We start from the raw sequence: 144,179 nt of genomic DNA, 5'->3' as shown, positions 1-144,179 counted from the left end.
GAATGGTCAAAGAGTGCTGGGATACCACTCGCTTATTACAGCCTCAAAGCTTATTATCTCCCCCCAAATAGTTAATAATTAGATTAAAACTTCAAATAAATTAAGTGGCACAGTGAATAAGGGTAGCCAGGAGGAGTCTCCCTACTTGCAATCTGTCTCTGGGCCTATCACAAGGATTTCTCCCGGTTCACACAATAGAACCCAAGACCCCGTTGGTGAAAAAAAATTGCAGCCTTGTGCCCTTTCTTTCTTTATTTCACTGAGTGCTTTATGGGAATTCATGGCCTTTAGACAGAGGAGAAGGCAAAAGAAGGACAGAGAAGGACAGAAAAAAGGCAAAGCAGGATAAAAAGGGAGTTTTGTGGTTAAACAATGCTTCTAATGCCTATTAAAATTCTTTTTAATTGTCAATAATAGCTGTGATATACATTAATGTTACCAGAGAGCTAGCAGAGGGACAATGTGTGGTAGCTGGGAAGACGAGAAGAGAACTTGCTAGAAAGCGAGATGGTTTTTCCAAAGTAAACTACATTCTTGTTACAATGAATGTAGCATGTAGTATGTCTACACCTAATTTCTATCTATCTATCTATCTATCTATCTATCTATCTATCTATCTATCTATCTATCTATCTATCTATCTATCTATCTATCTATCTATCTATCTATCTATCTATCTGTCTGTCTGTCTGTCTGTCTGTCTGTCTGTCTGTCTGTCTGTCTGTCTGACTGTCTCTCTGTCTGTATATCATTTACTTATTTATCAATCTCTCTCTCTCTCTCTCTCTCTCTCTCTCTCTCTCTCTCTCTCTCTCTCTCTCTCTTCTCTCTCTCTCTCTCTCTCTCTCTCTCTCTCTCTCTCTCTTCTCTCTCTCTCTACATATTTTGCCTGCATCTTTAAGTTTTATTATTTTATGCTCATTATATTCCTCACATTGGGACAAAATCAAATGTTCACTACGACATTCTGTGAATAGACATGAGCAATAAAGGTAAAGGAAATGTATTGTAAAGGATCCTGAGAGAGAGAGAGAGAAAGTGAGAGAGAGAGAGAGAGAGAGAGAGAGAGAGAGAGAGAGAGAGAGAGAGAGAGAGAGAGAGAGAGAGAGAGAGAGAGAGACTGGCAACTACAGACATGCTACTGGGGTCAAATGATTCTTTGTACCACTTTGTTGGTGAGGTCACATATACCTGATCTTATGAGAAAGTGTAACAGTCAATGGAAGAAAACTTGTGATTGCATCTCTGATAAAAGCAATTGTTGCCCAGCCATTGAAGTGGAGTGGAGAGTGAATGAACTTCGATTGTTGGCCTTCCTAGCTGTAGTTAGTGTGAGGCTGAGCGTTAAAAGAAAAAAAAAAAGCCTCACTCAGAAGGCATTACCTGTATTCTACCTCAAGAATCTCGTCCCTGGCTCTGCCATTGAGTGTTTCAATAGCACACAAGAGAATGAGAGGCATCTGAATACAGAAGCAAAAGCAAATTTTATGAGTGTGTTTCCATTTAAATATATATGTACAGTGTATATAAATGTGTTATCACAATTTTTAGAAATCAGCAACTGATTTAATCTGTGAGTGTGAATACTTCAATCTGGTTTTATCTGTTTGAAAGTTGAGGTTTAGACTCTTAAAGGTATCAATCTTTTAAAATATTTAAAAGAGGTTAGGAGACAAATTGGTTCTTGTGCCTGTATCAGTGAATTTCATGTTCGACCTCCACAGCTGGAGGGCTCAGAGATGCAATTCTGAAATAAAGAATGAGAAAAAAACTAAAGCTGAGAGAGAGAGAGAGAGAGAGAGAGAGAGAAAGAGAGAGAGAGAGAGAGAGAGAGAGAGAGAGAGAGAGAGAGAGAGAGAGAGAGAGAGAGAAAGAGAGAAAGAGCAGAGCATTGAAGGCAAATGGGCCGTGAACTGAATCATCATGTAGCCGCTAGGAACCTGTGTACAGGCTTTATTCATTCGGCCCATATTGTGGAGCGGCAGGCCGCTGAATGCTCTCTTTGAGAGGCTTGCAGCATGAACTTAAAGCAAGTAAATTTCTATCTTTTTGCACATTAGCTGCCTCATTGCTCTTCAATTGAATCCCTGAGAGTCCAGAGAAAAGAACCTAGTGGAGAAAGAAAGAAAAAGAAAGAGGAGAGAGAATAGAGTGAAAGAGAGAGCCATGGACATAATGGGCAGAGAGGAAGGAGTGTGGGAGGGCTAAGGGGAAAATACAGAATACTGCGAAGTTGGACACAGCTGTAGGTTTCAGCAGAGGTCACGCAAAATAAAACAAAAAAAAAACAAAACAAAACAAAATAAAAACACGTATCACTAAGTCTTAATAATCAAGAAATACACTGCCCTTTAGACTGGTCTCAGCTGGCCATGAAAGAACACCTGACCTCAGAAGTAATCCGAGTATAGGCTAATTAAGTGTTCATCTCCCTTAGGCCGAGGCCTCTTAGTGTCTTGTCAATCAAAACCCGTCAAAGACAATAGAAATTACAGACCGCTTGGTCCTACTTCCTCCATCTTGGTGCAACCTATTCGTGTCACTGCATCCGTCCCATCCTGGTCTTCCCTCTCCTTCTTATCAACATCAACAGGTCACCCATGCTCTGATCAAAGAGACGTGTATGTTTATCCAACAATGATGTTAATGATGCTATGTTACTTTATTTTAGGGAGATCGGAAGCCTGGAGAGGCCTGGGTGTGGTCACGCTTCTCAGTGTGATGTTAAATGACGCCCTGAGGGTTTTGGAAGTTTTAGCAGCCACTAAACTGGAACTTGTAAGAAAATTGCATGGCTCTTTAAACAGACAAGAGACTGGAAGGAAGTGATATAAATCTGTTATTATCAGTGGTGGACAAAATACACAAACCATGTACTTGAGTTAAAGTAGAGATATACTCGGTAAAATATTACTCCAGTAAAAATGCTCCCTTTAAACTTTCACAAGTTTTTGCCTTCAAATGAACTTAAGTATCCGAAGTACTATGATTTATTATGGCTATGATGTTCCTATTATAATTTATTACTTAATCAACTCAGTTTATGGGAAAAGACTTTAATGTGAGTCTCAGCACAGCAATTTGTGGGCTAATCATGATAAAATTATGATGAGCCTAAAAAATTCTTCTCAACTACTTCAATAAAATTGAGGGTTGTAGCAAGTTAGAATCAGGAGTAGAATCATTTCTTCCTCTTTAAATGTCCTGCTTGCTGTTGAACTGATGCCGAACTGTATGTTGGTGATAAGTAGATACACCAAGTGCCAATCAAAACCAGTTCAAAACAAAGTGCACGCTCGACACTGACTGGTGTATTGCTGCGTGTTTGACCACGTTTTTATCCACTCATCAATACAAAGAAATGATCGATTTCACAAAATGTAATTGGTTAAAAATATATATATATATTTGACTTTGAATTGTAGTGAAGTTAAAGTAAAAATCTCCAAAAAATGAAAATACTTCAGTAAAGTACGGATATGCAAAAAATCTATTCAAGTACTGTAACGTAACTGGTGTTACTGTCCACCACTGATTATTATGCATGAGATGTAGCTTTATAGATAAACTTTCAAAACTGATTTTCAGTCTATACCTGTCTGTGCTTAAGTACATTTTTAAATCTGTACTGTATCCACTTTTTCATCCAACATCCATCCAAATGATGTACTATGAATAGTAGCACACCAGTGACAAAATAGGGTAGGTAGCTAGTTTTTCCGAGACTATAGCAAGCATGGTGTCACAAGTGGCTTTGACAAATAAGCTTCAACAGCTCCAGCATTAAGGTACTGGGCAATAGATCAAGCAGAGGTGTTCATTCAGTGGATTATATTACGTGCCAATTTGTCCGCATCATTGATTTCACACTGCTGGCACTGACAAGACACAACTGTTTAACCCAAAATTTCTTTGACATGAGTGACACTTGTAAAGAGTGTGAGAAAAGGTCCATATTTGCCCTGAAGAGACATCAAAGGGCAGAACAAGCATGACATTAGCGAATCTCAGCACAACTCTGCCTCTCTGAACTTGGCTCACCCTGACCCAGGAGCCCTTTAGATGACTGCGAGGAGTGTCTTTTATGAATGGCTGCGATTCTACATCTTATGTTTGCTGCTGACACGCGGGTGTCAGAGTGTCAGGAGGAGACGTCCCCCCCACACATGTAGAGGCCCATGGCACAGCTTTAAGACAAAAGCATGGCCTGGAGTCGACACACACAGACCCGAGTGTGGCTTACTGGCCCGACCTCATCTCTGTCTCCCATGAAATTGGAAATTGCCAGGGCCATTTCTGATGACAAATTATTTTCTGTGTGTCTTTAGCTCCCCTTGAAGATGGGAAACATGAACAGAACTTTTTGGATGAAGCTTTGTGGTTGATCTTGCCACTTACTTTCACTAAATTTGAACCCATCACAGACAAATACAGAGTGTGGCCTGAACCGAGGTTTCACAAAGAGCTAGATTAAGTTTTCCTCATGTATCCACATTAAACCAAATCTCCAGTGAGACCTCTCACTATGATTTTGAAAAATATGAAAACAAATTTTTCTCATATATAGTTTATGATAAAAGATTTTGCTCTTAGGCATGTAAAATAAATTAAATTAAGAGTAATGGGTGTTTTTAAGAAATTACTTTTCACTTTGCAGACAAATCAGGACTTGGACAGTTAAAAAAAAAAAACTGTACTTACCTCTATTAGGTGATATTATCTTTAAAAAAAAATTTTTTATTACACTGGCATATACTTAAAATGTAATATTAATAACATTCTACCATATCTCTTTGGCCCACCTAATAAAACATTTATAAAGAATAAAAAATACACGGATTATTTATGTACTTAAACAGAGCACAAAGAAAGATCAGCCTTGATTTTTTTTTTGACTTTTTTATATATAAATTATAATTCATTTTTACATTTAATGCATCATTTCATATTGTGTAAACAAATGGTCTATATTGAAATTACTTTTTGTTTCCCTTTTTCACAGGCTACAGTACACTATAAATACTTTTGTATCAGGAAAGTAGTGTCGGATTTTACTGAGTATAAATTGAAAATGACCACTAAGCTGTCGTTTTGGTATTAAAAAATTGAGTTTTAAAAAGCATGTGCGCCACCTTGTGGTACAAAACTGAAATCGAGGCTGTAAATTAGGCTAAATCCTACATGTTGCAGCCGTTTGAAGGAAAGTTGAACAATTTCACATCCCCCACTATTATTTATGGTTGGATGTATACACAGTTCTAAATAATAAACCAATTAAAAATCTATCTTCTTCTTCTTCTTCTTCCGGCTGCTCCCATTAGGGGTCGCCACAGCGGATCATCCGTCTCCATACCACCCTGTCCTCTATATCTGCCTCTTTTACACCAACTACCTGCAAGTCTTCCCTCACCACATCCATGAACCTCCTCCTTGGCCTTCCTCTTTTCCTCCTACCTGGTGGCTCCATCTTCAGCATTTTTCTACCAATATAATTCATGTCCCTTCTCTGCACATGTCCAAACCATCTCAATCTCGCCTCCCTCACCTTGTCACCAAAACATCCTACATGTGCTGTCCCTCTAATAAACTCATTTCTAATCTTGTCCATCCTCGTCACTCCCAACGAAAACCTCAACATCTTCAGCTCTGCTACCTCCAGCTCCACCTCCTGTCTTTTACTCAATGCCACTGTCTCTAATCCATACAACATCGCAGGTCTCACCACAGTCCTATAAACTTTCCCTTTCATTCTTGCAGATACTCTTCTATCACAAATCACTCCTGTCACTCTTCTCCACCCACTCCACCCTGCCTGCACTCTTTTCTTTACTTCCCTAACACACTCTCCATTACTTTGCACTGTTGACCCCAGGTACCTGAACTCCTCCACCTTCTCCACCTCTTCTCCCTGCAACCGCATCACTCCACTGCCCTCCCTCTCATTCACACACATGTACTCTGTCTTACTCCTACTGACTTTCATTCCCCTTCTCTCCAGCGCATATCTCCACCTCTCCAGGCTCTTCTCAACCTGCTCTCTACTCTCACCACAAATCACAATATCATCTGCAAACATCATAGTCCAGGTAGACTCCTGTCTGACCTCGTCCGTCAACCTGTCCATCACCACTGCAAACAGGAAAGGGCTCAGGGCCGATCCTTGATGCAGTCCAACCTTCACCCTGAACCAGTCTGTCGTACCTACTGCACACTTTACTGCCGTCACACTGTCCTCATACATGTCCTGCACCACCCTCACATACTTCTCTGACACACCTGACTTCCTCATACAATACCACAACTCCTCTCTCGGCACCCCGTCGTACGCTTTCTCTAAATCCACAAATACACCATGCAGCTCCTTCTGTCCTTCTCTATACTCCTCCATCAACATCCTCAAAGCAAATAAGGCATCTGTGGTGCTCTTCCTCGGCATGAAACCATACTGTTGCTCACAGATGGTCACCTCTTCTCTCAGCCTGGCTTCCACTACTCTTTCCCATAACTTCATGGTGTGACTGATCAACTTAATTCCCCTGTAGTTACTGCAGGTCTGCACATCTCCCTTATGCTTAAAGATCGGTACCAGCACACTCCTTCTCCATTCCTCAGGCATCCTCTCCCCTTCCAGAATCCTGTTAAACAATCTGGTTAAAAACTCCACTGCCATCTCTCCTAAACATCTCCACGCTTCTACCGGTATGTCATCTGGTCCAACCGACTTTCCATTCTTCATCCTCTTAATCGCTGCTCTCACTTCCTCCTTACTAATCCTATCTACATCCTGCTTCACCAACTCCACATCCTCCAACCTTCTCTCTCTCTGATTTTCCTCATTCATCAGCTGCTCAAAATACTCCCTCCATCTTCTCAACACACTCTCCTCACTAGTCAACACATTTCCCTCTCCATCCTTTATTGCTCTAACTTGCAGTACATCCTTCCCAGCTCGGTCCCTCTGCTTGGCCAATCGGTATAAATCCTTTTCTCCTTCCTTCCTTCCTTAAGTTGATCAGTTGATCCTTGTTGAAAGTTGATCCTTCCTTAAGTTGATCAGTCACACTTCATGGTGTGACTGATCAACTTAATTCCCCTGTAGTTACTGCAGGTCTGCACATCTCCCTTATGCTTAAAGATCGGTACCAGCACACTCCTTCTCCATTCCTCAGGCATCCTCTCCCCTTCCAGAATCCTGTTAAACAATCTGGTTAAAAACTCCACTGCCATCTCTCCTAAACATCTCCACGCTTCTACCGGTATGTCATCTGGTCCAACCGACTTTCCATTCTTCATCCTCTTAATCGCTGCTCTCACTTCCTCCTTACTAATCCTATCTACATCCTGCTTCACCAACTCCACATCCTCCAACCTTCTCTCTCTCTGATTTTCCTCATTCATCAGCTGCTCAAAATACTCCCTCCATCTTCTCAACACACTCTCCTCACTAGTCAACACATTTCCCTCTCCATCCTTTATTGCTCTAACTTGCAGTACATCCTTCCCAGCTCGGTCCCTCTGCTTGGCCAATCGGTATAAATCCTTTTCTCCTTCCTTAGTGTCCAACCTCTTATACAGTTCCTCATATGCCTTTTCCTTGGCTTTCGCCACATCCCTTTTAACCTGCTGCCGCATCTCCTTATACTCCTGCCTACTTTTCTCATCACTCTGTCGATCCCACTTCTGTTTTGCCAATCTCTTTCCCCTAATGCTCTCCTGCACTTCCTCATTCCACCACCACGTCTCCTTGTCTTGCTTTCTATTTCCAGATGTCACACCAAGTACTTTTCTAGCTGCCTCCCTCATCACTCCTGCAGTAGTTGCCCAATCATCCGGCACCCCTTCACCACCACCAAGCCCCTGTCTGACCTCTTCCCTGAACCTCACACTACACTCTTCCTCCTTCAGTTTCCACCATCTTATTCTTCTTTCAAACCTTACTTTCCTCCTCTTCTTCTTCGCCTCCAAAACCATCCTACAGACCACCATCCGATGCTGTCTAGCTACACTGTCCCCCGCCAACACCTTACAGTCTCCAATCTCCTTCAGGTTGCATCTCCTACCCAGAAGATAATCCACCTGTGTGCACCTTCCTCCACTCTTATACGTCACCCTATGATCCTCCTTCTTCTTAAAATACGTGTTCACCACTGCCATTTCCATCCTTTTAGCAAAATCTACCACCATCTGCCCTTCCACATTCCTCTCCTTAAAACCATACCTACCCATCACCTCCTCATCACCTCTGTTCCCTTCACCTACATGCCCATTAAAGTCTGCCCCAATCACCAATCGTTCTTTCCTAGGTACACCATCTACCACTTCATCTAATTCACTCCAGAATCTTTCTTTCTCCTCCATCTCACAGCCAACTTGTGGAGCATAGGCACTGATGACATTTATCATCATCCCTTCAACTTCCACCTTCACGATCATCACCCTATCAGAAACTCTCTTCACCTCCACTACACTCTTACTGTACGCTTCCTTCAGAATCACCCCTACACCATTTCTCTTCCCATCCACACCATGATAAAACAGTTTAAACCCACCTCCAATGTTCCTGGCCTTACTCCCTTTCCACTTGGTCTCCTGAACACACAACACATCTACCTTTCTCCTCTCCATCATATCAGCTACCTCTCTCCCTTTACCCGTCATAGTACCAACATTTAAAGTACCAACCCGAACCTCTACTCTCCTACACTGCTCCTTTTCCTGCCGTCTCTGTAGACGCCTTCCTCCTCTCCTTCTCCTCTATAGATATAGATATAGATATAGATATATATATATATAAGCTACATTATTTGAACAAAAGTATTAGGACACTTAATGGTCCTTCCCCAAACAGTTACCACAAAACTGGAGGCACACAATTGTAACGCATTTCATGTGTTAGCATGAAATTTTCTCTTCTCTTAAACTGGGAGACCCAAACCTGTTCCACCATGACAATACCCCTGAACACAAAGCCATCTTCATGAAGAAATGGTTTACATGGTCTACAGTGGAAGATCTTGAGTGGTCTACTATAGAGCTCACAAGGATCCCGAGCCATCTAGAGATGTACTATCTCCAACTGGATCCCACTTCATGAAGATTTTGGACATGGATAAACATAATCTTTAATACTAAAAAGTATTAAAAAGGCTCTGGCACGGAGAAGTTGGTGTAAAATCTATAATGATCTCAGATGTTAAGTTAATTTATAAGTTGCTCATGAGCTTTAATGCCAACTGAATTGAGTCTGGTTCCTCTCAAGGGTTCTTCCTCATACCACCTAGGGGAGTTTTCCCTAGCCATAGCTTGCTCATTGGGGATAAATACACATCAATTTAAATATTAATGAACTTTGTTCTATAATTCTTACATTCTATAAAGCTGCTTAGAAACAACATCCATTGTTACTAGCACTATAGAAATAAAATTGAATTTAAAATATGTAAACGTAAACTGTACAATGAAACTATTATTAATTATATATTTTGATATTAGTAATTTTTTTAGGGCAGCACAGTGGTGCAGCAGGTATCTTTGCATCACAGCTCCATAGTCCCAAGATTGATCCTGAGCTTGGTGCCTCAGCCAAACCAAAAACAGCAACAAACTAGATCCGTCAGGCCTCCAAGCACACTTGTACTGAATTACAGCCGTCCACTATATAAGGTCTTCCAGTTCGCGTTCACTTTGTGAAGTATACAGCCTGTGTTGATTTTCTTCTCACTTTTACTGAGACTGTGAATATTGTTCACAACTTGCTCTTGACCTGCTTTTGCTTCTGCGGTTTGTTGAACGTCTGACCTTTTCTTGCGCCTCGTTCTTAATATCTAATCTCTACTTTGATTTCCACAGTTATTAAAGATCTTTTAACTCTAATCACCAGATATTAGATGTCAATTTTCCTGTCTATTAAGTAGTACAACAGGATTTACATTCAGCTTACATTTCTTAAAAAAAAAAAAAATAAATAAACTTATGGTGCAATGACTTTTCAGCTGCTACAAGAAACATTTGGCCACAGTTTCAAACTAATCAACATCCTTAATAAGGACATGAACTATATAGTGGCCCGTGTGTTATTGAATAAGGAAGGGTTATATTTTTGTTATTAATAATAATACGGGTGCGTATCATTAGATTTTGGGAGCAATTCATTAAGAATTCCAATCCCATTCATCTTTTTTTGCAATTATAACCTTTTAAAAAGGTCAACTTCAGTCAGTCTACAAAAGTTCTGGATAGAAATCGAACCCTTTCCAGACTGACACATCAATTCATTTGGTTTTCATCTGTTCTTGAATTTCTTAAGACTGAATAGATCTTGAGTAATCAGGCCTGTGTACTCTTTTACATAGGGTCAGGCAGATTTGGAGCTTTGTGTGAGATTTGCTTGATGATCTGACTTGTAACAAATATGCAAAAAAAACCCAAAAAAAAATAAATCAGGAAATACTTTTTTTAAAGAAAGGCTGGATGCAAACAAGGCAGCATTTAACTGAGACACAAACACCATGATCACCGGTTGCTTTTTTTTATTTTTCCATTTTATCAAAACATATATGAGACACTTGAGACATTTAGAAAACCAACATTTTCGGGAACTTTTTTTTTCGTACAAAGAGGAAAAACACTGTGTGACAAATAACAGGGTTTCATTTCTTTTGAATTCCTGCTTTGCTTGTTTTAAAAAATACTATCAGCTACTGTAAACTTTAGTGACCTGACGACAGTTTACACACAATGAACAAGGCCAATTTGTGATATAGTAAATCGACAAATTTATATTGGAATGGCGTGAAATAATAATTTTTTATTAAAATAAAAAGATTCCAAAAGGCCATTAAGGGTGGTCAATGACAGTGAAAAGTTCTTCTTTTCTTTTCTTTTTTAAAATAACAGAATTCACAAATTGCGATTGAACTTATGCTAATCTCTTGCTGGTTATACTCCTGAGCTGTAATGTTGACCATCTCAGCCACCGTACTCACTGAGCTCCACACAATGTAACTATTCAATTCAAAATCAGCACACTTATGATATACATTCATAAACAGCTATGTAATGTACAAAACAGCCATTACTGTAGATCTTTACAAGGCCAACCTTGATGTTATTATAGCTTCTGTATAATATATTTCAACTATGACAGAGCTCAGATAACACCAGAGCAGCCACAGTTGTGTGAATATAAAAATAAAAAGGTACAAAATGGAATGTTTCTTTGGTCAGTGGACTCCAGATTGGCACCACAAACAGAATTCTGGGATTGATTAAAAATGTCATAATAATATACCAGACCTTTAAAGTTAACAACAGGAATGGGAGAAGAAGAAAAAAAAAGAAAAAAAAAAGAAAAACCCCAAAAGGTTCTGGCCTTATTTGTTGCTAATAAATAGAACAAAAAACAAACAAAAAATATAACGCCTAAAGGTGCCTGTAGAAATGAAGAAAACACACTGAAACCATAAAAAAGTGAGACAGTGCTTGGGCTGCAGAAATAAAGAGTGAGTCATGGTGATGGTTTCAGGGCTCCTTCACTACAGGCTTGGTCTCAAACTGCTCATCACTCCATATATAGTGCACTCGCTTTGAGGGAAAAATGCTGCAGGAAACTAATGCTGAGCACAAGCTACAAAGTGAGCGCAAGAGCCATCTGAGTGTTGCCCAGTCTCACCACTCCTTCTTCTTCTCGTCCATGGAGACCCCACCAGGACCCCGGGCTACCACGAGCAGCAGACCTCCGATCACGGAGGTGGTCTGGAAGAAGTCGTACTTGAGGAAGTCGTGCATGGGCCTGTAAGCTGGAATGGTCCAGAAGGCGTTGAAATAGAAGTTGATGATCAAGAGCCACACCACCAGAGTGAGGGCCGCTAGCTTCGTCTTGAACCCAATGGCCACCAGGATTATTAGAGCTGTGCCCACCAGGTTTTGTAAGATCTGCAAGACACCAACATTGTATATCTGTAACACACAGCTTTCTACCCTCATGAAATGTGGGCTGTGTTAGATTGACACCTAGTGTTAGGTCAGCATTATTACATCTTGCATGTACTATTTTTGCACATGCCTGAAAAGAAAATTATACCACAGCCTTGAATGTTCACTGATCCATTGATTAATACTTTTATAAACAACATTGCATTTAATTCCCTACAAAATACCTGGCTTTCGGTTATCAAAAGTGCTTATTTTATATTAAAGGTCGAACGATTCATCTTTTTTTTGTTGACCAACACCAATACTTAGCCCATACCGATAGTTTTTCCGGGTTGCGTTAGACAGTAGGAGAGTGGCCTCTAGAGGCGAATTACTGACACCACGTGTTCATCTGAAGATCTGTTTTTAAAGTGTTACTTTGTGTTTCCATTTGAATGCATCTTATTTTCTAAATATTTATTAAAATTTATATAAACATTTATTTCATTTAGCACCTTTTCATAATTCAGTCCTTTTTTTGTAATAAAGTGCTATTTTACATGGATTGTTTGTTTTTAATCAAGTATCCATTTTCAAACTTATAGATTGAATAATCTTTTATCGGCAAGTATGATCCAGCATAGTTTTTGGTGTCGGTAAAATCAGTCAACCTCTAATTAATATTGATTCAATTTAAAGCTTTTTTTTTTTTTTTTTTTTTTTTTTTTTTACTTTTTTAAGTCATTATAGTTAAGTAATCTACTTTTGGTCCAAGGTTTAGAACTGTACTACAGCAGTATGTACAAACACATTCATATGGTCAAAATTAATACTGTGCCCATTAATTGAATCAGTATTCAACAGCCCATATCATAAAACATGGAGCTTGTTCTTGTGTGTGCACGTGTGTGTGTGTGTGTGTGTGTGTGTGTGTGTGTGTGTGTGTGTGTGTGTGCATGTGCTCACAGAGAGAAAGTTGGCATCAAAGTGGAGCAGGGTCATGAACATGAGCACGAGTAACACGCGTCCTCCAAGCTGCATGTACTGCTTAGGAGAGCTTTCTCGCACCGTGGGCACACCAGCGAACATGCTACGGCCTTCGGAACGCGACTCGGCCAGCAGCAAGAGCAAACCACCTCCCAGTGCCAAGTTCCTTATAAAAGAAGAGAGTGAGAGAGAGTAATCAGTGGGAATTGAGCTTAAATATTAATGTGGAAGTGATATTCGGAATTGATTTAATCCTGATTAGAACTCACCTCATCAAAAACTTCGGGTCCCACAAAATGCTGTAGGCAATAGTCTGAAACACCACAAAAATGATAAATAGGAAGCCTTTTTTTTTTTTTTACACCATATTCTCCATTTATAATTCAATGAAGTAAAATTTGGTTAAATTCTTGATTCTGATTTGGCTTTGCTTAGACAGGGAAATGCAGAGCAGAGCAAAACACATGTACAACTGGTGAAATTATGAGAAGGAGATGATTATCTAGCATGCTTTAAAGGGTCTATTCCTTAGAGATCTGCCGAAAGGCTTTATACTTTCATGGTAGCATGACAAGCTGGATTTTAATGTAAATTTGATAAAATGTGGAAATTTTTTAATAAACTTTTTCTAAATTGCTGTGTAATGGAGAATCTATACACATGCTATACAGTACATGGGAATGTCTCTCCACTGCCTGTTTTATATTTTTTTTTATTAAAGCAAAGTTATTTTCTTTGAAATTCCTAATTTATTAGGAGGTAATTCTGCCCCCTGGTGGTTCAAAACTGAATGCCACATCAGCAATCTAGTCATAACATTTTCATTTCGGAAAAAGAATATGAAAAATAAAAAGAAGACCAATATTTTTTTCTTCTAATGCTCCAGAACTATGAAAAAGCAAGCAATTTCCCTGTCTCTTCGTGGGTGCATGTAAAAAATTTTTTATGTCTAATTGCAAACTTCAGAAGTGATGCACCACAGTAGTTTTAAATTCAGTCTCTCTACAGTCTATAGATGTAGTTACACCACCCAATACATGTACTTGTCTTTTATTAGGTATGAGCATTTTCATAAAGACTTTTATTGTACAAGATATCTAAAATATTTAACAGAAATCGTTTTAACTAAGGTCACTTATACAGGACCTAATAACGCAGACTAAACACAGACGTATGCAAATGGTCCGCCAACTACCGGAATAGACCTGATGACAAATATTTTTCACACCCAATCTGCACTTTAACGTGCACCTTAAGCGTTCTTCTACCAAGTATTGGAGAATTAGAAGAAAATACACATAACAGTCCTTTTTCATTGTTCAAATATTCTCCTGTAAAATTTTAATTATATTACAATGGCGCAAGTGCTACTTTTCTACATTACAACAAATAAAGTTTAAATCAAACAGAAAAGATAGCTTTTCTGATTATTTCTTATAAAACGAGTCAAGTTAGCTTACTGCATAAACGCTGTCGTCTTCCATTAAAAATGCAGTCCAATAAAATATTGCCTCTGATGGTTTTTCGATTTTTTTTGTTTTTTGATAGTCTCAAATTATTGCCCTGACAGAAGTTGCTCTGCTTTTGCCATCTGTTTCAGTTGTGATGACCTGAAAACTAGTGACTAGGACTCAACCTACTTCTGCTGCCTGATAGAAAAACACCAACTGACACTACCATCCATCTCCTGAACTTTATTATCTTTAATGATATATTTTATTAACTGGACCCAGTTATACTGTATTTTCTAGATATTGTTCATGAATTCCATGGAACAGCTTTGTGCAAATTTTTTGAACGACCCACCTGCAGTCCAATGATTCCAAATAATCCAAAACAGGCATACTCCACAAAATTCCTGCTCAGGATCAACACACAACCGCCTGTAACCAGAGAGAATAAACACAATACAGATAACATTAACTTGTACAGACAGCATCATCACAAACTTTTCCTTAATAAAAAAAAAAAGCAGTCAGTATCACCATATAATAATATATTATATTAATATACAGGTGCTTCTCAATAAATTAGAATATCATTAAAAACGTGATTTATTTTAGTAATTCAATACCAAAAAGTGAAACTTGTATATTATATGGATTCATCACACACAGACTGATATATTTTAAGTGTTTATTTCTTTTCATTTTGATGATTATGGCTTATAGTTAATAAAAATTCAAAGCTCAGTATCTCAGAAAATAAGAATATTACTCAAGACCAATAAAATGATACATTTTCAACACAGAAATGTTGGACTACTGTAAAGTATGAGCACGTACAGAACTCAATCCTCGGTCAGGGCTCCCTTTGCATCAATTACTGCAGTGGCATGGAGGCTATAGTTCTGTGAAGATGCTGACGTGTTATGGAAGCCCAGGTTGCTCTGATAGCGGCATTCAGCTCTTCTACGCCATTAGGTCTTGTGTCGTATATCTTCCTCTTTACAATACTCCATAGATTCTCCATGGGGTTTAGGTGGGGCGAGTTTGCTGGCCAATCAAGCACATGGATACCATGGTCCTTAAACCAGGTACTAGTACTTTTGGCAGTGTGGGCAGGTGCCAAGTCCTGTTGGAGATTTAAATTAGCATCTCCATAAAGCTGGTCAGCAGAGAGAAGTATAAAGCACTCCAAAACTTCCTGGTAGATGGCTGTGCTGACCTTGGACCTGATAAAACACAGTGGACCAACACCAGCAGATGACATGACTCCCCAAATAACCACTCAATGTGCAAACCTTACACTGGATCTCAAGCTACTTGTGCCTCTTCTCTCTTCTTCTAGACTCTGGGACCTTGATTTCCAAATAAAATGCAAAATTTTCTTTCCTTTCATTCGAAAAGACGAATTTGGCCTACTGAGCAACAGTCCAGTCCTTTTTTATCCTTTGCCCAGGTAAGACACCTCTGATGTTATCTCTGGTTCAGGAGTGGCTTCACACAAGGAATGCGTCAGTTGTAGCCCATGGATACGTCTGTGCGTTGAGGCTCTTGAAGCACTGACTCCAGCTGCAGTCCACTCTTGTGAATCAAATTCTTGATTGGGCTTCTACCACATTTTTTCCTTCCATTCAACTTTCCATTAATGTGCTCGGATACAGCACTCTGTGAACAGCAGCTTCTTTAGGGATGACCTTTTGTGTGTTACCCTCCATGTGCAGGGTGTCAACGATCGTCTTCTGGACAACTGTCAAGTCTGCAGTCTTCCTCCATGATTGTGGAGCCTGAACCAGACTGAGACACCATCAAAAGGCTCAGAAAACCTTCGCAGGTGTTTGGAGTTAATGAGCTGATTAGAGTGAGACTCCACAAGTCTCCAAATAGTGTTTTGATCAATCAGTAACCAAGAGCCTTGACCAATGAGCTCCCACCTCCCCATATGAGCTAAGAAATTATATCTCCACTCATGTTTTACATGACAGAGAAGACAACCATGATGAGTGATTATTAATGCATTGGCTTAGAGCTGAGTGATATTTCAATCCATCTCAATACAATCTTTGATTAAACAACCAATTTTTTTTTTATCAGGACATATGTAACAGGAAACTTCTCCTGAGTTTGTGACTAAATATTTTTTATTTATTTTTACAATATATGGTTGACATGGGTTGGAGTATATCATCATGAGTGTTATGCTATAGAGCGCTGACCTTAACCATATTGAACACCTTTGGTACGAATGTGAACGCTGACTGGACCCCAGGCCTCCTCACATCACCTACATCAGTACATGACTTTACGAACACCCTTGAGGCTTAATGAGCACAAATCTCCACAAACACACTCCGAAATCTAGTTGAACTTTTTCCCTCTGGTTGTTAAGTGCTAGTGACTGCTAGCCTACTTCTACTTTAAACCGTTACTCATCCTTTGCTGATCCAGGTCTATGCACTACTTAACATTATTTTACTCTGTTAATGAAAAATTTTGAAAATGTATTAAATCAGGACACGACATTGTGATGCATCATCATTGTGATTTATCGTATTTAACAGTCCACCACCTTACCTAGCTGTCCCAGTAAGTTTATTAGGACGAAGAGCGATGCGAGGAAATAGCCACACCCCCATGAGCCCTCGATGTACTCTTTCTGCTCGCTCCACTGGAACCACATCCTGATACCGTCTTCGAGGAAGGTGCTGATCAGACACAATCTCGCTACGTGGGGAAGGTACTGCTTCGTCACTCGCAGGAACTGAAGCAGATAAGGATGAACATTAAAGCTCTTACTGCAGCTGTGCAGCACTGTAATAATCAGTTAACAGCATATTAGAACAAAGGTCTCTGGTCCTGGATGATCCACTACACACTGTAGTGGTTTTCTTGCTCTAACACACAAAACAGGGTTTCTGCAGGTTACACCAAGTCAAATGTAAGACTTTATATGACTAAGCTTTTATGACTAGCTGAGCTAAGAACGAAATTTAAGACCTACATCACGACAAAATATATAAAAACACACACAAATACGTTGTTAGCGACTGGCCTTAGCCAAGCCCTAAATTAATTTTTTTTAAACCAAGTATCGCTAAACTTTCACTTTTCCATAGCTAAAAAAATTCAATCCATTTTACGTCTGTAGAAGAGGGACTCGCGCCAATAACAGAAAGCTGATTGGGCAGAAAGTGCATTCTGAAGAGCATTAGCATTATTTAGAAATCGGAAAGTTAAAACCTTTTTAAAATTAAGACCAAGAATCGCAAATTCAAGACTTTTTAACACCTAAAATTTGGATTTTTTAATTTTTTATAAAAAAAAATAAGTTTTAAAGACCCTGTAGAAAGCCTGCAAACTGCATCTCTGAAAGAGGAAAATGCATATCGCCTTACTGATCTGATCAACATACTGCAGTTGTGATAACTTTAAAAAAAAAAAAAAAACTCTTATTCAACATGAACAAAAACTAATTTTACATTAAAAAAAAAAGTGAAATAAATCTGATTTAAAAACATATCACACATTCAAATTAACTGCCTTCCAACACGAGCAACAATGACGTTATGTGATTATATCGCAGAAAAGTGCATTCAATTGTAGATTATATATCATTAGACCCAAATTTCTGACATCGCAATATACATAAATGTAGCCTTCTGAAATCCCTACACAGACGTGTCCGTGCACATCCCGGTCATAATTTGAACACTCTTTAGCTGAGAACAAAAGAGAAGATAAAAAAGTAGCAAATGTGGCTCTCATCATCATCATCATCATCATCAGTAATTTATATGCTCTAAATTCTGAAATGTAAGTCAGCAGCGTCAATTATCGTATCGAGGATTTATTTTTGTCTTCCAGCCCAGATTGTGTGAATTTAGGATGATGAATTTAGGCTATTTGTGAATTCCCTTTCAGCTTGGAAATCTCATTTAGGAACCAAATAATATTAATAATTTACATTAAGCAGGACCATTGTGTCTAGTTATGATCAATCGATATTTTCCTGAAACAATCCAGAATTCTTTTCATTTATCTTTTTTTTTTTTTTTTTTATAATCAAGCCGCATAACATTACAAATTGAAACCAGGCGTTTTAAAGCTTTTCGTAAAGTGTAAAGTAGAAATGTCCATGTTTCAGTAAGAGGATGTAATGCATGACATCATCACATATGGGGTAGATTGTACTGCAAAAAAAAATAAAATAACATTTCTAGTCTTGGGCTCAAACAGGCATCAAGACAAAAACATCATGCATGAATAAATGAAATCCATAAGATGATTAAAACAAAACAAACAAACAAACAAACAAACAAAAACACAATGCCAGCACCCCTTCCCTTTGCCTACACCAAATTGCAGCCAAAACCCAAAACTAAGGCAACTCTATGATTGACGTATGAAAAAACACTATGATTTGCCCACAGAGGCGTTCATTACGAAATTGTTTCTTGTGAAAATGTCTGCGTCACCAGGCTCTCGGGTGAAGCCCGGCCCCTCTCCAGGCTCGGCAACAGAGGCAGGAAGTCGAAGCAGCCAATCAGCAATCAACAAGTAACAGCCAAGATTGCACATGAATGGGAAGAGACCTTTAGTGCAGTGTAGGACTCAATCAACACAGAGTCAACACAGCATTAACACTCATTAACTTTAGGATCATGTTTGTTTAGTTGCCTAGCGTTTGACAACACGGTACATTTACTCAGTTTGTAACTGCAACCTTTAATTAAGTGTAAGAGAATAAAGTGAGCATTTTCTCTACTGAGAAAAAGAGAAATCAATTGCTCCAGATGGCAATGAGACACAGCAGCCTTCACTGGACTCTGTGTGTGTGTGTGTGTGTGTGTGTGTGTGTGTGTGTGTGTGTGTGTGTGTGTGTGTAATAAAGTGTATGCCCTGGCCTTGTCTTTCTACACATGAAGGCTGATGTGACACAACAATCTACACTAATTAAGTGCTCCTGAATGAGAATGAATCAGTGCTTTGTTTCAACAGTTATAGCAGGATCCATTTCTCTGCATTCACCAGCACAAAACCAGACGTTCGAACACAGGGTTCGTCCGATATGGAGATTATCGGTGATTACACTCATTATTTGAGCCCCATCACCTGCAGGTCCAAACATTCATCATGCTATAAACAACTTAAATACTTGTGTGTGTGTGTGTGTGTGTGTGTGTGTGTGTGTGTGTGTGTGTGTGTTTTTCAAGGTTGGAAAGTGTGTGTATTAAATTATTCCCATTATTTGAAGATTATATGGGACTTGTACTCTCTAACCAAAGGAAATGTATTAGATTTTATTTCAATATGCACTTTTAACAATGGACACTGTCCTAAAAAGATGAATATGTTATAAAAGATGAATTAATAAGTATGAAAGAGGTTCAAGGCTTCTCTAATCTCCAAATCTCCCTGATATTTATCTCCCCATGCTTTCATCATTACATTTGTACTAATTTCATGGTAGGATACTAAACCCAGTTCACTAATCTTCACTTTTTTTTGTTTCTTCTTACTTTTAATATTGGACCATGCACAATCCAGGATTCAATTGAAAAAGAAAGCAATCCATTTCCATTTGCAAAGCTTCACATCAACCAGAAGCAATATGTAAACAAAGAGGAAATAAAAAGTCATAACAATGAATAAAGTGTGCACTTGCACAAACACACAGGTTTGTGTGTGGATCTCGTTTCTTCTCCATCAGGACAGGCCGTGTGGTTCTCCTACCTGATCCGCCACGTCCTCCGCGGCGCTCATCACACTGTTCTGGACCATCTCAGCCTGCTGAACTTCCTACAACCAAAATCACCTTCTGGTTTCAGAGATCTTAAAGTGTATGCAAAATAATGCTGGCGAAAATCTGCGTCCTCCTGCAGGTGTTACAGCTTCTCCAAACGCGACGTCTCGATATCGGTGGAAAAGAAAAAAAAAGAAAAACATCGCCGCCCCATAATGCCTCAGACTGGGGCTGATACCGCCACCTGGAGGTTACAACCAAACCTGCATGCCACGTGGACCAACGCAGCCAGCCAGGGTTGCCAGATCCAACTTAGTCACATGCCTCCAGTAATACTTCCTTTTCTTTAAGCTCTTGAAGACAGTGTTTATAAATGATTGGGGGGCCAGTGGTGGACAAACTACACGAAAGTTAAAGTAGAGATACACTAGGTAAAATAATACAATACAAAAATAAAAGTGCTCCCTTTAAACTTTCACTTCAGTAAAAGTACAAAGGTATTTACTTTCAAATGTACATAAGTATCCAAAGTACTATGATTTCATATAGCAATAATGTTCATCATTTTTATCACATGACTCTGTTACTCTCAGCACACAAGTCTATTAATATAATGATATTAATGATTGATATCGATAAAAATGATCACAAGCCCAAAACCTTTTCAACTAAACGAGCAAATAAGACCACGAGTGTTGTGGCGAGTTCGAGTCAGGAGATTCTTCCATCATTTATTTCTCTCAATATGTTCTGCATGCTGTTGAACTTTATGTTCATGCTAAGTAGATACCACCAAGCAACAACCATAACAAGTTCAAGCATGTGCTCTACCCTGATTGGTGGCTTGCTGGAGGGTCCTGGAGGGATCTGGGACCCTCCATAAGGCACTAGGTTTCCCCTAGTTTCTTATTTGTAAGAAATAGATTTAGGGGGTCCCCAAGATTATTTTAGTAAAAAATATATGAATTACACATCAACTGGGGACCCATCCATAAGACTTGACTAAATTCGAGCACTGAAAGAACTAATTTAACTAAATGTAGTTAGGTAAAAACTAAGATATTTAATTTTGAAATGTAGTTAAGTTAAAAAAAAAAGTATCCTTGAAGAGAAATACTTCAGCAAAGTACACATACGTGAAAAAGCTACTTAAATCCAGTAACGAATTACATTTACTTTAGTACTGTCCACCACTGATGGAAGCAATTTTTTGGAGGCCAAACGGCATAATTTAACACTAAGGCATGGGCTATAACAAAAGCAGGTATATCCAAAATTGTAATTATAAAGGAATGATCTGATGTTTTAGCATTTAAGATTATGAATTTAAGTATCGCTACAGGGACATAATCAAGGATGATATGTCGTGGTCATTTCTGTATGATGAAGGCGCCAAAAAGCATTCGTAGTCTTATCAGTGGATGAAGAAACTGACATTTTCACAATTTGTGTTCAGTAAAGTGAGTGGTAGTAATTGCATCAAGTCTCTTCATAGTTGCATTAAGTAAAAATTTTCTCAACTTTGACACATCACTGGACATTTCAACATCTAGTGCTCATGTCAATAAAAATCGCCAGTTTTCATGGAAAAGGAATGGTCTCCAGTTGCTTGGTCACTGTCCCAGTTGTTGAATGTGTGATTGTGTCTTTGGTCTTACAACCCCCAAATGATTTTGCAACTAATTACAGTTTTGTTTATTTTATACCCAATACAATTACAATTCAGAATCAGCCATACTTGCCAACTATAGCTGAGCAAACAAGACATTTGTTGACACAAACACACACTGCACTGCACAGTGCTGGACATACAAAAGATGTAGGGCAAAACAAAAACCTCATAATGGTATGAAGTTAAAAAATAACCCAATCCTAAAGAACACATTGATCTGATAAAATTGATCCCCTTTGTTTCTTTTTCTTCTCAATTCCAACCCACCAGTTGCCTCTTTCCACTCACCCTGTCATCACTGCCAGTTGAGTTTAGTTGGGATTTGACCCAACAATCTCCTGAAAAAAAGCTGCAATTTTTGTTCACTGTTCACAAGTTGTAGAAAATTATTCAACATCTCTGACTGATCAGATTTGGAAATTTAACAGAGCCAGACAGTTATTTTTAGCAGCAGTAGCATGGTTTAGAAAATGTTCAATGTTTGGTAACTGGCGATATCTTGAAAATGATTAAATGAAAGTTTTATATGGATTTTTTAAGCTTCATGCTGATTTTACATTTGTAAGCCTTTTACATTATTTTTTTATCTCTGCATAAAACTGACATGAAATGTGATTAGGTCTTGAAGTCATAAACTTAGATATAATTGTGGAATAATAATAATAATAAAATAATAAGGTAGTTTTTGGATTTAAATATTGAGAGGAATTATTAAACATTAAAAATGTTGAAAAAAAAAAACCTTTACATTCAGTAACTTGTGTGACAATATCTTCACGGATGTAATAAGAATTAATTCAGAACGGTATTTCCAAGAACTGCTGATCAATCCTGCACAACAGGTTGTAGGAATGTTTGGCCTGTTCCTCCTTACAAAATGTATTAAATTCAGTGATTTGACAGGGTTCCTTACAAAAACTGTACTCTTAAGGTCTTTTTACAACATTTCAATCTGGTTAAAACTCCACACACTGACTTTATTATGCTGTAACCATATTTTGTAGACATACTTGTGTGCTAAAGGTCATTGCCGTGCTGCATGACCCACTTATGTTTACGGATAAAAACGTTAACATTCTTCTGTAGAATTTGTTGGTACAATCCAGAATTCATAGATTCATCAGTCATGGCAAGCCAATCTGGACCGGGGACTGGTACCCTGATTCTTCCCAGTCAACATGAGGTTCTTCCATTGGAATATAGTGTTTAGTTTCAGTTGTTAAAAAGTTAAATCTATCCAGAGAACCTTTTTTCCAGTAATCTTCAAACATTTCCATGTGGTCTTAAGCAAACTTGTGCAGTAGTATTCATTTTGGAGCTAACATGCAATGCATTCTCCTTCAGTGGTTGCTGATGATGAACTCATGAACATTGACATTTCTCAATGTAAGAGTGGCCTGTTTGTCCTGACCTGGAGTTATTTTTTGACTTTTATACATTTTTTCAATATATCCTTTATTTGCAGATCACCTCCCACACAGTGGATTGATGGAGGGCAATCGGTTTAGAAATGGTTTTGTAACCTCTTCTAACTTGGTGGGCATTGATAACTCATTTTAGTTTCTCTGTGGATTGAGGCATAGCACAGATCAATAAACCTATGAGACGAAGACCAGACGGTAATAGTAAAGCCATAGGTTTATGCGCTTGAAACACAGAACTTGCCAAACTTACACATAATTGCCACACCTGACTGAAACCCACCTACCCTTTTAAATGACCCATACGCCAAGAGAATCACATTGCGTTTCTGACAAAGATATTAATGAACTTTGGTTCAATAAATTGACAATAAAATCTGTGTTTGTGTCATTTCTAAACTGTATTCTCTTAGTTCTCTTGAAACTAAAAAATACTATAAGTGATAAAATAATGTATATAATTATTATTTAATTATAACCAATGTAATGGGGAAAAGATGTTAAGATTTAAATAGGAATAATGCAGCCACACTAGCTTATAATATAAAAATCAATGTCGTAAGTGGGCTACAACACTTAAGGAGGGATTTAAAACACGACCTGGCAACGCAAGCGCCACCTATAGCCGTGAAAAAGAGGGTTGAATCAGCAAACTGTATAAATTTATATTCGGTGTGCTTTAATACTTTTAAAAAGTGAAAATGTAAAAGTTACATTAGATTTTTGTGGGGAAATATTAATATTAAATTGTTTGTAATAAAACATAACTCGTCCCTGAGGAAACGCCTCACCCTATCTTACTTCCTCAATGCTTACTTGGTTGCCAGACGTGCTGTAAAACCCTTCCTTGTTGTTTTTACTGACTGCTTCCCTGGTTGAACTTAGTGACAAGGGGTTTAAAGGCGTATAACTTATTATAGACTTATTAAACATGCCTACATTGTTCATCACACCATATATCTAAACATTTGTTCAAATTTCATATAATAATTTATAAACCTAAAGATTTTAACACTTTTAACACTTTAAAATAAGCACTAGCTTCCTTCTTTCACACACACTATATGGACAAAACTATAACATTTGTATGCTTTTGTAACATCCCATTCCACATTTAGTGCCTGTTTACTTTTTGATAATAACCTCCCTACTTCTGGGAAGATGTTGAACGATACATTGCAGTGTTCTTGTGGAAAACTATGCTCATTTAGCCACAAAGGCATTAGTAAATTTAGGTACTGATGTAGGCCTGAGTTGGAGTCAGAATTCCAATTCATCACCAAAAATGTTCAGTAAGATTAAGGATAGAGCCCTGTTGCAGATCACCCAAAATCTTCAGCACCAAACCATGTACAGCATCTTCATTGAGCTGAATTTGTGCACAGGTGGCATTGTCATGCTGGAGATGTGTCCCCTAGTACAAATGTAATGCTACCACATCCAAAAACAATTGTGTGCCTTTAACATTTTAGTAACAGTTTGGGAAGTAACACAGCTCGGTTGGGGTTTTCTATTGGTTTAGCTTTGCCAAAAGGTTTTAGACTTGAATCTTGTTAATCTCCCCCAGCCCTCATCTTTTTGTGTCCACAAGTGCCTTGTTTGCTTGACACAGGCTCGATGGTCTCCACTATTACCGAAAGCTGTTTTTTGCAGCATTGGCCGTGTCGTATTTGGGGGGGACGTTTAAGTTTGTCCCGGCTACTTGTTTTGATGAACATTCCAATGGAGTTGTACTCTTTGAGCCCCCCCCAAGTCTGGTTTGCCAGCAGGGTTGCTGGCTTTTCCAGCGATGGTTAAGGTAAGCAAGGGGACTGCTTATATATATGAGGCTAATGCTGGTGTGACTAAGGTCATGCTTTATCCTCGTTTCATGATTGGTACGTTGAACAGTGTTTATGTGCTGTGTTTACCTACAGGCGTTATTGAGGTTCCGCCAGTTGTGTCTGTTGTGAGTGCTCAGAATGCCGTGTTGGGATCCACTATCCAGGAGCAGGTCAAGGCGTTGGATCTGTCGAGTTTGTCCGAGGTAGAACAAAGGCAGGTAAGGGTTTTTTCTCTATATGTTTTAGTCAGTGTTCTCTACTGGGTAGGGAGACTTGGGGTGTACTAAATTGATTTTCCATGACATCACACTCGTAGAGACCCTGTTTCGGGAGCGTTTTTGGCGAATTCCCCCGTCAGAGTATGACTTGGTGAAGGCCCATATAAATCGGCTGTTGAAGGCTGAGATTATCATCAGAGCTGTAGCCCATATGCTTCACCAATTGTTCTGGTTAAAAAAGAAAAATTTCTACTTCATACCACAGATGAGATATCAGCTCATTATTTATAAAACTTTACAATCGATTAAACGCTTCGATCGCATTGCACCAACACTTTAACTGTGCGCTTACATCGCACTTACAGATACAGTGTGTGTTTCAGGGGAGGTACAGTATAGCACTCCTCAGCTACAGAGTACTATAGAACAAATCTAATTATGCTATCGTGTCGTGAATTTGGGGACTAATTGAGAACGGCGCATTTATACGCTTTTTAATACAAAAAAAATTTAGTATTTTATTAAGGGAGAAAGTTGGATGTTCTCCTATTCTTTCTGGATATTTTTTTTCCACCTCACACCACAGATGACATCAGAGCCTCTGTATATGGCGCACATGGTGAAGGCGCAGAAATTAGTTTTATATTACATTTTTTTTACTTCCTTCCACAGCTGAGATCTGAGCTCCTAATTTCTAAATCTTTAAAATCAATAAAACGTTTTCGGTTGCACTGCACTGATAGTTACAGCATAGATAGCTAAGATCGCCAGGATTCAATCTCACCCTGTCTGATAACAGGGCAAATGCATTTCTGTTGTGAGCAAAAGTCACATTGAAATAATACATTCAAAGTAAAATGTTAATAAATGTTCTCGGGACTATTTCAAGTTTTAGTTTAGTTTCCAGCTTTTAATACCAAGTCACAAAATATTACTGCAAGAGATTTTCTAAATCTCAACCTCTTACCACAAATATGATCAGTCTGTACACGTCCACTACGTTACATTGCACCCGTGACAGATTAATTAAAGAGTTTAAAGAGTGACAAAATGTTAATTGTTAAGAATTCTATGGAAACAATGTTATGAACTCGAGTGATAACAAGAAGGTCTGAGATCTTTTCCAATAAAAAACATAAAAAAAAAAAATAAAAAAAAGATGTGGTTTCAGGCTCTTTATCAAACAAGGAGTTTGCACTTATTTAAATAAATGTTTTTAATGAAATAATAGAATAACATTGGATAAAAAAAAATGCTAAACAAAGCTTGTACCAGGATGTCGTAAGAAATAGGGGATAACATTAGTTTTTTTTTGGCAGGATAGCATAAAGAAACAGAAATAGTGATGAAGAAACCCATCATTCCATTAAGTAATAAACTTACTTTCCAATTTATTTTTGTATTGGATAGAAATGAAGACTCTCTCTCTCATATATATATATATATATATATATATATATATATATATATATATATATATATATATATATATATATATATATATATATATACAGTACAGACCAAAAGTTTGGACACACCTTCTCATTCAAAGAGTTTTCTTTATTTACAATGACTATGAAAATTGTAGAGTCACACTGAAGGCATCAAGGGCTATTTGACCAAGAAGGAGAGTGATGGGGTGCTGCGCCAGATGACCTGGCCTCCACAGTCACCGGACCTGAACCCAATCGAGATGGTTTAGGGGTGAGCTGGACCGCAGAGTGGCTAAAGGGCCAACAAGTGCCAAGCATCTCTCTGGGAACTCCTTCAAGACTGTTGGAAGACCATTTCAGGTGACTACCTCTTGAAGCTCATCAAGAGAATGCCAAGAGTGTGCAAAGTAGTAATCAAAGCAAAAGGTGGCTACTTTGAAGAACCTAGAATATGACATTTTTCAGTTGTTTCACACTTTTTTGTTATGTATATAATTTCATATATAATTCCACGTGTTAATTCATAGTTTTGATGCCTTTAGTGTGAATCTACAATTTTCATAGTCATGAAAATAAAGAAAACTCTTTGAATGAGAAGGTGTGTCCAAACTTTTGGTCTGTACTGTATATATTTATATATATAAATAAAATATTTAAAAAGAGAGAAAACTTACACCACTATATATGGCTACATGGTCAAAGTTTCAAAAGTGGCATATTGGCATAATTCATTAATAAACTAATGTCAATCAAGTTCAGCTTCTGCTGGTTAGAATCCGCACTATAATATGCACAACTTTGAGGTTTCCTCAAACCTCCATAATCTTTTGGAAGAACCACAATTAGAGATTTTTTTCAGCACTCCAAACCAATGATGAACTCTTCAAATCCAAACTAGGATTGTGTGGCTGAGGTCTCAGGCAATAGTTTTGAGGTTGGAGCCTTAAAGGGAGGATTTATACTATTGCATGTTTCTGTGGGCCGCATCTGGATGTATAACGAAATCCAACTGATTTTCAAAGATGATCTCTTCCTCATGGCCGTCCTTCATCTCTGCATTGCATTCAATGCTGTTCTCAACATTCTGCACATCACCTTCATTCCTGGCTGGGTTTTCATCATCCTCCTGAGGTAGGTTCAGCATAGCTTTGTACTTCTGTGAAAATCACATTTGATAATGAATAGCAAAAGCGTTCAGAATCTCAGAAAACCAACATGTACGTAGAGTAGATAAATGCTCTATAAAGTCTTTTTACACTATTTAAATTTAGAAAATGCCTATTTGTGAACTGGCAAATTCCCCCCTCCACATTCTGGTTAAATATGTAGGTAATTACATAAAAATTTTGTTATATTAAACAATTAATATTATAGTAAAAAAAACAAAAAAAACAACAGTAAATAATAGCCAAATCCTATACATTAATTGGTGGATCAATGCAAGCAACAATCTCCTAAATAAATAATAATTTCTTACAGCTAAAACCCATATAATTGGTGATAGAATCTGGGCAATTTTCTCATCATTGCTGCAAATCCCTACATATACTACAATACAGCCCTTCAAATATACAGTCTAAACAGAGAAATGTTGTCCAACATTAAGATAGTAGAAGGACAGAAACATAAAAATAGCATTAAAAAGATATAAAATGATCAAGTACCACATGTAATGGATGCAGTAACCCCTTCTGATTGTTCTCTTATTAGTATATTTAAAAATGATTTGCTGTTAAACTGTTTGGAAGCCTTTAATCACCTGGACATTCTGGTAGTGAGTGAGAGATTTGCAGTGCGTCTCCCGAGCTCGAGACTCAAACTGGTAAAACTTGTGGCAGAGTTTACAGAGAAAGCCTGCTACCGGGACTACAAAACTGGTGCCTGTAGACAAAAAAACAATAAAATTTTTTTTTAAAACCCATCCCTATAAAAAATGCATCCCCACCTGTGTCTTTCCAGATTAAGTGCTCACCATACTGTGTGTCTGGGTCATACTCTTTATCATCAGTAATCTCTGCTGGATTAACCTGTTAAAGAGCGGAAGGTCATGGAATATTGAACAACCAAATGAAAGGATAATATAGCCAAATAGTAACCTGTATAGTCACCTCATCTTCGCTTCCTTCTTCCTCATAGTCATCTTCCTCTTCAAAGCAACCTATGGCATCTAATGTTATGAGTTCTTCCATGACTCCAGGTCCTCCTCCCTCTTTTAGCTGCAGTATAGAAAATCATAGATTAAGGTCGGGCAAGTTTGCTGGCCAATCAAGCAGGTTGATACCATAGTCCTTAAACCAGGTATTAGTACTTTTGGCAGTGTAGGCAGGTGCCAAGTCCTGTTGGAAATTGGGCTTCGTTTCATCTTTTTCTACCACGTTTTTTTCCTTCCATTCAACTTTCCATTAATGTGCTTGGATACAGCACTCTGTAAACAGCAGCTTCTTTAGCGTTGACCTTTTGTGTGTTACCCTCAATGTGCAGGGTGTCAATGATCGTCTTTTAAACAACTGTCAAGTCAGCATTCTTCCCCAATGATTTTGTAGCCTGAACCAGACTGAGACACCATTAAAAGGCTCAGAAAACCTTTGCAGGTGTTTGCAGTTAATTAGCATGTACACACCTCCTCGACCAACTGTTTGTGCTCAGGGGACTTCATGTGCTCCACAAACTTGCGAGGAGTTCTGAAGTGTCGCTCACACACTGTGCAGAATGGTCTAGAAGTGACCTTTGCCATCTGCAATCAACATGGGGACGTTAGCTGTAGAGCACAACAAAAATGACCTGATTTGTGCTCCTTTCATACCTTGTGCTTTTTGGTTCTTCTGTGTTCGATAAGGTCACCGGTAAAGTGACACTGGCAGATTGCACACCAGCGCTGTAGGCCTCTGTAACACATCACACAAATACAAGCATAACAGGATTGAAAATGTATCCTCCCACATGCCACAACACTTACCTGAAAAAGTACTCAACCACAGATTTATAAACATAGATCTAATCTATTGTCCACACCAGATAATAAGTATTGTGGAAATTCAACCTATTTGCTAAAAAATTACTTCTCTTATGCAGTATTGGGCCATGCGTTTCACACCTATGCCTTCAGTGGTGTCCTGCCAAAATCAACCACCCTTTAATGCCATCATTATGATGCCACGACTATAGAAACCATCATTATTATAGAGAAATGCAGGATAACAGAGTGCTGCATCACAGACAGGTATCTGATACAGTGAGAATAAATGCCAGTACTAAAGCAAGAGAACCAACAAATCTCCTTTCTTAAGCTTAACAACTGATATTGTGATTTGTGGTGAGAGTAGGGAGCAGGTTGAGAAGAGCCTGGAGAGGTGGAGGTACACACTGGAGAGAAGGGGAATGAAAGTCTGTAGGAGTAAGACAGAGTATGTGTGTGTGAATATGAGAGAGAGAGAGAGAGAGAGAGAGAGAGAGAGAGAAATGAAGAGGTGAGGTTGCAGGGAGAAGTCCTGATGGCCCACCACTGTCTATTATGAACTATTATGTGAATCTGGTTAGGCACTTGAAGGCACTGCATAAAATGTCTGATGCTTTAATATGATCCATTGCAATGTGGTATGCTGATGTAATTCACAGGAGCATGACTTCCCAAAACTGCTTTTAGTGCTACAAATGAATTAAGTATAATTCTTGCCTGTATTTGCCCTGCAGTGATTGGTGCATTTTAGGTAGCAGTGTTGCCAAGCAGGTGTTACTCAGGTGCTGAATCTCCATCATCTTTTGCTGGTGCTTCAAGCTGATCATATGAGTCTGAAATTCCTGCAACAATCCAACATTTCAGTGCATCAACATTTGCTGTACATTCATGGCAGCTTAAATAATAATAAAAAAAAAATAAACCCCACTCAGACAGGATGTTATACTTTTATGAATAAGAATATTATAATCGGACCTGTTGGTCAGGAGAAATCATGTTGCAGATATAGCAGCAGTATTTGTCTGCTTTGTCCACGCTTGGTCCTGCAGCTGCTGCCTCCTCCGACCCAGTGTTGAATGCCCGACTCTCACTGCGGTGCTGAATGGTCACTTTAAGAGATGTCCCTACACCCAGCACCTGTAGATATAGTGTGTGTGTGTGTGTGTGTGTGTGTGTGTGTGTGTGTGTGTGTGTGTGTGTGTGTGTGTGTGTGTGTGTGTATTGAAATCTAAATTTCCCGCTGGGAAGAATCAATCCATCAATCCATCCATCCATCCATCCACAGTATCTCACAAAAGTGTATATATTAAATTAAGTACACTGCTCACATTTTAGCAACCATTTTAGAATATCTTCTCAAGGCACGATTCTCTTCTATAGAAATTTAACTTGGATATAGACAGCTTTATAGCAGTTAGTGTGCAGCTTGTATACAGTGCATCTGGTAAGTATTCACAATGCTTCACTTTTTCCACATTTTCTTATGTTACAGCCTTATTCCATATCGGACTAAAAAAACCCATAATGACATCTTTGAAATCTTTGCAAATTTATATATATATATATATATATATATAAAATCATGTACATAAGTATTCACAGCCTTTGCTTAATAATTTGTTGAAGCACGTTTAGCACCAATTACAGCCTCAAGTATTTTGAGTATGATGGTACAAGTTTGGCACCAATTTTTGGGCAGTTTCTCCTATTCTTTTTTGCAGAACCTCTCAAGTTTCATCAGTTTGGATGGGAAGCGTCAGTGTGCATCTATTTTCAGATCTCTCCAGAGAGCTTTAATAGAGTTTAAGTCTGGGCTCTGGCTGGGCCACTCAGGGACATTCACAGAGTCGTCCCGTAGCCACTCCTTTGTTATCTTGGCTGTGTGCTTAGGGTCGTTGTCCTGTTGGAAGATGAACTGTTGCCCTAATCTGAGGTCCAGAGAACTCTGGAGCAGGTCTTCATTAAGGATGTCTGGTTTTCTGCAAACATGAGGTTCGTCATTCAGGCCAAAAAGTTAAATCTTTGTTTCTTATTGTCAGGTGCCCTTTGGCAAACTCTAGACGGGCTGTCATTTGCTTTTTATTGAGGAGTGGTAGCAGATATGGTCTTCTGGAAGGTTCTCCTCTCTCCAGAGAGAATTGCAAAAGCACTTTCAGAGTGACCATCGGGTTCTTGGTCACCTTCCTGACTAAGGCCCTTCTCCCTTAATTGCTCAGTTTGGCCAGGCGGCTCCGCTCTAGGAAAAGTCCTGGTGGTTCCAAATTGCTTCCACTTATGGATGATGGAGGCCACTGTGCTCATTGGGGCCTTCAATGCTGCAACAATTTTTCTGTACCCTTTTGCAGATCTGTGCCTTGATACAATCCTGTCTCCGAGGTCTATAGACAATTCCTTGGACTTCATGGCTTGGTTTGTGCTCTGATGGCACTGTTAACTGTGGGACCTCATATAGACTGGTGTGTGCCTTTCCAAATCATGTCCAATCAACTGAATTTACCACAGGTGGACTCCAATCAAGTTGTAGAAACATCTCGAGGATCACTGGCGGAAACAGGATGCACCTGAGCTCATTTGAGTGTCATGGCAAAGCCTGTGAATACTCATGTACATGTGATTTTTCATTTTTGTATTTTATTTTATTTTTATTTTGTATTTCTTTTTTTTTATATAAATTTGCAAAGATTCCAAACAAACTTCTTTCACGTTGTCATTATGGAGTATTGTTTATAGAATTTTAAGGAAAATAATTATTTCTAAAGTATATCCAAGTTGAATTTTTATATTATCGTCTTTTGAGAAGATATACTAAACTGATTGCTAAAATGTGAGGGGTGTAATCACTTGTGAGATACCGTAAGCTCTGGAGCTAATGAAATATAAATCAAGTGGTATAGAGAAGTATAATTACTGCCAATCACTCGTACCTCTGCTGTCCTGCTCTGCTCCAGTCCATTGTCAGCTTCAGCAGATGGGCATTCCTTCTCTGCAGACACGTGCATGTTTTCTAAGGTAGGTACAAGCAGACAAGACCAACATTATCTATATCATACAAAGTATATAATTTAACCCTAAATATAATTAGAATTATTACAAGGATAAGGGGCAGAATCACACTGGAGCTAGTTCAGACATCTACATTTCTGGCAACTGTGCAGTTAAAAATATATGGAAAAATTAAAACTATCCAGACAATCCAAACTATTTAATAAATAACCTTGTACATAGCACTGTAATTCTAACAATCAATAACAAAGTTTCACTTATATTCAAGAAAATGACAATTGAATTTATTTCCTCATCAAAATCATCAACTTGAATTCTTGTTTCCTTGCCTACAAGTTTCTTCAAATATAATTCCAGAAGTGAATGAACCTCTTCTAAAAATAATACAACTCTTCTATCAGCACTGGTTATGTACCTAAATCCTTAAAACTGGATGTTATTAACCCTCTATTTAAGAAACCTGACTGTGACCCTTGTCAACTGTTCAACTATAAGCCAATATCAAACCTCCCCTTTATCTCCAAGATTTTAGAAAAGGTTGTAGTTATGCTCACCTACTTAGGAATAAATGTTTTTTTTAATGTTTCACATTGTCAACTGACCTTCCTGCTCTTGTATCGGCGCCGAATCTGCCAATTTTTGCTCCACATCAGCACCTTCATGCTCTTCGACCTGCTCATTAGCTCTGTGTACATCAGAATGTGGGAATTCAGCTTAGTGACACACACACATGTAACAGCGGCTCATATTTAAAGTCTCAGTGTAACATTATTCTTTATTTATTAATAATTATTACACGTGGTTCTTCTGCTTTTTCCCAGGAGGCTCTTTCTGCTCAGTGGATGAGCCCTGACTTTCCACAGACGCTTCTGGTTTCTTTCCTGCATCCACACGAGACTGAATTAAACACGTTTCACAACCATCTACGTGCAATCATATCAGAAAGTGCTTCTATTGGCAGGCACCTGTATTCGAACACATCAACTCGGCTTGCTTCGAAGATTTTACATCCGCTCTGCATTTGCTCATCTGTCCATTACTTTTCTCTTCAGCTACATGGCCGTTTTGCCTCTTTCTCTGAAAATAGTGCATAGAGCCGTCCTGAAACATAAAAATGTTCATTCAATGCAAACTAGACTTATCAACCCCAAACTGCTGGAAAAAAACAACTTTATTTTAATAAAAAAATTTTTTTTTTTTATTCAATCCAGAATGTTAAGGTTCTGAAAATAACTCATGAATAAGAATCTGTTACCTTATTCATAAAAGCTCCACGATGTTCAGGGATAAAAGTCATGCGTGGGGGCATCAGTGGAACACCGATGGGAGCGGAGCCGAGAAGAGACCGGCCGCCTCCTGGAGATAAAAAAGGTGGGTGAAGCTGCTTCCCAGGACACGGTGGCATCTCTTCAACAGTGTGAAACAAAAAGTCAAAGAACATTAGGGCATTCATAATACACTGTTAAAAAGTCAAAAGGGTGGTGAAGAAAAAACATTTCGAAAAAAGTCATTATTCATCAAATTTGCAGCGATAGACTATTTTCTAAATTTTACACTTTTTATCGTTACATGGGTGTAAATGCTGCTATAAATATGTATATACTGCATTATTTTAACACACATTCTGTTTCTACTTTGTTTCTAATCTGCTTTTTTGCTTCGATTCTTATTACATTGTAAATTCTGTCGACTTATTTCTGTACTTCGACCTAGTTTTATACTCTTTTTTTAATTTCTAATTCATTTATTTTAATGCAACAGAGTGTTTATTCATGTGTGAAGTATTTCTTTATGGCATTTCTTGTCTATTTATGATTAAACATTTAGCAAATTGTTGTTTTCAGAATCACATTTAACACACAGGCACTGCGTATCTGCATATCAGTGCTGGACTGAATAAGAAAAATACAAACAAAGAAAAGATTTTTCATTAAATGATGAATATTTGCATTTACACTACATGCCTAACACAGCTAATTTACCAAAGTTAATAAAACAACTCAAACTGGAGTTCATATAAATCAGGGTGGAGTTTAGTTTAGAGGTTTATTTCACTCTTTATGAAGAAGTGTTATAGCACATGCTGTCCAAATGGAGTGTTTGTTTCACGTTTTCTTCCTCCTTGAGTGTCAATAAGCCCATCCTCCTCTTCAAGAAAAAATCTTTAAGAAAAAATCAAGCCAAAGCTCCTCTATTCTTACAATGAATGATGAGTAAAGAAAATTTCCAGTCGATGAGTGAGTGAAGACGGATCTGAGGTAATGCGTATACCTGGCCGTCGAGGCAGGGGGATCGCGTGCTGCAGCAGTGGGTAGGGACCGAGGAGGCCCTGGGAAGCGACTGGACGAATACTCTGTGCAGGTGGAAATGGATGTCCTCTGGGAGCTCCTCTGCTTGGCATGCTGTGAATCAGTATTCAACGTTTTGAAAGACTGAAGCATGAGTGAAAACTATTTCCATAACTTCAATCAACTCTTAAAAATCAACCAGCTCATTTACAAATCTCTACTGCGGGAATGCGCTTCGGTATTGCACACGTTTTCCTTTATAACATACTTCTGTAGAAACCAAATGTTATTTTTTACTTCCTTGTAATGAAACTGTAATGAAACTGAAAACGAATAAGGAACAAACTTATAGGCTCTAAACTTATACATTGTAACTCACATATAACCTATACATATAATATGGATGCCTGTAAAGCTGCTTTTGGGGACAATGTCTATTGTTACAGCACTATACCAATACAACTGAATTGAATAAAATCATATAAGAATATTATGTTTTGGGGGAAAATTATATATATATATATATATATATATATATATATATATATATATATATATATATATATATATATATATATATTTTCCAGATTTAGTCACCTGCATTAGAGGTTTTCTCTCTCTCTCTCTCTCTCTCTGTGTGTGTGTGTGTGTGTGTGTGTGTGTGTGTGTGTGTGTAGAAAGCTAAGGTGTTTGTACCGTGTCCCAGGGCGCAGGAAAGGATCTGGCTGGAGAAAAGCAGGGGATGTTGGCAGAGACAGAAGTGGAGGGATGCAGTTGCGAGACTCCCCTGTAAAGCAGCGCTGCAGCTGCTTTTCCTTTGGGCGAATCATCTTTGGTTCCTTCTTCCCTCTGGCTGCACAAACCTGCAGAGACAAGTCAGACACCGGAAGTATTACCCACAAGACTTTATTATTATTATTATTATTATTATTATTTCAGAGAAGACTATGACAATCACGTGTAGTCTTTGTGCAGATTCTTGAAGTATGAAACATGTGCATGGAACACACACAAACACTTTACAACAGCTCACGAACATCTCCTGCGATCATTATACAGCTCTGAAGATACATAATACACAACATATCTATTTATTTTCGTATGATTTTAAATTGTGTGTAATTACCGACGTTTGGCTTATTTCAAAGTCCACTTTCCACAACAACACGCGTTTTTTTCATTCACGTGGTGTAAAAGCCAGATCTTCTCTTGTGCGCCCTCTTGCGGTGTGGAGGAACAGCTGCAAGGTCTGGGCTTATTCCATAGTGTACAGAAATAATTCCTTTTACTTGATCATTGACTTATTACAAATATTCACACGCGAACAAATTATTATAAAAAGACACAAATCATAAGGGTTTTTTTTGCAGACACCCCAAACATTAAATAACAAGATTTTAGAAAAAAAAAAAAATCTTCTTTCGACTGCTACCGTTAGGGGGCGCCACAGAATATCATCCGTTTAACCACTAACCTGTCCTCTACATCTGCCACTTTCAAACCAACTACCTGCATGTCTTCTCTTAACACATCTATAAACCTCCTCCTTGGTCTTCCTCTTTTACTCCTTCCTGGTGGCTCCATCCTCAGCATTCTTCTACCGATATACCTCATGTTCCTCCTTTGCTCATGTCCAAACATCTCAATCTAGCCTCTCTCATGACAATGTCATTGTCTCCAAAACGCCCTACATGCACGGTCACTCTATTAAACTACATTCTAATTCTGTCCATTGTCATCACTCTCGACAAAAACCTCAACATCTTCAGCTCTGCTACCTCCAGCTCCACCTCCTGTCTTTTAATCAATGCTACTGTCTCTAAACCATACAACATCACAGGTCTCACAACAGTCCTATAAACTTTCCCTTTCACTCTTGCAGATACTCTTCGATCACAAATTACTCCTGCTATCACTCGTCTCCACCCACTCCACCCTGCCTGCACTCTTCTTTTCTCTAACACACTCTCCATTGCTTTCATTACTTTGCACTGTTGACCAAAGACACCTCCAACTCCAACACCTTCTCCACCTCTTCTCCCTGCAACTGCACCACTCCACTGCCCTCCCTCTCATTCACACACATGTACTCTGTCTTACTCCTACTTACTTTCATTCCTCTTCTCTCCAGCACATACCTCCACCTCTCCAGGCTCTTCTCAACCTGTTCCCTACTCTCACCACAAATCACAATATCATCCGCAAACATCAAAGTCCACGGAAACTACTGTCTGACCTCATCCATCTACCTGTCCATCACCACTGCAAACAGGAAAGGGCTCAGAGCTGATCCTTGATGCAGTCCCACCTCTACCTTGAACCAGTCTGTCGTTCCTACTGCACACTTCACTGCTGTCACACTGTCCTCACACATGTCCTGCACCACCCTCACATACTTCTCTGACACACCTGATTTCCTTATACAATACCACAACTCCTCTCTCAGCACAATGTAGTACGCTTTCTTTAAATCCACAAACACACATTGCAACTTCTTCTGACCTTCTCTCTATTAAGAATAATAATACAGTATAATATAATAGACACAATTATTAGTTATATTATATTATATTATACTAATTATATTAATTCTATTTAAGAACTTTTAATCTTGAGCTTTTTTCTTTTTTGTTCATTTTATGTAACGAAGCAGTCGTAAAAAATGTTTTATGTCGTATTGTATGTGGTTACGTATAAGACAAATACAATTTGTATTTGATAGTAGCAGGAACACATTACAGTGTGTAGGCCAGCTTTCTGCAGTCCCCCAGCATAATCCCTCTCTTTACACTGTAAACTTAATTACAGAAATGTTTTTATATGTTGTCCACTGGATGACCTTTAACAGAGTCAGAGTCCTTCACATAAATGCTATTTGTATTTATTCAAATCAAGTCAGTTTTTTGCAATGTGTATGGTGATTATTAATGCAAAAAAGATTCAATATTAATATTAAGCAAAAAAATCCAAAATCTGAAAGTCCAGCAAAATACATTTTAAATATTAAATGTTTATTTATGTATTAATGTTTGTGTATTTATTTATGCAAAATCCTGAGGCATTGCTGCATAATGACATTTGAGCTCATGACATCGAGTGTATATTTATTTTAAATTCTAAAAAATGAAAAACGAATATATTCCAACAAAATCATGTATTTTTTACAATACAACAATTATGTATTTCATTTAACAATGTTATAATACATACAAATACATACAGTGCCTTGCAAAAGTATTGACCCCCCTTGGTGTTTCTCCTATTTTGTTGTCTTACAACCTGGAATTAAAATGGATTTTTTTGGGGTTTGTATCATTTGATTTACACAACATGCCTACCACTTTGAAGATGCAAAATGTTTTTTATTGTGAAACAAACAAGAAATAAGACAAAAATACAAAAAAATTGAGCGTGCATAACTATTCACCCCCCCAAAGTCAATACTTTGTAGAGCCACCTTTTGCAGCAATTACAGCTGCAAGTCTCTTGGGGTATGTATCTATAAACTTGGCACATCTAGCCACTGGGATTTTTGCCCATTCTTTAAGGCAAAACTGCTCCAGCTCCTTCAAGTTGGATGGGTTCCGCTGGTGTACAGCAATCTTTAAGTCATACCACAGATTCTCAATTGGATTGAGGTCTGGACTTTGACTAGGCCATTCCAAGACATTTAAATGTTTCCCCTTAAACCACTCGAGTGTTGCTTTAGCAGAATGCTTAGGGTCATTGTCCTGCTGGAAGGTGAACCTCCGTCCCAGTCTCAAATCTCTGGAAGACTGAAACAGGTTTCCCTCAAGAATTTCCCTGTATTTAGCGCCATCCATCATTCCTTGTTTGCTTATTTTTTTCTTGAAGCAATGGCTTTTTTTCTGGCCACTCTTCCGTAAAGCCCAGCTCTGTGGAGTGTACAGTTTAAAGTGGTCCTATGGACAGATACTACAATCTCCGCTGTGGAGCTTTGCAGCTCCTTCAGGGTTATCTTTGGTCTCTTTTTTGCCTCTCTGATTAATGCCCTCCTTGCCTGGTCCATGAGTTTTGGTGGGCGGCCCTCTCTTGCCAGGTTTGTTGTGGTGCCATATTCTTTCCATTTTTTTAATAACGGCTTTAATGGTGCTCTGTGGGATGTTTAAAGTTTTGGATATTTTTTTATAACCCAACCCTGATCTGTACTTCTCCACAACTTTGTCCCTGACCTTTTTGGCGAGCTCCTTGGTCTTCATGGTGCCGCTTGCTTGGTGGTGCCCCTTGCTTAGTGGTGTTGCAGACTCTGGGGCCTTTCAGAACAGGTGTGTGTGAGTGTATATATATATATATATATATATATATATATATATATATATATATATATATATATATATATATATATATATATATATATATATATATATATATATATATATATACTGAGATCATGTGACACTTAGATTGCACACAGGTGGACTTTATTTAAGTAATTACGTGACTTCTGAAGGTAATTGGTTGCACCAGATCTTATTTCGAGGCTTAATAGCAAAGGGGGTGAATACATATGCATGCACCACTTTTCCGTAATTTATTTTTTGTAATTTTTCGAAACAAGTTATTTTTTTCATTTCACTTCACCAATTTGGACTATTTTGTGTATGTCCATTACATGAAATCCAAATAAAAATCTATTTTAATTCCAAGTTGTAAGGCAACAAAATAGGAAAAATGCCAAAGGGGGTCAATACTTTTGCAAGGCACTGTACATATCATTATGTGCCCGTGATTGTTTCTAAATTACTTAGTTACTAATTACTAATTTCTAATTCTTGCATATGATCATAGGTAACAGACACTCTATTCTGGTCTGGATCATGGTTGGATTATGGGAACACTGGTATATGTGCAGGGATGCCAGTCCATCACAGAGCACCATGAACACACAATCCCACCTACTGACAATTAAGTATAAATAATACACAATACAGTTCAATACAGTATATATTTTTTATTATAATAACAATCATCATCATCATCATCATCATCATCATCATTATAAAAGGTGTAAAAAATAACACTGAATAAATGAATAATTCTTATAACACTATAAATAACATTTTAATCTATTAAACTGGAGATGATCTGGTTGTGATACAAACAATATTGTGAGATTCTTTTTATAGTAGAATTGTGCAGCTTTTGTAGTCATTTTGAAGAAAATTATAACCCAATCTGGCAACCCTGACATCATATCAGCTGACATCATATCACACTATATGTGTGTGTGTGTGTGTGTGTGTGTGTGTGTGTGTGTGTGTGTGTGTTAGTGGGTGGGTGGTTGTGTGTGTGTGTGTGTGTGTGTGTGTGTGTGTGAGAGAGAGAGAGAGAGAGAGAGAGAGAGAGCTTCGTAGAGAATGTTCCTCTCTATGAAGCTGTTCACCAAAATCTGAGCATCTAAGAGAGCACTTGTCCACTAGATATCTGGACATCCCTCTGGCTCCAAACAGGAGCTGGTTAAAAAAGCGGCACTGTAGTGACTGTTCCTGCATTTCTCTCTGAAGCAGAAGCTCAACCGATAGTCAAAATGGGAAATCGGGGGATGGAGGATCTGATACCGCTGGTTAACCGGATGCAGGATGCGTTTTCTGCCATCGGACAAAATGCCAACCTGGACCTTCCCCAGATAGCCGTGGTTGGCGGTCAGAGCGCTGGAAAAAGCTCTGTCCTGGAGAACTTCGTGGGGAAGTAAGTGGTGCAAAAAGGGCATTATGAAATCATGTAAAGTTTAAATAGGCACACAGACATCAACCACAGGCTCGTTCATCATTCTCTTACAAGCAAACGAAACCAGATTTATTCTAGACAACATTGTTTCGATATTCCTGTAATAGCAGGTATTTGGTAATTAATTAGTTAATTAGTAAATTCAATAAGAACCATCACTCGTCCACAGCCTACTACTACATCTACTACAGCCACTGTGATGGCTATACATGGGATATTTCTCGTTTAAACCAACGCCAGAAATACATATGCAATAATGTATCAGGCAAAACAGAACCACTGTTTATGATGTTGGGTGAAAACTGATGCTGATAGTGTGTTTTAATGAGAATGGAAGATCGATAGGCCAGCTGTCTGTGTGCATTTTTTAACAGGTTGGTTCGTGAGGAGCTCCAAAGCCTGATTATCTTGTTTATAAATCTTGTCCATTGCCTATTTTTTTCTCTTTTTTGTACATTCATGCTCGCAATATTAAGAGAAATATTACAGATTACTAATAGTAAACATACTATCTCTATGTACTGGAAGAGTTTTAGGGTTTTGCAGTGACAGGGAAAATGGACGCAAGCCCAGGAATGCATGCGTGTTGAGATGATGCGTGTTTACCACCTCACTGTGCGGCTTTTCTCAGCACGCTGTTGTTTGATGGGTTATATTATGACGGTTTAATACTACCACTCAGATGTATTAACTCATGATTGAATGAGTTTGATGAGTGTTATTATGCTGTATAATGCAGCCCTGGCGTGTTAGAAGGGAGAGGACCATTATGCAGTCACGTGACACTACCACGTCCGTTCACTTGATTCCGAGCTCTCGGTTTCAGGACCAAGGACAGTTCTGCAAATGTTTTATCTGAGATCCTCAGTACCCCCTTGGCATTATTTTAGCCTACACATTTTCATATGATTTTGTCATATTCTACTGAAAGAAAAAAACCTTTCCTTCTATATAAATTATATTTTGACATATATCAAAGCTCTGATATTCAAAATCGGATCTCTGAATTTGTTAAAGATCGCCATACAATGCTAAATAAAATTGCATAGGCCCATGCATTAGAAATGCAAATGCAATTTGTAATTACTAGTCTAATTACTTGCAGGCTGCTCCTGCCTATATTCAGGATTCCAAATCCAGGCTATTCATGGATTGCAAGCAGGTCTGCATTTTCCTTACAGACTGGCCATTATATAGTGAAGAGAGGCCTCCATCCAGAAACATCCGCTTCGTGTGTGCAATCAGCTGTTCGTGCTCTCTCCACTGTGCACTGACACAGGCAGCTTTGTGCGCTGGTAGCACAGGATTCTGCTACTACACCAGCCCCCCCTCCCCAAAATAAATAAATACATTTATGGTGACCATGTGATGATGGTACATTTTATTAGCTGTTCAGAAAAAAAAATATTTGTATAAACAGATAATTCAAAGTATTTTTAAAGCATTATCTGTGACTTGCGAAGAAACATCTAATCACCTTTAAGTCTAGCCTATTAATTTATGCAATAAAGCATACACAACAATTATTTCTGTTTTATTTTCACAAAGATTGTGCTAAAAAAAAGCACAGTATTAGTTTTCATTACATTTAAAGAAATTGGCAGATTCCCTTTTTCAGAATTAGTAACAATTATCTCATTAATACAACTAAGCATTTGAGTGTTAAAGGACTTGCTCAGTTACCCCTACCCTATATAATAAATTGATACCACACAATTTAATGGTTGGATATTTTTAAGAGCACAAAAAATTTGTGACAAGTAAGTAGGTTACTTTTCCCAAGTAATAGCTTGGTTTTATAATTCAGTGAAATGAAATGACAAAATAAAAAAGAAAGTGCCATTTTTTAGTTTGATACAGGAGCTGAGCATGTGTGTGTGTGTGTGTGTGTGTGTGTGTGTGTGTGTGTGTGTGTGTGTGTGTGTGTGTGCGCGCGCGCGTGTGTGTGTGTGTGTGTGTGTGTGTGTGTGTGTATACACAACTGATCAGAGAGCAGCGTGTGTTTCTCATCTGTCATTTATGTAACGTTGTTTCAATGAGATAAAAATACTTCTACAAATTACCGCCTGCTGTTATATAATGACTATCTGATCATTAGCTTCTCTCTCTCTCTCTCTCTCTCTCTCTCTCTCTCTCTCTCTCTCTCTCTCTCTCTCTTTCAAACACTGTTTCTAATGGCAGTTTAAGCATTTTAAATGTTCTTCTTTGCCCCTTCTTCCTTGTCCACTCCTTGTTGCTCCTCTAACTTTGGGCCCTGTGGACAATGTGGAGTCTCCAATCATCTTTACTGTCATCCTGTCATGACTCCATGTCAAGTCTCCATTGTGTACATTGCATGTTGCTGTTCAAACCTATATAATTGCTAATGTAATACTGGGGTAAACAAAAATTCACCTACAATATAAAAAGTGTTAGTCACTGACATAAGGAAGGATATGTGTGTGATTGTATATGATGAAAGAATTAATGAATGCATATAAACGCAATCATTTTCACTTTATTTAAGCCAGTAAACTAAATTAATACGGCATATATTCCCTACTTACAAATTCAGTAAGTTTTTACAAAGAGCAAAAATTTTTTAATTATTAGTTTATTTTTTTATTTAGCTACAAAAATTGTAGTTAATTTTCATATTTTCTCCTGTCTTACACTATTCACTGTTGCTCTTGTGCAGTTGTTTTTTCCATTTCCATTTTCTAATTTACATTAGTTTTATTATGGTATTGCCGATTACAGCACAGATCTATGATACCCATCATAGCAAAGTGAAATGTATTCCTTGGCATATCCTAGCTTTTTCAGCAGGTCAGTTGATTAGAGTCAGCCAGTTTATGTCATCTGGAGCAGATAGGGTTAAGGGCCTTGCTCAAGGGCCCAACAGGATGTTGTTTTTACAGCTCAAATTTGTGATCCAATTCTCCTATCCTATTGTCCTACTTTGTTGGGGACATCGAGTCAAAGTAGAGTCAGCTGGGGTCAGAGTGCAGGGTCGGCCATGACACAGCACCCCTGAAGCATAGAGGTTTAAGGGCCTTGCTCAAAGGCCCAAGAGTGGTTGCTTGGTGATACTGGGGCTTAAACCCTTGACCCTCCGCCCAGTGACCCCAAGCTTTAACCGCTGAGCTACCACTTCCAAAGTGAACACAGCAGCATGAACCATTACCAGGCAAAACCCATGATCTTTGGTTTACAAGCCTGATGCCTTTGCCATTTGGCCATCATGCTAAGATAATAATAAAGCAATAACTTTTGTCGATGCTAATAAAATGATGTTAAAGCATTGAAAAATAAATAATGTTTCTATTCAATAATGTTAGTTTCTTTTTCAGACTTTTTAGGCAAGGACTTGTTGGGATATTAGTCTGGTGATGTGTGACAAAATCTTGCAAAATGACCGCTAGTGTCTGTGACTGTGCTGTAAGGCTGTATGTGTGAATGTCTAAAAGAATATCATGAACTGTGCCTAAATGTGAAGCTCATGCCTCAGACCTGCACTACAGTGTCATTACGGCAGTGCTGCAGTTCTGTGTATTCCATGCTCGGAATGTATGGCAACAAAGCCAAAGGGATTAGCATTTCTGTGCCTTTTGTCAATATCACACCACCTCCACACGCCACAAACACACTCATAAGCCTCGCCAGGGGTCCTGTGCCATTTAGTTTTCTATTAACAGTTAGAAATTCACACCTCAGGAACACTAGAGAAAAGATCTTAAAATTTGTAATGCATTGTTCTTCTGTTTCCAAATAAATTTTTTTTTTCATTTTGATTAATGATGAAAGGTGGGGAGGTAAAACCAATGATATATTCCTTAAGCCTGTGCATGTATATGATATATGTGGTAAAGTGTATGATAACCAACATGGTAAAAATATATCAGTGATGATTTCAGGGTTGCTCAGTGCATCAGTATTAGTTTACATTGATCAAACTTCTGCCTTTCAGTCGCTGATCTTTGTAATGTTTTTATTCTCAGGGATTTTCTGCCCCGGGGCTCTGGCATTGTGACTCGTCGCCCCCTTGTGTTGCAGCTGATTAACAGTCCAACAGGTAACAACATTTTAACTACTGCAACCTGCGCCAACTGTTGCTTTTGTGTCCCATTAGCATAAAAAATTTTTTTATGGGTGCAAGAAAAATTGCTATTCAAATGATTTAAGTGACTCAAAATTCTTCTTACATTTATTAAAAGGTTTAAAAATGTCAAAGTGTAACTCTAATGATCAACTGTAATGTGGGGGATTTAAAAGATCAGCAGGAAGGGAATGCAAATTGTAGAAATAATTTTAATGAAAATGTCAACTAAAGAGACAAACAAATTCTTGTTTTAACCAAACAACAAACAAGGCTGGCTATGGAAACTTAAACACACACACAACAAAAAACCCTATCCATAACATGCAAACAAACAAACTGCCTTATCTTGTTTACCAATATAATCTAATGCTACAACAAAAAAATTCAGAACTTCAATACTGTGTTTCATTTAAAAAAAAAAAACGAATCAAGTGTACAGAATAAAATCAGGAACTGGCAAGGACAACAAAAGAAGAAATTCAAATGCATGTGAGGGTGTGCTCTGTCCAAAAGGGACCTCCAGCGGGGGACCTCCAACTTTTTAAGGTGGCCATGACATCAACAGTTTTTACACTTTCTTAAGAGAAAAACAGCTGCTTAAAATCTATAAATGTTAGAAATGTATACTCATAAATATTGGTTTCATATGTTGTTCCCATGTCCGCATGGACTGGTATTACTGCATCACTTTCAGTGTTTTAGAAATAGACTCTGCATCCACTAAAACCTTGAACAGAATAAACAGTTGCTAAAGATGAATACAATAGATGATGCATATGCATGTCACACAGCACCATTTATCATGAAAAAAAGATGTTTTTTTGAATAAATGGTTTTTTTTTTTTATTTAGCATTGGGTCTTTGAGGAGTGTTAAAATTAGCTTGCCGGTGACATTTCTGGTTCATGTTAAAAAAACAAACATTCTCCAAAGCTTTTTAAAAATAGTAAGTAAGTCTAACTTTCTAAAAAGGTTGTACCTCATGTGAAAGAAAGTACATTGTGGAAGGTTTTTTACAGAAAATCTTGACTACATTGGTTATGATTAAAGCTTTTTTAAAGCTACCATTTATCATTTAAATAATTTGTCTGATACTTTTATCCAAAAACTTACTTTTGAGAAAAGGTCCTGTTGTAAAGTTTAGGGTCCATCATAAGCAGTAAACAAATTTCTTAAGCATTTAACTACCACTACCATTATTTAGCTACCAAATCCTCTAATTTGATTTATAATATAATTTATTTCCAGAATATGCAGAGTTTCTCCACTGCAAAGGGAAAAAGTTCACTGATTTTGAAGAAGTGCGTCAGGAGATCGAAGCAGAAACAGACCGCATCACTGGACAGAACAAAGGCATCTCTCCCGTTCCCATCAACCTGAGAGTCAACTCCCCTAATGGTATACAAAACATACACACACAAACCTGGCTGTGTAATGGGCTGTAAAAAAATTTTTTGCTGAGGGCTGTAAATTTTTTAAAATTCCTATTCTTTTTCTAAGTATAAGGCACATAAACCCTTTTTATCTTCCTCTCCAGTACTGAATCTAACACTGGTGGACTTGCCCGGAATGACCAAAGTGCCAGTGGGAGATCAGCCAGCTGACATTGAGTTCCAGATCAAAGAAATGCTCATGCAATTTGTTACGAAGGATAACTGCCTCCTGTTGGCCGTCTCACCTGCCAACTCAGATCTTGCCAACTCAGATGCTCTTAAGATTGCCAAGGAAGTGGACCCTCAAGGTGTGACATACAGTGCTTACTCAATATCAGTCTATTAGTCACTTTTAGTGGTGGATGAAGTTTGATTGTTCACGTATTCAAGCAAAAGTCAAAATCTGCTGTTTATATATTACATAAGTAAACATGTACTTTTTACATTGGTTTTTTACTAAAAGCAAAGATTTCTTGCATCTGAATGGACTTACAGTAAGTATCAATAGTAAAAGCACTAATGTAAGATAAGTACTTTATATTTTAATAATTAATGCAATTGAATGTTTAATTCTACTACACATTTAGACACATCTTTAGGAAGAGAGTTTTCTCTTGTTACAGGCACACAGTGAGAGGACCATTAAGATTATTAATTGAACAAAATGTATGCATTCACTCTAAAGTTATGAGGAACGGCATGCCTTTCTAAAATATAATAAATTGAAAAGTTAAATATTAGCACTGAGATGTATTAAAGTAAAACTTACCCGAATTAATCTACTCATATAATGACACTGTCCACCATTGTTTTTTTTGTTGTTGGTTTTACTTCTAAGTAACGAAATGTTTAAAACAGCCTGATGTACAAATCTTTTAAATGTTTGCGTACGTGTCTATGCATTGTAGCACATGTACATACTGTGTTTGTGTTTCTGGGCAGGTGTGAGAACGATTGGTGTGATCACTAAACTGGACCTGATGGATGAGGGTACAGATGCACGAGAAATCTTGGAAAACAAGCTTCTTCCTTTGCGTAGAGGTACATTTTATTCACATATATACATTACATCAAAGGTGGTGAAAGTACACACATGCTTCATTTAAGTAGAAGTACAGATGCTTTAAAAGACCCTGGTATACGTTTTTTACGCAAGTTAAAGTAAAGAAGTTTGGGCTCTGACATGTACTTATGTAAATAGTAGCCTTTACTCCTACCTTTTTTAGTGTCATGTTGGTAAGTGTACCTCACGTCATGTTAGTATTAGGGCTGTCAATCAATTAAAATATTTAATAGTGATTAATCACATGATTGTTATAAGTTAACTTACGATTAATCGCAACTTAATCGCATATTTGTATTTGTTGTAAATGTACCTTATATTAATACTTTTCAAGTTTTTAATACTCTAATCAACATGAGCACGGACGCTTTATGCAAATTTACTGTATGTTTATTATACTTGGGCCCTCAATAAAAACCATTTTACTAAAGCAAGAAACCCAGTTAAGACAACTCCAAACCTCTACACTACAACCGCAACTGTGCCACCTATATCATCTAGAGCAGTTCAGAATCAATATTTATCTAATAACGACAAAAACATTAAAAATGTAAATAAAATACAACCTATTCACCAGAGATGCTGATTATTCATAGACAAAATCCATCCTCCTTTCCTTGTGCAGGAACACTTCAGTGACTCTGTCATTTCAGTTCCATTAGTAAGTCCTTTTCTATAGCCATGGAGGTCAAGGCTGTGAGTTGACTCTGTCTAGATTCCAGACGTATTCCTGGCATATATATATTTTTTTTTCTTGAGGGCAAAGAACGTCAGCTCGACAGTTGCAGTGGATATAGGGATAGTCACAATCAGACATGCCAATCTGTACAGCTGTGGTATGCTCTCACTCAGATTTTTTAGGTGTCGGAAATCGAGGAGATCAGTGGGACATTTCCCTTCAAAGTCTGTCATAGCATACATCACAGTCAATACAGATCAAATAGTACTCCATGGCTCTGCAACAAGCTGGAAAAGGCTGTATGTGGGAATTTTATCCGGTATGTCTGAAACTGCTGGTGGTAAAGGAGGGAGAGAAACATTCATTGTTTGTGATCTTAAAATCTATTCTGTATCTGGCAAAGAATGTTGTCCAGAACACTGTTGTAAAGTTGCTGGTAGTGTGCGCGAATGTCTCCTTGCACTGGCTCTCTATGTGACCTGGGAGCACCTGAGATGCGCACAGTGAAGATGTAGATAGCACCAAACTGCCCCCTCTCTCGTTTATTGGTTTCAGAAAACTCCTTCACCCTTGCCAGACAGAATTGTACATCCAGTGATTTGTTCTGTAGTAGTCCAAAAAGCACATTAGAATGCTCAAAAAATCCATTGCATGCAGCAAAAAACAAAACTTGAAGTCATCCAGACGTCCTCGTCATATTCAACATGATGTTCCAGTATGTGGTTAAACACCTCCTTGAGGGCATTTCTTCTTTTTTTTTTTAAAAACTGTTCTAACCAATCTTGAGGTGTACTGCCAAAAGAGTCAGTGCCACACGAGGAAGACGCCGCTGGCAAAAATCGTCCAGTAGTTGCGTGCGCTCGGAGATCTGGAGAAAAAATGCAGCAAGGCCATTGAGGTCTGCAAAAAAGATATTGCATTCTTAAAGCTTTGAGACCCCATTGAGTCAGTACTAAATCCTGACAGCCCACCACTGGTAAAACCAAACTCAACATAGAACATGAAGACAAAATATTCTTGTAAAATGTTTCAAAGTAACATTTAAGAAAGATGGCAAAGGTTCCCTGGTGGTCTAGTGGTTAGGATGCGGCGCTCTCACCACTGTGGCCCGGGTTCGATCCCTGGTCAGGGAACCAACCCCAGCCATTAGGGTTGCACAAGCCTTAGTGCCGGTCCCAAGCCGGACAAATGGGGAGGGTTGCGTTAGGAAGGGCATCCAGCGTTAAAACGTGCCAAATCAAACATGCGGCTGGTCCGCTGTGGCGACCCCTAACGGGAGAAGCCGAAAGATTTTTTATTTAAGAAAGATGGCAGAGAGCGCCCCCTGTCTGTTTTCTTTATTTTACAGAAGCGCAGTGTTTTGTTGTTATTATGAGTCCATATAAATAAAAGTGGAACCTTTACAGATTTAAATGATGTATTGCCCTTATCTGTACAATAAAAAAAAATCTGAGTAATTTAAGTTCGTTTCGGTTATTATGAGGAAAAAAATGCCACAAATGTGCTGTATACATCCTCTTTTATATTGATTTATTTGTTATCTGAAAATGGTCAAACAGAAATGGCCGCTGCATTAATTGCTCGTTAATAAAAATTAGTGCCGTTAAAATTAATTCGGTTTAGTTATGACAGCCATAATTAGTATATTAATACAAAAGCTGAACATCCACCATACAAAACACAAGCAGAGAAAAGATGATGATCAGGAATGTCTCTGTTCTCAGTCATGTTTGCATCACTGACTCCCTCTGTCCCATCCACCTTACCCCCATACTTCTTGTTACTTCTCAGATCAGCACTGAAGGTGTGAAAAGAGCTGCCTTTCTGAAAGTGAATATACAACTTCTTTAACACAAAGGCACGATCTCAAAAACATGGGCATAATAAACTACATATCTGCCTCTAGGGTTTCCAATTCAATCCTGAGCTTGGCTTACTGTTTGTGTTAACCTATTTGATTTAGTTGATGTTTTCTTTTAGGACATGTTGGAGTTCTCTTGTCTAAGGTGTAAGGTTAGGGTTAGTGTTTACTCATCATGTCTAATGTCTTTCAAGGTTGGCTTTCATTCTACCATAACCCTGACTAGAACTGGTTAGTGGTTGTTGGTCACTAAAGATAATAACTTTTATAATTCACACATGGATGGGATGCCAGCCTATCTCATTAAACTATGCACACAAAGGCACACATTTACACATGGGCAATTTATAAATAATATTTGGCAGGTTTGACGAAACTAAAGAACATATGAATTGAATAACTAAATGAGCAGAGGAGAACAGTGTGAAATAATGTGCACACAGTAAGTCAAGCTCATGATCAAACCTGATACGATATATGGATACAATAAGTGGCAAACCTTCAGCCTGCACCACATTTATACCTAAACACTATACTTTTATCCATAGCACACACTGCCTTATTTGCTGTGATTAATCTTTTCGTTTCCCTCTAAGACAAAAATAACAGGAACTCTTTTTTATTAAAGCCAAGATTAAATAAAGAATCATGAATCTCATGGGTCCTTTGCCATTCACATTGAGAATCTTTACTCTAGGGTTCTTGTACACCTCATAACAAGGTTGTGATCCAGTTTGCTGATGCCTGATGCTGCTATAGGTTACATTGGGGTGGTAAACCGCAGTCAAAAAGACATTGACGGAAAAAAGGACATCACTGCTGCAATGGCTGCTGAGAGGAAGTTCTTCCTCAGCCACCCTTCCTATCGTCACCTGGCTGACCGCATGGGGACGCCTTACCTTCAAAAAGTCCTCAACCAGGTACGAGATAGTGGTGGATGTACATTCACAATGAAATGCTCGCTTTAAAGACATAATGAAAGGAGAGGCAATATATGTACAGAATTTGTAGGTCAAAGAAGAAGAAAGAAATATGTCCTGCATCATGAGATATTTCACTATAACAAAGTGACTGTTGATTGAAATGAGGGAATTCACCACATCCAATAAATTTGTGAAGAGCAATGGTAGAAAATGAAGGCAACCAATCCAGTAATGATACTAAAACTAAGAGCTAAGTGCCAGGGTTTAACCAAAAGCTGAACACTGGCACTTTGCTGCAATCATCAGTTAGCTGTACCATACTGTTTATTTTTACTTGTACATGAAATTGAACCATACCTAACCTAGACAACTCCAAATTCACACCCAAGGTTATGTGATCAAATAAGTTTTGATCACTGCATTATTAAAAAAAATACTTTGTGGCTTATTATGCTTATCTATCATCACAATTACGACTCAAATTCACCTCTTGGACTGGAGGTGCATAAGAACAAGCTGTTTTCTCTTTTCTGCTCCTTAGCCACTGTTTGAAAACTTGGGGTAACCATAGACAATCAACTGTCCTTTTTCTCATGTTGCTAATGCAACACACTTTTGTTGGTTTTCTTCTCTACAAGATCAGAAGGATTCGGGTATTTTTACCGACACAGGTTGCTCAGGTGCTTGTTCAGAGTCATTTCGAGACTGGACTACTGCAAATTTTAACTGGCAGGTCTAAATGCAATTTGTTCTCTGCAAATGATCCAAAATGCTGCTGCATACAGGGAAGGGCAGTATTTATGATACATGTATTTTAAATATGTATCGATCCCCAGTCAGGGAACCAACCCCAGTCACTCTTAGTGCCGGTCCCAAGCCCGGATAAATGGTGAGGGTTGCGTTCAGAACGGCATCCAGCGTTAGAAAATGTGCCAAATCAAACATTCGGATGATCCGCTGTGGCGACCCCTAATGGGAAGAGCTGAAAGAAAGTTTTAGTTTTCAAATATAAAAAAGTATTTTGTCATTTGTATTTAATAGGGTTGATAAAAATGGCTTCATATTAGTATCGAAATACTTTAGTGTTTTGTATTTTTGTAGTTTTAAAATATAGTAAAATACTTTGTAAGTCTACATGATGACGTCATAAAAATGTGGCCTCTGATTAGTTCCTACTCAGTAGTTTGCCCAGACTTGTTGAGATCAGAACATAATATTGATCCAGATGGAAGACGGTGGTCAAGTTAAGAAACGTGCAAACTGCCAGCTTTCAAATTGATCATTTATTAATTGTTGATGTTTGGTTTCCATGTTTGTTTTCAACTTTCAAATAGGTGTCCAATGATTTATAAAGAAATATTTAATTGCCAAATATTGTACCCTGTAATATTGTAAAATAGCTGTTTAGTAGGATCATGATTATACATACCATTGCATGAATGACTACCTGTCACATAATATATTATTATATTTATGATTAACAATCAAATTAATGAATTAGAAACAAATTGTTTACTTATAAATGACTTGTTTGTCATTGAGTCAGTGTTGCTGATGCGAATTAACCCTGCATTAACACCAAGTAACTAAATTATGATACAATTATGAAAAATTCGCAAACTGTTAAACATTAAAACTGTTGTTTACTTCAAAGCAAACCTTCATCTGGGAGATCAAAGGGATTATATATGTGAATATTTGATCAGTTAACTGGTTGCATATGTCAGATTTATTGCGTTACTCAGCCAGATAAAAGTTGTTGCTATCAAACATTGTTTACTTAATCAACTGTGTCGGTGTAATGGTGAAGGAACAAATCATATAGGCACAACAACAAATTTTATGCTTTCTTTTTTAAAATTATTTTTAAAATACAAAACACAGTAGTTTATTTTGATACATGGTGTGGCTGCTGTGTTTTGTAGTTTATTTTGATAGACTTAAAGTTAGGGTATTTGGTAAGGGTATTTATTTTAAAACACATTTTGTTGTATCTTTGCCCAAACCTTCCTAACTTGCCTAAATTCTCCCACACAACCTCTGAACACTGATGCTTGCCTACAAAGCAGATAATTGGAGGAACTCTCCTCTTACTTCAAAGCTCTTATCATTTCTTGAACTGCACCACACTGCCTCACTTAAATTTAAAACACTTAAACTAGCACTTGTTTTTTCTCTTTTTTGGTTTTTACGTATTTAAAAAAGTGTGCTATAATTCCTTCCAACAGAGTTTTAGGCAGATAGTATCCAAGGTTTGCAACTAGTGATGATTTATTCATTGATAGAGACTTCAAAGCACTTTTGTACATTGCTCTGGATAAGGGCGTCTGCTAAATGCTGTAAATTTAAATGTAAATATTTTGACAACGAACATCTGTATGTGGATTTCCTCTGTTTGCAGCAACTGACCAATCATATTCGAGATACGCTGCCAGGGCTGAGGAACAAGCTGCAAAGCCAGCTGTTGTCCATTGAGAAGGAAGTGGAAGAGTACAAGAACTTCCGCCCGGACGACCCTTCCCGCAAGACAAAAGCTCTTCTTCAGTCAGTTGAATTTTTGTGCTGCCATTATTTCTTAGAAATCCTTAAAAAAATTTGCTATTTATAATATATAATGTGTGTGGCAGTAAACTTAATTCGGTGTGATCATTTATTTTTCTGATGCTGTTGATCAATATCCTGTATTAATAGTATCTATCGTTCAGCTCCTGCTTTCTTTTTTTACAGAATGGTCCAGCAGTTTGCAGTAGATTTTGAGAAGTGTATTGAGGGATCTGGTGATCAGATCGATACGTATGAGCTGTCAGGCGGAGCCAGGATCAACCGTATCTTTCATGAGCGTTTCCCCTTTGAACTGGTCAAGGTGATTCATTTCCTTTAAATGATTCCTCTTATAAGGGGAATATATGGCTGTAAAGGTTCTTTAGTTGGCTATGAGGCAAACATAATTGCATTTATTAGAGCTGTTTAAACTAACATTATTTTAAGAGTATTTCTCACCCAACTTACTATCACCATCATTGTTGAAATAAAAATTTTGAAGTGCCTTTTAAGAAAATACAAAACAAATACTAAGCTAAAATATTTCCTGTTCAGAAAATTGTAGAAGCCTGAAGTGAAGAAACTAGTAAGATCTACTTAATAGCAGCATTACAATCTATCAATGATCCTGCCTGAATCAATCCACCTCTTGATACCATCAATATTGTACAGAAATGCAGTTACCAGAGTGCTGCATCACAGACAGGTATCTCATGCAGTAAAACTGAATGCAATTAATAAAGCAAGATACCCAATTATCACAATTCAAAGCATCCTTTTACTGCAGCCACATCTCTAGAAGAAGCATCAGTATTAACCTCATAAACTGACCCCGGGTTTTCCATGCATTCTTGGCAATTTTCTTTGTCAAAGTTTTAACGGAAAAGTATAAATGGTTTATGAAAATGCTTAAACACTGTTTTGGGTGACATTTCCTCACGCTTATGATAATCAACAGTTGTCATTATTTGACAAAAATAAACTGATGTTCCATTAATTTACTCACCTTCCTCTCCACAATTATAAAATAAAAACAATATTTAAAAAAAAAGCTGATTTCCCACTTACCTTTCATGAAGCTTTTATTACCCCTAGCGTTCAAACAGAGAACTGCAACAAATACTAATGGATAAACAGTAGGCAAAGCTGTTAATATTAGAGTTGCCAAATTGGATAGATTAAAACACTGAATGGGAACTGTGATCTTTTAACAACTAAATAAACAGAAATCTAATGAAAGTCCAGACATTGTGTCTCTGACAATAATAGAATTTTCCTATATTTAAAAAAAATTACTGCACCACAGACACAGGATAGTTTAAAAATGTTTGTGTGTTTTGAACTATAGTTTGCCTGCTGCAACCTGGCAACCTGGTACTTCACAATGTACATCACATCTGCAGTGCCCACATGTCTTTCCTTTCTCTATCTTGTTTGTTTAGATGGAATTTGATGAGAAAGAGTTGCGTAAGGAGATCAGCTATGCTATCAAAAACATCCATGGTATCAGGTGCGTGTACACAAACACACACACACACACACACACACACACACACACACACACACACACACGGTTTATCAGATTAGACATCAAAGTGTATTAGATAGAAGACTCATAAATTTACGTGTCTGTGTCTACTATATTTAAAAAAAAATCTCAATTTATGCAAAAACAAGCAGGAAAACAAAACAAAACAACAACATATTACTGTTCAGTAAATTGACAATTATTTCTCTGAAGATATTTTTTTATACCAGACCAACATTTAACATTTATTTTGCTCCAAATTAAACATTTAACAGCACAGTGGTGTGGGGGTATATTATATACAATATAATTAATATTTTATATAGTATAACTAAATATATTATATAAAACATAAAACCAATGTATATATAGTCATGGGAAAAAGAAAGTGCACCTTCCCTCAAGTTATATTGTTATTTATCTAAACAATAATTGTGGGGTCCTTACAAATAGTATCTGGTGAGAACAACAACAAAAAATATATTTAATTGCAACGCTGTTAGAATAAAGCTGTTCTCTCCAAAATAAATATTGCTGCATGACTCAGTTTTGCAAAATTGCATGTGAACATTCAAGTTCTAAACAATGTTTTGGATTGATGAGACCAAATTGCAGATGGTTGGTCATCATGAATGGTGCCATGCCTGGTGAAAACCAAGCACAACTAATAAGCACAAACATCCCATTGAGCAGTTGAGTGGGTGGATTATTTGTTTTATGTTTTAGGTAAAGAGCGTAGGTAAAAATAGATTAGAAATGAGTTTATTGGAGGGACCACGCATGTAGGACGTTTTGGTAACAAAGTGAGAGAAGCCCGATTGAGATGGTTTGGACATGTGCAGAGGAGAGACATCAGCCATCAGGAAGAAGGAAAAGAGGAAGGCTAAGGAGGAGGTTTATGGATGTGGTGAGGGAAGACATGCATGTAGTTGGTTTGAAAGAGGCAGATGTAGAGGACAGGGGGTATGGAGATGGATGATTCGCTGTGGCGCCCCCTAATGGGAGCAGCCGAAAGAAGAAGTGTAGGTAAAAAAAGTGTGCTATAAATCCTCCTAACAGAGTTTTAGACCAATAATATAGTGATATAACAAGTTTGCAGCCTAGTGAACCAGTGATGATTTATTTATTGATAGAGACTTCAAAGCACTTTTGTACTTCGCTCTGGATAAGGGTGTCTGCTAAATTTGGCCTTGTTTTGCTGCCATATTAGCTGGGAAAATAGCAGTCAATTAGGCAATAATGACCTACAATTTATATTAGAATATTCATGAGACCACATGAAAGTAGAACAGAAATGTGAGGTCATTCATCCATCAGCTTAACCTGGTCTGATACTGGTTCATGCAACAAGTCAATGATCCTTAGCACACATGCAAATCTCAATGGCTTAAAAGAGTTACACATAAATGAATGCCTTCAATCATCAATGAAGCAAGGCTGTAAATAAGATAGGGCCAAAACTACCACATTGAGTTCCACCCCTGTCAGTCAAGAACCAGAATCTGAGGCTATCGTGGGCACAAATTAAAACTGGATGTAAACATTAACTTAAATGCTTGACCTCGATCTAATTAGACGCATTGTCCTGCTGCCATATTACATCTGATGGTTGACTGGAAACTGCATATGTACATATGTGAAGAGGTAGACGCTTCAGGAGCATCTCCAAAACTGGAGCGCTTGTTGGCTGTTCCTGGTCTAAAGTGTTCAGTATCTATCAAAAGTGCTCCAATGAAGGAACAGTGGTGAACCAGTGACAGGGTCGTGGGTGACCGAGGCTTATTGATGAACATGGGGAGCAAAGGCTGGCCCATGTGGTCCGATCCAACAGACGAGCTCCTGTAGCTCAAATTGCTGAAAAAGTTAATGCTGTTAATGCTTGATGGGTCAGAACTGTTTTGGCAGCAAAAAGGGGACCAACATATAGGCAGGTGGTCATATTTTTATGCCTGATTGGTGTATGTTGATATGTGCATTTTGCAGTGAGATGACATATATTTCTGTTAAGAAAGTCTCTCTCTCTTTATCTTGCTGCCCAGGACTGGCCTCTTCACTCCTGATATGGCTTTTGAGACGATCGTGAAAAGACAGATAGCTAAGATTAAAGAGCCATGTCAGAAATGTGTGGACCTGGTCATCTCTGAGCTCGTCAGTACAGTCAGACAGTGCACAAAGAAGGTGAGCCTACATCTGAGAAATGTTTACTCGCTGGCACCAGGTTCCTAAAGGAAAAAGGCTTTATTATGCCATGTTCAAGTTTCACTAACACACGTATAAGCACACATACACATAGCTCTGTGAGTCGAACTCTCTCCCATCAATGCTTTTTACATCTTAGACTGATAAAATGTTTCGCTGAAAAAGGAGCAGCTAAAATATGATCTACATTTAGTTTCTTTTCAATTTAATACTTTGTCTACACACCTAGGAATAGAAGTTGGTGTCAATGACCAGATTTCATACTCATCTATAAAAGGTTTTTCAGTAAAACACTATGAATTCTTCTGTGCAAAACAGCTTGCTCAATACCCAATGTTGAGGGAGGAAATGGAGAGGATTGTCACCCAGCACATCCGTGACAGAGAGAGTCGCACAAAAGACCAGGTTTGCTTGTATCTACAATGAATTTTGTATAATACGATATTGTATAGGACTGCAACAACAATGTGACATGAACGCATGAACTGCTTTTAGAAATAAGTGCATGTGATATTGTCTTTTATGTTGTAGGTGATGCTGCTGATAGACATTGAGCTGGCCTACATGAACACCAACCATGAAGATTTTATCGGTTTTGCTAAGTAAGAAATCCTGTATAATTTGTATACAGTGTATTTTTATACAATGTTGTATGCGGTTACTATAAGTTTGAAATTTGTGGGATTTTACTTGGCAGTGCACAACAACGGAGCAGTCAGATGAGTAAAAAGAAGGCTGCAGGAAATCAGGTACAGTAAGCATCAGCAGCCCACATACACTATATAAACAAAAGTATTGGGACACCTGACTTTTCTAGTCATATGTGTTGCTTTTTTCCAAAAGTTACCACAATGTTAAAGGCACACAAATGTATAGGATGTAAACGGCTGTGGTAGCATACAATCGTGCCATCACTTGTTCCAGCATGACAATGCCCCTGTTCACAAAGTGAGGTCCATAAAACATGCCATGAGCACTGACCTCAAACATATGGGATGATTTACAATCCTGACTGCACCCCAGGCCTCCTCAGCTCACCTACATCCGTACATGACGTGCCTGACAAAATCTAGTGGAACATCTTCCTAGAAAAGTGGAGGTTTTTATAACAGTATATGGGGACTTAAGGCGGAATGGATTGTTTAAAAAGTAAATACGAATATTATGGTCAGGTGCCCACGAACTTTTGTCCCTATAGAGTACAGTGGAACCTCGACCTGACCGTGACACTCGCGACCTCGATAGTTCCCCGCGAGTATCGAGGTTGCACTGTACATACTTATGTTTTTGACTAAATAACAAAAACATTATTACATTCTTTATCGTCAATGTCTTAAAAGGTTTGTATAAACTCAAAATCTAAAATTCTCTAGGCATTTCTGAGATCCTGTAAATAGCTTGACAATGAGTCTAAATTAATGTTAATTCTGTTTACTTATGACTTATAAAACATATTAGTGTCTAACAAGGGTTTGGGGACAGGTACAGTGCAAGGAAAAGATTGTCAATTTGTTCACTGTAATTGGAATATGCCTCATAAACAGCAGAGTGGTTAAAACCAGACAAACCACTCCTTTATACTGTTGTTCAACATTAAAATATGTCACCGATAAAACACTAATTAATGATCGAACACTATACACATGTCATGGATATTAGATATCATAATGATGTGTTATTCGCTCTGTTATTGAGAGTGCACTTATTACTGAAACTTTTGGACTGTGAGGCATGAGAGGCATGTACCTGTAAGTTATTTCTCTTCTACTGTTTCTTTTTGCTTCTCCACTTTCTGTCGCTTGTTTCTCTACAGCCTGTCTTTTTCAGCTTATCTAATTATCTCTCTTAAACCCTCTCCTTTGCTTTGCCACCGTTGCTATGGCAACGGTAACACAGGATGAGATAATGGTAAGTGTGCACAGATTGTTTGTCTGAAAGTGTGTATGTGTGTGTGTTTGTGTGTGTCTGTATAGAGCTGAAAAACTACTGAACCTGTAAACGGGTTTTCCAAAAATTGCTTGTTTAGGCTAAAATGTCTAAAAATGTTAAGATCTCTTTTCCATGCATGTGCATGTGCATATGCACCTATTTTTTTTCAGTTGCTAGTGAACATTTTGTACCCTGGATCGCAGACACAACAATGTCTTAAGTTTGAATGGGACATCTGACAAATATGTTTTTGAATCTCTTTATTTTTTCAATCTACAAAGTTATTTTAATAAAATGATCCACTTTAGATAAAACACGATCTCACTGTGGACTTTATTCAGATTAATGTAAATATAGACTGTGTGTGTGTGTGTGTGTGTGTGTGTGTGTGTGTGTGTGTGTGTGTGTGTGTGTGTGTGTGTGTGTGTGTGTGTGATTATAGCCTGCTGAATATAATTTACAAATGATCCAAATACAATGTGCATATATAACTATAGAATATACTGTTATGTGGGAAGTGGTAGCCCAGTGGTTAAAATGCTGGGTTACTAATCACTAGGTCAGAGGTTCAAAACCCAGTATCGCCAAACTGCCATCCTTGAGCAAGGCCCTTAACCCATTCTGCTCCAGGGATGCTGTATCATGCTGTACATGTGAAAAGTAAAAATCCCTCTCTAATGTTCTCCTCCACATACACTCATACGGCACACTTTTTACAATTCAGCTACTAAATAAAAAAGTTGCATAAAAACAGAACGATAGCTAAAATGTTAGCAATGTTCAAGCTAAGTGCTGAGTCGGTTACTGTTATGAGTTGAGTGGAGGTTCTACAGCCAGAATGTGGATTTTCTGCTCATGATGGACCATGCCACACTTCTACTGATGGTTTGTGTTCTAACTGCTATGAGATGAGCAAAAACAAGAAAGTGCTTTGAATCAATATTTACAGATCTTCAAAACCTCATGTTTTTCATTGATGTGGAGAAGCTTACAATATGGTAAACATTCGTTTTTCGAATTTACATGAAGGTGTTAATATATGTGCCTGATTCTTCCGTATTAAATTATGGCCATACTGTAATTTGACCCCTGTGCATTTTGTGAAATAGAGTTAAATTCTGATTCTGATGTCTTTATTGGATTTACAACACTAACTGTGACTCAGTACAGTATCCCATGTAGATATAATATCAAATATAATGTCATTTCAAATAAAAATAAATAGAAAGTATAGGAGAATTGGAGTGGTATAAGAGCCTCACATCATCCTGTTATTATATTCCTGTAATTGTGTTTTATTTCTTACTAAATACTTCGAAATAATGTTATAGAGATCATAGCATACAATGTATGCACTAGTGGTACTGCATAATCAGACACACATGCAGTGCTTTATCTGCTACACTTTAAACATTTTTAATATGGCTTTGTGTAGGTGATCAGAAAGGGCTGGTTAACCATCAATAACATTGGCATCATGAAGGGAGGAGCGAAAGAGTACTGGTTTGTCCTCACTGCTGAAACTCTGTCCTGGTACAAAGATGACGAGGTGAGTACCACTCCTTTACCAAAGTTCCCAAAAACACTACAATCTATTTAATCACATCCATATGATCACACACTAGATCTAGATCTACATACTGGAGGCTATCATGCCAAACCAACATAATGAGGCCTTTCATTGTCCTTAAACTGCTTTTGAGGAAGAATCTACTAATGACCTATATTCATTTTAGCAATTTTTGTAACTACAAGTTTTCTGTTAAACATCTAAGGTGTTCTTTTTTTTTTCACCTGAATGATCATGAATCTAGTTAACTGAAAAAAATAAAGTACATAAAAAAAGCTCTGTCAAGAAGTGCATGTGTGTATAAATATTTGCCCCATAACATTTTTATTATGCCATTGTCTGATACCTTGATTTAAAGTGTTGCTAAAATCTAATAGTTTCATTGTTAAATCATTCACAAGTAGCCAGTTCATTTTTTCATTCTGTTGCAAGATATTTTTTTGCCATCTGACACTATGGGGGTTTTCTTGAACTCCCTAATCTAACCTTTCCCTAGAAAGTTATTCAGTTTAAACACTGTGTAAATCATCATATGTTTATTTTAATGCACGCATACTTCAGGCTTATGGGAAAGGGGGGTTAGTTGCCTTGAAGTGTATTTAGACTATATGTCTTGGAACCCGTCTTTCCTGGTGATTAATACCTTGGCTATAATGCATTGTTTGGCATATGCTGTTCTTCTGGAAGGCGCACCGGTCCTCCCTGAGGTAATGGTAGAAAAGGTGGATGAGTACAAACACCAGGATGCATAAAGTAAATTTTCTGTGCATTCATTGAAATGAACGCAGGATCTCTATATTTACTTCTAATCATAGAAAAACACATACACACATCTCGGATTTGGTGTGTGTGTGTGTATGTGTGTGTGTGTGTTCATGTCTTATGGTGAGTCCATGACCCCCACCCAGCCCCCATTCAATGCACCAGACATCAGGCATGTAGCTGGGCTAGATCAGGCTGTGGTGAGTCGGGCTGCTCTGGGCCTTGGGGAGGGGGGCATCTGGTTTTTATTACCTTACATACCAGACTCGGAGTCTGCAAGTCCAACACTTCTGCAAGCCCCTGTGAAGCCCAGCACTTCCTAATGTCTGCAAAAAAAGCTGAAGCTAATAGAAAACATCCTCATCATCTCCTAAAGGAGATTTCAGAGGAGAAGAGAGTCAAATCAGTGATTCAGGCAAGAATTTTAAGTAGTTGCCAGTCTGGCTTTTTGTCTGTTTGTCTTGAGTGTAAAAAAAAAAAAAAAAGCAGTAAGAATACACCATTTTTTATTTTTTTTTATCATTTTATTTATTTATTTTTTGCATGATACACAGTGCAGTTTCTTTTATTTCAATCACATGTAGAGCATTGCACACACACACACACACACACACACACACACACACACACACACACACACACACACACACACACACACACACACACACACACATGTTCTTCTGGAAAAAATGAATGGACCAAGGAACAAACCAACAAAGTTTAAATGTCTGCTTCATTTTTTCTAAAGATGATAACAGTATTCCTGATAGCTTGCTCGCCTCCTCTCTGGCGTAAGACCTGCTTCCAACTCTATTTATTTATTTGTTCTTTTTAATTCAGGAAGTTCAGGAATTAATATACGCTTACTAATCTCCATTTTGTCTCTGGGATATCTGTAAGACCTCTGCCAGACGTCGTACAGGGACTGGCGTAGCAATACTTTGACTACTTGTTCTTGTAATTGAATGCACCCATGTTGAATTTTCTAGCAAAAAAAAAAAATGTTAAAGAAAACCTTTTCCATCCAAAAGCATGGTGATGTGCTTGTATAGGATAGGGATTCATTGTGCTTACCCCTGATCAGCCTAACCAATGTGCAGACTACTGTACACTCACTCTGTCCTGAACAGGTAGTCTGAACACTGGGTAAGCGGGCCAGGCCTCTGATTCCGTAGACATGGAGAAGGACCAAACACAAAAACTACTCCAAGAGGGGGATTAATACATGCATATAGAACATTTCTAGGCAAATATAATCAGTAAATATGATACATGGTATTAGTTGCTAAAAGGAATAAGAAGAATAGACTTAAATATAAGTGCATACTCTTTTAAATACTTTATGCATTATTTTATGATCTTAGAGCAATTTCCTATTCATACATTCTCATGTCTTACATCTGTCTGCATTACAATGTGGAATGGCTTTAACATAACAGAAACCTGGCATCATGTAAAACAAAAAAAAGTGGACAACAATATGTACAACACATTGACGAATGAAACAGGAAGCCTGCATATCTCTGACTTGTTTATGTTTCTGGACCTCATCCACACATCTACATTGTCTAGTATCATTCCAAAGCCCCTCTGCACATATGCAGGCCATAAATACTTGAAAAGACTTTAAAGGATACCTCAGCGTTCCCGTGTAGGTTGCCAAATGGTGTCGGCAACTGGACATCTTCTCGCTTCTCTCAAAAAACTTCTTCCATCCTTCCTTCCCTCCATCCTTCCCTCCCTCTCTCTTCCTTTCTCCTGCTGTGCACTGACGGAGGTCCGAGCGAGGGAGTGGTGGGTGGTTTGAGGGGAGCGGAGAGGAGGGTCCTTAGAGGAGTATCAGTGTTTGATGGTGCTAAGAGTAGACAGGAACGTGGGTGGCAGGACGTTGGTCCTACCCTGACCTGTTTCACCATGGTCAGCTTGTAAATCTCCTTTCAGTTCCTCAAACAGCTTTGGGAACCAAATGCTGAAAAAAGACAAATTTGCTTGTCAGAAAGGGTCAGAAAGTAAAATCTAACACCAAATATTCTTTTAGGAATTAAACTGATGGTTTGTAAAAAAGCAAAAACTTTTCATTGAGGAGGAAAAAAATCTCCAGGATTGATCAGATAAAACGGTTCGTTTGGGATCAAATGCGGATTTGACCAAATCGACGTGGCACATTTTCGTCAGCAAGAAATGGAAAAGGGGAGAAGGAAAATGAGCACAGGGAGGCGGAGCGTCTGTTTTTATCCATTTTGAAGTTTTTTTTCTCCTTTTTTTGTATAAATGGGAAGTACGAGGCCAGAGGTCAACAGGAAGTGAAAATTGGCCTCTTTGCAGGCCAGACTAATGTTGATGACCTGTCAGTAGAAGAGCTGGTATTAGCCTGGGAGTGTTTATGTGCTGGTGACTGGTGTGTGTGTGTGTGTGTGTGTGTGTGTGTGTGTGTGTGTGTGTGTGTGTGTGTGTGTGTGTGTGTGTGCACGAATGTGTATGTGTGTGCTGTGTGTGTGTGTGTGTGTGTGTGTGTGTGTGTGTGTGTGTGTGTGTGTGTTAGGGGGGTTTGGAGAGGCGAACTCTAAGGAATGTTGGAGTTTCTTTCCATGGAGTTGTAGTATCTCCAGATGTAGGCCTTTGGACTCATCTCTCTGTGCTGTTTCCCCTCTGAAGCTCACTGCATAAAGAGTCCTTTATTCTGAGCACACACACAAACACACACAGGAAACTGAACATTAAAGAGACTTTCAAGAGCATGGGGTTCAGCTTTACAAATTTAACCTTTAACCACCACAAATCCCGTTTGATTTCAGTTTGATGAGCAGTCGTAGATAAAAGAGTTTGCAGCATATATATTCGCTTTGTACAGAATAATACGCCCAAATAATTTAATCTGTTTTTCTGCATGATTGTGTATGTTATTTCTCTGCATAATATTAATGGTAATTTTTCAAGTAAAAGTCATGGACTAAATCTGTAGAAAAAATTCCATAAAAAAAGCAGCTTCTGTAATGACCAATTACATTAATTGTCATGGTCGATTAATATCATAAGTAACAAATTCAAAAATAAAGTTCAATTACAAAGCCAAAGAATCAAACTTTCTTCAAGTTCAGGATCCAGGGTTGTGGTGTCAAAGAAAAAGGACATTATTCAGCAGAAATTAAGTCAGGCAGTTCCAGTGAAGCACCAAAAACACAGCGAATGCATCTCCAGATACCCTGTTCTGCAGCCTGTGTAACCCCACCCATCTATTTATTCACCACCTTTTACCTTATCTGCCACCATTATTTTCGAATAACTAGGTTCTTATATATTTAATACAATAATAGTGGCATGACCAATCCATCTTAATTTTTTCAGTCTTTGGCCTGCACATAAACCTCTAACATGGAAACCACCTTAAACCCTGACCATCCATCCAACACGTTTTTGCTCACCCAGGACACTGGGCCTGCAATCTTTTCTGCAATCTTTGCATCTTATTTATTGTACAATCTTTACCTTATCTTTACCACCATTATCTTCAAATAACTAGATACCTTTTAATGGCATATTGGTGGAAGCACATAATGGTGGTGGTTCCCATCCATCTCTATTTTCAATTCTCTATTATCAAAAATAACATGGACTCAGTCATGGTGCAGGTCCTTATCCATTCCAATCTATCTCTAATTTCTAAAAAATATTAAAAGTAACAAAAACCCGGCTTGTCTCCTAACATGAAGTCACTGCACTAATACACCTGGTTCAAAAAAAACTGATGCTCTCACACACTTTCACACATTACTTGCTTCGAATATACTAATTGTTGCCAAAGTCAAGTCACTGATGTCCTCACATGTTAGAACTACAACCTCCTAAGCCAATGTGAGAGCCACATTTGCTTCTACCTTACACCAACCCTCTTTATCATCTGATGTGCTCTGCTGCATCTTCTTCAACTATGGCACTGAGGCTAGACCACCCTCTGGCTCAAGAATTGGAAGCAGAGCTTCTGCCTAGGTGTAGATGTCACTGCTGTACAGGACCTCATTAAATTTATTTCCGGTCCTCTGAGATCCATTCAAAATCATCATTTTGACCTCCAAGCAAATCTAACGAGTCCACAGGTTGCTTACTTTTCTCTGGAGGCCGTCACATCGCTATCATCTGCTTAACAGTAACCCTTATTAAAAAAACTGATCTGTTAAAACAAAACAAACAGTCCTGCAACAAGAAGTACTATACCCAGAAGCATTCCAATCATTGACAACCATGAACCAAACCAGCATTGTCCCTAAATTCCCGACTTAGCCTTTTTATGCGCTTCGTAGTCTCAGTAAAAGTCTCACTAGAAGCAGTTTTATTATTGTGCTAACAACCGATCAAGAACTAGTCTGCTCTACAAAGTCATTTAACTTGTAGTATCTGCCTATTTTCTGAACTCAGTTAGTGCTGCTAACTTTTATTTTTTAATTAATAAACCTCTACTGGTTATATTACAGATTATTTATCCACTCTACGTTCCTCTTTGGGATTTATAAAGTCATATTTTGGCTCAGATTATGCAGTATATCATTTCTTGCCTTATACTGGTTTTGGATTCCTCTAGGCTCACCTATGGCATCTATATAATCCTGCGGATCTGGCTCATATGCTCTAGCAGTTCTTTCTCCAACTTCCTCAGCACTTTGCTTGCTTCCCCAGTCTGTTGGGCTCAAAAGCCCCTTATTAGCACTGTGATAGAGTCTCTATGGCATTGTTTTATGGAAGAGGAACAAATCAGAATATCATCGACATACACAATGAACATAACAATCGAACATAACAATGTCCACCACTAATTCTTTAAAGTCTTCTTTAAACACTTGATTAAATACATGCAGTAAAATGTTAAAGGGACACTAAAGAAAGCTGAACAAAGAAATATTTGGTATCAGTTGGAACATATGTCATCAACATGTGTGGGTTAGGAACCACTGCTTGCCAATATTAAACAACATTCACAACTCTTAAATCATGCTTTAAACACCAGACATGTCTGTCTTAGTGACTGGCAATATTTGTGTGTTACAAAAGCTGAGTGTCTCTATAAGTACTTTATCCTGTATCAATCCTTCTATATGCAATGAATTCTGTTGCCTTTGATACAAGCTCGGTCCTGGTCGAATCCTATTCCTAACTGGACTAGCGGACATCACTAGATCTATTTTAGTGTCATACTGAGATCGTAGTTCAGATGGCACCTGACTCTCCATTTCTGAGAGCAATTCTTCATGTTTAGTTATTCACATATCTCTGCACACATTCATAATAAAAGAATTATAATGAATGGACCTCTGTGCCACCTATGTCTGGTTCCTCTCAAGGCTTCTTCCTAATGCCATCTCAGGGAGTTTTTCCTTGCCACAATCACCACTGGCTCGCTCATTAGGGACAAACTTACAGTTGTAAGTCACAAATTATGCATTATTTTATAACTGCTTTATCTCTGTAAAGCTGCTTTGAGACAATGTCCATTGTTAGAAGAGCTACACAAAAAAAATGAATTGACTTGTATTATTTACACACGTACTTTTCATTTACTTACCATCTATAAGCATTACTTCACTTAAAATGCCCATAATTGGAGAAGCACAGAATTTTAATATACATTTTGCATCATGCGACTAAAATCTTTTACCTCTTATATCTCACTTATGTACAAAGAAATATGAGGCATTCGAAACCATGTCTAAAAAAAAATACAATCATCCACTTGCTGCTCCTTGTTCCCCTACTATTTTATACTATAAGGGCTATTATATTTCCCCTTTCTTGCTTAGTCACACATTAATTATGTTTTTTAAATTATACAGATTTGCCTGTGTAACACAAAGATACATGATAGAAACACATGATAATGCAGAAGGATAAAAAAAAGTACCATTCTTCCAGTCAGGGAACAGACTGCTATCATGAAATTAATTATTCCAATTACTAAAACTGCAGTTAACCTTCATCTTTGCAATTTCTCTGTATTTTTCTGTGTTGGAATTCTGTAGAAATGGTTTAATCCTGGTTAGCATTTAGATTTTCATGACATAAAAAATATATGAAATTTTTATTAAAGAGAATTGAAAGCAGGAACGTGTTAATACAATATTTGGCATTATAATGGCTGATAGTACCATGCCGACCCTACATTTTAACAGTCAGTATGACTTACAGTACAGCCACAGTGAGACTCAGGCGTAATCAGATGCTTTCTCTGCAGTTGCAATTATTATAATTTAATATTTTCTGCTAGCCCTTTGCCAGATGCTGTTTTCATTGGCAGCCAATGTATTAGTATTGGATACAGACTGTACAAGGAAAAATTCTTATACTTTACAGGAAAATATGATAGAACCCAAGTTCCATTTAATTATTATTATGCTGAGGGAACACTGGAGAGCTTTTCAACAGTTCTGTAAACAGTTCATGGAACATTGTGATGGATGAAACAGAGAATTTGCAAGAATCAGATTGCATATGTGATCGTATATATCTTTAAATAATGATTTATAATCAGTGGCATTCTACAGTATTGAGAATAGCATCTAGATTTATTTTTAAGCATTTTTTATTCATTAAAAACACCTTGTGACTGGTCCATAACAAACAAGGTTGTATTTATTAAATTCCATTTATGTGGTGTATTGCAGTTTTGGATTTTCCTGCACCCTCATCTCATCTTCTGCTTTTATTTAGTCACTTCATCTGATACCATCTCAATTACTTTAGAGCAAAACGTATTTAAGATCATATTCATATTTAATTCCTATATAAGAATTCCAGCTGAACACGCTTTACCCTGGTGCTCTCTCACATTGCTTCCCTCTACAGGAGAAAGAGAAGAAATACATGCTGCCTGTGGATAACCTGAAACTCCGAGACATCGAGAAAAGTTTCATGTCTAGCAAACACGTCTTTGCCCTCTTCAACACAGAACAAAGGTTTGTTCAGTTCCTTTGTTTTATATACTTCTACTTTAACAATTGACAAAAAGAAGGAGGTGGAGCTGGAGGAGGCAGAGTTGAAGATGTGAAGATTTTATTTAGAGTGATGATGATGGACAGGATTACACATGTGTTTATTAGCTAGAACTTACAGGTAGGATGTTTTGGACATAAGGTGAAAGAGTCACAACTGAGATGGTTTGGTCATGTGTGGAGGAGGGATACGGGTATATAGGTATAAGAATGCTGAGGATGGACCTGCCAGGCAGGAGAAAAAAGTCTGGAAGTCTTATGATCATGATCATCAAAAGTCATGGAATGGTATTTGGATTTAATAATCTTCATTTGGGAATAAGATGAACTCACAACCATAAAAAAGGTCACTTCAGTTACTGGAGTTTTATAGTAGCCTTGTGACTAGGTCTAGGTCTAGTGGTTAAGATGCAGTGCTCTCACTGCTGCGACCCGGGTTTGATCCCCGGTCAGGGAACCATCCCCAGCCACTCTCAGTGGCAGTCCCAAGCCCGGATAAATTAGGGAGGGTTGCATTAGGAAGGGCATCCAGCGTAAAACATGTGCCAAATCAAACGTGCGGAGGATCCGCTGTGGCGACCCCTAACGGGAGAAGCCGAAAGAAAGTTTATAGTAGCCTTGTGACCCTTGTGATAGAAGAGAAGTGATCTCAGATTTCTTTGAATGGCACCCGATCATCTACCCATACTACTGATATCATCAACTTAATTATGTTGTATGAAACAGCATCTGTTACACTCTAACACTAAAGGGTTTAGGAAGTAATAGACAGGAAAGCCTTTGAAGGCTTTGTTTGGGGCCATTATGTGTGATTTAACCTATACAGCTTTGTTGGATTATAAAGAGTTTAAAGCTCAAATTTACAAATGATTTACATACAAATGTCTGTCAAAATTATTGTGCAACAGATGCAACATGCAATGATTATGTTGATTATTCATTTAAACCTCATCCTGAACATCCTGAACCAACTAAATGTTAGTTGGTTTAGGCTAGAGTACTTGATACTTGTCAGGAGAGAACATGCACACTACAGTGTAAAATCATACTATTTGTATAGCTGTAGATGCAATTAAAGTGTAGTGCATCACATGTAGCACTTTTACTGCTTTTGCTTTTCAGGAATGTGTATAAGGATTACAGGCAGCTAGAACTGGCATGTGAGACACAAGAAGAGGTGGACAGCTGGAAGGCCTCATACCTGCGTGCTGGCGTTTACCCCGAACGAATTGTGGTATGACATAGTCACTGGTTGTAATTGACATCATGGCTACTCTTTTAATTGTTATACTGTAGTGTGTTTGTTTTCATATAACACTAATGTTTAAGAAGAGCTTTGTTCCTTTACTTTGACATTCTTAACTCCTGCATTTGTCCGTTCTTTGACTGGTGAACCATGTCTGAACTGAAAGGACAAAGAAAAGGTAAATACTTAATTTCTGTTCATATCATCAAGCTAAATTTCACTGACGCTAACAGAAAACGAACCATTCGTTCTCAGGTTTTTGTTTCAACTACACAGGAGTTATCCCTCATGTTTAATTATTTCCCGATAACACCTGACTCAATTCTTCCGACTTCTGACTTCAGTAATATTTCACAGAATAGTCTGTATGATGTTGAGACACTTCTGTGTTGAATAGCAGAATGAAAGCAGTGAGGAGAGCAGCTCGGACAGTTTCATGCACTCCATGGACCCTCAGCTGGAGAGGCAGGTGGAGACCATCCGCAACCTTGTGGACTCCTACATGGCTATCGTCAACAAGACTGTGCGTGATCTGATGCCCAAGACCATCATGCATCTTATGATCTTTAATGTGATTATATGTTTTATTCTCTATTTTTTGAGTAATATATCTTTTTTTTCTTTCAGAAACACCTTATTGTGTGGAAAAATGGTGAAACCAGAGTTAATAAACAGCATATTTAAAGCATATTTACTCTGATAGTTTATTAGTCATGTATTAAGGGCAAGAAACACAGATGCAAGCATTAAACATTTTAATTTCAGTGCAAATTTACTAAAGAAAGAAAGAAACACAAAATAAAAGAAAAACAGGAAACATTGAATATGATACAAGGGAAGGAATAATATAAGAAACATTGAGTGCTTAGAAAGATATATGCCAGTTACCAAATTATGACAAATAGAGATCATGTGACATGGTATATGAGGGTGCACTGGCTGATGTAGAGTCCAGGGCCATAAACCTGACTGTATCTATGAAGTGAAATAAAGCACAAGCTATTGATTTCAAACACTGATGGACAGTAACTAGGTAAATGTAATTCATTACTCTACTTAAGTAGATTTTTTGCAAATCTATTTTTACTTAAGGATTTCCATTTGGTTAGACTTACTTTAACTTCACTACATTTCAAAGGATTTCTTCTCAAATCTCAACTACATTTTGCAAAATCCTTTTTAATTATGAGTGGATAAAAACTGGTCAAGTTACCGATCAGGTTAGAGCACGCTCTTTTTTGAGCTTGTTTTGATTGCCTCTTGGTGTATCTACTCAGCACGAACATACAGTTCAGCATCAGTTCAACAGGAAGCAGAACATTTTGAGAGGAATAAATGATGGAAGGAACTCCTGACTCGAACTTGTCAAAACACCCTTGGCCTTATTTGTGTACACATAGTACAAACAGAAAGATCATCGTACAGGAATGTACCTAAAGGAGTACAAATGCTTTGCCGCTCCAGCTACCATAGCAGTGTACAGCAATGTATTAATGAACATTGGTACTTCTATGTAGCTTCTTGTTTGTACCTTTAGTGGACTTCAGTGTTTGACTCATTAATATCAGTCTATTGATAGATTGGTGTGCAAAGAGTAACATTAGAGTCTTTTCACATAAACTGAGTTGATGAAGCAAAGAGTCTTAATCCGCTTAGTTTGAGTGACAATAAACCCATACCCATGACATTAAAGCCATAATAAACTATAGTACATTGGATACTAAAGTACATTTGAAGGCAAATACTTGTCTACTTTTACTCAAGTGCAAGTTTAAAGTGAGCACTTTTACTTTTACTGGAATAATATTCGTACACCACTGCCATTACAGTACAGATTTTTTCTTTCTTTCTCTTTTTAACAGACTAAAGAGTTCATCCATGCTGATTTGCTGGCTCAGCTGTATTCATGTGGAGACCAGAACACTCTGATGGAGGAATCGGCTGAACAGGCGCAGCACAGGGATGAGATGCTGCGCATGTACCATGCACTCAAAGAAGCCCTGAGCATTATCGGGGACATCAGTACTACAACTGTGTCCACTTCCATGCCACCACCAGTGGACGACTCATGGCTACAGGTGCAAGGAGGACCTTCAGGAAGAAGGTCTGTCACCAGCACAAGCTTTGCCTCACTGTTGCGCAAATTGTATTTCTACATGAAATTTTTCAATGTCTCAAGCTTTATTCCACAAGATACACAATGTGCTTTGGTACATTTCTTTTGTTTATCTGTGAATCAAATAGCTTTGAAAGTGTGCATGCTCTTGTGGTGATCTAAAACAACCAGAGATTGAATGTCTCTTCATGCACAGATCCCCAATGTCCAGCCCCACACCTCAGCGCCGAGCTCCTCCTGGACCTCCTCGACCAGGAGCTCGTGCTGCTCCTGGGCCTCCGGCTGCTGGAGCTCCACCTGTCCCCTCCAGACCTGGAGCCTCTCCAGACCCCCATGGTGGCCCACCACCCCAAGTGCCCTCACGCCCCAACCGTGTTCCTCCAGGAGTTCCCAGGTGAGTCCTATAGGAGTAATCTTTACTACCGTAGACAGTAGTTCACCAAAATGATTCTAATACGTTAATTCCTCATTATAAATTGTTTAGAAATAGAATATAAAATCCTGAGCACTTATTTTGTAGCCGATCAAAGTTGTAAACACTGCCAGTCGTTTCTTCACATAATGTTAAACGGAAACCTAAATCATAATTCTTCAAGTTAATGATTTAAGATAGATCCTAATAAAGAATGATTCATTAAAGCAGACTTAATCCTTTAAAAGATTTATAAAGATATACAAGTGAAAAAAGAGAGAGAGAGAGATTTAGATTTTCAGTATTATTTGTGATAATGAAGCAAAATCTGTAAAGCCTAAGAGAGTTTGTGTGGTGCACTGCAGAATTGTATAGAAGTCAATAATGCAAAAAAATCTGAAACACTGCTTTAAATTAAGAAAAAAAAACATTTGACCAAATTATTTTTGACTTATATACCGATATTATACTGTAAGAAAATATTAATCCAGTATATTTCACCTGAACAAAACATGGAATAAAAAAACCAAAACAAAACTATATTACATGTTATAATCACAAGAATTCAATTATTATTTAATTCAATCCCTCTTTTTTTTACTTAATGCATATATATAAAAAAAAAGGAATGTATCCACTTCAGTGTGCAAAGTTGTCAAAATTGTAGGATATCATGTTAAAACTGTAGGCGAATTTTACATAAACATTGGTAGCTGTGTGTGTGTGTATGTGTGTGTGTGTGTGTATGTGTGTGTGTGTGTGTATGTGTGTGTGTGTGTGTGTGTGTGTGTGAGTGTGTGTGTTTAATTAAAGCTAATGGAGATAAGCAGGATTTCTGTAGGATTTCTTCAAGGAATTATTTGCAAATAATGTATAGCATTTTGTGATGTTGATGAAGAGAGCGATGATCTACAAACTTCCTTCCTTATATTGTCTCAAAGATTTCAGTATCTTGATCACTACCTGATCCTTTCACACTAAGGAAAAGGATTACTTTGGTTCTTTTCTGCTTCTTCTTCTTCTTGTCTCCCCTTTCCACTGTTACTCTACACAATCCAGTCAAGGTCATTAACTTCATGTCATATCACAGTCACACACCATCATTGTCTGAGTTGTCTGCTTACCTTAGCTTCACTCCTAACCCTGTTGTGAACCATTATGATGTCATTTCATGATTACATAATCCTTCATCAGCATTTGTTTCCACACAATCAGTTTTGTGAGATCATGCTCTAATTGTACGCTATTCAATAAAGAACTGAGAGAAAACAAAGAAAGGGGGTGTTATTAACACACAGGCATTTTCACAAGAATAGAAAATTGTTGATGTTGATTCCTTAGCTGTTCCTCTCCACTTTACCCAACCCTCATTCTGATTAAATGCCTCCCACAATGACTCCGGTTATTCTTTCAGAATTTCTATTAGTGACCAATGAGGAGGTCCACAACATGGTATGTTTTATGCATATTGTTCTTGTGTGGCATCATTATTATTCCTGTGCATGGATTCATGTCCAGTCACCTTTCACATACTTATGCTTTCATCATTCAAATCTAACTAAATGACCCTAGTCCCTGTTTTCTGTTCATCTCTGGATTTAAGTAACAAACTCAAAAAGATATGGTTCAGTATTTTCATTTGATAGGCTTTCTCTGCACACTTTGTGATTCCTTGCCATGTAACTACTTACAATACCATCAATAGAAGTCTAGTTTGTTAGCTAGTTTTGGAGGTTTTTGTTTATTGAACTTCTTATGTAGCTTCTATGTCGCCTCTGTTATATTCAGAATGGAAAGAGCTATGTCCAGATAATGTACTGTAGTAGCAGAAAGGAGCATACTATACAAAACGAAACCTACCTTGTAGTGTTCTTCAGTCAGAAAGGATGATTTTTTTCTCAACTGAGCAGAGAGCAGCTAAGAGAACACACAATCAATATCAACTTATCAATCAACTTATAATTGAGACTTCTACAGGTAGTCGTTGACTTACGACCACAATCGCTAGCCGCAGCGTACGTTCTACTCTACGTGTTACGACCGGTCTGTCGGTCCCAATCGTGGTCGTAAGTCGACGACTACCTGTATTTGGTTTTCTCTCACAAAACACAAAAGACTGCACTACCAGACTTTAACTGTTTGCTAATATATATATATATATATATATATATATATATATATATATATATATATATATATTATTTTACACATCCACATGTATGTTTTTGTATCTTTGTATGTGGAATCTACTCATGGTGCTAGCCAGATCAGCCAAGTGATATACGCTAGTTGAGATGGAGGCTACATGGAATTTTTTATGCTTTTTCTGTAATCAGAGAGGGAAATTATGTGAGTAAAGGAACAATAGCAGGAAGTGTGTAGTATTTAAACAACATTAGGGGGTATTACATATGAAATCGGTTCCCATGTCTGCCATGTGGGCCTCGTTTATCTTTTAATCCTGGTTCCATTCTGTACTCTGTTGGGTTTGTTTAGTTGAACATTGTGATGCAGTGCCTTACGATAACAATCTTCCATGCTACTAAGAATTATTGTTTTTATTTAATCAGCTGTTATTGAATTCATAATCCCATCTCTGAGGTACTCAAGGTTATACAAAAAAAATATCTGACCTGGACAAGAAGGCAATATCTCTAATTGCCTAACAACATGCCCATAAATTTATTTTACACTACCACCTCCAGTGATTGGTCTAGGCTTGTGTTTTGGATGTGTGCCTTGGGTCAGTAACAGCTAACTGACAGCAAAAAATCCTTAACGGTGTCTGTAACAGATACCTTGATATCCTTTAAATCAGTATTATGGAATGCATTTTGAAATCTACAAAGGTTTTTCGATTCTGTCGATATATGAGCTATTTCATTTTCAATATAGTCAATCACAAATAACTTATTTGATCATAAACATCCAAAAACTGCAGTTTGAGTCTAGACATGACTCACCTTCTGACTATAACCACCGAATTAATTGCCATTTGAACTGGATGACTAAAATGCTTTTGTATTTTAAAAGTGATATAAAAGAATCTGAGTAATACTAATTTAACACTGTTCTATATGGCATTTTATGAGTAAGGACTTCCAAAAAGACCAAGGAATGGAATTAAAAAACTTAATTAATCAATATGGCCATGCTGTTTTTATATATAGGTTCATTGTCTGTTGTACTCATCTCAATTTGTCTTTGTCGGTGTCCATTGACAATTATGTTTGTGTGTCCTTGATAGTTTGTTCTGTCTTTTCTGTCTTCTGCATTTGCATTCATTGTTCTCCTCGTTGTCATCTTTGAAGTCGGCGTGTTCCAGCATCACCAACAAGACCCAAAAGATCCACCGATTTCATTACAGACTTTTAACCCTGGGCCATTTAGGCAGAAGGGAACTACGGCCTCTTTGTCTCCTCAGACACACATTTACACACTCATACAAACCCACACAACTTCACACACCCAGGGGATGCAACTCATCTAGGTGCACGTGTTTACTTAAAGGTATCCATGTCCTTTAACCAATCAGGAAGCAGGTAGAACACACTAATGGTGTCACTGATAGTCTTGTGGTTATCAATGGCAGTAACAGCACAAGCTTTACACATAATATGTTATAAATAAAGCAGATGATGTGATTTTTTAGCACTAGACAGAGTATACATTCTCTGAATACTGTAATATAAAAGCACATGAATGCTAGATGTCTTTGGCTTATCCTTGCTGTCTTTATTCCATATTAGCCTTACTGACCTTTTCCCCCTACTGCCCCACATGTTAAGATCAACCAGCATGCAGCTTTATTATTATTATTATTATTTTTATTAAAACCAGCAATAACCTGGGTACCTCAAATAATGGTGGCTATAAGTTGAAGGAATACATGTTCTGAAACCTATTTTTTGTCTTCTGCATCTGTATCATATGTGAGATTACTAAGGACAAAGATTTTGACATAATTCCCTGCACTGAGAAAAGAAAGCGATCCCTGTTTGTCATTTATTGTGATACAAAGGGATGCAAATGCATTTAAGAGCATTTTATTAATATAGAAAAGGAAGACAAATCCAAACCGATGTCAAAAATGGAAAACAGTAAAATGGCAATAAGTCAGCAATGTGATCAGCAAACCACAAGACTTATAGACAGACAGAAATCAAAACTGGAAACTCAAACATGAAATGAAGAAAACTAAATCAACTGATTGAAATTCTTTGCTAAATCACTAATGGGAACCATGGAGGAATATTAAACACTGACCAATTATCAAGTCAAGTCAAGTTAAGTTTATTTCTATAGCGCTTTTCACAACAGACATTGTCTCAAAGCAGCTTTACAGAAATCAACAGTTAAGGTGAATGGTGTGCATTTATCCATGATGAGCAGCCGTGGTGACTGTGGCAAGGAAAAACTCCCTTAGATGTTATGAGGAAGAAACCTTGAGAGGAACCAGACTCAAAAGGGGAACCCATCCTCATATGGGTGACATCAAGAGTTTGATCATAAATCTTTCAACAATTATGGAGAAAATGGAAACAGCTGAGGATGTTATAGACACTTGCAGGGGGTGGGGGGGGGTAGCTACACTGCTATAATATTCAAACTCTGATTACATAATATGAATTCCCAAATATAGCAATCATGCCAAAATTTGCAGCAAGAATAAATATTAAGATTTAGGGATTTATTTGCACATCCCTCAATAAGAAATCATATGTAAGTACATCTAAGGTACATCCTTTTCAACATTCAATCTTATATAATTCTTTATTGTAAAATTATTATTTATGATTTAACTTTAATCTGACAGGTTTTGCTTACTTTTCCCAGTATGGGTAAACAGATCAAAATCTGTGGTAATCGATCATCCTGTAGACATGTATTAGATGTAGAAGTTGAGGAATCACTACACTGTATTCCTTTCATGTATCTGGTGTAAAATTCAGAAAAAAGTTTCGAGTTGTACTTTTGTTTGTCAGTGAGGTTTGTACACTCAAGCAGTTCCTCCCTCATGAGTCTACATTTAAAGCTCATTTAAGATAAAACAAAAAGATAGATGAAGATTAAAAAATCTCAATAATGGCAAATAAGAGTACTGCTTTTTTCTGTCAATATTGTGTAAAAATATTATACAAATGTTGTTTGTGGGTTATTTCATGCTTCTGTTTTTTCTCCCGACCATTTGTTTCTCCTCGCTCTACACGCTCTTCTCTTTTCACCCAGCCGTCCAAGCAAAGGCAGCCCTTCTCATGGGGAGAGCCCTCATCCTTCGTTTGACTCGTAGAAACCCATCTTTCCTCTCCCCCTCTCCACTGCCTTTACTCTGACCAAGAGGATGATAATGTCTGGACAACAAGGACAGATAAATTGATACCTATCTATCTATTTGCTATGAAGATTTGTTTACAGTACTTATTATTCCTGTGTGATTAGATGTAGAGGGATACTAGCAGGGATTACAGAAGAATGAAAGAATGAACCACACTATTTCCAAGACGAATGCCCCGTGTGGACTCATATCACGGTGTTAAGTCGAGTGTTATTTGTAATGAAGGTGCCGTGCAGTGTTTCTATGTTTACACAATAGATAATGTCGATGTGTTCTGTATTTGAGCTGTCACTAAAGAAATTGCCTGCAGACATTTTGCCTTGTTTGTCATATCACAGACACGGTTTACTGTACACTTGCTTTAAACCTCCATCTGAGGCAGAGTTAAATATTCAGTGGTGCTGAATGTTTTGTTATATCTATCAGCCATGTACGTGTAATAATTCTGTGTGCACGAGCAAAACCAGCAGCTCTATCATATTTAAAGTAATACATCACTAATAAAAGCTATAGAAGTTAGTTAATATTATGCAATGAAATCCTGAGGCTGGACTCCCTCTAGCTTTCTTTTCGTATTAGGCATCATTTTTTGGTGAAGGATTCACATTGTGTATATTTATATATATGTCTGATGAAATTTGTTGTCCAAATTATAAGAGATTTATGCTGCCCCACATGAATTTATTCAAGCTTGACTATAATTATTTCTTGGTTAGAGTGTGAGCTATTCAGTATAAATGAAAGCAAAATATCCCATCAACCCCCCACACAAATGGGAGAATGAGTAAAATGCTGTTTCACACTATTTTTATGTGTTGTAGAAAGATTCGTATTGTGCTGGTGTGTGCTTGTGATGCATCTCTGGGAGTTTGTCTTCTATTACTTTGTGCACAATAATTGGGTAGCTAATAAAAAAGTGAAAGAAGCAACTGTAAACAGAAGAGTGATCTGTGATTTTCAAGTTGTTCTATTTAAATTAAAAAAAAGGGAATCTGTTTTGTGTCTTGTGCCTCATATGGCCTACTGTATCTTATTGCCATTGGCCCAGCCTGAAAAACTGGCCAGTGCGTTGTGGTTTCATTAAACTGTTGAAGATGTTGACATGTAAGCGTACATTTATTTATTGCAAGGAAATTATTTTAAGAATGTAGACATCAGATTGTGTTCTCATTCAAACATCTTCAATAATGAGAATTGCTATGAATCCAGGCTTATTTATGCACAATTCTATGCACATTTACACCTAGGTCGAAAATTAACTACATTGCAAACCTAAAACGTTTCTCTTTTTTTTGTTTTGTAATTTTTTTTAATGTTATCTAATTTTGTACAGTTTGTGTTTGTGTTATGTGCATTCCTGCCATTTGGGGGCACTCCAGAGCGACAGCATGTCTCTGCAAGATTTAAGCAGTTCACTGTAGAGCTGCTCATTGCAGGTTTCGCTTCAAATCAGAGGAACAGGAAGTCCCAAATAAGCAATTAACAGTCTCACCAGAAACACAGTTCCTAAGAGTCAAGAATCCACACATCTTACTTTCATCTTTAAAATCAGTACTCAACTAGTAAAGAAAAACATGTTCCTAATTGTTAAACTAATTATGTTAGATGATAAATAATCATCAAATATCCAAGTCGAATAGTCTTCTATGAATATCTTTGAGATTTAAGTCATTCCAAATCCGGAAAAAACTCCATACAGTGGAGGGTCTTTACCCCAAACCAAGTGTCCTGCATTTGTTTCATGTCTCCAGTGACTTGAAACCCAGAAAGTACACCATACATCTGGTTCCAATGGCATACTTGCACAATGAGGCACAGTTCTGTGCAAGATTAACTAAATATGTTTAACCTCATGGGTTTTGTGAAGAAAGAGGCTAAAGTAGGTTTATGCAACACACATTTACCTAGAAGAAATTGAACATAATTACAACCGGTATGCTGTTTTTTTATTGGCAGGTTGGTGTGGTTGGGATTTGAACTCATGACCATTGATTTCACCTCTCAGCTCCCACCTTCCCTTGTGTTTACTTGCAAATAGGCTCCAGCAAGTCTATGTTATGTTGATGATCAAATGTTCTTCTACTTTTGCATCATAATGAAGGTCATCCCTTTAGTCGTTAAGCCGTCGTTTATGGACAAGCACGTTCTTTTGTCCTGAATTTTTGGCACTGACCCCCAACTGGGCAAAAGCCTTAATGGGTGTTCAAGACTTGTTTTTTTTCTATTGGGTAAATTACTGCTTTGCTTTATCACATCATGCTCACTTTGGAAAAGGGTTATTGGTTTTGCATGAATCTGATTATAAAGTACTTAAAGATGTGAACACATCATTCATTTCAAAATGAAAATGACCACACTAGTATATGCTTTTTTTCCACCAGTCCTTTGTCCTTCTCATTTGCTACAGTACATTTACACTGCATCCTACTGTTCAAAAGTTGAGGGGAAAAAAGATTTTAAGTTCTTCACTGATTCCTGGCAACACCAGACACTACAGGAGTTATTAAGTCTGGGGCCCAAGTGAGCAAACAGGCCCAGATTGTTTTCTTCCCTCCAGAACACAATGATCTGTTTAGTTTTAGACAACGTTTACCCTGTGTTTTGGTGTGTGTGTGGGGGGGGGGATTGCATGTTCTCGCTGAGCTTCGATTGTTTTCTCTGGTTGCTTTGGTTTCCTCCTCCCATTTCAAAGTCATGTATTTCAGTCTGATTGGTATTTCCAAATTGTGCAACTGTTCTAGCATGTCCTCAACAGGTTCTGCATCCCTCATGGAAAAAAGATGGATATAATTCCTAATATGCGGTTAATCTTTCTTACAAACCTTAACAAAAATAATCAGCATCCACTTAGCATTCTCGATACGTTCTGTGAGTAAAATGGTCAGGTATAAAAAAAAGCTTGATGGCTTCTTTACAGCATTTATCATTGAACATATTTAAACAAAGGTCCTGTAAGTATTTTACAGTTGAACTGGTTTCCTGACGAACAAAAAGACTGAGAACTTGAGATATTAGCATAAAAATATGAACTAACCTCTTGCATTGAGGTATTTTTTCCAACACCCTACAAGATATTTTAAACTGCATACTACCTCGCTAAAAAGTTAAAGAGGCAGGCGAGACAGTGATGAGGCAGTGCCTTGACTGTTATTTGCCAATAACAAATAAATATAATAACATTCTTTGAATTTTTTAAAACAAAGCATTTTCTCTGATCTGTAACCTGTAATCTGTATGAGGGAGGAACAAACGCATCTTGGACAGCCAGAGCCAGAGCAAGGCTTTTAATGTGTGAGTAATTGCCTTCTAAATTATACACTTAATTTCACATATTAAATATAATTTAATTCAGTATTAATTCTATATTTGGACATTGGACATTGTCCCAAAGCAGCTTTACAGAGACAAAGAAGCAAATTTTTTTTTTTTTTTTTTTTTACGTTTAGAGTCTATACGTTTATCCTTAATGAGCAAGCCAGTGGAGACAGTGGAGAAAAACTTCATGAGATGGTATTAGAAAGAAAACTTGAGAGGAATCTAACTCAAAATGGAACCCATCCTCATCTGGGTGGTACTGAATTTCCATTAATTATATTTCCATCATTGTTGAGGTGTACAGTCCAGTGATGGGTTTGATGCAGAACTGTTCATTGCTTCAGGTTGCCATTGTAGCAGAAATCCCAAATTCATCCTTATAGTAACTTCATGGATCTTTAGGCTGTCTAAGTGAAACGATCCTCAGCTCGACAAAGTGGTCTCCAATTGAACTCCATCCAGAGATAATGTGTCAGGATGAATCAGGCATATCTTGGGTAAAAGGCATATATGTGTAAAAGATATTTAGCCTTCTTGCTATTGAAACACTGCATATACTGCAGAAATATGAAAGAAAAGCGAATAAAAAATAAAATAAAAAAACAGCATGAGATGCAGTCATTGCCCCTGCCGCATGGGGGCGTGCGAGACACTGCCTAATGAAACAAACACTGCCTAATGAAACATTATTGTGAATGTAATTAATGTTATGACTTTGGGTTTTATATATGTGCAAATCTGGCTCTGGCTGACCTCACTGCTGAACAGTATGCCACAGTGGAAGTCTTCATGAGACCCTCTGGAGACGGATGAAGTATCTGACAGTACTGTTTGGAGCATTGTATAGTCAGGAAGAGCGCGAGGGGGGACGCAGACAGCGGTTTTAAAATGCAGCGCCTGGATTGGTGGACGATTGCGCAGCGTCCGGGGTTTGAATGCGAGAGGCGGCTCCTGTGAACCTCCAGCGGGACGCTGTGAACGCCGTGTCCGCCCGCGCTGCAGAGATGGAGAGCCGCAGAACACGCAGGAAGTCCGCGGATAAAAGGTAAGAGTTTGTACTGTAGATAATCAGAGAAATGATGGATGGCTTTTTGAGAAGGTTAAAGAAAACGTGCGGTTCCTGTTAAAGCATTAAGGGGCCAAGAGCTTCAAGAACATGTCAGATGCTTAGTTTTTTTTATGTTGTTCTAAGACAGAGGTGTCCAGAGTTGGGTTTTGTTTTGAAGGACTCTGACGGGATTCCCCCTATAAGGCATTAGGGACCCCTTTTGACAAATAAAAAATAAACTTAAGGGGCTCCCCAAGATTATTTTAGTAAAAAATATATGAATTACACAACAACTGGGGACCCCCAGACTTGACTACAATCAGGCACTGGTTTAATGCCTAATACAGTATTCAGTAACACCAGTATTCAGTTGCGGTATTGTTATTTACAGAATAGAATGATGTGTTATTGAGAAATGAGCAGTAAAACCACCTATAAAACTAAAATCCAAACTTAATTTGCCTTTGTGTTCAAGACTGGATCAATCTTTTTTGTTTTGCAATTTTCAGGGGTGCATATCTGTAACTTCTCAGTATATTCTTATTAATCTTATATGTGTGTATATCTGTATATACATGATGTATTATCTTGATACTGCTGTACATACAATTGCAAATCTCATATATTGTACTTATGTATCATATTTTTCTACATACTTTGTATTATGCATTACACACGTGCACATTTTTAATCTACTCATTTTCATTGCCCATAGTCGTTATATTTAATTGCTCTGCATATATTTACATATGCAACTGCACAATGCTACTAATTTGCACTTCTGGGTGATGCTTCATTGCTTTGTACCTGTACTATTCACTTTCTTTCTTTCTTTCTTTCTTTCTTTCTTTCTTTCTTTCTTTCTTTCTTTCTTTCTTTCTTTCTGTCTCTGTCTGTCTGTCTGTCTGTCTGTCTGTCTGTCTGTCTGTCTGTCTGTCTGTCTGTCTGTACCCACCTGTATCTCTTTGGGGAGCCAAATATGATACTTCTACAGCATCTCAGTGAAAGCCCCTAATTGGTTAAAATTGGCACCTTTTGTTTTTCCAAGGTATTTGGCTAAATCATATAACAGTGACCATATAATCATCTATCTGCTACATAACTGCTCAGAGGTGTGTGTGTGTGTGTGTGTGTGTGTGTGTGTGTGTGTGTGTGTGTGTATGTGTGTGTGTGTGTATGTGTGTGTGTATGTGTGTATGTGTGTATGTATATATATATATATATATATATATAGAACACGCAGGAAGTCATATATATATATATATATATATATATATATATATATATATATATATATATATATATAGTTTTGTGAGTCAGGTACAGATTTGTTTGCTGTAATTGGTTTATTCCTGTGAGAACTTTGTAACAGGACACTGTGGTCTTTAGCTAACATATAATAATTATAATGTGATAATGATTATGAGACATTTTTAACAATTTCAAGCACAAGGTAGCAGTGAGATTCCACGGTTTGCTTTTAAATACCAAAGCAAAACCTTATTATTGGATTTTTCAGTGACATTAATAACTATTACAATTATTATAATTAATACCAACATACATACAGCAGAATCATCTAGAGCATATTTTATGAATATAGTGTACGACTCGTTTAATGTTAATGAAGCTGAGAAGAAAAAAACTCAGTTGATATACAGAACTTTCAAATTGAAGGGACAATTCACTAGCATTGCCTGGTTGCAACCTTGCTGCATTTCTAGTACTCAAGGGTAATTAGCTTTTTGTAATAATGTTATCTCCCACCCTGGGGGAAATATTATGGATGCCTTCATGAAGCACATCTGTCTGAGCATGTAGATCTCTCAAAACTATGCTCAGTACCTGTTTGCAGTGACAGGCCTGAGTGGGTTTCTTGAGCTTCAAATATTCATGCAACTTTGGACTGAAATTGCAGTACAGCAACAAGTAGCTTATCTGATAATAAAAATAATTCTAATGGTGACTACTTTCTAAAATCTAAAGTTTCTAAAGTTTTTGGTTGCCTTTATTTGATAGTTTCGAGTTTGCCTTGAATGCAACATAATGGAGCACAATGCATCATTCAGTCTAAGTAGGTAGTCGATTAGCATTGTGAAAATAATAATAAAAAAACATGAAAAAAGATAAAAAACAAAACAAAACTGTATTAAAATTTTTTTCCCAGCTATTTTTTTCTTCTTTAGAAATTCATATATTTAATTATTTACTTCCATCACAATGGTCATGTGGCTGAGTTGGCCAGTTCCAAAAGGTTACCTAATAACTTCATGGTTACATATTATGTAATTAACCCGCTGGTGCCACACTTTACCTACATTTTTCTGGAGTTTGAGTGTCGATGTCCAAAACATTTTGCACAAAACATTACATGTCATTACTCTGACCAAATTATTAATGTATAAGTTCATTATTAATTTTTGGTACTGAGATTTAAAAAAAAAAAGAAATTTCTTGTCATAGCAGTTAATTACAATTAATTTCTATTCATAAATGTATTCTTTTGAACTTTTTTGTAATTACAATTCAAAATTTTACTCATAAAATATGTAGTACAGTACACAGCTAATAGCATTCTTTCAAAATGAAGTAGTGCTATGTACAGAATAGAATAAAGTGTTATTGAGAAGTAAGCAGTAAACCACCTATAAAACTAAAATCAAAACTTAATTTGTGTGCGGTGATACATAGTGATCTGGTGCTTGACAATGCAAAAAAATTGACAATGTGCAATGTGGTAATTTTTGATGATCTTGTGCTTTAACAATTTTATTAATTATGCACCTCATGCAATTGCACTATTTGAACACCAGATGTCCCAATTTACACAACTCATTAAATATACAATGAGCACACTGGCCATATCTCTGGATTGCAACTCATTGCATTATATAAATAATTTGGTTACACAACCATGTTATACCATAACACTTACTATAAAAGAGCTCCTTGGTTTCAAATGATCACAGCTCAACTACACTCGAAAGCCACCAAAAAAGAAGCTACAGCATTTTGTTTTTGTTTTTGGACCTTCATTTTTAGTTAAAAAGATGTATCAGGTGCTGCTAAAGACCTTGCAAAGTTTTAGTCATTTTCCCCAGGTCAGAGGTCAGAGTACTGGATGAATATATACATTTATTTATTAAAGTTACCAAAGAAAATGTCGCATGAAATCATTCTGTACATGTATTACTTAGGATAAGTGATTTAATGGCTTAAAAACTGAATCTTTGTTACCTTTGGAACTGGTGATGAAGCCCCTACAAGATGATAACAAGTTTAGTTGCCTAGATGTTTTGCACAGGACCAGTGATGTGTGAGGAACACTCTGAGAGTCAATCATTCCAAAAGATCTCACGCTGAGCTGTCATGAGTCTTTATTCATCCATGCAAGATCTGTTTAATTAGACCCAGATGGTGCAATCACACTTTTCTTTCATAAGGTGGTGTTTTCCAAATAAAGAACACATGAACTTCGGACACCTTGCTGATTTACAGTAAATACCCAAACAGTAATCTTTGTTATGATTTTGCACATTAGCTCCATCTTCCTGTATTAATTTGTCCAGTCTGCACTGTGGTCATTAGTTAAGCTGCTGCTGTGCTAATTTGACAAGCAGCACATCTTTTGCATTCTTTAAAGCAGGGGTTTTCAACTGGTTCTGTGCCAGGGACCACCATTCTGACTAACAAGTAATCCGCGGCCCACTATTGTAAAAAGCGATCCATGCTGGTGCTGACTAGCAAACTTCACCTTAGTTAGAAACGTTAGCTAACAGCTCCACTCCAAATTTCAATTCACTAAAACTATTAAGCGTCTATTCAATAAAACCTGAATAATGTGTTTTCTTAACTCCGAGATGTTGGTCTATTTCGCACGCAAGATGAATGTGTACGTATATGACGCAAAACACAACGTTAGCAAAGCATAGGCCTGATAGGTGCAAAGCTAGCCTGTCCTGTCTCAGTTTAAATATTTTAGATATTTACATTAAATTCAGTTTTCCCACTAATGTGCAAATATTCTGGAAATGTTTGGAAAAATAAATTATGGAAAAAAAGTGATTTTAATAGTGAAAATATGTAGGCTGTCACAGACCACATGCAATGCCGCCGCGGACCACCAGGGGGCCGCGGACCACCGGTTGAAAACCCCTGCTTTAAAGGATTGTTGCAACTGTTCAACATGTTCCTTATCTACTGCCTCTGTAGTGCAAATGCAGTCACTAAAAGCATTAACTGACCTGTTTCCTGATAGTGAGAAAACAAAGGAAATACGCTTTTGAAGCATATGTTCTTTATGCTCTATGTTTAGGGTGGTTTCAGTAATAACAAACATACATTTTATATAAAGCATTTCTTATTTGTCCATACCCATGCTGATTAGAGTATTAAAAACTTGAAAAGTGTTGTTTCAAGGTACATTTTGAACAGATATAAACGTGCAATTAAATTGCGATTAATCACCAGTAAACTCACGGCAATCATGACAAAATAGTACTGAACTTTATTACAAGAAAAAAAACAGTACTTAATCATGAATCATGAAAAATATGCTAAATGAAATAAATATAAATAGATATATTAATTATATTATTAAATATCAAGGAAAATTAAAAGATCTAGCAGTGATCATTAATTGGCAAAACAGATGAATCGGTCGACCTTTAATCTGGAGTACACGTTTAAGCAAAAAACAACTGTACTATAATAAACACTGACTGACTTTGGGTACTTTTTTTTAGGAAGAGTACATTTAAAGAGCCATGCTGGGTCCGGGAGCCAGACTTTTACCAAGGGTCATTAGTAAAAAGGCCATGCAGAGAGAGGAGCGAATGCACTGGGCATTCAGAGAGCTCAGAGAGGAAATCTTCAGCAAGAGATGTTCAACACAGGAGGGTGCTAGGTCCCTCTCAACTCTCAAAGTAAACACCTCAATGCCTTTTCTTCAAAACAAATACATTGAAATGTTGTATATTTTTGTATTGGGAACATTTTCAACTATAATGAAATGACAAATTCACTGCCTATTTAAGAAAATTGTATTATTTTATTGCATATTATAGAATTATTAAATGTGTGTAAAAAAAACTACACTACAAATTGCATTTAATTTAAGATTCACAAGTTATATCTACAGCAAATATCATACAATTAATTGAATGGTATCTGTCAGACCATACAATGCAATTTTTGCTCTGTGAATCTTCTAAGCAACCTATGATATAAATTAAGGACATAAAAAAAAAAAAAAAAAAGAAACCAGACATAATAGTAATTTTAATTACAGTATTTCATCTAAATTATTTCATGGTTATGCCAGTTTTTGTTCAGGTAATCAAGAGAACAGTGAGTCGAAGATGACGGCACTTCACAGAAGTCCAGGAGCACAAGTAAAAACAGCAGCAGTGGTTAAAACCTCCTGGACAACCTGCACTACTCCAAAACCTGCCCCTAGAAGAAAAAGGAAGATTCACCCGTCTGGGTTTAGGGGGAGAGGCAAGCACATTTATAATTATTCTTACAGTATTTTTGCTACTGTAGATCTACAGAACAAAAACTGGTGAGTTATTATTGGCTGAATTACTAGTTTGCACTTACTAGTTTGACTATTACTTTCAGACAGTACAACATGTATGCTTCTTCTAATAGTGTCTATTAGTACAGGCCTCTATGTATTGTGTTTCAGTATACACCAATCAGGCATAACATCATGACCAGCGAATAAATAACACTGATTATCTCTTCATCATGGCAGCAAGAACATTTTGTCCTCAAAGTTGATGTGTTGATAGCAGAAAAAATGGGCAAGTGTAAGGATTTGAACGAGTTTGACAAGGGCCACAAAAGTGATGTCTAGACGACTGGGTCAGAGCATCCCCAAAGCTGCAGCTTTTGTGGGATGTTCCCGGTCTGCAGTGGTCAGTATCTTTTAAAAGTGGTAAAAGGAAGGAACAGTGGTTACCGGCGACAGAGTCTTGGGCTCTCTGATGCACATGGGAAGAGAAGCCTGGCCCGTATGGTCTGATCCCACAGACGAGCTGCTGTAGCTCAAATTGCTGAGGAAGTTAATGCTGATAATTCTCTATGGGTCAGGACTGTTTTGGCAGCAAAAGGGGGACCAACACAATATTATTCGGGTAGTCATAATGTTATGCTTGATGGGTGGCTATAAAGTTATGCCTGATCGGTGTTTACATTGGCAGTCAGTAAAAGCATTGTGTTTAGTAGACCTAAAATGCTGAGAACACAGAAATATCTGATTTTTAATCTGGAGCTTTACTTTTGTGACCACTAGATGGCAGCATTAATTATCTGTGAAATTCGGGATCAACCTTGAAGGGCGTCATAATCCAACAGTAGCAGGACTACTTTAATAATAATGGACACTTTCACTACCTCCAGCAACACCAAAGCCCTAAAGACTATGTTACTGTGTCATCCCTTCGGTATTTATTTAAAACTTTATAATATGTAACCCTATTTTCTTTTTTTAATCCCCCTGGAGTTAAAAAAAGGAAGACACTGAATAGCCTAGGTGGGGAGGTGGTCGCTCACTGGCTAAGGCTCTGAGTTAATGATTGGAAAGACGGGGTTCATTCCCCAGTATTGTGTGCACATATACTTTTGGAAATGTATTACATTTAATGCCAGTCTTTTGCAATAAAACAATATCTTTGCAGTTATGGAAAATCTGGCAAAGCCATTAACCGTCTTGTTTGGTCATTGTATATCGTGCTGCTTCCTACTTCTATGGCGAGATCATAGATCTCTTCATAAGATCATAGATGCCTTAAACACTGCCTTGTTAATTGTACTCTGCCTCATTTGTCCAAAGTTTACCCCCCACCTTGTGTTTTTACATGAAACAAATGCCTAGTTTGCATTAACGTATTCCGCCTTTGAAACAATACGCCATTTAGAAATGTACTGCTGCATTTATTATTACTCAATTTCTTTTTTCTCAACGTAATGAAAACGCATTGCTTTGCCTCAAGTATGAAAATCGTTCTGCTTTTGCTGGGAGCTCTGCAAACCACCATCTTTCACATCAGCACAAACCAGATCATGCGTCATCCCATGACATTAAAATAACAAGGCCTGCTGTTATTGTTTCCATACATGAGTCAGTCTGTGAACTTGGGCTTATCTGATGATCAGGAATGACCTGATGTAGGAATTAACGAGGCATCATGGGTGTTATAAGTGGTTTATTTCCTGTTGGGCTAATGAGTAACTCATGGGGAGTAAAGTCTATTAACGGACTAAACAGAAAACTTCCATCAGTGTAAACCTTGTTTTAGTATGAAAACGGCGTTTCAAAAAGGTTAAACATTAAAAAATGGTATTATACACATATTGCAGTAAATTAGTTATATTTTACAAGCAGATTATATATCTCATAAATTCATCAACAGGTCGATTGTAAGGCCATCCACCCCATGTTTTACACTCAGCTGAACATGTCTGTGTGAGCTTTCAGCTCAGGCACACAGAAGGGAGGAGGTTAGAATACTTTTTATTGATTTCGATAGAGTTTTAGCCTTCTTTAGTCATTCAAGTTATTTGTTACATGTGAAAGAGAGATGGCAAAAGTGATCTCAGATCATAGACCGTAATTTTGCAGGAACAACAACAACAGCTGACACACCCCCTGTGCTCCTTTTAAAGCAGCCCTAACCAATCAGAGCTCCAGCTGCCTTATCAGCATTTCAAAAATAGAAAGGCGGTTAAATGTATGCCTGCCTTCTGTTATCTTTTGTCCTTGGCTAAATGTGCTTAAATTATTCCAAGTGAGACCCGTGAGTGATGAGTGATGTTTAGCTTTGGTATTTTTTGGTATGGACTGTGAACAAACAGAGAGAAAGCTCTTTGGGTGATGTAACAAATGGAATTCTCATTTATTTTACAAACTTGTGGTGAGTCTGCATTCTTTCAAACTATTGTTTTAACTTAAATTGCATAGTTTTATAAAACAAAGATCTATCTATCTATCTATCTATCTATCTATCTATCTATCTATCTATCTATCTATCTATCTATCTATCTATCTATCTATCTATCTATCTATCTGTCTGTCTGTCTGTCTGTCTGTCTGTCTGTCTGTCTGTCTGTCTGTCTGTCTGTCTGTCTGGTAAATGTTTCTTGAATTAATTAATTGTTCGGATGAATCTTGAATTTGAATAATGAAGGCGAGAGGAACGGCATCAGATCAACCAATAATCAACTAGTTGTCTAAAATAGGTAAAAGGTGAATCTTGTGAACCTTCATTTGGCAACAGAGCAAAACACAAAATTAAAATTTCTGAAAATGGAGATACAACTAAGAAATGAACAGACACTATTACAGTACAGTAAAAGTGTTAATCCTGTCTGGTCTCTTGCATTCAATATAACTCAAATATGCAGTCAAATAAATAGATTTGTGCTGCTGAAATTCATAGATGCCAAACATACGAAATTCATCTTTGTGCATTTTCAATCACTGTAATCCAAAGAAATGTATATATACATATATATATATATATATATATATATATATATATATATATATATATATATATATATATATATATATATATATGTATATATACAGTGAGGAAAATAAGTATTTGAACACCCTGCTATTTTGCAAGTTCTCCCACTAAGAAATCATGGAGGGGTCTGAAATTGTCATCGTAGGTGCATGTCCACTGTGAGGGACATAATCTAAAAAAGAAAAATCCAGAAATCACAATATATGATTTTTAAACTATTTATTTGTATGATACAGCTGCAAATAAGTACAGCTGTACTTGAACACCTGTCTATCAGCTAGAATTCTGACCCTCAAAGACCTGTTAGTCTGCCTTTAAAATGTCCACCTCCACTACATTTATTATCCTAAATTAGATGCACCTGTTTGAGGTCGTTAGCTGCATAAAGACACCTGTCCACCCCATACAATCAGTAAGAATCCAACTACTAACATGGCCAAGACCAAAGAGCTGTCCAAAGACACTAGAGACAAAATTGTACACCTCCATAAGGCTGGAAAGGGCTACGGGGAAATTGCCAAGCAGCTTGGTGAAAAAAGGTCCACTGTTGGAGCAATCATTAGAAAATGGAAGAAGCTAAACATGACTGTCAATTTCCCTCGGACTGGGGCTCCATGCAAGATCTCACCTTGTGGGGTCTCAATGGTCCTAAGGAAGGTAAGAAATCAGCCCAGAACTACACGGGAGGAGCTGGTCAATGACCTGAAAAGAGCTGGGACCACCGTTTCCAAGGTTACTGTTGGTAATACACTAAGACGTCATGGTTTGAAATTATGCATGGCAAAGAAGGTTCCCCTGCTTAAACCAGCACATGTCCAGGCACGTCTTAAGTTTGCCAATGACCATTTGGATGATCCAGAGGAGTCATGGGAGAAAGTCATGTGGTCAGATGCGACCAAAATAGAACTTTTGGGTCATAATTTCACTAAACGTGTTTAGAGGAAGAAGAATGATGAGTACCATCCCAAGAACACCATCCCTACTGTGAAGCATGGGGGTGGTAGCATCATGCTTTGGGGGTGTTTTTCTGCACATAGGACAGGGCGACTGCACTGTATTAAGGAGAGGATGACCAGGGCCATGTATTGTGAGATTTTGGGGAACAACCTCCTTCCCTCAGTTAGAGCTTTGAAGATGGGTCGAGGCTGGGTCTTCCAACATGACAATGACCCGAAGCACACAGCCAGGATAACCAAGGAGTGGCTCTGTAAGAAGCATATCAAGGTTCTGGCGTGGCCTAGCCAGTCTCCAGACCTAAACCCAATAGAGAATCCTTGGAGGGAGCTCAAACTCCGTGTTTCTCAGCGACAGGCCAGAAACCTGACTGATCTAGAGAAGATCTGTGTGGAGGAGTGGGCCAAAATCCCTCCTGCAGTGTGTGCAAACCTGGTGAAAAACTACAGGAAACGTTTGACCTCAAACAAAGGCTACTGTACCAAATATTACCATTGACTTTCTCAGGTGTTCAAATACTTATTTGCAGCTGTATCATACAAATAAATAGTTTAAAAATCATACATTGTGATTTCTGGATTTTTTTTTTTAGATTATGTCTCTCACAGTGGACATGCACCTACGATGACAATTTCAGACCCCTCCATGATTTCTAAGTGGGAGAACTTGCAAAATAGCAGGGTGTTCAAATACTTATTTTCCTCACTGTATATATATATATATATATATATATATATATAGGAGGGGGAGTGGTGGCTCCAGCGGTTAAGGCGCTGGGTTGCCGATCGGAAGGTCTGGGGTTCAAGCCCCGGTATCGCCAGGCTGCCACTCTTGGGCCCTTGAGCAAGACCCTTAACCCTCTATGCTCCGGGGGTCCCTTACGAGGGAAATATCAAGGTCCGTGACGTCGGAGTGACGTGGGGCCGCCTTCCAGTGGGCTCACCACCTGCGTAAGGGACGGTGCTGTGAGGATTGGGCAGCAGTCGAAGGCGGGGTATGCCTGCTTAGACTGCTGCCCCCGCGACCCGAATTACGGATAAGCGGGAGAAAATGAATGAATGAATAATCCAAACCATGGTTTATATCAAGAAATACTGACTGAACATGACTAAACATTTTGACGATCTTGTTTGTGAACAGTGACAAAATGTTTAGTCGTGTTGTCAGTATGACGCTGCACAATTTCAGTATTTCTTTTTATATAAACTATGGTTTGGATTACAGTGATTGAAAATGATTGCATATTTGATTTATATTGATTGCAAGAGACCGGACAGGTCTACTGACAGGTCTACTGACAACATGACTAAATATTTTGACGATCTTGTTTGTGAACAGTGACAAAAGCACATGTAATTCTGATGGGAATGAGATGTCCATTGACAGAAATACTTTTTAGAGATAAACTAAGGATTTTGAGAAAAGTACTGGCTTTTGCAAGAAATCCAATGTGTGGTGCTCTTTGTACACATTGTTTTAAGTAATGCACTTACTGGTTTGCAAAAATTAAGGATGATTTGAGAAATGCTCCAAAGCAACTGAGAAAAAGTGTAATACGTTACAAAAACAGGTGTTTAAAATATATGTTTTTCCCGCAGGTCAGTTAAAATTGACTGTAACTCCAATAAATGGCCTGCTTCATGTTCATAGTGAGTACAATAACCCATCATTATCTATCTATCTATCTATCTATCTATCTATCTATCTATCTATCTATCTATCTATCTATCTATCTATCTATCTATCTATCTATCTATCTATCTATCTATCTATCTATCTATCTATCTATCTATCTATCTATCTATCTATCTATCTATCTATCCAGCCAAAATGTTTTCCTTCACTTCCCTGATTGCTTCCTGAATATATGGTTTACATGGGGTGATAATAGTGGAAGCTTTTCAGTGGCCCGCTATAGAGCCCTGACCTCAACATTATTGAACACCTTTGAGATGAATTGGAACTCTGACGGCACCCCAGACCTCCTCACCTCACCTACATCAGTACCTGACCTTACTAAAGCTTTTGTGGCTGAATGAGCACAAATCTCCACAACCACACTACCAAAATCTAGTGGTACATCTTTCCTGAAGAGTGGTGCTCGTTATAACAGCAAATGGGGATGAAATGTGGAATTGGATGTTAAAAAAGCACGCACCATCAAATGGTTAGGTGTCCACAAACTTTTATATTCATAAAGGGATCCAAACTACTGCTTTTACACCGCATTGTTCGTTCGAAACACTTGAACGTTTTGCATTTTTATTTGGATAATTTGTGTCGTGTTTTGGCAGAAACTAATGAACAGATTTCACTTGTTTATTCAAAAACCCACAGTTCTGGAAGCCAGGGGTCTGCTGGGACGGGAGTGCAGGCCGTGTGACTCATACGTCAAGGTAGGTCAGTTAATAATGTACTGTATGTTGTGTGCTTGGTACAGACAGTTCTCATTTACATAAATTGATACATAAATAAAAAAAAGTGAACAATGCAATATTGAAAACGTATCTTTAAACTTTAAGTGTACCTTGAATTTTTCAGATTGTGTTTTGAAATTAATGACAAAGTGATATTAGTGTTGTCACCCATCCCTTTCATGTTACCCTCTACCCTCAGACTGAACCCACTTTCAGGTCCTGAAGCTTTTGGGCAGAAGATTATAGACCCAAAGAGTATTTAGGTCAGCTGTCTCTTTAGATACGGCATAAAAGATCCAAAATACAATGTGTTGGGTGACATCACCTGGGTCCATGACTTAAATGGCTTCATGTTAAACTTAAATTTCTGAGTTCAAATACCGCATTAATGTGTAAGTTACTATTTCAGGTGACTTTAATTCCAGATGTTGACCACAGCAAAAGGCAGAAAACAAGGACTGTCATCAACTGCAAGTGTCCTGTCTTTAATGAGTCCTTTGTGTTGTAAGTACAATAATCACCATATGCCTTAACTGATTTTTTGATATAGCAACAAAATAACAAAAATTACTACATATCAAAATATATAAATATTCAAAATAGCAGCTGAACCTGTGCAGGTAATAATTTGGTGTATTTAATGCTCAAACCATGTTTCTGTTACAGAGCTTATTTGCATACTAAAGGAAAATATTGCTATGAAGTTATGCAGCCTTATTACATCTGCTTTCAAGCACAAAATGAATGAAAATAAAGAGCAAGCTAAATGTCACATTATCTTAGTTTATAGTGTGTGTTGGTTTGTTCGTTTTTCCTTCGGTCATTTTTTTCTATCTCTAAATGCATCTCTTGAACATTGGACCTATTTCTGCGGAACATCCTGCATTATAGGGAAAAACCTTTCCTCTTAGGACACAGGAGCCCTTTGCAGAGGGGCGCAATTATTATTTTCTTCTACATGTTTTGCGAAGTAAACAAGGGTTTTGATGTTTCTATACAGAGACTTAGGTGAGGACAAGCAACTGAAGAGACTGATGGTGACCGCTTGGAATCGTCGTCGGACATCTAGGTGGCTCTTTTTACTGTTTTGAATAAATTTGTGCCCAATTTTTTGAGCAAACCCACAACAGATATAATTTTTCCTTCCCCATTTTATAAACTTATGTTATATTAAGAATCGAATGTGTTTGTTCCAGCAGAAAGAGTGAGTTCCTGGGCTGTATGAGTTTTGGTATTAACTCTCTCATCACTTCTGCAAAGGTATAAATGTTAGTTATAATATATGAAATACTGCTAAAACAGTCCTGACCCTGATGACCCTGACCCTGTGTCTTGATGACTTCTTCAGCAATTTTGATAGATACTGAACACTGCAGACCAGGAAAATTCCAAAAGAGCTGCAGTTTTGGAGATGCTCTGTCCTAGAAATCACAATTTCACCCATATCACTTACATTTTTCTCTCGACTATTTTGTTTTGCTTTTAACACGTCAACTTTGATTACGAAATGTTCACTTGCTGCTTAATATATACCAGAAAATCAGGCGTTATCCACTTCACCGGTTATGTCATAATCTTATGCCTGGTCGGTGTTTATAAAAATATATATACAATTTTCCTGTGGGATCAATAAAATATTCTGATTCTGATATAATTACAATGGCCTAATATAGTTACTATGGATATAATGGTCTTTGTAAGATATTTGTAAAGAAAGCATTGGGTTTCATTTGTCTGGTCATCTGCTGATAGCATGATAGCTATAGGGAATAATTATAGCAGCATAAGACAAGACTTAATAGGCACTAAGTAAATAAAGAATAGAAGAATAGCTGTTATTTGTTACATATACATTACAGCACAGTGGAATTCTTTCTTCGCATATCCCAGAAGTTGGGGTCCGAGCACAGACAGTGCCTCTGGAGCACAGAGGGTTAAGGGCCTTGGTCCAAGAGTGGTCATTGCTCTTGATTAAGCTTGATCCAAGCTTGATAATTTTTTACGAGGGCTTGAATCCCCCCCCCCCCCACCCCGACCTTCCGATCAGTAACCCAGCAACTTAACCACTGAGCTACCCCTTACACAAGTGGATATTTGATTTGTATAAAAAAGTATTTATTGCATTGTCTTTTTTGCACTCTCTGTCTGTGCTGATGTGCTGTTTCTGGACATGTGAAAGATCTCACTTTTTTAATTATCTGCAGGAGATCAAGGGTTGGTATTATCTCCTGGGTGAGGAGTTGGGCAGAAACAAACATCTGCGAGTAGCTGCACGACGCATCAAGCAGTCTGATGGTGAGTTAAGATGATTATTTCTTAGCTTTTTTTTGCTACAGATGATCTAATATTAGCCTGCAAAGTATTGAAATGCCTTTTAGTACTGAAAAACAGCATCTCTAATGCATGCCCTATACTAGGTTTTATTTCTTTATCATTATATAGTTAATGACGTTTTAAAATTAAAATGGTAACTGTAAATTGTCCAAAGTATTGAGAATTTCTGGATTTTTCTCATTAATAAAAGAAAACCCTGTGTAGGTGTTATATAAATGGCTTTATTGATTTTTTCGCTTTCAAGATGCTGACTAACAGTCCATAATACGCATATTGAACTTACGCATTATATTGTATTCGATCTGCTTAGATTTTTAAATGTGTTCCACTGAAATGCCATCCTTAAAGTCCTTTTTTATTAAAACCTTTCCTTCAAACAATGCCAGCATACTTGCACCTTTCTCACACTACCAGGCTGAGCTTAGTATAGGAGCTAATGTGTCCAAGCAGAGCGCAATCACTCTGCGCTATTCAGTAACAGTGCAGCTGTACACAGGCAGCATTTTTGTGTTTAAAATACTGAAAAACTTAATTGAGTGTCCATGTCGGTTCAAAGCTCCTTTTTCTATGCCCTCCTGTAGAGACATTCATTCGAAGGGACGAATTCAAGTGGGTGTTACGGCTTGTTTTTGTGTTTAAGTGAAACACTGTGAAGATGCTCTTATTAAAAGTGAGCAAGGAGAACCCTGAGAATTGTGGTGTGTGTGTACAAGATCAGGAGATGGAGTGAGCCGGAAGACACGTGTGCCTTGTGTGAAATCAGAAAAGATACACTTAATTAGAGAAAAAGATTGAGAAAGAAAAAGAGAGAAAGAGAAAGAGACAGAGGGAAAGAATGTGAGTGAGAGAGTTAGGGCATTGGGTCAGACTTTAGGGGAGAAAGGCAGCTGTATTGTGTCCCCAGCTGAAAGCAACTTCAGTGAAGAAGGCTTAAAAAGACAGTTTCCTGGGAGAGATGTGGGGGGAGCTTGTAGCTGGTAGATTGGGATAGGGATAATGGATTGAGAGAAGTTGATCTCTCTCTCTCTCTCTCTCTCTCTCTCTCTCTCTCTCTCTCTCTCTCTCTCTCTCTCTCACTGGCTAAAGCTCCTTGTGAGATGAATAAAGGCACTCTCAGTCTTTAACTCCATTTCATCTCGCAGGCATTGTTGACCAACGTGTGACCGCCTGAAGCCGTGTTCCGGGATTCCTCGAAGCCTAAAAGCAATGTTCTCGAAGGCCACGATTTCCTCCTGGGACTCATGGGATTCTCTTGTGTATGTTTCAGAAGCTGCTTTGACAAACCAAGGTGCTGGACCTGATATTCCATCGCCAGAGGACATGCAATCATTAACTGTACGTGAGCTTTTACCTTCAACCCTTTAATTAGGTAGTTAAGTAATGATTAATAAAAGAAAAAAAACGAGATGGTAATAATTCATCACAATTTATTCAGTCAATTTAGGAGCCAATTAGTTAATTGCACTTTATCACTTTGTTATTGTATTTCAGTCTCACTGTATCCCCCAAGCCAGATTAAATAAAGAGGACAAATATTTGGATTATAAAATTATAATTAGAATATAATTTGATTTATTGTACATCTTTAAATCTATGGCTGGACTCGTATATATCTGATATAGTATAAAGTTAATAAAAGGCAAAAAGTATTTGAATGAGGACACAGAATACAGACAAACAGAAACAAAACTTGTAGAGTTGTTATATATTTTTTATTCAGGTATGGTATGTGTGCATTTTCATACATTTTATGACTGTATGGAAGTGCGCCGCGTTTCACATCTATTTACGTGTATATGTTTATATGCTACTTGGTGCTCCTTAGTGACGGAAAATAGCATTCAAACATTATACAAACTGCATATCTTTCATGTGATATAAATATTTAGACCCTGCATATTTCTATTACTGTAAATTGTGTCTGTTTCATAGGATTACGATGTGGATTGCTAATGATGAGGTTTTCACAGTGTTTTTATGCATGTGATTGAAAAACAACATAGGATATCATTAATGGCATATTGTAACAGTAGTGTGTTAATGCAGAAGAATTGGGAGGGGTGTGATGGTGGATGTTATACACAATCTGGTATTCTTCATTGTTCAGCATCATCTTAAACACACACACACACACACACACACACACACACACACACACACACACACACACACACACACACACACACACACACACAGGGATCCTGTCATTTGCTCGCTCTCTCTCTCTCTCTCTCTCTCTCTCTCTCTCTCTCTCTCTCTCTCTCTCTCTCTCTTTCTCTCTCTCTCTCTCTCTCTCTCTCTCTCTTTCTCTCTCTCTCTCTCTCTTTCTCTTTCTCTCTCTCTCTCTGTGTGTCTTTCTGTCTCTGTCTTTTACACCCTCACACTGATTCCAAACCCGCCCATCCACTTTAGCGTGCAGCTTTTCCCAGGCCTTGCTCTCCAATTGGGCTTTTCTCTTCAGACAAAGCTGGGAAACGGGAAAGGCTAACAAAGTGCTCGTAATAGGAAGCCCGCCTCTATGTGTTGTTTATGATTTATCTCCTTTTGAGTTCCATGCTCTTGCCATTCGGTTTGTTCTTGGCAAATACATGTTTTCCTACCTAAAAAATCTGGAAACTGACAAAAAGCCAGTCATAATCAGAGATTGCTTTCCTTCCTTATTTACTGTAATGAGACTTTTACACACTGGAACTGTCTCCTGGGTTTTATTAGACTCATAAAAATGCAGTTTGCTGATAAAATCTTGAGGAGAATGGATCTAATGAAGACGCTTATTCACCGCTTTTGTAGAATGAACTATGATTTTTTGTTGTGTCAGCGCACATGTTTTCACATATATTTTGCTGTGTATATTTATCCTCTCATGATTTTGCCCTACTTGTTTTTTGACACGTACAGGAGAAAGTCCCGCTGTAACACCTTGCTGACATGTGCCCAGCTTAAACAAACATGTCTTTAATGCCCCATGGTCATAATGGATGTTTGGTGTTTACACGAAATCAGGACTAGCAGAAGAGGCAGACAGAGAGAGGGAGAGAGAGAGTATAACCACTACAGCACCGGCCTGTTCAGGAAACCTGTTGGCTTATCAAGTGCAGCCATACTGCCTGGACACGGCCTGGGGGGTTGGAAGGTTACTTCCTGTGATTCTTTTATACAGAGCGGTTCCCATGAGCGGGCATGCCGAGTTTTACTAGCACCTCACTCTAAGCAACAGTGCTGTCGCATGCCGTGATCCAGACTTTCATAAAAGCCAGAAGAGCTATAGGGGAGTTGTATACATGTGCACACAGGTGTAGGTCAGGAGCTATGCATACCATTCATGGATTGTGCAGGTTCTGCATCGAACGCAACTTGCCTCAGGTTGGTGTTGCTGTTTGTTTTATTATTTCTTGTGGTGGGATTGGGAACGGTGAATATTGGAGAGCTTTATGTCATTACTGTATAGGAAATGGTTTATATGTATAGTCATTTATTTAGTGAATAATTTGTGAGATTTTGTTTTTGGATGGTCCGTTTAATGTAAGCATTAACTAACTGATGAGTTATAGATCGCTCGTGTTTTGTCTCATGTCAAACTGGATTTTAGGGAATACCAGACATTGAAGGAGAGCTGCCTAAATTTGTAAAAGTGCACAAGGGAAATATATTGAATGCTAGATTTAGACGTCCTTGTTCATTGATGAAGCTGCAATTACATGTGTGTGCTTTAAACATGAAAGAGAGAAAGCATAATGTATTGCTGGAAAGCAAAGATCCAGAACTGATCATTATTTCAGTGCTGTACTTAAACCAGCTGACGCAGAGCAAGCAAAAAAAACAACAAAAAAAAACAATGAAAGGAATGCTTTAAAAATGTTATAGTACCGGTACTCTTGTTTATACCCCCTATTTTTCCACTTAATTGTTGTCTACCCAGTTTCATATTCATGCAGAACATTTTTTCCACATTTCTCTATTTAGTTTGGCACCCACTTCTTTTGGCATTTCACCTCTGCCCTGTCCAAATATCCCCCTCTCCACTGTTTATCCAAACTCTGGCACTTTTCAGAAGCAACTCATTTCCCTTTCTTCCCACTGAAAGTGAAGGCCTCTCTACATCTCCCAGCAACATGTACATTTTAATATCTCAGACAGTCCAGGGCTGTTTGGTGACATTTGAACTTGACTGCTGCTGGGATACTGTATTTCTCACATCATGGACAGCTTCTTTACTGTGTGTTTCGCTTGACCTTTTTTTTCCTGTCGTTTCAGGAAAAATATAAAAAGGACTTTTTATGCACATTCTATGAAATCTTGCATATAGTGCATTTCCTGGAACAATGTCACACTTTACTCAGTAATTAATGCCAAAATATTTAGACTAGGTCCACACTCAGGTCTTGAGTAAGTGAGTACGTGGATTTCCATTAAGCTAAATTGGATCTGATCCAGACCATGATTGCTTGACCTTACTAAACACATGCAGTGAACTAATTCATTTCCCACACACTGTGTGATAGTTTTGTGCTGGCTGATGTATGTTCATACAGGTTACCATTTTAAGAGGAAAGGATGGTTTTGGATTCACTATCTGCTCAGACTCCCCTGTGCGTGTACAGGCTGTGGACCCAGGTCAGTTCTTTCACATTCTAGAAAGTTCTTCATGCAAAAGAAAAATGAAAGATGCATTTTTACACATTGTGTATATTTTTTGTATTGTGTAATTTATTGTTTTAACTAAAGTGTTTGGTTCTTTGTCATGCTTTAAGGTGGGCCAGCTCACCATGCTGGTTTGCAGCAGTTGGACACAGTGCTTCAGCTGAATGGCCAACCAGTAGAGCACTGGAAGTGTGTGGACCTGGCACATGCCATCAGGTCCGTCACTCTGGAATTATTAATATCACATAGATGATATAAATATTATATAAATATTACTCATGAAGATTGGTTTTGGTTTTCTATATTTATGCTTTTACAAAGCGCTTCATTTCTAATAAATGACAAGAATATTTGAAATTTCTTTTAAAAATGAACTATATAAACTTTAGTAACTAATGCAGTTCATCTATTTAGATTTTCCTTGTTTTTATTGTAATGCCAGCAGTAAATTAAATAGATTGTATTATTATTATTATTATTATTATTATTATTATTATTATATCATTATGTTTCGCTGAACTTAAATTGGCTAGACAAAAGTTGCTAGTCAAGCAACAAGACCCCGAAAAGCTTTATTTTTTATTTAACTTTTCGAACATTAACAATAAGTGATGCATATTACACATCAGAAACATTTCAATGTCAGGTTTCAGAAACTGTGATTTCAAAGATTTCTTCTAGTTTAAGAAATTTCTTTTGGCAAAAACAAAAAGTTCAACTGTCATCTAAGCTGAAAACATGTTCTTATTTCTTTATGCAGGTATATTAAATAAAAAAATTAACTTCACTCTGATTTTACATCACTCGTGACATAAAATACTGCATTTCTCTTTTACAATTCTTTGGCCTCGTAAGAAAGCTTATAGTAAAAATGATATAGCAAGCATAGTAAGCCAGTCTGTTCAGATGTCTAAATTCACAGCATCAGTTAATTTATTATAAGAGTTCTCTTCTATCCCTTCCCTGCTGCATATACATATATATTAAAAATGTTTTAAAGAAATTGCTGGAATACAGTTAATAGTTTGGCACTGGCATTTGATGTCTGAAAGTTAAATTGTATAATGTAAAAAGGCAAAAGAACAGGAGTTACACCATATTTGAAAGTAAGCATAAGATGTTACAGACAGACAGGTACAGACAGGAAAAATAATACAGCTTTATAACACTTCCACAAGAACTAGTGCTGGGGAATCCCCCATATATTTTAATTGGTTAAACTCCGGAAAGTGTGAAGGCCATAGAATATCATACATCCATATCAAACCCTTCCTTGAGCCCTCGTTCTCTGAGGTTTGAGACATTTGTTATCTCTCAGGATAACAATGTTATCCACTGCTTTCAGGACAAAAATATTGATCATAGGATAAAGCTGATTGGTCAAGTCATATAACTCTTTGACACTGTAATGTCTCTTTCATTTGTCACCTATTTTTATAATTACAATATAAACAGTTTGCAGTGCAACACTGAACATGCTGGCTATGAAAGCAAACAGTGGAAATTGGAAATAAATTGTATATTTCTTTGTTGCAATCCTATAAAATGTTTTCTCCTCACTTTAGAAACTGCCGGAATGAGATCACTGTGGTGGTCTGGAGGACAATGCCAGTCATGAAGCCCTACTATGAAGGCCTGATCCATAGGCCCTCATATAAAACCCCTGGCTTTGACACTATATCTCCCGCCACCAAGACCCAAAACAAGACACCACCTCTTCTTTCCCGACCCTCCAACCACAAAGTAAACCATCGTAAGAAAGGAAACAGCTCAGAGAGTGCAGGAAACGGAACCAGGGAGCCAAGATGGTCATGGACAGGGAAACGGGAAGAGAATGACTACAAAACCCGTACACAGACCCTTAAGGGCACTCGTGTGACATCATCGAATGGTGACAATTACATCATCTTGTCCCCTGTCAATCCGGGAAACCAGGTAAAGATTAATCCATCTCGTGATGTGATACACATATTCTAAAACACTACAGTGTTTTTTAGTTTGTTTTACAATCTTGTTAATGCTATAGATAGGAATAGCTTTTTTTTACCATAAGCTGCTTTTCTGCATGGCTTAAGCTCTGATCTCTGAGCTTCAAGTCTTTTTAGATATTCTAGATATCTCGTTTCAATTAAGATCTCTCAACATTATACATTCACAACCCTAACCTGTATATCGCGTCCAACATGTAAAGTTTAATCTTACCTACTGGACCTGTTTACCATCTTCATATTATCACTAAATGAAGCTCATTTGTAAGATGAGACTGCTTTATCAATAAGCGTTTCTTTTGTACTTAGATATTACAACCTGTTTATCCGGACACCGATGGAACACTGGGAACACTTGGTAAGATATAGTTTATGGTTATTTAACAATAGAATATTTGTAGTTGCTTTTATAAATAAATAAAACAAGTTAATAAAAAGAAATGTCAGAAAAGCCCTCCGTAAAATAATACATATCAACTCTGTTTATGTTCAGGGAGAATTTATCAGACTCACTCCTCGAGAGGCATTCAGCAGAGCACAGCCTACCTCCAGGACACTGAAGTGAAAGCGCGAGCCACCTTACGCAGGTCTCTGAACAGCAAGACGGCCACAATTCCACCCTCCTCATATAGACAGAGCTTTGCCAACTACCAGAACTGCACGCTCGTACAGTCACATGTTCCTCACTCCAGTTATGGCACTTATGTCAGCCTGGCTCCCAAGATCCTCATCTTCCCTGTGTTTGTCCAGGTAGAGGACCAAGTATTTATTCACAAATATGTGTTCTGTATATAATGTATCGCATGTAATGAGTTGACTGCTCTGAAATGGATTGGTAATTTGCCATTTTTGGTATTGTAGCCACTGGATCTATGCAGCCCGGAGAGAACGCTGCTGTTGTCTGAAGAGATGATCCTTCATGACAGCACAAAAATGGCACTTAAGGTAAGGACAAAAATGCTCCTCAGAAATGGTTAAATGGCTATGATATGACTAGTGGCCTTTTCTGTTGTTTCTGTTTTGTGGTGCTTGTTTAAAAATACTAAGCAGCACTCTAAAAGTACCTATCACAATTGCGTTTCACTTACAAATGTACTTTTTCTTTTATAAACGGATTCCAGACCTCCAGACCCTTCAGCAGTGATTTCATTTGCTTGCCTTTCTAGATATTACACAATTTTGGGGCAGCATGATCATTGCTTTATTTACCTTCATAGAATTATCATTGCAAGCAAGTGCTAATAGAGGCCCATTAAGGTAGAAATCAAACCCCATGTTTGGTCTGTGTACATTTTTAGTGGAAGAATAGCAGCAGAAAAGACAGCTGGAAAGTTACAGGGTTTGCCAGTGTTAGTTTAAATGTGCTCTGTGGTTGCCAAGTGTTAATGTAAAAAGTGTGTCTATGATGAACAGAACCATTTCTGTTGTAAAACATTGCACATATTGGCAGAGGAAAAGAAGCATTATTATGTGGATAATGTCTGAACATCAGAAATATATGCACACCATGCTGATTTCTTTTCCCTTCAAAAAAATGCTGAGGAAAAATACAACTGGCCCAAATCTTCGTTTTAGGTCTTTTGTGTGTTATTTAGGATATTGTTGGTCTAGAAATTTAGCAGGAACATGTTAGCCCTGGTTAGTTATTCATTAGCTCTTAAGTGTGCAACAGTTAGCACCTGCTGTATCAAGCACAAGTGAACAAAGTTGCATTTAATACCATTTAAACAGTAATTGCTGGATAGTATGCTGAATTGCTGCATGTTGTTCACTCTTTAATGCCTTTTACTGCGTTACAATAAAAAATTAAAAGTCGTGTGACACTAAATTTTGTGCATTTAATGTTGACACTGCCTTGCAAGCTAGAAATATCATTATTTAATATTACTTCTCAGCTCCTTACCTCTCTAAAAAGGATAATATATATAAACTCCGTGGTACATAGTACAAAAATACTGGTCTCATAAGCAGCTATGTCTAATCAGATTGAGACATGGGCCATGAGACACCTAGGTTTGAGTTTTCTTGTGGCAGCAGCTTTTGAGAAACTCTGGGTTTGAGAATAGCCTGACCTCTAGATAACACAGCTTGAGTCATATTGAGAAAAGATAAATCTCTTTGTGCCACAATAGCCACTCTGATCCATGGTGTATCTATAGCAATCCTGCCTTTGTTTTTTGTTCGTTTCTGGTGCTGTCTCACCAGGAGTCCACTGTTAACTGACCTTTATTCCCTTTTGAAGCTCTTGTGAAGACATGCTGAGGAGTTTAGCATTTGTAAAGTTTAGTGTGTTTAATAAGAAGAAGCTGTTCATCACTATCTTACAATCGCCTAGTGGACTCCCACAAGTACATTTCGGTTTGTAAAAGAGAGAGATAGAGTATGTGTGTGTGTGTGTGTGTGTGTGTGTGTGTGTGTGTGTGTGTGTGTGTGTGTGTGTGTGTGTGTGTGCGTGTGTATTATTCAGCTGTGGAGTTTACTAGATTGGCCTTGCTCCAGGCTGAAGTAGGGATCAAAACAAACACTGAACCAGCTGGCTTTTCTGTGGGAATCAAACAGATTGACGATGAAGCATTGTCAATGTGGAGAGTCTGCAACAGTATTTTCAGAAAACAAACCTATCATATCTTGTCTTATCATATTTCTTGTCATCCGAATTATACTTAAAAGACTCCAGTGACCATGCAATATTGGCATCCTAAAAATGGCATCTTCAAATTTAATGATTGTTGATGCTCTCTCTCTTTAGATCACGGTGTTCATCTACACTGACCTAATGCTGCTGACTAGAGAGGACGAACCTGGAAGATGCAACGTGCTTCAGAGTCCTTTATACCTTCATCAGATCCAAATGCAAGATGGTATGTATACACACGTTTTTACCACACAAAGAAATATATATTTTTTTGTGGTACTCTTAGTATTCTGCTAGATTTATGCATTTCGGTGAGCTTATGGAAGTCATTGAATCATATCCTTTCCCCTAGACATGTCATCAAACGTTTGAGGTGAATGAGTTGGAAAACTATGGAGAAATTATATTATTAGGAAATACAAGCAAAGGAGAAAGAGGGTGGACAATAGGAAGAATAAAGATGGAAATAAATAAATGTAAAATTGATGAAGTGATGAAGACAAAGAGAAGAAATAGAAGAGAAATAATAGAAAAGTAATTTTCCCTGCTTTACTATTCCTTACAAGCAGTGAAATACATGGCAGTTCTTGCACTACATCCTGCATGGAACAGATACTTTTGTGTGCATGTTGACTCTCGTTCAGGGCACAAGTTTTCAGTAGGGCTCAGATCTAGAAAATGCGAAGATCATTTTAAGACAATGATTTTTGTGTTTGCTTGGACAATCATATTGCTGATTTCTCTGAATGAACCTCCTGGCAGAGGTAATCAGGATTTGGGCTGAAATATCCTAGTACTGCTTATGTACTGAATCTATACTGTATATGTATGTAAAGCTGCTTTATGACAAATTAACATTGTATAAATTGCCAGACAAGTAAAATGTAATTGAATTAAATACTACACAGAATATACTATATGATGCCACCAACCAAAAGATCCTCTGTACCACCAACCAGACAACAGCAGCCGTTAAGCATCACTGATTGAGCTCAAGAAAAAGAAATCAAGAAGCTTTTATTGGCATTTCAACCATATATAGCTGATGCAGTACACAGTAACAAATGTCAAAATGACAACATTTCTCCAGAACCCTGGTGCTACATAAAACAAACATAAAGCTACAGCACACAACATAGAGCTACATCACACAACATAGAGCTACATCACAACATAGAGCTACATTACACAACATAGAGCTACATCACACAACATAGAGCTACATCACACAACATAGAGCTACATCACACGACATAGAGCTACATTACACAACATAGAGCTACATCACACAACATAGAGCTACATTACACAACATAGAGCTACATTACACAACATAGAGCTACATCACACAACATAGAGCTACATTACACAACATAGAGCTACATCACACAACATAGAGCTACATCACACAACATAGAGCTACATCACACAATATAGAGCTACATTACACAACATAGAGGTACACCACACAACATAGAGGTACACCACACAACATAGAGCTACATCACACAACATAGAGCTACATCACACAACATAGAGCTACATTACACAACATAGAGCTACAGTACATAACAGAACACAGAGCTAAGGACTAAAGTAAGTTGTCCTCACCACATAAAGTGCATTGTGTGCAAAATAATGCAAACAGTGCAGACAAAAGACACAACTCAAAACACTGCAAATAGTCAACACGAGACAGTGTAGGACAGATACACAAAACACAAAATAGAGCCACCAGTAAACCTACTGTATGATGTGTTATACAGTACAAGGTGCAAGAGTGAACTGTAAATAAACACAAAATGTAAACACAAAAAGTTGTGCAAAACAGCAGCTGCAGTCAAGTAGATGTCAATCAGCATGCTTACAGTTATAACATAGTTATAATATGGGTGGTGCTGAAGACATCGATCAGATCAGTTCAGATTTGTAGCAGCTCAGTAACACACAGGTGAGTGAGTGTGTTTAGCTCTTTATATGAAAGGAATTCTGTGTTTAACCCTTTTATGCATTTGGTGATGTTCAGTACTCCTATGTTATGAGGTGCTCAGTACTCTCAGGAACAATAGTGTTGTAATAAATGTATAGTTTTATTTTTGTTTTTTAGGCTAATTGTGTGCTTTAAACCTATCACCAGATTTGTGCATATCAAAGACTCTTTTTTTAATTGAAAGCTCTTTGTTAGATTGTCATGGTAATGCAAGGCATTTTAAAGGTGTGCAACCGCATATTTATACCCCAGGGAAATGGGGATCTTTAATAAAGGAGACAATAGTCTCTGGGGATTGAGGATAAATGAAAATAATGTAAATTTTTCTGAATTAATTGTTAACAATGTGATAAAAGAATAAATAATATAACAACAATAATAATACTACTAATAATAATTACAATAATATAAACAGCTTTACTTACTGGCCTGCTAAAACAAATAACCCATAGTTTGAGCTGCTATTTGTTTACAGGATTGAGAAATAGACAGCTGTGTGTATAAGTGTGTAAAAGTGTATGAAGCATCTCTGCAATGATTGTTTAGATAAGAGGGGATGTGAACAAGCTCCACCCTGGATTATTTGTGATTGTGTATATGAGCCACGGCAGCACTCAGGAAGGAGGCGGCAGGGTTTATGTGTGTGTGTGTGTGTGTGTGTGTGTGTGAAATAAGAGAATTTTCCTGAGACTGGCCGCCGAGCTGCTTTGCACTCTGTTGCTGTGTCCGCCATAAACAATAGCCTTGTCTCCGGTAGAGTCAGTCCCAGGCTGCCTGGGAGGGTGTGTGTGTGTTATTCATCTTCCTGATGATGGATAGAAATATCCAAAAGACGTGCCACAGCAGGCATTTCTGTCTTTCTCTTGCTGCCTCTCGCTTTATTCAGAATATATTGCCCCTTTTCTATGGCAGAGCATGTCAACGCCTAATGGGGTTTTGTTACATTGATGTGGGTTTTGGTGAAAAATGAATGATGGGCTTTAAAACCAGCCGTGCATTTGTCTAAACATGAAGTCAATTTATAATGTACATATTTCTGTCTTTGCAGTTCCTGCAGACAAGCTGCGCCTGTATATCTCATACAGAGTAGAGGTAAGAATGGATTAGAACACCTGCTTGTCATCTGTCAAAATTTGTAAATGCATGTGGTTGTGGTTTTACAGTATTTTCCCATATTTTAAAATTAAGCACTAAATGCAGAGATGGCAAAATACATACATCCTTCACTTAAGTAGAAGTACAGATACTCATGTTTCAAAATAATTGGGTAAAATTTGAAGTACTGACCAGTTTTTTACTCAAGTTAAAGTAAAGAAGTTTGGGCTCTGACATGTACTTAAGTAAAAAGTTACTAGCCGTTACTACTACCTGTTTTAGTGTCATACTGGTAACTGGACTTCATGTCATATTAATATTAGGGCTGTCAATCGATTAAAATATTTACTCACGATTAATCGCATGATTGTCATAAGTCAACTCACAGTTTTTAACTGTTCTAAATAAAAATTAATTCTTTCAAATTGTGTTATACTTTAATCAACATATTGATTCTTTACGCAAATCTATGTTTATTATTCGTGAAACCAAATAGGGCATGAAGACAAAATATTCTTGTAAATGTTTGAAAGTAATTATGAATGTTTTAAATTACGTCAATTATCAGGACACCAAATGGAACCTTTGCTAAGTTTCCACATGGATGATTAATGATGATACTGGTGATGATACTGGTGATACTGGAGAAACTGTACCTCTTCTAACTTTCATAGGGGTTACATAATCAGAGAATATTTGTATTCAATATGAATTTGTTTATTTAAAAGTAGACTTTTCAAGCTTTCTATACATATATTATTATGTCTGTGAGGTAAATATTTACTGAGATTCAGGTTGTTTTATCTGTGTGTCTGTGAAGAGAGATGACAGAGCACAGCGTTTTGTTGTTATTTTGAGAGTATACGAATAAAAGTGGACACTTTACAGATTTGAATGATGTATTGCTCTTATCAATATGATCAAAAAAGACAAGAGTAATTAAAGTTCGTTTCGCCGTTATGAGAAACAAATGCCGCAAAACGCGCCGGTGTGTTTGTCGTTCATTGTGTGCATCATGGCGGATTTTGGTGCTGATTTGACACTTGGCGCATCAGTAAAACGAATGTTTAATGATTAAAAATGATCTGTGGTGGAGTTTATTTATTTTTGCATATCTGAGTAAAGAATGGATGTTGTGAATAATCGTGTGTTGCGTTCAAGGTTTTAATTTTGCCTTTAATTTTATATTTATTTATTTATATTTTTTATAAAAATGGTCAAACAGAAATTGTAACTGTAGGTGGTAGTTTAGTGGTTAAGGCATTAGTCATTGGATCTGAAGGTCATGAGTTCAAAACACAGCTACATTAAGCTGCTATTCTTGGGTACCTAAGCAAGGCCCTGAACCCCATAGCTGTTATAAAAAAACTTACTTTTGGCTTCTCCCGTTAGGGGTCGCCACAGAGGATCCTCCGCACGTTTGATTAGGCACGTGTTTTTACGCTGGATGCCCTTCCTAACGCAACTCTCCCCAATTTATCCGGGCTTGGGACCGGCACTGAAAGTGGCTGGGGTTGGTTCCCTGACCCATAGCTGTTATGAATGAGATAAATTTAAGCTATTCTGTATAAGGGCATTGCTAAATGCCTTAAATGAAAATATATATTTCATTTAGCGAAGACACAAAAAAACATTTGGTATTGAGTGTAAATAAATGTCTTTGAGAGATTTTAATGCTTATTGGTTCCAGCTGCTAAATATCAGTAAATATAAATAATAATTATGTCCAAGACAGTTTTTACAGTTCATGTTTTAGGACGCAATATGAGTGCTTAGTGTAACAGTGCTGCATTCAGTGTTAGTTCTGTCTCTGTCTGGTGTTATAAAGTGAATATTTCTGCTGTTCTAAAATGTTATTTAAATGAAATATTTGAAAAGAAATCGATTGTAATTAAGGCAATTCAATTTGAATTCCTTTTCAAAGTAATATCACAACCCTGCTGTACAGGATCACACCATGCATTCATGCCCCTTATTAATATCATTAGCACGCTGAATTTCCCAGGCTTTTACAGTATGTTAACAGCATCTCCATGCTGGAGTGACTCTTCAGTATGCCATGACGTTTGTCACATGCGCGTTTGTTCCAAGCTCCTCGCTCCCAGAAGAGTAGACATGTCAGCAAGACAGACGGCTCACTCCAGCTAATACACACCGAGGCGAAGCGTTAAACACACAGCCATCTGCCCATCTCCCTGACAACATCTCTCTCTCCCTTTTTTCTCTCCCTCTTTCACTCACAAACACAAAACACAGACTGTGATACATGAGTGGCAGTGTGTACTCCTCTTCTTTGCCTTCTCTCATCTTTTCTCTCCCTCACTCGCTCTTTCTGTCCATCGCTTTTGCTCCCTCACCTCTCATTCAGTGCAGCGTGTGAGACAAAGGTTGCCTTTCACAGCCGGAGCAGTACAAGGACACACATAATAAACCCTGACAATAAAGCACATATCGGCTGCTCTCTACCTAAATGAAAGAGATGTCCTTACTCTTTTTGCTCTGTTTACCTTTCGTTCTCATTCTTTTTTTTTTGTAGAGAACTGAATGTCTGTTCAGTCTGGAGGCCTTTTCAGCTGAGCAGAAGAGACGAGTGTACCAATGTCTGAGAGACAACATCAACAAGCAGCTCACACAGAGAGAAAAAATGGGTCCAGATCAGGTACAAAGCACACACCTTTGTCTCACAGACACAACACACAAACTCAGCATCACGTTTGCAAGACACTTTGTTGTGTAGAACCTCTCTTAGGCAAATCTTTGCTTTATAGTTCAGCTTCAACCAAATATTCAATACTTCACTAGTGTGTGTTTAAACAGGATGCCTTTTAGAGTCTTATTTCATTCCTTTCGAGGACGATGAAGAAGGAAATCGGATTTTTTTCCCCCTGTTATCTCTCATCTCTGCTGCAACTCTGTGCCCTCTGGGCTAGCATTAGCAACAATTGATTCAGCCGCGTTATCATTAATCAGAGCGGCACAAACAGATACACACATGCGACTTAGAGAGGGAAAGTGAGGGAGGGCAAAAGGGAGGGAGGGTGCAAAGGGAAGATGTCACAAAGAGCCGTTCCAGTGCTGCTGCCTTGATGAAAGAGCACATTATTTGTTTTTAGGAGACAAACACGGGATCATTAATTAAGGTGAGGTAATTCAAATAATGCATTATTTGATTTTTTTTTAAACTGATAAATCTTTAGAAAATTTGCTTGTACCTTTTATGGGTTTTGCTTCATATAAGTTACAAAAGTAAAGTACATTTTAAAGCAAAGATCAGTTTTGGCATATTGTGTTCATACATTTGGTAGATTTGACATTCAGCCAGGATTGTTGTTTTCACAATATTGCTATCATAAATCTCATTAGGTAAAGCTTATATATTCTGGTATATAGCAGATATAGCATTTTTGTGTAGATGTTTGTCAAACATTGTTTAGTTTATTCACTGCAAAAGCTCTCAGCATGTTCAATACTCGCAGTATAAGTGATTAATGTTGGACAAGTGAGTATTATTGCCTTAATGCTGTATAAACATGCTGCAATATCCTGGAGTGGAACGTTTCAGTGTGTGCATCTGTCTGTAACAGCTCAACTCATGACTGCAGTAAAAGCGTTCATATGCGGTTTACATTAGTAAGTCTTCTTGTGAGTAAATTTATACACACTTGGACGTTGGATACAACATAAATGGTTTCTTCTAATTTGCACAAAGTACCTGAATCATAAATCCCTTGCATGAATGTATGTAAATTTATGTGATAATTATCCGAATCGTATTTATGAATCTGGCTCTCATCAGCACCGACCTTTAGTTAGCATCCTATTCTGCACAAGCACTGATAGTTAGATGAACTAGTGTGCAGTTCAAAAGGAGCAAGGTGATGTAACTGCGAGTGCGAGATGCTAATATTTAGAAATCAGTGCAGCTGATTGCCAATATGATTACCCCGATTTTTTGGGGGGGGCTGATATGTTTGGCCAATTTTCATTTTCCTCTTCACCTCGTAAAATCTAACAGTTAAGTAATAAAAAGTGATACGGAAAATTGCAAAAAATTCAGCATTTATTTCACAAAACAAGACTCTCCAATCAGTGTCCTTATTAGCAGTTTTTGGTACCCATGCCTACCTGAAGCCCAAACTACAAGAAAGCTCGCTAACAATACAGTTCCAAAAAGTTATTTGCATTCTCTTTCCAAATGTTATTTTCATTCTCCCTCCAAAAGCAGCATCAAATTTAACCAACTGAATATATATACGGTTAAATTGAGGCTAAGAATTAAGTCTTATCATTTTCTTGAGAAGTTACCTCTTTAAAAGGTTAGCAGGCAGAGGGGAGATTACAGGGTTATGCCAGAGGGATGGCAATCTGATTGGTGCAAGATACAGTGTCACATGTTCCACATCTATGTTTAGCTGCTCGCAGGTGCACCTGCCTATTTATAGACCAAACGTTCAGCACATTCGGTCGATGGCAATTAATTCAAAAAAATGGCAAAATCTGTTTGATTACTCAGCTGGCCAATCAATCGTTCGACCTGAATTTGTAAGTTGCTCTGGATAAGTGCTTCTGCCAAAAGCCGTAAATGCCAGGGCCGCTGGAAGTAATTTTGAACAGGGGGTGCTGTGAATTTATTTATTTTTATTTTTTTGGACAAAAAACCTGTGAGCCTATGGGCCTATTTAGAATACATTTAAAAAAATAAATACATAGGGCTGTGACGATGGCACTTTTTTTTTTACCACCGCGGTGGTAATGGACCAAATACCGGCGGTGTTGCGGTGGTTGGGGGTTGTTTTGAAATAAATAAAAGAAAAACCCAAAGAAACAACACACTAAAGCCTGTAAAGCATTGAAATAAATATCAGTAAATACTGGTAACTTACATAATATAATAAAGTTGAATCCATTAAAAAAAATAAAAAAATAAATAAAAAACAGTTGTATATTTCCACACAAAGACGCGTTATAGCCTACCGCTCTGCGCGTTGAGAGGGATGTGGAACACGAGCAGAAAAGAGACCACCGATCTCTTTTTCTGATATCTTGTTGTTGTAAAAGGTATGAAGAGCTAATTCTATCTTCCACAAGGGCAAGGCATTTAGGCTATGTTTGCGCGCTGCCAGAGAAAGCCAAACTAAAATCACCTGCGCGTGTGAAACTCGCTTTACAAATGAACTTGAAAAATCAATATAATTAAAATAATCAAAATAATTAAATTAAAATCCAAAATACACTTAATAGCCTACGTGTGTCAAAATCATTTCCTAAAATATCCATAAGGAATTTATAAATTGTGCAAAATATTTTTAATAGCCTACATTAAAAAGAAAATCTCTCTCTCGCCAATAGGGGGTGCTGCAGCACCCCCAGCACCCCCACTTTCTGCGGCCATGGTAAATGCTGTTATGAAATTTGGGAAATCGCTGCAGATTTAAAGTAACAAATTATCTAAAGTAACAAATATCTACGAATGAGGAATTCATTAATTGTAAAATTATTGTTAAGTGCCTGTTAAATGCTTTCTTGGTAGATGCTGGAGCCAAAGGCCGGCGATCAGGCTGATTTGGGATTGCTGGGCTTTGGAGCACACAGTGTTTCAGAGCCATGTTCTCCATCCCAACCCACCTGCCCCACTCTCAGTGGTCTAACCAGAGCGAGAACCAGCATCCCCTCAGAGTATGTTCCATATCCCAGTGAGTGTCTCCAACCTATTCCTACACTGGGAGACACCTCTAAACCGGCACATATAGAACCTGCTGCCATCTGGAAGGAGAGAGTGAAGGAGCCAAAGCGAGGTGAACAGCAGCCAGAGTTTGAGAAGAGGGAACAGGGTGAAGGCGAAAGCGCCAGGCCTACATCTTCATCCTCCTCCTCATCACCACTCATTATCCCGAAACTGTGCTTAGATCGCTCCTTCAATCCAGATGCTCTCACATCACCTTCCACTGATGACGATGACGAAGACCTTGAGGAGGAGGAAGAGGACAGCGATGAAGGCTATCTGAAGCGGAGGAGTCTGGTGGAGATGTCACCCGGCAGGGGGCAGCAAAGCTCAAGGCTGTGCGTCCAACGATCATTGCACCGGCGCACGCACAGCGAGGGCAGCCTGCTCCAGGAACCACGCTCACCACGCTTTATTTCCGACCAGGCCATACACTGCATGGAGAACAGCAGAGAGATGCAACAGCGCTGGACTGTTCCCTCACCACAGACCCTGAGAAAAGAGCTCACAAAGAACCGAGGATCTGTACATCAGATCTGCCTGCTCTTCACTGGTAGGAGGGTACGTTTTCCCTTTCACTCAACACAAACTCATTCGGGTATCAGTGCACTAAAAGTGTATGCTTGACATGGTTTCAGTGACATTATTGAAAGAGTAAAAACTTGTCCTACACAAGGTAGAAGAACTTGAGACTTTGAATGCTGTTTTTGGATGACAAAAGCAGAACCTGAAACTGTCCTCTGCTGCTGTAGCCCATCTGCCCCAGGGTTTACTTTTGTTGTTGTGCATTCTCAGATGCTTGACTGTGCGCTATGTTTGTAAAAAGTGATGATTTGAAATACTTTAGCCTTCCAGTCTGGCTATTTTATTTAGACCTTTCTTATCAACTGCTGCTCAATGGATGTTTTTTGTTTTTCGCACCACACCTATAAACATTGTTTTGCTTGAAAATCTGAAATACTGAAACCTGGCCCATCTGGAACTAAGAACCATGCAGTGGAAGTCAGAGAACACATTCAATCCCCATTGGGGTGTTTGATATAATAATAACCTTAAGATCTTTACATGTATCTCCTGCCACATGATTGGCTAAAAAAAGTGATATATTGCATGCCGTTTTAGTGCTGTTGAATTTCTGTTGTATTGGGGTTACTCCTTCCATTTTATTTCACATTTCAGGGCACCTCTGATTTAATAAATGTACGCAACATTAATGCATTTCCTTTCATACGTTCAGGTTTGTGGTGAGCCGAACTGTAAATGTCAAAGCGGGAAGAGTGGCATGAAAAAGAAGAAATCGAAAAATCTGTAAGTCGTAGAGTTTTTTTTTTTATATATATATATAATTTAACAAATGTGGGTTCGTTTAGCCAAATGCTCAACATATCCATTTGTTGAGGAATAGGCATAAATACCGCACATTATTTTATGCAAAAAAACAAAAAACTGTTTAATACTTGATGCCTTCAAAGTAAAGTAAATGATATTGAAAATCTTGGCTCTATATCACATTGAAATCCAGCTACTGTCCATATATTATTAAGGACAAGCTTTTTTTTCTTAGTTTTTGCCTTAACACACTAAACAAGTAAACCACAATTGTGCACTGGTGAGCAAATCTAAATTCAAGGGCAGTGTTTAATTTCTTTCCTTCCTGCAGTGCAAAAGATATGAAGAATCGCCTAACCTTTCTGCGGAAGAAGAACAATGACAGACCCGGAAGCTATCCATCCAGCAAGCTTGAGAAAGTCCTCAAATCAGAGAAGTTAGTTTAAGTGTTTACTTCCTCTATTACCAGAAATGATTCAAGACAAGATTAGTCATGCTGTAGAAAAGTGGTTTATCAATACTGTGAATTTACACTTCCAGGTAATACAGCTGAAGAATGTAAATGTAAATCATACTCACAGACAAAGTTATTAAGGATTAAGTTTTATTAGTGGTATTTGATGTGGAGAAAATGTACAGAATGCAGGATGTCGGTCTTAAATATATATCGTATTTTTCGGACTATAAGCTGCTACTTTTTTCCTACGTTTTGAACCCCGCGGCTTAAACAACGAAGCAGCTTATTTATGAATTTTTCCTGGGTTTTTCCCGGTTTCACAAACTTCAAGCCAAAAAACTGAACCCCATAACATTAGACCAATGAAATTTCCGAACGAAAACGAAAAAACGCACCTCACCTGTGTTCTGAGCTGCACGGCATCAGGAGAAAAAATGTTTTTTTTTTTTACGCACGACGATGCCAAAAGATAAACTCCCGAGAGAAATAGTTGTGAAAGGAAGGAGGAAAACAGTGAACAATGACTTTCTTGGTCGACTACTGTTTAGATACAAGCCGTTGTAGTGCGGTGAGTCTGGGTGAAGGGAGAGCTCGCTAACTCCAGTTGCAACAGAAATCTTATAAGCACAGACAGGTTTCCAAAACTCGTGCTTTTTTATTATTCTTGGCAACAGCGTTACGGGTTAGTCAAAGAAACTTAGAAATGAGCATCAGATAATAATAAGGACATATTCCTCGGTCTTGAACACACACGCAGTAATACTGGAAAAATGCAGTGGCATGCTATTCCCAAAATACCGCTATGCTCCTAAAGGAAGCGCAACATATTTCACACTTTACACCGTGTGTAACGTGTCTTTCGTTAAAGCCTGTGTAAAGTACATTAGTGTAGTGCGGCTTATAGACAGGTGCGGCTTATTTATGTTAAAAATAAAATTATTTGTAAATTCAGTGGGTGCGGCGTATATATGTGCCCTTTATAGTCCGGAAATTAGGGTATAAAGAAAACAAAATAAAGAGAATGCATTATAATGGTTAACTTTTTTAACCAACTTCTCTGCTCTGTTGGTGTACTAGACCTTCTCCAGAAGAAGTTCTTAAATGGGGAGAATGTTTTGACCTGTTGCTCTCTCACAAATGTAAGTACATTTTGTTGTCTATACAAAATCTATACAATCAGTGTATTTTTTGCGTAATATTGTATAGTAAACTAATTCATAAATCCATTTATTTGTTACGTATTGCTTTATTTTTTTTTCTGTAAAATGACATTAATTTATGTGGAAAACTTGATCTGATTTGACAGATGGACTCGCTGTGTTCCGCTCGTTCCTGCAGACAGAGTTCAGCGAGGAGAATCTGGATTTCTGGCTCGCTTGCGAGGACTACAGGAGGATCAAATCTCTCTCCAAGATGACTTCAAGAGCTAAAAAGATCTATGAACAGTACATCTCTATTCAGGCATCGAAAGAGGTATGCTCTAAAATAATGTAAGATGTGTAAGAATTTAGTAGTCATATAACAGTTTCGTTTAAAAAGGTGGTTAATGCAGTTAACTAGGTAGTGATGCAGCTGCCCAGGATGCTCTCAGAGACCCCTTTGTAGAACGTGCTGAGGATGAGGGAAGGGAGATGGGCCTCAGCCTTCACAGGTAGTAAAGATGCTGCTGGGCTTTCTTGGTGATGGAGCTGGTGTTTAGTGACCAGTTAAAGTTCTCTGCCAGATGAACACCAAGGAATTTGGTGCTCTTGACTATCTTCATGGAGGACCCATCGATGATTAGTGGAGAATGGCCGCTTTGTGCTCTACTAAAGTCAACAACCATCTTTTTGGTTTTGTGAACGTTCAGAGACAGGTTGTTGGCTCTACACCAGGTTGTTAACTGTTGCACCTTCTCTCTGTATGCTGACTCGTGATTCTTGCTGATGAGACCCACCATGGTCGTGTCATCTGCGAACTTGATAATGTGGTTTGAGCTGTGCATTGCTACACAGTTGTGAGTCAGCAGAGTGAACAGCAGTGGGCTGAGCACACAGCCCTGAGGGGCTTCATTGCTCAGTGTGGTGGTGCTGGAGAGTCCCGATCCTGACTGACTGAGGTCTCCCATTCAGGACGTCTAGGATCCATTTGCAGAGGGATGTTTTCAGGCTCAGTATGCTTAACTTCTCAATCAGGTGTTGAGGGACGATTGTGTTGAATGCTGAATTGAAGTCTATAAACAGCATTTGTATGTGGTCCCTTATTGTCCAGGTGGGTGAGGGCCAGATGGAGGGTCGTGGAGATGGCATCGTCAGTGAAACGGGTTTGGCTGATACGCAAACTGAATAGGGTCCAGTGAGGGTAGTAGCTGGGTCTTGATGTGCCTCTTGACAACCCACTTGAAGCACTTCATTACGATGGGTGTGAGTGCGATGGGACGATAATCATTGAGGCAGGAGACTGTAGATGAATTTGGCACAGTTTAATACTGATTACTGCCACCTGCTGGTATAGGAGAATTCTGTTCTCTTATGCTAGTCAGCTGTAGTCTGTCCAGTGTGTTCCAATGCAGCCTTTTTTTGCCATGACGCAGGATGTGAGGTGACACCACAGTCGGCTTTCCTCAGAACTGCTTCTTTGCCTTTGGTTTTCATATACCCTAAGTCTTACAGTTTTCTTGGGAAGTTAGTTGGTAGAAGGTAGTTCTCTTAAAAAAATTAGAAGGCAAAGGGGATATCACAGGGTTATGCTGGTGGAATGGCAATCTGCTCGCTGGAAGAGGCAGCATCATGTGTTCCACAACAACACTTAGCTGCTCGCAGATGTGCCTGCCTACTAATTGGCCCAGTTTGCAGGAAAATGGGCTGATGGTGATTAATAAAAAATTGCAAAATAATCGTCCAGCTGATCATTTGGTCAACCTCTAGTTACTATATACTTCTTGGCATTTTGAACCCCTAAGACAAATTTTCTCTGACCTCCTTCGTGTGGCTCGAACACGAACGCTTATAGTCAGGGCAATTAAAAAAAAAACAACATAAAAAAACATCTCCCTGCATTCTGGGGTACTTTAAATCTGTAGAGCTGATCAACCACATTCTTTTTCTTTTCTCCCAGGTTAATCTGGACTCTTACACCAGAGAGCAGACCAGGGAGAAAATGGAGAGCATTAGCGCTGACTGCTTTGACCTGGCTCAAAGCCGGATATTTGGACTCATGGAGAAAGACCCATACCCTCGCTTCCTCCGATCCGACCTCTACCTGGATTTAACCCACCAAAAGAGAGCACCACAACAGAGCTTTCTTAAACCTGCTGATTCTGACTGCTGAGTCTTAAAACCTGTCTTTAGCATAAAGGAGATATGCAGCGTTCATATTAAATGGATGTTAAACTGTAGACAGTGTTCTTTGGTCAGACTTTCCACCCTGTTTATAGCACAGTCTGTGTTTAGTGCCGATATAGCTCCAGTATGTACCATTGAGGTATATTTTGAGTCAATGCTGCCCCCTGTTGGATGATGCTGGTAAAAAAGTGACACATGGACTTGGTCTAAAATGGTGTCTCTGGCTGTGTGCATATATATGGCAGCATCAAGAGGGTGATAAGCACGTTCAGTAATGAATCAAAGAAGAAGAAGCGTGGTACTGATTTGTTGCAATCTGACTTCACCAGTTAGAAAAAAAATTAATAAGGCACAGATAGGTGACAAATAAAAGTCAAAACATTTGGCTGTTATGATGTGAGAGGTATTTTGCTAGCATGATTTGAGTCAATGTGGACAATACTAATCAATAAAAATTGATTTGGACCGATCACTTTTCCAATATGGCCAGACCCCATTCACAAAGTGCAGAAATATTAATGGACAAGGAACTCTTGGGTTTATAAAATAGAAAAAAGAGTGGAAACTGCATTTATTTTTCAATATACTCCCCTGCTACAGTTATGCAAATATCCCAGCATTTAATTAATGCCTGGAAAGATTTGGGATAGAAGATTTTCAGTATTTCCAAACCATTCTAGGACACCGTTATCACAGAAAGATTTGTCTCTTGTGCAATTTTACGACAGCTTATCCATCCATTATCCAGGATCAGGTGTTCTACGTGCTGAAGTTCACAGGAATGACTGCTGATGGCTGGAAACCACAACGACCAGGATTGTTACTGACCATCTTTGAAACGTTTACACCATTCCAATGTCTTACTAAGCATCTCATCACCGTACTGTGCTTTAAGTCTTATGTAGATATCTGCGGGTTTTACGTCTTTCTCTCACAAGAAACTTTATCATGCGCTGTTCCATGCACGCACTGGACACCGTGCGTGCCATCTTGATTAACGTCTGCCATCTTGATTAACGGTCTCTGGACTGGCCCATGACATGTGCGCCACCTATCAGTAATAGGACACTCTATACACTTAGTACTGCATGTAGTATTGCGTGCTAGTGTCCATTTTTATTCCTGCAAAATTTCAAGTCCCAGTTTGACTTGAACGCACCTCATAGATGATTATGCTATGGTTTATCAAACTCACCAGCTGAACATCTTTGGAAGATTTTAAACTGATGTATTAGACAGCATAATCCCTGGTGGTCTAGTGGTTAGGATGTGGCGCTCTTACCGATGCCGCCCGGGTTTGATCCCCGGTTCGGGAACCAACCCCAGCCACTCTTAGTGCCGGTCCCAAGCCCGGATAAATTGGGAGGGTTGCTTTAGGAAGGGCATCCAGCATAAAAACATGTGCCAAAACAAACATGCGGAGGATTTGCTGGGGAGAAGCCGAAAGAAAGTTTTATTAGACATCATCAAAACACTAACTGAGGCAATATATTTAGGAACAATGGGTGGTGTAAATCTCTTCAATAAGAGACTTGTGAAATTGGTGCTTTCGAGCTGGTCTGGCTGCTCATGTTGGCGCTAACACTATAATAAGACACGTCAATGTTTTTTTTTTTTATTATTTGTCACCTGCCTGTACATCAAGAGGTTCTGAACAACAGAAGCACTAAACACTATCACATGATTCCAGTGATTTAAATGGTTTTCAGGGATTTTCAGTACAGAAAATGTACTGAACTTCAACAGCAAAAACTAAACCTGAGCTTAAGAGTCTGTAGGAATTCTAACATGTCAGAGTGATTTTCTTCAATTTTATGCCAATGAAGTTGTAAAGAAAAGCAGGCGAACTTGCTGCGGGCATGTCTTAACATTCTTACCGCCTTATGTGGGTATTCCAATAGATACCAGTGGATTTGAAACGCCAGATGCCTGAATTTCTTTCATTTGAAAATGTCAAAAGCTGTTTAAAAGTTTTGACCTTTTTTCAATTTGATTATAATAAAAATAGTCATCCAACCATCCATCGTAAATAGCTTTCAACGTAAAAACAAAAACAGAACCAGAATTGATTATAAACATCATTTCTGATGCAGCTTTACAGTCCAGTGTGGGTCCAATTCTGATACACAACACATTTTTATCCTTGCAGATTTCCTTCCATGTCTACCTGTTTTCATTTAAGAGTGCAATACATGAGCTCTTCCCACCAGCTGACCTCACAAATAGAAATAAATGGGCTTTTTTATTTTTAATAAGGAATTTTTATGTCCACAACAGATGCAGGCGATTACAAAGAGAAAAGCATTCTAAAGATTTACAGGAGTGTCATGGTAAAACCTTTTGTGTTGTCAAAAATTATTTCTGTTTCCTGTTTGTTTTGGAGGCTCAGTTATTATTTAAATATACATCCAAGATGTTAAACAATAAAAAAAAACAAAAACCTAAGTGTATTGTTTTTCTATGTTCTAGTTGCTATGGAGAGACTAAGCATAGAGCAAATATTTAGTCCAGAAAAGTCAGAAGTCATAAATTACATTCATTTAGGGGACAGAACTTCAGTGTTTTAGGTTTCTGGGAGATCGGTGTTATTAAAAATGCTTAAAATATGATCCTTGAACAATGAACTGTATTTATTCAGAAAATGTGATTAATAAAGCTACATAACCATAGATCCGTTTTACTGTAAAATTAATGTGATTAGGATTTATTCTGCATCAGAAACATTACATCAATATAGATTTTTTTTTCCTAATAATGAATGCACTTTATTTTCCATACCAATAGTGGGCAGAAGATGTCATGACAAAATCTCATAAAAATAAAGAATCCGTGGCAATGCTGGGATTTTTCCTCATAACCTTCAGAATAACCATCCACTGCATTTAAAGAGGTTTGTCTTTTGAATAAACTCTATTGAATGTGACAAAATTAGATGGGTATTGAGGTGGCAGTGCATTTCTGCTATGTACAGAAGCCTGATCTCGGCCCATCTGAGGTACTCAATGAGGGTCTGTGTGATTTACTGTTTGAATGCCCTCTTTATTCAGAGGAAATATTCAGTGTTTAAAGCAAGAGACTAAACTGTATGTCTTGCTGTTTAGTTTAGGATAAAGCTCTATGTGCAGGTGTGAGAGTTATTTGGTTTTCTTGAGAAGAAAACGGTTCTTCTGTTGAAACTGTTACATCCATGTACGCCTGAGGGCTAATTTACTACCGAAACAAATTAAATGGAATTAACCACAGGGTAAGAAAACAAGACAGTATTTGGATGATTCAGGCCTTAAAGCCTAAAAACATGTTTTCGAATCAGTATGATAGCTTGCGGTTTACCTTCCTTTTTGCACGTCTGCATGATGGAGTTAGAAATGTAGTAAATTGATATATTATTCGAATCATTAGCTTGCACATAAACACTATAACAATATTAAGAAAACATTTATTACTCACACTTTCAGTAACCTATTTTATTTTCCATGTCAGAGTAAAAGTGGATCAAAATCCGGCCCTGGAATCACTGAGTGTAAGGATACACACACCCGCACACTATTTACCCTAGGGGCAATTAAGCCAATTTACTTGGTATGTTTTTAGGAGGTTGGAGGAAAACCATGTAGATAGAAACCCAAAAATAACCCCTGCACAGGCAGTAACCTGAGCTCAGGATCAAACTGAGGATCCCATAGAGTTGTACGTATTCAAATCAACTGCCTTCAGCACAGTTTTAGGATGATCAGTATTTAACAACACAAGCATGGGAGAATTAAGTACAGTATATGTCTCCATACCAGACTGTATATCTGCTATGAGATATACAACATCTACAGATTATCTTGCCAAGTTGAAACTATTAATATATTTGAATTATACACACAAATTCTATGAAAATATTGTAAAACCCCTGTAGCTCTGTCATGGTAAAATCCGTTTCAGTTCTCTGCAAGTCATTACATTCACTAGAGTTCTGGGGCATGACTTATAGCAATCAGCTGTGCCTTCAGCACAAATTCAGGATGATCACTATTTAACAATGTAAGCATGGGAGAACGAAGAATATCTCCATCACGGAAACGTTCTTGCATTTGATGGGAATTTTGACTTCACTAGGGCCTAATAAAGCATTTACATACAACTTTATAACAAGTTTTAGAAATGAGGACCACATACACATGAACTATTATTCAGTTTAAACCAAGGACTTGCTTTTATCCTGATTGCTATCTCTAGCCGTATTCTTAATTTATCGATTTGCTTTTAATTGCTCTTATTAATATGGCAGAGAAGCATTTCAAAATGTAAATTTAATTAGTGTGTTGTAAAATAGATTAACAATTAAAACCTGACAGTGCAGTTCATATATTAAATTGCTGTAACTCATGGCAAGTACAAATTGGAGCTCATATCGAACTTGATTCACATTCATACGTCTCAGTAATTTGTCAGTTTTTTTTTTTTATCACAAACTCAAATAGCATACACGTTTTATTCTAAACTAATCATGATCAGTGTTTTTTTGTGACTGTTTTATTTACCCTGTATGAGAAGTGACACAAGTCAAAAATCACACATTTACACTCTAGGGCTCTGAGTGTGTTGGCAGAGTTTGCTATTCTCTGTGTTTCTAGGGTTTCTTCTGGGCACTTGGGTTTTCTCACAATGTCCAAAGGGGGTTGATTTGATTGAATTGTCTCCTACATTGTGTCTTGAGTTCACTGTATAAGCTCCAGCCTTCCCCAAGACTGTGAGTAGTAGAAACACTTTACACTTTAGGGTAAAAAGCATGCAAAACAATTAACATTTTGGAAACTATATAACATTTTATTATTACTTGAAAAGAAAGAAAGAAAGAAAGAAAGAAAGAAAGAAAGAAAGAAAGAAAGAAAGAAAGAAAGAAAGAAAGAAACATTTATTTTTTGCAGGTAATTTTTTAAGGCAGTTGCAATTCATTTTTGCTGCTCCATTCTAGAATATTTATTCCTATAGATGGCGCTAATATTCAAGCTTTCTCCATTTGGCACATCTGTCCTGGCCATAGAATCTATATTTAGCCAAATCATTTGAGAGATAGCAGGACTGTAATGTGTGTGTGTGTGTGTGTGTGTGTGTGTGTGTGTGTGTGTGTGTGTGTGTGTGTGTGTGTGTGTGTGTGTGTGTTATCTCTGTGTGAGAGAAAGACAGTTCAACAGTAAAGGCATTTGAGGGCAAACATGGAAATGATAATCCTTTAAACTGACACACACTCTGTGAACTTCTTTCCTCTTCAGAACATTCACTGCTTCTCCATCAGCATGGTCGAAAACTAACACACCTATATTGTATGTAACAGTTTGTATTCAGTCTAATAGGTTAGATTTTCTTTTGACGCTTATGGTCTTATCCAACATGCCTCCTGATGCAGGAGTTCTCAAATATGATGAACCAATCAAAGAACCTGTTGCATAAGCATCAATAAGGCCCTCTGCTTTGTCAATGTGAAAATCTATCCATGATGCACCAAAAGTCAGTCACGTGTAGGAGACGCACAAATGCGTTGATATGTTCAGACACGGAAAAGCAGTCGTTGCATTCGATAGCTGATAGAATCAGACATTGACAGCAACTGCACTTTCTATGGCTGCTCTCTTTTTCTCTGCTCGTTTTTCTTTTTTTAACCCTAAAGGATGACCTCATCGCTAAATATGGCTCCCAGCTCCTTCCTCGCCTCATCATCAGCAGATTGCAGAATGGGCACTGAGCCAGTTTTCTCTATCTCTTAAAGGAACAGTCCTCCCTCACACCCTGTCTCACACTCTTTATCATGTGCACAAACTTTCCTGTAAAAAAAAAAAAGAAAATTCTGGTTCTTCCTCTGTCATTTGCACTCGCGCTCCCTCACATGCAAAATCCCAGCCAATTTATGGATATTGATTGCATCTGTGAATTGTAAGCTTTGTCCTGAGCCAGTCGAAAGAAATAAAGTATTTGTGGTGGCCGCTCGATTCCACAAGAAACAAATTGAGTCCAGTGAAGCGTCGTTCCAAAAACCCTACAAAGCAACACTGTCTTCCTCAGATTGTATCATGTAATCAAGCATAGTTCTCCATGTCAGAGGGTTTATGGAGTGTAATATGAAATGTATGACCACCGTAGGACTCTTTCTCAGCTTCCCTGATGAGTCCATCAATCCGGTGCTTAACAGGACTTTAATCAATAGGCCTCGCTAAGGTGAACGGGCAACTAAATCTTCAGGTTGATAAGAATAAAATAAAATCAGTTCTATAGGCCAAGTTGTGGCTCAGCCCCTTACAGCCATTTTAATTCTTGTTTTATTGATTTTTAACATAGTAAATTCTATATAGTCTTTTTTTTTTTTGTTATTTGGGAATAATAAAAATTCACCACAGCCCTGTTATAATGACTTTTACATTTTCTTTTTCGTCCCGGCATTGTCAGGCTGTTCTTTTTGGTGCCCAACTCCTTTCGAATGCTCAGATGGTTCAAATTAGGGCTTTCCCTTTTCCCACTGTAAATAACCCATTCTGCAGTCCTACTGCCAATGCTTGAAATCTTCCAAAGTTTTCATTTTGCATCATTCACCTCAAAGTATGCTTAACTCAGCCTCCTTCAAACAGTGCCACAAGCTGATTAAAAAAATCTGGACAATTACAGACAGCTTAACCTCTTTTTTTGGGACATGCCTGCGTCAGGGTCGAAGGGCGTCCAAGGAAAATAGATGTTAATGGTCGAACCCACTGTGTAGGATTGAAAATTATTAACAGCAACTAGATAGCATTTTTTTTTTCAAAAAAAAAAAAAAAAAGCAAAGGCATGTAAAAAAGCAACGGTTCCATCCAGCCAAGGCTGCTGGCAGGATTTCTGTAGGAGGCCGTTTTAAACCTGTCACGCTGTGCAGAGTGCTTGTTGGTTGTTGTGGCTGTGAGACGCAGCAGGCCAAACCAAGCTCTGAAGAGGTATGATGAAGTAATGGGTTACAAGCACGCTGCTGTCCACTGCCTGCAGGTTTATGAAGTATTTCCTGGGCTTGTTTGTGCAGTGAGCGTGGCGTTCCAGCAGTAATAACAAATAACCACAACAAGCAACACAAGGAAAGAAAAAAAAAATGAGTAAAATTTTAACAATTTGGACACTGGTGATTTTCAGTTTGACTTAGTGGCAGTGGATTTGCCTCAACAGCTTTTCATATCATTTCTGCAAACATTTTATGGACAGAAGTTTGTGGACAACTGATGACAGGATTCGTATGCACTTTTAAACATCCCATTTTAGGTTTAACCCCCATTTGCTGTTATAATCACCTCCACACTTCTGGGAAGATGTTCCACTAGATTTTGGTGTGATTGTGGAGATTTGTGCTTATTCAGCCACAAGGGTGTTAGTAAAGTCAGGTACTGATGTAGGTAAAGATGTAGGTAAGGAGACCTGGAGTGCAGTCAGTGTTCCAATTCATACCAAATGGGTTTAATAGGGTCAGAGCTCTATAGCAGGCCACTCGAGATCTTCCACTCCACCCAATGTAAAGTATATCTTCATGAAGTTTGCTTTGTTCACATGGCCATTGTCATGCTGGAACAAGTTTGGGTCTCGTAGTTTAAGTAAACACTATCACATCCAAAGACATCCTATACAACTGTGTGCCTCCAACTTTATGGTTGAAAAAATTAATATCTTTTGGGAAACTCAGATGTCCTAATACCGTTGTCCATATACAGTTCATCTGGAAAGTTTTCACAGAGCTTCACTTGTTCCACATTTTGTTATGTTACAGCATTATTACAAAATGGATTCAATTCAATATGTTTCTTAAAATTTTACAAACAGTACCTTATAATGACAATGTGAAAGAAGTGTGTTTGAAATGTATGCAAATTTATAACATTTACAAAATTAAACTCTCCAAAGCTGTTCAATCCGGTTTAAGTCTGGGCTCTGGCTGGGCCACTCAGGGACCTTCACAGAGTCGTCCCTTAGCCACTTCTTTGTTATCTTTTCTGTGTGCTTAGGGTCGTTGTCCTGTTGGAAGATGAACTGTTGCCCCTGACCATGTGGTGCTGAGGTGCAGAGAAGCTCTGGAGCAGGTTTTCATCAAGGATGTCCTTGTACATTGCAACATTCACCTCTCCTTTGATCCTGGCTAGTCTTCCAGTTCCTGCCACTGAAAACCCCCCACAGAATGGTGCTGCCACCACCATGCTTCACTGTAGGCATGATATTGGCCAGGTGATGAGCGGTACCTGGAGTGAAAAATAAATTGAATCCATTTTTGGAATAAGGCTGTAACATAACAAAGTGTGGAGAGTGAATCACTGTGAATACTTTGCAGATGCACTGTAGTATATAGAAAAGACCTATAGGAGGTAGCACCCTTTGTTTTCATTGCTGTATCTACACAGCATTTGTTAGATATTAGACATACATTTTGTATTTCTTCTGGATTTATGCAGCAGTACCTGGTTCTAATACAATAGAATGAAAGAGAATAAAACACAACACAACATCAGACGGCTGTTACTAAGTGGCTATTATTCAATAACAGTATATACTGGAGTTTTATACCACAGCAAATTGTCAGTGATTATTTGGATGTTATGGATGAGTTCTAATCCATAAAAGCAAAATGAAGACAAAGAGAAAACTTCACCATAATCAACAAATATAGTTTTTTTTTTTTCGCTAAATAACATTCACTGTTTTCTATTTCTTATTAATATTGATATGTTTGATTATTATTAGTGCAGACATTAGATCAAATATTAAAACATGTACATTAACAAAATCTTTTTGTAATAAAGCTTAAACTACTGTAAGAGCTGCCCAAACAACAACAACCACAACATTCTAACCATTTAGACTCAAGAACGTTGTTATGCAATAATATTCTGAAGAACATCTAACATGGATGTTTAGGACATCCCATCCAGATGAACCTTACTAAGCATTATAACTTGCTCTCCTGCTGTTTCTTGTCACCTTAAACTGAGAAAATATGCCACAGAATTTGCTCTTAAGGTAAGTGGTTATGTTCCTCCAGATGTGGGTCTGTTCATTAAATTGCAGCACAGGTGTGAAAAGTGCAAAACTAGCAGATTTGGAAGAAAAAAACATCCAATCACACAAAGCCACGGAAGGGACCCATTAATATATGTGCCTCTGCTGTGCATCGTAATGTGCACAAAGAAATGACACGATCAAAATAACATGAGGCCATCCAAGCAATATGGAAATCATTCAGTTTTTTTGGTAATGCAGATCATTATAATTTTTTTTAACCAAGCATTGGGTGGAACTTGACTCTGGAGATTTTGTACATCTTCAGAATGTCATCATACAGAAATACCAATGTGTAGATTCAATTTTGCTTTTGAAAATGCCACTGACCAGAAACATGCACGCCAATGTCTGGAAGCAACACTGCTAATAAAAAAGCACAGCTCCAAGTGACTCAAATCCTCCTTTGACTTCAAAAAGTGGGAAGATGGTGCTCTTTTAAAACAAACCCAACTTCCTTTTATTGCCCTCCTACAAAATGTTCACCTGATGCCGTCCATCAGGTTTGCATTGACAAGCAAAACAACAGATTACCGGATCCCCCCCCCCCCCCATACTCTTTCTCAGCTACCTTCCAAACAAAATTCCTCGCTAATTCTAAACATCTGTGTATTGCTCTTCTAATACCGGTGGTGCGTGAGATCTCAGAGCTGCGCACCACATCGGCCCTGACCCCGTGCCTAAAAATGGCATGATCCCTTTATTTGTGTTGACTACTCCTTTAATAATCCACTAGAGAACAAAGTTGTTCGGCAGACCTGTATGTCGATATTTCCCATGTACTGTGATGAAGTGCAGTAGTCAGAAAGGACTCGGGAGATTTTGGGGGAAACGTTGTACAGTCCAAGAGTTTAGTGAAATTAACTAGAGCCTGGTAGAAACTGTGAAAACAGTCCGATCCAGGGTAAAAATGACTGAACGTGGTTTTAAAGCTGCTCAAAGGATTTTAAAAAATCCACTATTGACAATTAAACCTGTTCAAATGTACTATTTATGTTACTTACTATAATGTCTATGAAACCTGACACAATATGGCTTCTATCTATCTATCTATCTATCTATCTATCTATCTATCTATCTATCTATCTATCTATCTATCTATCTATCTATCTATCTATCTATCTATCTAGCTAGCTATGGTAAAGATTTTCTTAGTGTTAATATTAATACTGTGTCTTTACTAAATCACAAGCCATCGAGCAACAAGCAGCAAGTACACTCTCTGTGCAGCTGAATGTGTCCTGTTCAGCTACTATTGGACTACAATAAATCTCCTCCACACTAATCGAAACTATGGGATTTCTCCACCTTGATTTACGATGCTTGGTGATTTACATGGACTTGTAAGGCCCACAAATATCACTCCCCCAATCACATTTATGAGCCAATATGTACTGCATCCTTCTCTTAAAAACAAAACAAAACACCAACCGGCAATTAAAACAAACACTTTGACATGTACGAGGATAGGACTTATTCTGTATCTCCCTCCTTTCAGAAATGTAAAGCAGTTTAAGATTTTGGGTGGTTTTGGATTTCTGTTTCTCTCACAAGTATTTCTGTGTTTGTTGTTGGCCACAATTTATGTGGTTGAGTAATTTATAGTTGACTGGCCTAGCAGCTCCTGTATACATTAAATGTGTGCTTTTTTCATTTTTATGGAATACGATTTTGTAGTATAAAAAGTCCTAAATCCAGATGTGCTTCAAACAGCATTTTTACCATGAAGAGAAAAGTCATAAAATATAATAATGACTGAAATCTTTATACTTGTCTCATTAACAAATGAAGGTGCAGTCTTCTACTCTTGCACACTTGCTTTTCACAGTTTTGCATTCATGAGTGATGGCAGTATGCTTAATGAATGTTAATGGTCCTCATGTAAAATGTTCTCATGTAAAGATTACAACTAGACTACAAAAATAAACAGCAAAAGCCAGGTTAACAGTTTTAGATAGATGAGGTACCATTGGTTCCTTTTGTTTGCTTTTTCTCCTGCCTTACCCCAAAAAACATCTTTCATAATAATCTCAGTAATGATAATAATATCTTGCTACATGTCATTGAAAGATGTAATTTGAATTTCATGAGAACATGGTTTAATGCTTTCCTGCTTTGGCCTGCTTTCTGATGGCTCTCTTGGACAAAGTGTGTGTGAAGGTTTCCGAGCCGAGCGAAGAGTGATGAGGTGGTTGTAGTGTAGGAAAATACGAGCTGAAAGTTCATGTTTTTGCTTTAAACTTAATGCTAAAATTATATGGGGAGAAGGAACTGCTTAGGCTTCCATGTTGGGATAATGGTCCTGCGTCTTGATTAGAAGCCAGGAGAGTTTCAGAGGGTAACACAATCCCCAGGAATTTTTGGTGCCAACCTGCTACGCACTGCAGCTCTTTTTCAGCAGCTGTGAATTTTGTGGGTGTCAGCACAGACTCATAAAAATCTCACATATAGTGTCTTGGTACATTTTGTACCACAAACATCAGATATTACCCATGCATAGAGAGAAAAAAAGGGAGGCCTCAGCGGTGCTTAGAATTTCTTTCTTACATGGATGCTTTTCATTTTCAAGGGCCTGCTGGACTCAGTCATTCCATGCTGAGTTTATTTATTTATTACTAAATGTGCGCTTTTATAAGGCAGGGTCAAAAATTTCTTCCACAGAATAATATTTAGTCAGTGGTTCTAATAATTTCAATCCACATCACCGATGAAGTTTCAAAAATGTTGGGACACATGGTATAATTCAAATATAAAATAGTATGTAATGATTTGCAAATCTCATAAAGTGAGGAAGGCGCGATTGAGATGGTTTGGACATGTGCAGAGGAGGGACATGGTGGTATATCGGTAAGAGAATGCTGAGGATGGAGCCACCAGAAAGAAGGACTAGAGTAAGACCAAGAAGGAGATTTATGGATGTGGTGACAAAAAGACATGCAGGTAGTTGGTTTGAAAGAGGCAGATGCAGAGGACAGGGGGGTATAAAGACATATGAAGCGTTATTAAAATTAAACAGTTAGAGAAAGATTTTGCAACTAACGAGGTTAACTGACTACAGTTCAGTTTGATGATTTGGTATAAATAGTTTATATTAGAAAGGCAGAGTCTGTCTAAAGTAAAGATGGACAGAGCTTCACCAATCTGTGAAAGACTGTGTCTACAAATATAAGAATAACGTACAATAAAGAATAATGTTCTTCAACAAAAAATTGCAAAACAGTCAAATATTTAATCTTTTACAGTACATAATATCCTCATCAAGTTTTAAAGAATATGGAGTAATCTCTGTGCACAAGGGACAGGTATAAAAATAAATTTTGGATGCCTGTGATCTTTGGGCCCCTTAGGCAGCACTCATCTTAAACAGTAATGATTCTGTAATGGAAATCAATAAATTGAACACAGTTTGCCATATCATCCACAAATGCTGGTTAAATCTCTATTATGCAAAAATTTGATATGCGTGAACATGATCCAGAAACACTGCAATTCTTTCATTTCAAATGTACTGAGACAAAGTGGAAAAATGTTCTGTGGTCAGACGAATCTAAATTTTAATTTAAATTTTATTTTGGAAACCATGGACACCACATCCTTTGGGCTAAAGAGGAGAGGGACTATTTGGCCCCTTGCATATTTGAACAAGACCTGCATACTGCAGCTATTACAATAGCATGAATTTGGAGTCCGCATGCTGAACTGGCCTGCCTGCTAACTAGACCTTTTACTGTTTGGTGCATCGAGAAAAAATAAATACAACTCACAGAACTGTTGAGCAGCTCGAATCCTGTATCAGTCACATATGGGAAAACATTTCTCTCCTAAAACTTCAGCAACTGAGCTCCTCAGTTCCCAGTTGTATACTGACAGAAGACATGATGCTACACATTGGTAAACATGGCCCTGTTCTGACTTTTTTGAGACCTGCTGCAGCCATCACAATTCAAAATGTTAAATACAAGATTTTTTTGTTTGTTTTATCGTGAATAGTATATGGGTTTATGCAATCTGCAACTCATTTAATTCTGTTTGTATTTACATTTTGCACAGTTTCCCAACTTTTTTTGGAATTGGGGTTGTACATTTATGGCATTTGGCAAGGGTCAGTATTGGTAGTTGGTGATGCTGGAATTTGAACTCATGACCATCCTATCAGACGTCCAACATCGTAAACATTGAGTACTGATCATAAAATCAGAGCCCAAATCTGAATTCTGATCCAATCAGTGTTTCTACGTAAATCTGTTGGCTATAGTAGTGACATTGTAGCTCTTGTGCCATTTATATCATGGATTCTGCTTTTCACATACGACACAAATTACTATATTAAACTTGAAGTTTAATGAGAGTGGAGATCAGAAAATTTATTTTTACCTATTTTTGTACCAAAATACCAAAATGAGAAATTTCACAGGATGAAACAAACTCTTAAGAGTTTAATGGAACCCATAATTTTTTTACTCCAATATCCTTTCCAGGAAATTTTGTAGATAGCTAGCACAGCAATACATGAAAGCAAACATCTGTATAAGATGTCTTTACATGCTGTAGAATTGCAGTTTCTCTTTACTGGAAATAAGACGCCCAAACCTTTTCCAGCATGACAATAACCCGCTTTCACAAAACAAGCTCTTAGGCACTGCTTGCCAGTGTTAATATGGAAGAACTTGAGTGGCCTTATGCCCAATGAATACCTTTGGGACTGGCATTCATCTTCAGGAAATGAGATCAGTTAATAATGGAAAAGTGGAAAATATGTGGGTTTTTAAATGTAAGACTGTTTAACTCTTGGATATTTCTGCTTGCTGCCACTGTATAGGTGGTTGAGCCATTCATTTAGTTCACTTAGCGGATGTAGAGATCATGCTCTGTAAGCATTACAATTTTTCTTTTTTTTTCAGTCAATGCTTTTTTTTATCATCCCATATTACCAAAAGTTTGCAGACAGCTGGTCATAAGTATATGTGCTTTTTGAGCATCGCATTCCACATATAATCCCAATTTGCTCTTTCAATTCCACTCTTCTGGAAAGATGTTGTTTTGAATTTCACGATTCGGTCAAAAAACCTGATCTATTGCATTGTGTCAAATGGGACTATTGGAGTCAAATGACAAAAGAATGAACGACTCAGACTAGAGGACTTGTGAAATAAACTGCTCAGTAATGTTTCCTGTGTAATAATAATAATAATAATAATAATAATAATAATAATAATAATAATAATAATAATTATAATAATAATTATAATAATAATAATAACCTAAGAGTCAGATTTAAGACTTCAAAAATTAATGACTCGTTCATGAAGGACCCATTTCTAGCACTTATATGTAGAAGAGTCTCTTGACCTGTAATCAAGCATGCTTCCAGGGTTTTTGGACAGAAGAAGGTGACAGCAAACAACTGTTATCATAATACACATTCTTTTTTTTTTTTTTTTTTTCTATTGGACAGATTTTACATTTGTTATTTAGTATATACCAAATTGTATTTAGTGCTAAATAAAGGATAAAAACACACAAAAAAATCAGCTCATGGCTCAAGGGACTCCATTATTTAACAAAAAAATGTTCAACAAAAAAAACATATAACAACTTCCATTAATTGCTAGTCTGCCACCATGATCTCTCCTGGTACAATTAAGCAACAACATTTCTCTAGAGGGAGAGTATCATAAGAAAGCTAATACCTCTTAACTATTCAAAGAACCCTTGAGAACCCTTTTTATGAAATATAAATTTTGCATATTTTGGATTTGCATTAGATGGTTTCATATTGCACATTTTTTTCAGCCACTGACCTAAGAATTTTATTATACATAACTTTTAGGGAAACAACTTCACAGTTGTTTCCATGTTTTTATTTTTAATACATTTGCAAAGATTTCCAACAAACTCCTTTCACATAAAAAATTATGAGTTTAATCCATTTTGAAATAAGACTATAACATAACAAAATGTGGAAATAGTGAAGCGCTGTGAATACTTTCCGGATGCACTGTATGGATAAAAGGCATCATACTTGAGCATAATTATCATACACAACTGAAATGAATTATAAATCTGTGCTTGTATTACTCTTTTAAAAAACAAGTGTGTCCTCTATCCTGAGACGGGATGGAGCACAACACCATTTATGAGCTCCAAAAACCCCAATATGTCCCTAGGTCTAGCATGTCCTTAATGTGTACCTGTTTATACACACCAACAGCTGACCTTTTGCATTGACGGTGGTTCCTGCCTATTTTGCATCTCAAAATACTACTCTGAACGATAGTTCACTACTATTGCCTGAGGTCTGGTGCATTTTTAAAATTGATATATTCTTCAGAATTTCCAGCCTGACAGAAGACAGGGGAAACTCACTTTCCAGAAGACTGGAAAAGAGACACTCACTTTGGGCACAGGTGTCCTCTCTGAGCTGATGGGCCTCCTGGTGACCTTGCTGGGGCTGAACCAGTTTTCAAAGCTACAAAGCCATAGTGTATTCCTTATGCACAAACATACAGACAAAATGTACTTGCCTGACTTACATATGATAGCAGATCCATTTTCATCCCATTTTGATTAGTTTATGCTTTCAGTAATATGGATAATTCAAGATAAGTGGTGCATAAGTTTAAGTTTGGTACATGGAACCACTTACTTTAGAGGTTATACTCATTTTAAATTGACTTAGGCAATTCCCAGCCACTGATGAAAAATGCGATAAAAACATTCCATAATAAATATTAAAATGTGTGTGTTTGGTTTGTGTATTGGTTAAAGCTGCCAGTGCGGATATGCTAACTCATTTTAATTAGCTATGCCAACAGAAAATCACACTGGGTTTCATCCTGTCAGACAAGAAAAGGAATTATAATCATAATCTCATCCGAACTGGATAGTTTTTCCAGGTCTGTGCCCATATTTTCTTTACCTTTGTAAACTTTGTAAATCTTCTATTTGTATTAAATATATATTGATGTTTTGTTTATCTCGTTTTAAATATTTTGATTATGACTGTAAGTACTAAAGTTTTAAATACATTTATTTGTACATCGATTCCTTCTCCAGTGGCCCAACAGTTTATTCTCTTCATTTTGTAGCCTTTCTCTTGGCTACACTGCTTCCAGTACATGTATGTGGATGTTAGATTTTTTGTCCAATCAGATTTCAGCCTCTATGTGCTGCCATGTAAATCTAATCTGCCCAGGGCCTTCGGAATCAGTAGTGCTGGCCGATGTACCTTAGACTATATTAGCAATGGGTCTGTTTCTTTAACCAATCAGATTCCAATTTCAAATTCAACTCACAGGGCCATATAGCTGGCCCAGAATAGCATCAGCATTTTTCCGTCCTCTGATTGTTTTTGTTATAAGACAAATATTGATTCTGAACTGCTCCAGATAATGTAGGTGGCACAGTTATGGTTGTAGTGTAGAGGTTTGGAGCTTGCTTTATTTAAAATGGTATTGATGGTTGCTATAAATGCGACGTGATAGTGTCTGTTGTACATACATATAAAAAAATTCAGTACCACTTATGTAGAATGTACAATAATCAGTTAAAATGTACATGTACAAAGTTATATACCTTTGTACATCCAGATATGGTAAATTGATGGTAAATGATCATGTATTTACATAGTTACAATTAAATAAATAAGCTTGTTATTCATTCATTTATTCTTTTGTTATGTATATTATATTAGCTAGAATGCCTACACTATATATTAAGAAGAATCCAAGCTGGTTAACATCTTAGACAACCTTCAAAACCTTCTTGTGATTAGCAGTCTAATCTTTCGTTTCTTGCCAACATGCCTCATTTGTTTTTGTTAAATCTGTAGCATCAAATGACTGTGTTGATGTACACCCTGTGTGATTGTTATTTCACTGTTTGCTTGATTACTGTTCTCACACATTAGAACAGACACAAGGCTAATTGTTCTTGCTGGCATGGCGGGTAAAAAAAAAGAGATCAGCAGCAGGCTGAGCTATAATTTCACATGCTATCAGTGATCTGCTCACTCTGTATCAGTGGCTCTTAAGCAACCTCACAAATGCAAGAGACACCGATGCAAGGAGATTAAAATTCTAACAAATAAAAACCCCATCAAAGAGGGACGTTCTATTTTTCCACCTATAATGCAAATACACATTAGCTTATGTGAGATAAACTTGGTGTTCTAACACATTTCTCTACAGCCTTCCTAGACTCAGGAGGAGCAAGGAAAATTCTGAATGGTGAAATTGACATTTACTTTTATGACATTACGCAGGTGTCCCTAACCTCTGCTTTGTAGTCTCTATCAATAATACATGATATGGACAATAGGAATTGGGGTGCTTGTCCTTTCCAGCCATATGTGGTTCTTTTCCAAACTATTACCACAAGGTTGGCCAAAACACTGGATCAGGTATATACAGACATACCTGGGTCATACATGGCCATCCCTCACCCCCATCTTGGTCAGTCTGATCACCTCTTTTTGTTAATGACACCCAAATACATAACACTGATCAAACAGGTAAAACCAGCTTAGATAACAGCTAACGTATGGACAAAGGGAGCCATTTCTTTTCTACAGCAACAGTTTCAGAAAACCGACCTGAACGTTATTGCCTCACAGGCCAAACTGGACTCTCAAACTAGCATGGACATCTACACATCATCTGTTTTGAACTATATCAACATGTGCTTTGACAGTGTCACTACTGTTAAACACGTGAAATGCTTTACTAATCAGAAGCAGTTGATGAACTCTGAGGCCCATAGCCTGCTAAAAGCAAGAGATGCTGGTTTTAAATCTGGCAACGCAGAGGACTACAACAGAGCCAGGGCCAACCTGAAAAAGGGTATGAGGAAAGCCAAACACACATACAAACTCCATATAGAAGAGCACTTCCACAAATCTGACCTCAGACGCATGTGGAAAGGCATCCAGACCCTTTTTGATCTTTACAGTGCCTTCCTACAAAACAGGCGAAATCACTTTTTTGCTCGTTTTGATGACGGCATAAGACATTTCACCTCAAATGCTGAATCTTCTACTGCTTACAGTCCAGTATCACTTTTCACAACAGATGTCTATCTAGCATTTAGCAGTGTGGACGCACACAAGGCAGCTGGTCCAGACGACATACGTGTCTCAGAGCATGCGCTGGTCCACTGGCCCAAGCCATGGTTCCCTTTCAGGAACTCAAGCTGCGTCAACAATGCTTTGGGAACACTTGCGCATTGTCCACGCTCTGAATCACGTGTATAATCTGTCCATAGGAGAGGCACAATGTCGCCGGCAGCATGATGTCGCGACCAGGAAGCTATAAAACGCGCATGCGGTGGAGCCGGTGCCAGCTTCTATTTGTTCATGAACCGCTCTATCTGTGTATGTGTCTATGGTAAGTGGTAAATGTACTGCTTGTATGGAAGTGTAGCATGCTAGGTTGGTTTCAGAGGAAATCGGCTGCAGTTCAACCTCTGACAGCATCTCCCGACACAATCGTACTTACAACCCCACAACTACACTGTTTTACATGTATAGGACAGGAAGAGCTGTATGATGCTATTATGAAAGCTAAATCAACAACATGTCAGTTAGATCCAATTCCCACTAAACTACTGAAGGAAGTGTTATATACAGCTGGTGAGCCTCTTTTAAATATTATTAACTCCTCACTATCGTTAGGTCATGTCCCTAAATCCCTCAAGTTAGCAGTTATTAAGCCCCTCATTAAAAAACCTAATCTGGATCCAAGCACGCTATCGAATTACAGACCAATTTCAAATCTCCCATTTATGTCTAAGATTATAGAAAAGATTGTCGCTGCCCAGCTATGTAACCACTTGCAGGAGAACAATATTTTTGAAGAGTTTCAGTCAGGTTTTAGGCCCCATCATAGCACAGAAACTGCTCTAGTTAAAATCACTAACGACCTGTTTTTAGCTTCAGACCAAGGCTACATCTCCCTATTAGTTTTACTAGATCTTAGTGCTGCGTTCGACACTATAGATCATGATCTTCTCCTCGATCGCTTACAGAATTACATCGGTATTCAGGGACAGGCATTAAGCTGGTTTAAATCCTACCTGTCCAATCGTTACCATTTCGTAGATTTAAATGGAGAGCTATCCAGGATAATGCTAGTAAATTATGGCGTGCCACAAGGGTCAGTTCTGGGACCCCTGCTTTTTACAATATACATGCTTCCATTAGGAAATATTATTAGAAGGCATGGAATTAGCTTCCATTGTTATGCTGATGATACCCAGCTATATATTTCATCCAAACCAGGCGATACAGCTCAATTAGCTCGCATAACTGAGTGTGTTGAAGAAATAAGAGATTGGATGACCCATAACTTTCTGCTATTAAATTCTGATAAAACGGAGATTTTGCTCATCGGCCCAAAAAATAGTACACAGAAGCTCCGGCATCTCAGCCTGCATTTAGACGGTTGTTCTGTAACTACTAGTTCAACGGTAAAAGACCTGGGAGTTATTTTAGACAGCAACTTATCTTTCAAAAATCACATCAATCAAGTTACAAAAACAGCCTTCTTTCACCTTAGAAATATTTCTAAGCTAAGAAATATGTTATCTATATCTGATGCAGAGAAGCTCGTCCATGCGTTTATGACCTCTAGAATAGACTACTGTAATGCATTACTAGGTGGATGTCCTGCATCATTAATAAACAAGCTTCAGTTAGTTCAGAATGCCGCAGCAAGAGTTCTTACTAGGTCAAGAAAATACGATCATATAACCCCAATCTTATCGTCCCTACATTGGCTTCCTATTAAGTTTCGAATAGACTACAAACTACTGCTACTCACTTATAAAGCACTAAATGGTTTGGCTCCCATGTATCTATCCAGTCTTTTAACACGCTACAATCCGCCACGCTCCCTAAGATCTCAAAACTCTGGGCTTCTAGTAGTTCCTAGAATAGCAAAGTCCACTAAAGGCGGTAGAGCATTTTCACATTTAGCTCCTAAACTCTGGAATAGTCTTCCTGACAGTGTTCGGGGTTCAGATACACTCTCCCAGTTTAAGTGCAGATTAAAAACATATCTTTTTAGCAAAGCCTACACATAACACACATCACACACATCACATCATAACCTTGTGCTCCAGAACATCTGATCACATGCACATTATCAACTTGTGCTGTTAATATCATGAACGCTAATAATACGCTAATTCCTCTCCACTGCTTCTCTTTCTCTCCCCATCCCGAGGCATCCTGAGGTTTGGCCAGCTCCAGTCACGTCCCACCTCGTGAAGATTATGGACCTATGGATGATCATGGAGAAGTAGATGCCGAGTGTTTAAAGGCCCTGGCATGGAGAAGCTGATGCTGGATCTATGATGATCACAAATTGTTCTGTATTGTTGAAAGATTTATGACCAAACTTTTGATGTCACCCATATGAGGATGGGTTCCCCTTTGAGTCTGGTTCCTCTCAAGGTTTCTTCCTCATATCATCTAAGGGAGTTTTTCCTTGCCACTGTCGCCACGGCTTGCTCATCAGGGACAAACGCACACCATTCACCTTCACTGTTGTTTTCTGTAAAGCTGCTTTGAGACAATGTCTGTTGTGAAAAGCGCTATACAAATAAACTTGACTTGACTTGACTTGACAGATTGCATTCTCATGTTTATGCTTTTGAGGACCTGGGGCTCGCAGGCAGGTAAGGCATTCTGTTTCTTCCCCTTGCTATGAGAACGCTCAGCTCCATCTCTCTTCCTCTGAGGAGGGGTCCTCAGAGACAACCCCTCACCCAGTCCTCTTTGAAGAGCTATTAGAGGGAGTGACCCTTGCTGAGGCATGCTTGAAATAGATTGATCGGCTGATCAGCAGCAAGCTCGCCCGTCCAGTACGCTTTCTGCAACCCATATCACTGTCTCCATGCCAGGGCCTGCCCCTTCTCTTTTTTTTTTTTTTTTAACCTTCACACCGAGGTGTCCAGGTCTTGGGCAAAGCATTATTTGGCCTGCCCGTAAAAAAAAAAAAAAAAAATTGTTTGTTTATGGGACGATCCCCCGGGTTGTAGAGACGCTGGCTACCTATCTCTCCAGGGTGCTGCATCATCCCTAAACACACTGGCGCTGCCCACCAAGTCCCTTCAAACTACCTTGGCACTGGTGGGCAAGGCTTATGCCTCAGCAGGTGAAGCCACAGGCTGTCTGCACATATAACTGCCTGGTCATGACCTCACTCCGCCAGTGACATCGCATCTCTCCATTGGCCAGATTACACACATAATTCAGAGCGTTGGCAACACGGTAGCATTTCACAAAGCGTTGTTGACGCAGTAAAAAGCTGTAAAAAGACTCTTGTAAAGATATCTCTCCAAATATTATAAGATGGTTATATAATATTTAGCAAATGTAACTAGGAATAAGGCCACCACATAAATTTTGCATCATATCATGATGTAAAAGCAATGTCTGTATGTTTTTTTTTTTTTATTATTATTATTATAGAATTTAAATGATTAGGTCAAAGATTGAGACAATTAATTTAATGTCAGACAGTATAACCACTCAATCTCTATTCAGCTGACAAATAAAGCTAATATCAAAGCCTATATTTCCAAGTAATTAACTCACATCTACATAGAAATAGCATTCCTAAAATCTGTTTGTCAGGATTTAAACATCATCAAAGTAATAATAGTACTGGTTAAAGTGGTAAATGACTCACTAATGGTCTCTGATTAAGCTCTATTTAGTCCAGTAGCAATTAGAGTCCTTACTAGAACCAGAAGATATGATCACATGACCACAATCTCATCCACACAGCATGGCCCCCCAGTAAACCTTTGCAATGCTTATAAAATACTGCCACTGTATTACCACTATAAAGCACTGAATAGAATCACACCACAATACCTGCATAAACATCTGACATTTTTGTGCCACATCCAATTTGATCCAAAAGTGCAGGCTCTTTGTTGGTACCTCAAATATTGAATGCTACAGCAAAGCTCCCATGTTGTGGAAAAGCCTTCTAAGTTTATTGCTTATGACATAGTCTTTTAGTCTTTGAGTCTAGGCTTTGAGTGTAGTCTAGAACCCATGCCCTAAAGGCTGTGGATAGTCTTTCTTGAATTTCATATCAACACTTAATAATTAATGATAAATAAATAATAATTGAGAAATTGATATAATCAATGTCTTAAAATGTTATATTTCCTGTTCACACAAATAGCACTATTTGTTAAATAATGTCTGGTTTCTCTCAATGATTTAATTTTCTTTTTAATTTTCCCAGATAGTCCTGCTTGTCCACTTAGACCCAGGCTCAGACATTTGCAGCCATTCTATTCTGTTAATTATGTTTTTTTCTCAAATTAGGACTGCCACCTTCCTTCAAACATGCTCCCATTTTCCAGGTCTCGCAGGTCAGTGCTGTCACTCCAGGAAATCTCAGAAATTATTTCCCACAGCTGAATCATCTCTTAATCCTTTCTTTGTATTTTGAAGGCCAGCTAACCAACCCCAGGCAGTAAGGCCTAATTCAATGTTTCTGACCAAGAAGAAAAGTTAATTGCAGGGGTGTTTTATGTTCAAAAGTTGACCCATCATGGGTACTTTCTCAGAACTGACCTGGATAATACCTTTCCCCATCAGCAGAGGGCAATGTCACCAAAGTTGTACCTCTGCCTTTCACTTTCTGTTCCTGTTCCATTTAGCACTTCTGGGTCAAAGACTATGTAAGCACACAACACACACATTTTAAACCTTGCCTTGTTATTTAATGTGTATGTTTTAAACCATATTATATGGTTCCTGTCTGGCCTATATTCAGCCCTTTCCAGTTCCTGTTTCAGTTATGCTATCTGGGTCTGGCTCGTTTGGTAGTATTGACAATATGCCTGTTTATGACTACAGTTTTGGAAGTATACTATCCTTATTAAAACAATCTCTTTAAGCAGTCAATCTATATGTGTTTTCCATTTGACTTATGTCTAAAAGACAGAAAACTTCAGCATTCAGATAATCAGAATGTAATGCAGGAGTATACCTAAACAGCAGCAGTGAACGCATTTCAGACTGACAAAACTGGTGCCCAACACCTCACACTGTATACACTGATCAGTCATTACATTATGACCACCTGCCTAATATTGTGTTGATCCCCCTTTTTGCTGCCAAAACAGTCCTGACCCATCAAGCATGAACAGCAATTAACTTCTTCAGCAATTTGACCGTACAGTAGCTCGTCTGTTGGACTGGACCACACGTCTAGCCATCACAATTTGGCCCATTTTTTCCTGTTTCAAACACATCAACTTTAAGGACAAAATGTTCATATGCTGCTTAATATATCCCACCCAGAGATAATAAAATAATTATTACCTTACCGGTCATAGTGTTATGCCTTGTCGGTGTATCTGCCGAAGCAGATGACTTTCATTAAATAACTCATATATTTTCAAAATTTCATGAAAAAATTGGATTTTTGTCAGTACATTAATCTACAATTATTACAGCAATATATAAGAAAGCCAAAAAAAACACTGGCCAACAGGACATATGATGCTATGGCAAATTAACCATCTAACATGAGCTTCTAGTCCTTAATGAATCAGGGTTAATAAAACATTGTGGAAGTTGATATAGAGAGTCTACAAGTAGCACACCAAGCAAAAGAAACCATTCAAATAAAACTGCAAGTTTTGCTGACTAAAGCACCATTTCTAGAGCTGGGTAAAAAAAAAAGCTCTGCACCATTTCTGTTTACTGAACCAGTGTTTATTGTCTAAATAATACATATAAAAAAAATAATGTCAATATCCTTAATATTCATAATGTTCAAAGAATTTCTGAAAAAATATAATACAGAAGATATCCGAGGTGTGGAAAAAATGACAATGAAACATGATCAACACACCAAGAATCGATATGGAAAACTGACAGTTGATAGTAGTGAGTTTATTGCTAAAAACAACAAGACAAACAGTAACAGAATGGTGCCGGAACCAGTGCATCGCATGTGTAGGGGGATAAAAGTGGGTTCAGAAATTTTAACCAGTGATTCTGAAGACCAGTGCTAATGAAAAGAAGAGGTACAATTCTAAATGTTTGCATTGCAACCTGTATGGCCACAACCAGACAGGAGGAAAAGCTGCAGCTCTTTGGCACATTGCTTTTTTTTGCCAATAACAGGGCAAAATGATTTCTTCAAATAATGCATGTTTATATTATGAAAAATAAAATAATTATGAAAAATGTCACAGTATTTCACAAAAGTGAGTAAACCCCCTTTATTAAAGCAAACATTTTATTATATGTTCTAATGGGACAATACTATAGAAATTTATTTTAGAGTAGTCAATGTGCAGCTTGTATAGCAGTACAGATTTACTGTCCTCTGAAAATAACGCAATATACAGCCATTATTGTCTAAATAACTGCCAACAAAAGTGAGTACACCCTAATTGATTACAGCTGTATGTCAAGTTACCATGCACAGCCACATGTCCTATTCATCATTTTCATGTTTTTGTCTGCTTGACAGGAACATACACATTGGCATATATTTTATTAGAGCAGTTAAAATTTGGTGCTTTGAGTAAAATTCTCTCATACTGAATGTCTCTCCACTGGATGTTCATCATGGCACCTCATTGCAAAGACTCTCTAAATATTAAGAATTAGAATTGTTGCTATCCACAATGATGCCGAGGCTATAAGAAGATCAGTAACACCCTGAAACTGAGTTACAGTACAGTGGTACAGTGGTTCAAGAAAGGTTCCATGCTAAACAGACCTCGCAAGGGCCCATCAAAGGCGTTGAGTCCTTGTACTGTGTGTCAGGTGCAAAAGCTAAAAAAAAATTATTCGTGTTATTATGAGTTCTGCCATCATTGCTTTAGAGGTTGCAGAAGTGGAAGGTCTGCTTGTCAGTGCTCAGACCATACGCCTACACTGTAACAAGTCGGTCTGCATGGCCGGAAGTGTCTTCTAAAGCTGCCTCACAAGAAAGCCCACAAACAGTTTGCTGAACACCTGTCCAAGACCATGAATTACTGGAACCATGTTTTGTGGTCTGATGAG

The 144,179-nt window shown here is 37.9% G+C and overlaps 4 protein-coding genes across 19 annotated transcripts; 2 read left to right on the top strand and 2 right to left on the bottom strand.

The window, feature by feature from the left end:
- Nucleotides 1–10,870: 10,870 nt before the first annotated feature.
- On the bottom strand, nt 10,871–20,852 carry surf4l (surfeit 4, like). The gene is made up of 6 exons (XM_083527707.1): nt 20,076–20,852; nt 16,917–17,103; nt 14,707–14,783; nt 13,170–13,213; nt 12,880–13,066; nt 10,871–11,934 (listed from the first exon to the last, which is right to left on the bottom strand). Exons 1-6 carry the CDS (start codon nt 20,121–20,123, stop codon nt 11,668–11,670), a joined length of 810 nt encoding a protein of 269 aa, XP_083383833.1. The 5' UTR covers nt 20,124–20,852; the 3' UTR covers nt 10,871–11,667.
- Nucleotides 20,853–26,108: 5,256 nt separating this feature from the next.
- Nucleotides 26,109–36,157, bottom strand: ciz1b (cdkn1a interacting zinc finger protein 1b). Of its 2 annotated transcripts, XM_083527698.1 has the most exons (17): nt 36,026–36,157; nt 35,596–35,762; nt 34,883–35,013; nt 33,867–34,018; nt 33,577–33,712; nt 33,408–33,492; nt 33,214–33,296; nt 32,533–32,612; nt 30,584–30,745; nt 30,326–30,450; nt 29,456–29,537; nt 29,273–29,386; nt 28,761–28,868; nt 28,625–28,679; nt 28,412–28,533; nt 27,276–27,808; nt 26,109–26,646 (listed from the first exon to the last, which is right to left on the bottom strand). In XM_083527698.1, the coding sequence occupies exons 2-16, from the start codon at nt 35,727–35,729 to the stop codon at nt 27,614–27,616; spliced, it is 1,764 nt and encodes a 587-aa protein (XP_083383824.1). In that variant the 5' UTR covers nt 35,730–35,762; nt 36,026–36,157; the 3' UTR covers nt 26,109–26,646; nt 27,276–27,613. The 2 variants fall into 2 exon arrangements, with proteins under 2 accessions (XP_083383824.1, XP_083383825.1); XM_083527699.1 differs by lacking the exon at nt 26,109–26,646 and having other exon boundaries at nt 27,302–27,808; nt 33,577–33,688.
- A 3,955-nt stretch (nt 36,158–40,112) lies between these two features.
- On the top strand, nt 40,113–78,400 carry dnm1b (dynamin 1b). 13 transcript variants are annotated; one of them, XM_083527669.1, is made up of 22 exons: nt 40,157–40,608; nt 44,628–44,701; nt 45,976–46,125; nt 46,265–46,468; nt 47,103–47,201; nt 50,523–50,683; nt 53,088–53,230; nt 53,414–53,549; nt 54,670–54,737; nt 56,795–56,933; nt 57,273–57,359; nt 57,486–57,556; nt 57,652–57,703; nt 58,851–58,862; nt 60,319–60,432; nt 68,047–68,156; nt 69,315–69,426; nt 69,836–70,009; nt 71,301–71,542; nt 71,751–71,948; nt 73,381–73,418; nt 77,196–78,400. In XM_083527669.1, exons 1-21 carry the CDS (start codon nt 40,448–40,450, stop codon nt 73,400–73,402), a joined length of 2,529 nt encoding a protein of 842 aa, XP_083383795.1. In that variant the 5' UTR covers nt 40,157–40,447; the 3' UTR covers nt 73,403–73,418; nt 77,196–78,400. The 13 variants fall into 13 exon arrangements, 4 of the variants coding, with proteins under 4 accessions (XP_083383795.1, XP_083383796.1, XP_083383793.1 ...); XR_014531240.1 differs by lacking the exon at nt 58,851–58,862 and having other exon boundaries at nt 40,154–40,608; nt 57,652–57,708; nt 69,315–69,436; XR_014531242.1 differs by lacking the exon at nt 58,851–58,862 and having other exon boundaries at nt 40,154–40,608; nt 57,652–57,708; nt 69,315–69,443.
- Nucleotides 78,401–81,536: 3,136 nt separating this feature from the next.
- Nucleotides 81,537–121,755, top strand: rgs3b (regulator of G protein signaling 3b). Of its 3 annotated transcripts, none has more exons than XM_083527644.1 (25): nt 81,537–81,661; nt 86,410–86,589; nt 86,988–87,163; nt 92,754–92,804; nt 93,493–93,551; nt 93,982–94,076; nt 94,573–94,641; nt 94,772–94,832; nt 95,777–95,867; nt 97,174–97,241; nt 100,439–100,520; nt 100,658–100,763; nt 102,113–102,482; nt 102,845–102,893; nt 103,029–103,285; nt 103,397–103,480; nt 105,285–105,396; nt 108,209–108,252; nt 110,792–110,914; nt 113,786–114,538; nt 115,215–115,285; nt 115,638–115,742; nt 116,841–116,902; nt 117,070–117,236; nt 118,860–121,755. In XM_083527644.1, the coding sequence occupies exons 1-25, from the start codon at nt 81,552–81,554 to the stop codon at nt 119,070–119,072; spliced, it is 3,558 nt and encodes a 1,185-aa protein (XP_083383770.1). In that variant the 5' UTR covers nt 81,537–81,551; the 3' UTR covers nt 119,073–121,755. The 3 variants fall into 3 exon arrangements, with proteins under 3 accessions (XP_083383770.1, XP_083383769.1, XP_083383771.1); XM_083527643.1 differs by having other exon boundaries at nt 94,769–94,832; XM_083527645.1 differs by lacking the exons at nt 81,537–81,661; nt 86,410–86,589; nt 86,988–87,163 and adding an exon at nt 89,415–89,583 and having other exon boundaries at nt 94,769–94,832.
- Nucleotides 121,756–144,179: the final 22,424 nt, after the last annotated feature.

Source organism: Silurus aristotelis (assembly GCF_946808225.1).
Source record: "Silurus aristotelis genome assembly, chromosome: 23".
Classification (NCBI taxonomy): domain Eukaryota; kingdom Metazoa; phylum Chordata; class Actinopteri; order Siluriformes; family Siluridae; genus Silurus; species Silurus aristotelis.
Note: the sequence above shows the minus strand (reverse complement) of the source record. Positions and strands in the feature narration are given on the sequence as shown.

Bases quoted from the DNA above. Each gene is read 5' to 3' on its own strand.
- surf4l (XM_083527707.1), bottom strand. From the start codon at position 20,123: ATGGTCCAGAACAGTGTGATGAGCGCCGCGGAGGACGTGGCGGATCAG. The intron at 17,104-20,075 runs GTAGGAGAACCA...TATCTGCTTCAG, and splicing joins CGGAGGACGTGGCGGATCAG to TTCCTGCGAGTGACGAAGCA. The intron at 13,214-14,706 runs GTGGGTCGTTCA...GTGGTGTTTCAG, and splicing joins TTGGAATCATTGGACTGCAG to ACTATTGCCTACAGCATTTT.
- ciz1b (XM_083527698.1), bottom strand. From the start codon at position 35,729: ATGATTCGCCCAAAGGAAAAGCAGCTGCAGCGCTGCTTTACAGGGGAG. The intron at 33,713-33,866 runs GTAACAGATTCT...TTTATGTTTCAG, and splicing joins GTGGAGCTTTTATGAATAAG to GACGGCTCTATGCACTATTT. The intron at 28,534-28,624 runs GTGAGCACTTAA...TTTTGTCTACAG, and splicing joins TGACCCAGACACACAGTATG to GCACCAGTTTTGTAGTCCCG.
- dnm1b (XM_083527667.1), top strand. From the start codon at position 40,448: ATGGGAAATCGGGGGATGGAGGATCTGATACCGCTGGTTAACCGGATG. The intron at 53,550-54,669 runs GTGATTCATTTC...TTGTTTGTTTAG, and splicing joins TCCCCTTTGAACTGGTCAAG to ATGGAATTTGATGAGAAAGA. The intron at 56,934-57,272 runs GTGAGCCTACAT...TGTGCAAAACAG, and splicing joins TCAGACAGTGCACAAAGAAG to CTTGCTCAATACCCAATGTT.
- rgs3b (XM_083527643.1), top strand. From the start codon at position 81,552: ATGCGAGAGGCGGCTCCTGTGAACCTCCAGCGGGACGCTGTGAACGCC. The intron at 86,590-86,987 runs GTAAACACCTCA...TGGTTATGCCAG, and splicing joins GGTCCCTCTCAACTCTCAAA to TTTTTGTTCAGGTAATCAAG. The intron at 100,764-102,112 runs GTCCGTCACTCT...TCCTCACTTTAG, and splicing joins GACCTGGCACATGCCATCAG to AAACTGCCGGAATGAGATCA.